At 34.9% G+C, this 144,179-nt stretch overlaps 8 protein-coding genes across 16 annotated transcripts; 3 read left to right on the top strand and 5 right to left on the bottom strand.

Annotated features, from left to right (window-relative positions):
• Positions 1 to 33,707: 33,707 nt before the first annotated feature.
• Positions 33,708 to 39,575, bottom strand: LOC105345081 (transcription termination factor 3, mitochondrial). Its single transcript, XM_066083673.1, has 7 exons — positions 39,521 to 39,575; positions 37,116 to 37,718; positions 36,408 to 36,592; positions 35,785 to 35,929; positions 35,265 to 35,332; positions 34,573 to 34,663; positions 33,708 to 33,996 (listed from the first exon to the last, which is right to left on the bottom strand). Exons 2-7 carry the CDS (start codon positions 37,711 to 37,713, stop codon positions 33,725 to 33,727), a joined length of 1,359 nt encoding a protein of 452 aa, XP_065939745.1. The 5' UTR covers positions 37,714 to 37,718; positions 39,521 to 39,575; the 3' UTR covers positions 33,708 to 33,724.
• Positions 39,576 to 40,665: 1,090 nt separating this feature from the next.
• On the bottom strand, positions 40,666 to 43,819 carry LOC105342661 (protein archease). The gene is made up of 7 exons (XM_066083672.1): positions 43,683 to 43,819; positions 43,054 to 43,078; positions 42,063 to 42,184; positions 41,596 to 41,678; positions 41,310 to 41,362; positions 41,130 to 41,166; positions 40,666 to 40,999 (listed from the first exon to the last, which is right to left on the bottom strand). Exons 1-7 carry the CDS (start codon positions 43,720 to 43,722, stop codon positions 40,910 to 40,912), a joined length of 450 nt encoding a protein of 149 aa, XP_065939744.1. The 5' UTR covers positions 43,723 to 43,819; the 3' UTR covers positions 40,666 to 40,909.
• On the top strand, positions 43,767 to 46,206 carry LOC105342663 (uncharacterized). Of its 2 annotated transcripts, none has more exons than XM_011449657.4 (4): positions 43,767 to 43,894; positions 44,396 to 45,206; positions 45,503 to 45,630; positions 45,749 to 46,206. In XM_011449657.4, the coding sequence occupies exons 1-4, from the start codon at positions 43,772 to 43,774 to the stop codon at positions 45,779 to 45,781; spliced, it is 1,095 nt and encodes a 364-aa protein (XP_011447959.3). In that variant the 5' UTR covers positions 43,767 to 43,771; the 3' UTR covers positions 45,782 to 46,206. The 2 variants fall into 2 exon arrangements, with proteins under 2 accessions (XP_011447959.3, XP_065939743.1); XM_066083671.1 differs by lacking the exon at positions 43,767 to 43,894 and adding an exon at positions 44,083 to 44,205.
• Positions 46,111 to 70,503, bottom strand: LOC105342662 (insulin receptor substrate 1-B). Of its 3 annotated transcripts, none has more exons than XM_066083667.1 (12): positions 69,973 to 70,503; positions 68,939 to 69,248; positions 64,610 to 64,746; positions 64,320 to 64,462; positions 57,716 to 57,829; positions 57,012 to 57,110; positions 54,548 to 54,646; positions 52,039 to 52,182; positions 51,523 to 51,632; positions 50,908 to 51,051; positions 50,658 to 50,819; positions 46,111 to 50,451 (listed from the first exon to the last, which is right to left on the bottom strand). In XM_066083667.1, exons 1-12 carry the CDS (start codon positions 70,096 to 70,098, stop codon positions 47,837 to 47,839), a joined length of 4,203 nt encoding a protein of 1,400 aa, XP_065939739.1. In that variant the 5' UTR covers positions 70,099 to 70,503; the 3' UTR covers positions 46,111 to 47,836. The 3 variants fall into 3 exon arrangements, with proteins under 3 accessions (XP_065939739.1, XP_065939740.1, XP_065939742.1); XM_066083668.1 differs by having other exon boundaries at positions 54,548 to 54,643; XM_066083670.1 differs by lacking the exon at positions 54,548 to 54,646 and having other exon boundaries at positions 69,973 to 70,502.
• Positions 70,504 to 72,909: 2,406 nt separating this feature from the next.
• Positions 72,910 to 81,710, top strand: Myd88-2 (myeloid differentiation primary response protein MyD88-like). Its single transcript, NM_001305357.1, is given in 7 exon segments — positions 72,910 to 73,444; positions 74,485 to 74,559; positions 77,088 to 77,153; positions 79,359 to 79,551; positions 79,806 to 79,897; positions 80,392 to 80,560; positions 81,030 to 81,710. Coding segments are annotated over 7 exon segments (1,374 nt in total). The 5' UTR covers positions 72,910 to 73,074; the 3' UTR covers positions 81,439 to 81,710.
• Positions 81,711 to 86,502: 4,792 nt separating this feature from the next.
• On the bottom strand, positions 86,503 to 114,069 carry LOC105342666 (disks large-associated protein 4). Of its 3 annotated transcripts, none has more exons than XM_066083664.1 (10): positions 113,984 to 114,069; positions 110,968 to 111,029; positions 107,959 to 108,099; positions 105,243 to 105,302; positions 100,125 to 101,712; positions 91,814 to 92,361; positions 91,213 to 91,318; positions 90,401 to 90,492; positions 89,451 to 89,597; positions 86,503 to 88,383 (listed from the first exon to the last, which is right to left on the bottom strand). In XM_066083664.1, the coding sequence occupies exons 5-10, from the start codon at positions 101,638 to 101,640 to the stop codon at positions 88,123 to 88,125; spliced, it is 2,670 nt and encodes an 889-aa protein (XP_065939736.1). In that variant the 5' UTR covers positions 101,641 to 101,712; positions 105,243 to 105,302; positions 107,959 to 108,099; positions 110,968 to 111,029; positions 113,984 to 114,069; the 3' UTR covers positions 86,503 to 88,122. The 3 variants fall into 3 exon arrangements, with proteins under 3 accessions (XP_065939736.1, XP_065939735.1, XP_065939737.1); XM_066083663.1 differs by having other exon boundaries at positions 108,022 to 108,099; XM_066083665.1 differs by lacking the exons at positions 105,243 to 105,302; positions 107,959 to 108,099; positions 110,968 to 111,029; positions 113,984 to 114,069 and adding an exon at positions 104,289 to 104,753.
• A 2,321-nt stretch (positions 114,070 to 116,390) lies between these two features.
• LOC105342667 (uncharacterized) lies at positions 116,391 to 119,820 on the top strand. 2 transcript variants are annotated; one of them, XM_034460348.2, is made up of 2 exons: positions 116,391 to 116,498; positions 116,884 to 119,820. In XM_034460348.2, exon 2 carries the CDS (start codon positions 116,951 to 116,953, stop codon positions 117,650 to 117,652), a length of 702 nt encoding a protein of 233 aa, XP_034316239.2. In that variant the 5' UTR covers positions 116,391 to 116,498; positions 116,884 to 116,950; the 3' UTR covers positions 117,653 to 119,820. The 2 variants fall into 2 exon arrangements, with proteins under 2 accessions (XP_034316239.2, XP_065939738.1); XM_066083666.1 differs by having other exon boundaries at positions 116,417 to 116,492.
• A 2,245-nt stretch (positions 119,821 to 122,065) lies between these two features.
• On the bottom strand, positions 122,066 to 130,515 carry LOC105342668 (sialin). 3 transcript variants are annotated; one of them, XM_011449674.4, is made up of 11 exons: positions 129,974 to 130,515; positions 126,259 to 126,867; positions 125,853 to 126,148; positions 125,523 to 125,756; positions 125,355 to 125,442; positions 125,160 to 125,246; positions 124,877 to 125,028; positions 124,631 to 124,774; positions 124,389 to 124,521; positions 123,892 to 124,133; positions 122,066 to 123,320 (listed from the first exon to the last, which is right to left on the bottom strand). In XM_011449674.4, the coding sequence occupies exons 2-11, from the start codon at positions 126,839 to 126,841 to the stop codon at positions 123,078 to 123,080; spliced, it is 2,202 nt and encodes a 733-aa protein (XP_011447976.3). In that variant the 5' UTR covers positions 126,842 to 126,867; positions 129,974 to 130,515; the 3' UTR covers positions 122,066 to 123,077. The 3 variants fall into 3 exon arrangements, with proteins under 3 accessions (XP_011447976.3, XP_011447977.3, XP_034316233.2); XM_011449675.4 differs by lacking the exon at positions 129,974 to 130,515 and adding an exon at positions 129,283 to 129,561; XM_034460342.2 differs by lacking the exon at positions 129,974 to 130,515 and adding an exon at positions 128,601 to 128,862.
• Between the last annotated feature and the right edge of the window lie 13,664 nt (positions 130,516 to 144,179).

Here is a 144,179-nt window from a genome sequence, read left to right as displayed (position 1 = left end):
ATTAAATGCGTAGTACATGTTTTCTAGTTTGTTACCAAACTACTTATACAATTCCCGTTACCAATTTACCCCAAAAATCATTCTACGGTTTTTGTAAGTTGAAAATTGTGGAAAATCATTTAACATTTAAAACAATGAAAACCATCATGAATATTCGATAAAATTCTGGTTACGATTCTCTGAAGACCGTAACAATAAAGCGAATGTAAATATCAGATCTATTGATTTTCATCTTGAGTAGCTTAAAGTTAATGAGATCGTCAAGACACTTAACGCTTGCAGATAGATTGTATAAATATTGAAACGATATGCTTGAAATCCAGAACTTCAGCGTTTATACGAAGTGTTTACGATCAGGAATTAAAAAAAAAATATCTTGGTATGGTTTTTTTTGTCTTAACCACAGAACAAAGATCGAAATGCGGAACATTGGCTCTTTCGTTCCTATCATACTTGGTACAGACACAGATAAACAACCACACATATAAACAGAGGAACAGACAGTAACATACGGATAGAGAGAGATATAGAAGAGTTCATAGAGCGCTATAGACGCAGAAAAAGTAATTCATAGAAACAACGCACATATTTTTACATAACTGTGTTTATGTAATTGCATGTACATATGTATATTCTATTTTATCGTTTTCATTCATAAGGCTTCTAAGCTAGCTACTCTCAGCTTCATTGAGACATGGGAAATGGACCCTAACGGAAGTATTTGGTTGAAGATTGTTTACCAGTCTGCAGACATTAGAATAATTATATACAAATTCTCAGTCGCAATAACATTTGATATTATCATAGGTGTAAAGATAATCGTTAATCCATCTCTACAATTCGCAGCGAGTGTCAACATACACATAAAAGGCAGGCAGTCTGCAAATATGACCTTCTCAATCGGTCAGTGTTGTAACGAAACAGGCGCCAAAATTTTCCAATGCATAAACTGCACGAAATTATGTAATAAGATTCTTTATGGAGCAAAAACAAGACTAATTTATCGTTATCAACAGGCACCTGGCTGGATACTTAATGTATATTGATTCGGTCAAAAATATGCTCACTTTTAAGCTTCGTTTATGTCTATACTTTGCAGATGACCTATCGTATACATGTAGCTATTGCATATGAATTTTTTTATCTCGTATAAATTTCACAATTAGCGGAAATGTTCATTTACATGACCACCTCTTTTAATAAAGTTTTAGAAAATTGAATATACATTTTTCACTTTTTGCAAATGTCCCTCACAGTTATAACATACGAATGAAGGCAATGCAAAGAGTATTGCAGACTATTAGACTTCAGCAATTGCTAACTTATACAATTGTGTTGAAAAGTAATTAGAACACTAGAGAAATCGCTGACTGTTATTAATTGAATGTATATCGACACACTATTGGAATGGTAAACATGATCAAATCAAATGACACCCGTCTTTAATTTATTTTTACATTAAAACCGCTTTCATAGGACAAACGTGAAACATTATGATATAGATCAATATTTGTTATCTGTTTTAATCAAACTTCACTGAGGTTTATATTAACGGCAAAAGAAATTGCATTGTGAACAATGTGCATGGAAATGATTAGATCAATGATATAATATAAATGAAATCAAATTATTTTCCTCAAAGTTACGTACAGGTTTTAAGAACCTATTTTTATAGAAATTGCATTATTTTTATTTCATGCTCTGCATCCCAAAGTAAATCGCCAGAGAACAATGCTGATGAAACAATCAGATCTGCGGAATCATTAAGCGATGGATTGTTTTTTTTTCTAAATTTATTTACACAAACTAGTGCATTAGAGCTGTTTCAATAAGCAGATGCATATGCGTAAGGTTTTGTTATGTTTGGTTAGCTGGATTGGTCAAATAAATGGTTTTCATCTTACATCTCCTCAAAGCTGTGATTTCCGCCGAATGTAACAGAAATAATTGATTCTTAGTTTTTACTTTATAATTTGCTACAGTGCTTTGTCAGGTTTACACATAGGGTCTTTCTTTAACACAATTTCATCTGATGATGGTTTCACGTAAAAAGAAAAGGTGACAAGAGTAACAATTAATTTATAAGTATGATTTATATAGTTAGCCGATTATTTTCCTATTTAAGATTAAGCATTAAAGCTTGGCTATTTGTCGACTTTTTTTATTTGGCTATCGTAATCTATACTACTATATTAAAATAATGGACTCGAATGTTTGGGCTTTAATATCGAGAAATCAGAACAGTGCTGTCTTTTGTTTTATATATATTTAAACATCATTGGTACTTGAAGATTACCAATTTGTTTTTATTTTTTCTCAATCAAGCTTCGCCAATTAATAATCACCGAAAAATTCTTTCAAAACTCCGGAAATTATGTGGATTTTTGTATGATTATATATGAGAATAGTCATTTGTAAAATGACTATACAGATCGATTCGTAGTGTTGTAATAGACTAAAACACCTGAAAATGTAGATTTATATCAATATATAAATCGATGAACAATTATTGCGATCTTATTGTTTGAACAATGTGCATGGAAATGATTAGATCAATGATATAATAAAAATGAAATCAAATTATTTTCCTCAAAGTTACGTACAGGTTTAAAGAACCTATTTTTATAGAAATTGCATTATTTTTATTTCATGCTCTGCATCCCAAAGTAAATCGCCAGAGAACAATGCTGATGAAACAATCAGATCTGCGGAATCATTAAGCGATAAATTGTTTTTTTCTAAATTTATTTATACAACCTAGTGCAAATAACCAGATGTATATGCGTAAGGTTTTGTTATGTTTGGTTAGCTGGATTGGTCAAATAACTGGTGTTTCATCTTACATCTCCTCAAAGCTGTGATTTCCGCCGAATGTAACAGAAATATTTGATTCGTAGTTTTTACTTTATAATTTGCTACAGTGCTTTGTCAGGTTTGTGTAAATTCGAAGCGAGTAATAAACGTTGGTGGAAAAGTGTTGAATTCTTCATTAAAATGAATTAAATTTTAAGAAAAACATTTGAATGCTATTTTCATTGACTGATTAATTTTCTCCAAAATCGTTTCGGAGCGATTCTGCATTTATTTTGCTACATTACGGGTATATGGGATGCGGTGGTGAAGGTTTGTTCCGAGACACAGTTAGAGTATTCTAACTAAGCAGAGTGAGTGAAATTAATAGCATTGTAGTCTGAAAGCTTGGTTTTGTAAACATTAACAATACTGTGTGTTCCGTCTCCGGAATAATTTTCAATTTTGTCCGGATTTGTGTTTCTCTTTCATAATATAGAAACGTTGTACAAACGTTTTGCGTTAGCATCAGCATGTGCTTCCGAGCACGATTCCTGTTTCATGTCTCTTTAATAGCAAGATTTATAATAGTTGAATCTGTCCCTGCACAGCGTAAGTGTTAATCGTGATATTTTCTTAATTATAAGTTTGTAAATTTGGTTTATTTACTAGTCCAAATATATAACACCACTCAACTATATATATATATATATATATATATATATATATATATATATATATATATATATGGATCTTTGATACATCTGTAAACTTTATTACTTTTGTATTTTCCTACATATGTTTTTGTGTGGCAAATATTATTGTGAAATTGTGTTATGATATTGAGTGCATACTGTTTACATTCTGATAAGTCATTTAAGTTAAGAAAGTTATATTTAATACTCATGGGGTATATCCTCTTCAAATTGCTCATTTTGAAGAGAATTTCTGTCTAAATTTAGAAATTATGGTCACCAATAACTGTCACAATGCTGTATGATTATTATGCCCTCCTTCGAAGAAGGGAGGGCATATTGCTTTGCTGCTGTCTGTCGGTCAGTCGGTCCACAAACAGTTTCCGTTCATTTTCTTCGCAAAGAATGCACATATTGAAATGAAATTTGGTATACAAATTAATCATAATAATACCTAGGTTAAGTTTAGATTTTGGGTGCGATCGGTCAATTTTCAACAGAGTTATGACTTTTGGACGTAGAAAAATTCCAATTATTTGCAGTTTCCGTTCATTTTCTTCGCATAGGATGCACATATTGAAATGAAATTTGGTATACAGCTTATCATAATTATATCTAGGTCAAGTTTGATTTTGGGTGCGATCGGTCAATTTTCGACAGAGATATGCCCCTTGGACGTAGAAAAAATTCCAACTATTTGCAGTTTCCGTTCATTTTCTTTACAAAGAATGCACATATTGAAATGAAATTTAGTATACAGGTTTATCATTATATTATCTAGGTCGAGTTCGATGTTTGGTACGTTCAAACATTTTTTGACAGAGTTATGTGCCTTGGATAAAAATTTTAATTATCTGTAGTTTCCGTTCATTTTGTTCGCAGTTCTTTCCAAGGGAGGGGGCATAAGTGTTGTACAAACATCTCTAATTGAAGTTAAAAATCTTAAGCTGAATGTAATGTCTCATGTGAACAAAATATGACTCAAACCTAGCAAACTTTTGAGCTCATCTTGCTTATCATTCTACGATTGACGCTGAAATTTTGGTTGATCATTAGAAATTCTATATGAATTAGAGTATGTTAAATACTTGTACACAAAAAAATTAAAGAATGATATGCTGTATATAACTACTCTCTGGGCCCCCCTCTTTATACAATAAATAATGTGAAATGTGAGTAAATAAAAACGACATCGTTAAAACAGTTTCCATAGTTCTGACACATTTCTGTTGGGGGATAAAAGAATTATCGCTATTCCTAAGAAAATATTACAGCGGAAAATTATCCTGGTTTGTAGTCATTTGTTATTTTTGAATAAAAATGAAAATAATGGGTGGGCCATAGTAAATTAGAGTGATGTGCCTGTCAATGCGGTAACATTGATTTTTATAGCTCTGCAACATGTCACGTGACAACATTTTTCATTCAAGTATATTCATCAATCAAGTGTGAGTAAAGTTATAAGAGTCACGAGTTTACGCGAGATAAACAACAGTCATTTAATTATAATGTAGAATACAAATTAAATTGTTGAATATTTTTAATTTGAAAAATTGAGCGCATTGAGGTGCAATTTTCTTCTTCACATATATACATGTAGGATTTTTTTGATAAAATACAATAACTATTATATTTTTTTTAAAAAATACAATAACTAGTAAGTAGTTGAGGAAGAAAATGTACCTATATGCTCTCATATATTTTGATCGCTTTATTAAGTGGGGGAGGGGGGGGCAGAACGAAAATACAGGGAATTAGAAGTTATATAACAGTGTACCCCTACCAAATAATTAGTTCTATATCTTGCGTAGGATTTTCTTATTCTGTGTAAAAACAGTATTTCATGAAGATACAATGTCAAAGATTACGTGTATGCAAAAATAAGTGTAAAATTCGAATACTTTACAATATTTATTTTTTTTTGTTATTCTACCGAGGGCCATATGGCACAATATCTTTTGAACGCCCATTGTTGCTCAGGTGAGCGATGTGGCCCCATGGGCCTCTTGTTTTATATTTATTCATGATATTCGTATGAAACCGAAACTAAATTCCATGTGTATATATTTATTGAAGACATAATCAGTTCTTAAGGACCTTATTCTGATGCTATGAGACCTAACATTTATTCGCAGAATGATTATTTGCGAAATCCTTCAAAAACAACGCCTGCAATTCCCAGCGGCAGGCTTTTTAGCAGATGTCATTTACAATTTCATGCAACAGTCCTTAGCTGCAAGTATTGATTTCTTTTTGCGCGTCTATTTAAACGTGTTTATAACCATGTCTTGGCATCCGAAGTTTACCACTTTAATTTCATTCAATTTAAGAGAAGAAACAAATGTTTAACTGATAAAACTTAAAGCGGGACAGGCCTTTTTTCAATTAAATTCAATAGTTACTCATATTATTATCGAAAAGGCGCATCAGTGATTATGTTTTTAAAATAATGCCACTAAAATGCGGAAAATCAGTTATTCTTATTAAGAATTAAATAGCATACAACGATTTATTTTATGGGAACAAGGGCAGAATATTATATGGTAGACTATTTTTTAGGATATATGAGATTCCATTTTAATTGATTATGTAGTCATTTTTGCTACCTCATTTAATGAATAAGTTTCATAAACAGTGAGCCCTCTGAGCCAAAGAACGCGGAGGCTCAAGCTATACCATCGGCGTTCGTGTCTGGTTAAATAAAATAAAGCAGGTCTCATATCCTAGTTGTACTGGTCCTTACTCCAACACTCTGTGTGGACGATTCCACCCTGAGATACGGCCGGTACATATATCATTGATTGACTTGTATACTCAATAAGTCTGAAATAATGTGTCTCATTATATTAAATAACATTTTTTGTTATATCACATTGTACATGTTTAATTGATGTAATACTATTCTGGGTACATATTACCATTCATCCTTATTATATGTTAGTTTATATGTTATTAAGTAAAGGAAATAAGCCTCAAACTGTCCATTCAACTTATCAAGGCGCGTAGGGCTGATGCTGATGCTTTCTTTCAAAGAATGGACGATTTGTGGTTTATATTAAACTTAAAACACTACCCCTTTGATTAATTTGTTGACAATACTGATGAATATATATTCTTTAACTTTAAACTTGCGTTAAACTTATTTGTTCACTTAACGGACAGTTTCAATTATGTATAAAGGGTTTATAATGATGTGCTGTAAAATGAAATGTTTATTCACCCTTTACTGAGCAACACCCAAATGGAAGATCATTTCTCATTTAACATGTGTTTTTCAAAGGAAAAATCCAGTTACTGAAATAGTGAGAACGGCTGTCGGTCAGGCGGATGTCAAACGAGTACCTCTATTTTACTGATAACTCCTCTTACAGTTTTCAAGATATGAAGCTGTTGTTTTACAGATCAATTGTACCTATATCAGAGAATTGCATATTACCTGGGTTCTGATTTTTTGTTATTTTTGAATAAAGTGCCAGCTGTTGAAAATTTTCTCACAAAATATTGCATTTAGGGTACTCTATTTATCTGAGTAGGTAGTTGCCTAATGGAATATGGATACTGCTAACAGAAAACCCAGTTTGCTGTGTCTCATTATATTAAATAACATTTTTTATTATATCACATTGCACATGTTTAATTGATGTTATACTATTCTGGTACATAACACCATTCATCCTTATTATGTGTTAGTTTATATGTAATTAAGTAAAGAATATAAGCCTCAAACAGTCCATTCAACTTATCAAGGCGCGTAGGGCCGATACTGATGCTTTCTTTCAAAGAATGGACGGTTTGAGGTTTATATTCAACATAAAACACTATCCCTTTGATTAATTTGTTGACAACACTGATGAATATATATTCTTTAACTTTAAACTTGCGTTAAACTTATTTGTTCACTTAACGGACAGTTTCAATCATGTATAAAGGGTTTATAATGATTTGCTGTAAAATTATGTTTATCACCCTTTACTTGAGCAACACCCACATGGGAGATCATTTTTCATTTAACAGCTTTTAAATACACGTGTTTTTCAAAGGAAAAATCCAGTTACTGAAATAGTGAGAATGGTTGTCGGTCGGGCGGCTGTCAAACGAGTACCTCTATTGTACTGATAACTCCTCTTACAGTTTTCAAGATATTAAGCTGTTGTTTTACAGATCAATGGTACCTTATCAGAGAATTTCATATTACCTGGATTCTGATCTTTTCTTATTTTTGAATAAAGTGCCAGCTGTTGAATATTTTCTCACAGAATATTGCATATAGGGTACTCTATTTATCTGAGTAGGTAGTTGCCTAATGGATTATGGATACTGTTAAAAAACCGGTTTGCTGACTTATTGTGAACTTTTTACTTGTCAAGGATGTAAAAGAGGTTCTGCATCGCTTAGTGATATTCTGGATATGGAAGGGAGAGGAGTTTAAAATGGCAACAACCATCAATTCCTCTTAAGGCCAATATTTTTTCTTATGTAAACTTTTCCAGGGAGAGGCTGGCCCGGAGGATAGGAATTTAACTTTTAAATAAGTAAAGAATGTCAGTCTTATATACTGCAGTGAAGTTTGCCTCAATGTGGGTTCTCATCATATCTGATATGGTTATAATTTTTGTTGTACAAGTAATTAATAGGGTCATATGGATTATTTTGAGTCGTGGTTCTGACCAATAGAGTTGAACGTATTCCTCTGTTGCATCGCGTTATCTGTGAATTATGAAGGTGTAAAACATTTATTTGTCTCGTTATATTGTATTGTATTAATTCTATATGAATACTGACAATGATTTAATATCATGTGTCTTTCAATATGTAATGCAAGGTGTAGGCGAGCTTTATTATCTTTGATAACATTACCCAATTCTTTGCAACACAATATTATATAATAGCGAGCGCAGCTCGCCGGCGCGCAGCGCCGGCTAGCGATGCGAGCTCTAAGAACCAGTGTGCGCGGGAAAAAGAACGAGCAAAACCTACAGTTCATCAAACAAATTTTTTGTCTACGTCCCATAATGCTCTCTAATGTTTTCACCCGTGGTGCTATGCCAAAAATGGCCGACTTTTAAAACGTAATTTACGGTGTCTTAAAGTTTGAAGACACGTTTTGAGTACCGCATATGCTTTGGCGAGACTCAAAAGATATGTTACATGCTTCAATTACCTTTGTATTGAGTCGAAATATGTAAACAAAAACGATCAGAGTCATGGATGACGTCACAGTGCTCTCGCGCTATATTTCCCGCGATAAATTTAGAGGTGGATCAAAGATCTGTAATGAGTGTAATGTCAGAGTGTACTAGCTATTTCAGTATAGACTGCGATACCTGTCTCATTGACATATGATTTGTATTTAATTTTTTTTAATATAGAGATTACATATATATATATATATACTCGCAAGAGCCATACTTTACTCCATTTTTTAGCTAATTGTGCATGCATGTACAGTAGGCAGGTAAGTACATGTATATGAGTAGGGAGGAAATAAACAATAGGACATTTTGAAACAAATAAAAAGGAATAAAGAGAAAAAATACACAGTTAAAAATGTATGTAGATATTGCATATAGGAATATATAAAAAGGAATAAATAGAAGAAATACACAGTTAAAAAATTTATGTAGATATTGCATATAGTCAAACCATTGAAATTAAAGGTGGGAAATTACACACCTACAAACAGGGACCAGGCTCTCTCTCTCTCTCTCTCTCTCTCTCTCTCTCTCTCTCTCTCTCTCTCTCTCTCTCTCTCTCTCGGGAGAGGGGTAGGGGGTTGAGCTGTATGTATAATAACCATTCAAATTAGTACCTTTGGCATACTTATTGTAGAGCAATACTCTCTCAAAAATTCTTTGACGTTCGTTGATATCTGACGATAACACTAGGTTGAAAATGATGAAAGGTATGTGTAATTCTTGCTGCGCTCGCCAGAACGGTAGCACCGTAAAACATATTAAATAATGATGGATATCTTAAAAACAAACAAGATAATTTGAAGCGAGATCAGTTCGAAAAAATAATATATAAACACCTAGTTAATTTATGAGCCTATACTCTGTCCCAAGATATCCTGGATTCACATTTGGCTAAATTGCTTGATATTTTATAAATATCTCAGGGTTCAAAGATTGTTCATTCAAAAGTATGAAAAGTTTCGAAGATTTCTCAGTCGAAACGCCCCTAGCTGTTAGCTTATCAGGTTTCAATACAATGCTAAAAAATGTGATGTCTACGGAGATTTTGTATTGCAGCAAGCCTGGATGATGACGTTGAAAAATTGGGCGATGTAGTCCGAGTGTATTCCGAATGGAGAAAAGATGTAAACACTCCCCATTATAAATCTCCGTAAGGAATCTGTTTTATGTTCCTGTGAATTTTTCCGGGTGAAAGATGATAATGTGTCAATGAAATTATCTTGGAAAATATCCCTTTCAACTATTTCAATTGCACTTCTTTCACAGGTATGTGTATTTTTATCAAAAATCGTCCAAATGTGCTGCATAAATATCTTGGGGCAGACTTTAAAGTAAAACGATAAACAGTGCCGTATTCGTCCTTTTGCGGGAAATGAATATCTAAGTATACGTAGGTCAAGAACCGTACTCAATAGGCGGTCGGCGATTGGTATTTGTCAGTTTACGTGAGCACAATAAAGCAACTAGCAATAATTATCATTTTATTAACAGAGGCAGTTAATTGATTTCTGTCTGAAACTGTATACATGTAAGTTACATCCAATGTCACTGTTTATGATAAGTCGTTTCTTGCCTATTTGGTTGTGTTTCTGTCTGGAATTGATTTAACGGCTTTACGTGTTAAGATTAATTTTTCACTGTGATATTTTTCTTAATGCTGGTGTTGCCGTGCTTGCCTGACTGTATTAAATTGAATCTAACACTAGTTTGATATTCAAAGGCAAACTTTATTAATTCAACTGTATTGTTGTCTATTATCAAAGGCGTGCCATATCAAAGTTACAGGCTATAACACACCAGGCTGTGCAGACAAATTATCATGTCGCGTTAGCGCGTGGTATTCAATTTGTTTGAACAGGCTGGTTGTGTTAAAGTACCAATGATATCCAAATATTAGCATTTAGTCGTTCAATCTTTATATATATATATATATATATATATATATATATATATATATATATATATATATATATATATATATATATATATATGTACTTTTTGAGTAAATAAAAATATCCTAGAAACTTGTTTTGAAATAAGTTTGATAGATTTTACTTTTTAAGTATTTATAAAATGAAGAATGTCTTTTTTAAATTACCGGTAGAATAAATTGAGAGATTTTTGCTAGTTTAAATGGCATAAAAGGAAGTGGGTAAAAGTCGCTGTAAATTGGCAATTAAATTAAATTTTTCAAATTAGTTTTTATGAATGCGTGAAACGTGAACTATTTTCTAATTCGTTTCACTATCAGATCATCTTTTAAAGTAATACTGTCCATGAAATTTCTTATTAAGTCTTTCATAATGTTTCTTTAATGAACAACAAGATATCTGTGAGCCAACGCTCACGAGTAATAGTCCTATCGCTCTGATATTGATATGCAAATAAGAAAAGTCTTCATTTAACAGGATTGGTATAGCAATATACCCCTCGATATGGCAAGCCTAAACAAATAGTGTGTTAATATTTCAAGCATCTACGATAAATAGTTGCTGAGAAATCTTTGGCGAAAATTTGTTTGAAAATTTATACTAAATATAATCAAAGTCGTCATTTAACAGGAAGTTGACGTCCGATTTGTACAAAAATCTATCCAACGAAATGGCATATTTACACAAATAGTGTGATATAATTGCAAGCATCTGTAATGAAAAGTTGCCATGAAAAATGCGACAGAAATTTTTGTTACGGATAGACAGACAGACACACAAGGAAACGAGGGTATAATTATCGGTCTACAATTTGTCAAATTGAATCTAAAATTTCTTTTGTATATGATCTTGTTTGAACATAATTTTGTTCCAGTTTTCCAACTCTCTGAAGTGGAAAGTCCAGTTAAAAGTGGTAAGTTGCCCAGACAAGCATTTGTTGTAGATGAACTAGTTGGAAGCTGTTGGAAATTTGTTTCGAAGATAGAAATTTCCTTTGGATTTAAAAGTCCAGTTGAAAGTAGTTCTGTAATGTCCAGAGCAGGTTTTTTTCTGAAGAGGATGGCCCACATCAAATAATATAAGAGGAATTGGATTTTCCTTTTTCATCTACTGACTTAGAACAGGGATAATACAAGTGATCGTTTGCTAAATAATGCGGCAAAAACTATCAACAGTAGAAAAGGAGGTTTAATCTGCTTCTCGGCAGTTTTTGTCGTATTTTGTTTTTCCTGAGCTATCACTTTCGCAGAGTAGCCACAGGGTTTACTTTTCAAATTCCAAGTTTTGAAGATTCGTACAATTTTAGGTCACCCTATTGCAATTGGCCTTCGTCGTCGTGCGTAATCAAATTTACATTATGTAATCTTCTCTTAAAAACTATGAGGCCAATTGTTTCCATTTTTGGAGTGAAGCACTTCTATGGTAAGAGGAATCTAAATTGTACAATTCATGGCTACCACCCTTTAACGCCATAGTCGGGACACAATATACAAAAAGAAATGAATGCAAACTGTAGAAATGTTTTTGGCAACATATTGCAATTAGAGTTACCAATTTTTCTGGATAAGAAGTGTTTATCAATTCAGGGTTGACAAATGGATTGTGGATACTGTTCACGCCAAGGAAAACCCAGTTTGCTGTCACATTGACAGCTTTTCTCATGTTCACCTATACCTTTTTTCAATCGATGAATAAAGTGCGGGTTGAATGAACCCAATCAGGTTCCCTTTTTACAAACATACCTAAGATGCATTTGCTTTGGTTTTAGTGTTCCCATTAAGAAATTCTTTTTATTTACTTTGAAGAACCCAATCTTTGAAAAGGAAGAGAGGGGTATACTGTTTAATTGTTGTGTCTGTCTGTCTTTCCTTCTGTCGGAAACAGAGAAAGGCACTCTGTGGGTGAAGTATGACCCAGATTGGGCCTGGGGGTGAGAGAATATATGCTCCAGACAAGCGATATCCGACGGAGATATAGACTGTTCAATATAGGACCCCCGCAGACTGGGGGCCTAAACATAGCACAGTCCCCGTGCCTCTCAAGAATAAAGAAAAAGATTTCTCCAAATTTCTGTAGAATTGAATGATCCATTCATTCAATGATCCATTGAAAGATGGAGATTTCTCCAAATTTCTGTAGAATTGAATGATCCATTCATTCGATGATCCATTAAAAGGTGTATCACATAGTGAGAGCTCGCGGAAATCATGACGGTGACATCGGCATATCACCTAATCATCTAAAGCCAGATATCAGTAATGTGAAGATGTGACGTCAATCTTATCTGGGTACCATTAATGCAAGAAGTTGATGTATAAAAGTTTTATAGTTGTCAACACCAATTATGATTAGAGACAGTGTATGAGAAATCAAATGAAAAAAATATATGAATTTATTTAAAGCAATTTTATTTAAAGGGGGTATGAGAAAATAAAAGATAACATTCTGAATATTTTATACCTATTTTGATAACTTGCGGTATAGGTAATCCTACTTTAAGACCTACAATCTTCAAAAGTAAAAATGAAATTAATTTGACTTCATATTTTATTTAATCTTCACTAAAGGTTACATTTATAAGCCTTCTTGGCTTCGTTTTTTTTTAAACTCTAATAGCTGGACAACAATGCATTTTATTTTGAGAAAACTCTTTTAAAAGCGGTAATTTTGTTTCATTAGCTACAAGATTTACATGTATTGAAATCAATTTGAGTAACATTATTGTGAAACTCAATTTTCCTTGTGAGATAAAAACAATAAAAGGACTATATTATTAAGGGGGAAATAATTACACGATTACATAACGCTCAGTCAATGGTTTTATAAAATCAGAATGGTCATCCTATAAAAAAAAAGTAATAAAGCATATCACATATCATAGCAGATTTGAAATCAGAATTTCAGTCAAATAAACAAAATTAACCATATCAAAGAGTCACAGATACGATTAAGTAGAAATTTAAACACTTCCTCCAGCAACAACAAAGAAATATTTAAATTTCCTTTTGAAGAACGGTTTATATCATTCCCATGGGTATAAATTGCTATTAAGGATTCCAAAGGTTGAAAGAGCTTTGAGTTTTGTTAGGTCTATTTCATACAATATGGCCCATATACAAAAATCAGTTTTATGATAAACAGAACAAAAAGTTGGGGGAAAACATTTAAGTGTCATTCATTTGATTTGGAGCTTCTTCAAGTCCTTAAAATCTAAAAAAAAAAAAAACAACATAAAAATGCAACATTAATCATTGTACTACAAGTTATATGGATTGTATAGCCTGTCCCAAGATATTTATGCAGCGCATTTGGACACACCAAATTCAATAATTTCAGTACCTTAAAAGCCTTTATTCCACATATATTCAAAATTAAAATTATCATTCGGTTTAAATGAGGTAAATCCTGTTGTATTTCTCCTATTACTTTGTAATATATAAGTTCATTGTGCTTTTTATTGGACTAACTAAGGTTAAAAGACGCGCTGCCTAACATGTAAAATGTCGTACCAGTATCCGTTTTAAACAAAAGCAATATGTAAAGAAAATGTTATTAGTCTGTCTCCGATTCAAGATGAAACCATGTTTGTAACAGTCTATCCCTCATGATAAAAAAAACATGTAAATGTCATTTTTAAAAATCAAAACAAATTCTTAGGAACGAGAAAAATACCTTTGAAACGATTTATTAACATTACCTTTAACAAAGACAGGAATAAAAGAAGAATTTTTGGAAAACGTTTTGCAATAAATGTATTTTCATAATGTGTTTTCTTGATAGAGGGGGGAACGTACTGTCGGGTAAAACGTTTTTAATTTAATGAGTTCATTGGTATAGTCATGATTTGTGTTAAAACTTGATTATAAGCTGGTATGAACATTCGTAAAGATAAATGTAGAAATAGGTAGGTCACAAATGCAACAACCGATTGAAAGAATTAAAACTTTCAAATTTTTCATAATTTTTCCACAGAAAGCATTCTAAAAATCATAATACTTGGAGTCAAAATGAACAATCAATTGGGCTACACTGTTACACATTACGTTTAAAAAAGAAGTTATGTTCGGGGTTTTTTCCCTATAGAAAACATGACACAGTTTAGAATTGTGAACACTGCATCTCGTTTACATTTCCAGAGACGACATTGATTCAAATATCGTTTGATAATGACACCTGATCGATTTATACATATATATCACAACTGGAAAGCCAAAAGTGAAATGATCAGCCTATGAAGTGAGCATACCCCTTAAGGATACCATACACATCTCCAGGTCTGTTCAACCAAAATAATTTAATTAAAAACACATTTAAATTAGATTTCATTCTATTATCAAATAGATTACGTTGAGTAATTTGGAGATTCGATTTCCTTTTATGTTAAAACTTAAAACAAATTCTTCTATTCATATCTCTACAACTTCAATGTTTCCCGAGTCATATAACTGCATTATATCCTTTAAATCATCATACCATTTCATCATCATTTTTAACCATTTTTTCGAACTTATCATCCTAATGCAGCCTGCATTAGCTTGTTGGCTGAGCGTGCATGTAGACTGTGAGTGCTGAGGCAGCTGTGGGGGCCAGCTATCAGGAGGTGGTCGCTGACCGCACACCAGTCTCTCATCGATGAACCTTGTAATGACTTGTAATGCGGACCTCGTGAACTCCCTCTAACCGACTCTTTTATCATAAAATCAATGCTTAATCTGTCTTACAATATTTTGTCATTTTCATGCCATTTTATTTGTACACACTTTAAGCTGGTGCTTGTTATCTGCAATCATCATAACTCATCCGTCCTTGCAGTTATACTGATTGAAGTGGATTTTTAGGGAGAGGGATTTAATAAATAATAAAACGCCTACTCCCAGGGTATAGATGATATACAATACAATTTTTTCAAATAAAACCAAGTGCATATTTTAGAGTTTCTACAGGATGTTGACTTTAAGTTCAAATAGGCGACATTTAATGCTCTAGCTGAATAAATTACGTATTATAATTTAATTTACATTTATTTAAAGAAGAATTTGATTATAAGATTTCCTAATGCAAATTAATTCGACAATAACAAATGACGAGGTAAACGTCAGAATCAATAAAGAATTCCGACTAAAATTATTACGCAATATAAAGAGCTGTGACATGATTGGACGTAATGCTCATTTCGTATAAGAAAACAGGATATAGTAGGTGTTCACACTCGCTGGTAAGACAATTATAACACACTTAAAGCGTCAGTCTATGTTCCTGAATTAATCATATTGGTTAAGCTATAGCTAAATCACTTTGGAAAAGGTATGGCGATATCATATTGGCTAATAAGCTTTGGCTAAATCAAATTCCTTTAGCTAGGGCTAAACCATATTAGTTAAGCTTTGGCTAAATCCTTTTCGTTAAAACATGGCTTAATCATATTTGTTAAGCTATGTCTAAATTAGATTGGTTAAGGCATAATACAGCTAGTAATTCGGATTTTAAATAAGTAGTCTCATAAATATAATCTTAATAAATCTTTAAAAATCATAATCTTACATACAATTAATAATCACTAATCAGCGAAGACTACTCAGTTAAATTGTTGTTTTCACGCCAAATGAAATGACGATCTGACGTATAACATGGGCAGTTATCGAATCATTCTCACTTAAAAATCAACAGTACCTGAAGGTACTTCATTCCCAAATGTTGTTGCATCAAGAGAATTTCCTTCGAAATATTTCATTGAAATTTGTAGAGAAAACGAACTTTAAAATTATACAGGTAAAAACGTTGAGTTATTGCGTATTTAATTTGACTTTTTTAAACCTAAAATGCAATTTCATCATGACGAGCAGTTTTTGCCAGTATTTCAAATTAAGCGAAGGTATTAAATAAAATATTATTTTTAAATCATGCATATTGATTGGATTGAATAGCGAAATTAAATAAAATCCGTAAAAGTGATCCCTACCTGTTTCGTGACTTTTTTGCACTTAAAATAGAATACACAATCGAATCTTACGGAATATCACAGATTTTACATATTAATTTCAGTTTGTTTATATACTGTATTGTCCTGTATTAATTTTGACATAATATAACAGGGATGTCAAAGATAAAGAACGTCAAAGATAAAATTCTTGCAAAGTTTGGGTTTAAAAGTTCCAGACGTTTCCTAAATATTAGCATGATTTTATGCTGGAACTATTTAAACTCTCTAGATTTACGTCTGTGGAGGCTTAACAGAACCTACAGAATAAGGTTCAAACCTATCAAATGAAAAAAAATATACGGTATAAATAAAGTTTGATTAAGTGAAAAGTAAATTGAAATGTCATAAAAAAGAGGAAGTCCCGAACGACAAGTATTCTCGGGGACAGACTGTCCACCAGCAAAGATACATGTTCGGAGGTTAAAATGAAAATAATAGACTGTCAACCATCTCGAAAATCATCACGAAAGAATCAATTCATTAAAAGAGTCAATAAATCTTCCCTACCACAGCTTCTTGATGGTTTCCCAAATGACCCTTGACAGTCTCGATTTCTCGACGTGCATGTCGTTTTTGCCGATAACTTGAATGCGGGAACTGATTTTTTTTTTCATTTAATAAACACGCTTTTTGGATTAATATTAATATTCTTAATTTATTTAATATCTAAAGACATATTACGTTTCAAACACTTGATTAAGTAATGCTTTCTGCAAGCTTTTTTCAACGCGAAGCACAAGTTTATATAATATTTTGTAATATAGAATACGATATTTGTGTTATTACAACATCCCGGAGGTTAACAGACTTGCTTACGATCATCGTCTCGTCTTGTATCAGCTTTCTCTAGGATTTCTATTATGAAATCAACCTTATGTCTCAAGTGACTTAAGGTGTCTCATTTGATTGCAGAAAATATGTATAATTTGAGTCGAAAATGTAAGATAATTTCAAAAACTATGATGGTGCTACAAATAAACTGATAGGTTTTTTAAAATACGATATTCAGTTTTTCTTAAAAACATGTAATTTTGGTTTTAGACGACTATTGTTTTAAGGCTATATTGCTTAGCTTTAAGATTTGAAAAGAATTTGTAAATAATTAATCTTTATCCCAACCAACTTGGAATACTTGGGTTAGTTCATGGAATCAAATTATTCAAAGGACATCGCAGAGTTTGAAAATTAAATCCTAAGAGAGGCCAGCTTACGCTAGGCGCTTTCACGGTGACCCAGAAACCAAGTGTCAGACTTCTCCTCCAAGGCGTTAAACACGTCTTCATTTCCATGTCCCCGGCTTGTACAGCTCCAATGTTTCCTGTGTTTAATGTCACCGATTCATTCTAATTGCAATCAGCGGTTTTTATCTTTCCATTAATCCATCGCCTTTTTAACTTTCTGATTACATAATAATGACATTTGTATACGCGTCTTCGTTTTTCTGAGGACATTATTTTACAAATGTTCCTTATTCAAATTCATTCCTTTTTTTATTGTTGATAGAACATTATTCTTCATCTACAAAGAACAATTAAGTACGAAGGTAAAATGAAATTCTATCGTCTTACAGTGTATGATCCTATTTGTACAGACAAATGACGATAGTCTTTTTCAATTATATACATTGATAATCTAGGGTAAAACTTAACCGTTGATGCTTCAGCGGTTTCTTATTGTTATTTCGGCTCAATCTGTATCATAACACCTGTCTCTGCACATAAACGAATACAACTGCTTATAGAAGGCCTTTATTGATTTGTATAGAAAAAGTATAAAGTTATGAATTTTACTGAATCAATTAAAAGTCACATCCATCTACAATTTAAAAAAAAATGCCAAGAAATTAATCCAACAAGGATAACATTCAAAAATCAAAGTGACTGGTCGCTGTCTCCGAAAAAAGCGATTCCTTGCTGCGTCGAGGGACCAGCCAAGGACTAGATAAACACCAAGTAATAGGAGAAGGCATGATGAGGCATTAGTGTTCTCGTCAATATTCCACGGCAAAAGGGACAGGATCAAATATTTTGTCCTCATTTGCACAGACTCTTTATTCTAAACGATCGCTTCCTGCCATCATTAACAATGAACCAATGTATGAATCAAACAACCAATAGGTTCGTTGACGAATAAAAAAAAATGAGTGCTTCGACTGTAAATAACTTTTGTATGGACAATAACTATTTATTGTATTTTTTCTCAAACTGTTTAAGGGGTTATGGGACACCTCCATGTTGTTACGTACTATTTGTCGAAATAGAGAATAAAATCAGGTGTAATTTTATAAATAGTTTTTTTTCTTCAAATTGTTAATGAACAGTATAGCGCAGTGGGTTAAAGGGTTCACTGCGAATTTGTTAGTCATGAGTTCGAATCCCGCTGGTAATTTTAAATTTTTAACTTTCAAAAAAGTTTTCAAACGTGTTTTTGGTTAAGTTTTCTAAATTTTGAAAATTCTAAACCAGTGAAAGTATTTTAATTATAATGTACTTTAGTCACATTAAAGCTGAACACCGCTCGTAAATAGGCACTGTCCGCCATATTTCTCTTTAATCACTGCTGTCCCTACAACCCTTATATAAGGGACAGACCTCTAAACAGTTCAAAGTACTTCGCTGTAGAGGTCTCACCTGTGTGGACGTACATTTTGCCTCGCCGTGTTACCCGGTCGCGATGAAATTATCAAATTTTACGCACTTTTTGAAGCCAGGAGAATACTAACATCAAATAAATTGGTCAATGCATTATTTACGAACAGAAAATGAACATAGGATAAGAAAAAAATACATAAAATCTAAAGACCACGAAAGGAATACTACATGTCGGCCACGAGGTTCATGGGTGCAATCGGGTGTATCGAAATCGAATGGTTTATATACCAGGTATCTCTGTGACAGTGCCTATTTACGAGCAGTGTTCAGCTTTAATAAATAAGTAGTCGACACATGTTCCATAACATCTTAAAACATGGTTATATTAAATATTCTACGTAATGACAAACGTCAAAATGAATGCTGTTTAAACCACAAGTACATTCACGATGAGTTCGCCTAAAGCTCCACCGTTTTATGCTTTTATAAATGCATCCTATATTGCATTGCTTTAGGAAATGTAAATTAGAAAAAGGAAAACCTTTTCATTCTTATTCAGAATCTCTTAAATCACAAGTAACTTTAGGAAGCAAGACAAATTGTTGTTTATAATGATGGAATGTTTTCAGAAAATCATTCTTTTAAAGATTCTTTGTAGATAAAAATTGTTATGGGAAAATGACATGTGGTGATAACGAACCGTGTTTGAAATGAAATGTCCAAACGAAAAATAAAAAAAACCAGGAGCTGAGCAAACACGGACCTCTAAAAAATACTACAGGTAGGATCAGGTGCCATAGAGGAGTGAACATCCACTGCCGACCGGTCACACCCGCCGTGTGCTGTCTGTTGTGCTTCTGTTGTTATGCATGCATCTACACGCACCCTATAGGTACATGCAGTCAAATATGTGTACAATGGCAGAAACGATTTCAAATTTTACCATCTATTATTTGTTATGAATAAAAATCCAATGATGTAACGTTGGTATGTATATGAATACGTAAGCATAAATGAAACTACTATTCCTATATTGATTATGCATGTATGAAACGGCAAAGATAAAAACTATTTTATAAAGATGTTGATATAAAAAATATAATTAAATATATAATCTGCAAATTATTAACCAATATAAGACCTCAGTATTTCCGGGGGACAAACCCGTTTCTTTTTCTTTTTTATAACAAATCCAGAATTTAGCAGATTATTGCATCCGCTGTGGCAATCAAAAGAATCTTCAGCTGAGATAAGCACCGAGTCAGCCACTAACAGGTTCAGCTCGATACTTCCTTCTTATCCTTCTCTTCAAAACGCAAAGTGCATATTGATTATTTAATGCTTCAGTAACAACTGATATTTTTCTTTTCCAATATTTTCATAATTCTATATTTTTTTAAAGACTCATGAGCAGGGGTTAGATCAGTCGTAAGGAAAAATTAATAAAACTTTTTTGATTGAACTTAAAATATTTAAAAACTTCATTTTATTAAATAATTTTGTAAGATAAGGAAACGGAGTAAAAGCACAATTTACGTACATTATGCTTTTGTCACGAGTTTAGTCCGAATTGTACAGCAGTACATTCAAATATTTCAAAGAAATGAGTAGTCAAATAAACGCTATTGGTGTTATCAATAAAATAAACATACCTGAATTTAATCTTTTGATAGAATTAAATAAGAATACATTATGGAATTAAAGATATATTGCATTGCATCAAACCAACATGCAAATAACAAACAGTTTAGATCATTTGTGACATTCTTACATTATGATAGTGATGCAAAAAGTCCTATGGGTCGCATCACTCCCTAGAGCAAAACTGTCCATTTGGTTCAGGCAGTCCGTCCCCTATCACGACACAATAGAGGCTTTTCTCTCGAGCATAAAATAGCATGATTTAAAATCGTATGGTCATAGTTCAGCTAGCTGACACCCATTATACTTTAATATATTCCCGTTGTAACCACTCGATTTTGAAAGCCAGGGAATTAATAACAAAGCATAAAACGTCTATAAATAAGTTTGTTGCTGTCACAAAATGGCCAAGTGACCTAGGGATAATAGAAGATCCCGACCCTCAAATGATAAGAAACACTGACTTTACGTAAATGATTAATATTTTCTTTCTGCGGTGAGTTATAAAATACATGATTGAAACAATGATTTGTCCATGTATCCGGTATTGGAGGAGAACACTACTTCATAGTTTTGTGAGAACACTACTTCATAGTTTTGTTTCAGTGCCTTTGTTCCTTTTTCCAATATATATCTAAATGCATTTATGTGAGTTTATCTTGGTCTCATTAATAATTATCCCTTTCTCTGTAAGTGTTATTTTACAAGGTCACTCAAAAATTATTACTTCAAATCTTATTAGGTCATGAAAATTCATATCTGGATCAAGGTCTTTAAAATACTTCTAATATGCATGGGGTTTTTTTATTCTAAAGAAAGCCCCATATAATTAAATGCATTCGTGGCTGAAAACGTGTAATTTAAGGTACCGTTCTCTTGCTTAAAAGCAATCTTTTTCCTGGCCATCGTAGAGTCTTTCCGTGTTATCCCAATCAAGCTGTCAGCATACCTCACGATGACATTAATACTAGTAAACGGGTACTACTTTATAAGTCAGAACACTAGGTTGTCAAATATAACCATGTCAGTATCTAGAGACCATATGTATAATTATTATAGATTTTTTAACCTACGCCATTTTTTAACGGTTAGTACTTAGATGTTAAAGGTCATCACCAATTTATTGTAAAATTGACATATTTATTAGTCATTTCAACCATTTAACAGAAAGATAATATATAAATATATCTGGTAGGAGAGACTGTTGTCAGAACACCAAATTAATGTCATTTCACTATTAACGTTTTTATGCTAAAACAAAGGAAAAACTATTAAAGTTTACTCCTATATTTTTTCTTGATGACGATTTTAAATTGAGTCATTTCCAAGACCTGAGATAATCTTAACATTGATATTCTGAATTAGATCTTTCCAATAGCATGCTTTTCGGTGGCCCACGCACACGCGCCCAAACAGTATTGTAAAACTAACTGAATAGAAATGGTAGAAATAATAACAGCGTGAATTTGGCTCTGTTACTTTAACTACTAGAATATTTCAAACAATAACCTCATCATAGCATCAAATCTCGACATAAAAGGCGTTGTTAAGTCGATATGAAGAAAAAAATTGCGCGTTCGAAAACCTAGTAGAATTTGATATCGAACATATCAAAAGATTCAGGGTACATTGTATTTCACACACGACATTTGAATTTGCTAACGAAGGTGATATCAAAATTCATTGATTATTGAGAAGACTAGAGAACACTATGAACATGTTAACAGACGCTTTACCAAGCATAACGCAATGATCAATGTCCAAACACGGCTTTCCCGAGCCATCAACAGAACACGTTGTGAAGGACCACTGTCTTAGAAAGCGTATGGAACTGATGCAGACAATTTTAAAACTATGGATTTTGTATGACTGAAATGAATTTAAAAAACTTGCTTCTCTAAACGAGCACGCTGCAGTACAGGCATAAAAAGATGCTATAAAAATAGAGTAATTTGTATTCAAAAGTATTTTAACTGTAGTTTTCCTTTACCAGGAACAATTAAATCATGTATTTGACTTTCATTTCAATTTATTTTCAATTGCACGTTGCAGTGAATGATGTAAACTGGGTTGACCATGCAGGCATGCGGGTACCAAGCATTGCACTCCAATTACCAAACGTGCGCTATAAACCTGGTAACAAACGGCGCATGTAGCAACAAATCATATCAAGTCAAATTTTAAAACACAAGACAATAACTGTGCCCCAACAAGCGTCCTCTATGATTCGACCTATATATTACTATATATTATTTGTTGAATTCTTAATTTTTTTTAAAGGTATTCAAAGGATGATTAGACTTATTTCAGCTTCCGTTTAATTATTTTAATTAGATGCCTCCCAATAGGCAAAACTCTTTATGATATCTAAGTTGATCAGCTACGTAAATAACCTTTCTGAAAAACAATTTGAGGCGATGTCTGACAAGTTAATTTACAGTTTGCATTGAGAAGACGTTGAACGTTCAGAACCATATAGGTACTAACAAAGAAGCACGTAATCAGTTCTACCCAAAAAAAGGCGATTTGGGACAGGATTATTAACAGTTTGGACTGGGTGCCTCTCCTGGACCGCCTAAGTACTACAAATACTACTTTAGGTACGTTATCGGTTAACATAGAAGTGTGACGGAATTGGGTTTTTTTTAGTTTTGCCAAAACGTAAGACAAACGTTTTCTTAAACACCATGGGGAATGTTAATAACTTTTATTTATATGTCAGAACAGCCAAATTGGAATGGTACTTCGTTGTAAGCACCAGTTGTCCATACTACGGTTTATTTAAAACTAAAGTAGAAATTAACAGCGGTTTATTGCCATTTATAAGACCTGAATAAGGCATATTGGAATAGGTTACTGTGATCTCGAATTGGATGTTTGACCTAAATAAGGCATTACAAGTAGAGCACATACAGAGAGGCGCACCACAGGCAGCAGTGGAGGAAGCGCAAGGTTTACGCAGGGATTTTGACTATTACTTGGAGGCAGGACATCGGTGATTTATATTTGCGGGAGATACCCGTCGACCACAGTGAGTGGTTGTCCAATCAATAAGAAATCGTTATTATTATTCTTGTGGTCAACAAAAATCTGAGTTAACAGGTTAAGGGACCTGGTGCAACGCTTGGGTGTAAGGCATACTCCAGTGTTAAACACACAGCTTGGCCGCGTTGCACGTTACAGAAGTATCTACCCAGACAGATTTGATAGGTTTTTAAGCAATGCTTGTTTTTCTGATTAAAAACTAAAACCGACTAAGAAAATATGTGTGCTACAATTTACTTTTACATAACATAAAAACATAAGTAAAATGTTCTGGCAGATCATAAGAATTTTTCTCTTTAAATCATCTTTAGATGGACTTGAACACGATTTGAGCTCAAAATTTTAAATTTTGTTTTTCCTCTTTTAATGTTTGGAATGATCAGTATTGGTATTCTAAATGTTTTCTCAAAATTTGAAAGTCAAATATTGAGTTATAAGCTAGATGCAGAGTTTGACATTCTTTGTTTTGTAAACAAAACTCGAGCCTTGTTATTGTTTACATGTGGTTACATATGTGGTTTACTGGTATAAGTTTCAATCAAATGTTGCTTTCTTCTGTTAAAAATATTATCTATGAACACATTCAATTAGTTTACTTTGTTTGCCATGAGTCATTTGGTCAAAGAAATGGTAATTCCATACTTTATATTATCTGTAAACAAATATAAGACCCGAGCTTTGTTTACATAACAAAGAATTCTTACCTCTGTATCTCTCTTATAACTTGACTTCTCTAACATTCAAATTTTGATCAATCATTTAAAATGTGCAAGTAAACCATTTTAAAAATTAGTGATTATACGTAAAAATTAAGAAATAAAATTTTGATCTAAAATCGTGTCTAAGACCTTTTAGAAGGACATGGTCACGATTTTGGTTTTAAAAAAATCTGTTTTTTATTATTTAAATGTTTATCTTATGTATTTCTTAGGATCAAACAAAATTTTCACGATTCTCTGACAAGTAAACAACCAAGTGTCATATTTTTGTTCACTTTGGTTTAATACACCGGTGAAAGTTCTTTTTTCAAGCTGATTCCTTGCATTTGTCGCATTCATTTTAGTTCTAATTCTGGAATTTTTAACATGTAAACAAAAACATGGTCTGAGCTCTGTTTTAAAAACAAGAACCTATGAGTTCTGTATGTCGCCTAAAATTCGACGTCTGATACTCAGATTAGGTTGTCTGATAGAAGTACCTTGCTGAACTACAGTAAAAATTTATAACAGAAATTTTTTTTGACCAAAACCGTGATCATGTCTCTATAAAGTGTATCTCTATGTTTTCCCTTTTTTAAAATTTTCTAGAGCTAAATGCTCATTCGAGCTTTTCTAACATTTTTTGTTTTAGTCATAGTAAATTTTTCACTTTTCCTCCCCCTCAGATCATGGGGATCAATTGAATCAAAACACAAATCTCTTTTGTTAAAAACATTTATCCTGTAAATCTGTTGTTAAATTTCCCTGTCATTCAGAACTAATAAGATCCCCTACTCCGATCTGAAAATTATTTTAAATTGAAATATGCATCTCAATGATAAAATTCTTGGTGAGTAACTAAGAATCAATTAAAAAGTCAGATTAATAATTTCCAAAATTAAAATTTTCATATGTCAAGCTCTTAAAGCTCATCGTTTTCCGCAAACTTGAAACTCTTGTGCTCTCACTAAAAGCAAGAGTAAACTCTTGTAACACGGGTTTAACACTAGTAGCGTAAAAATAAGTGTTTTATTGACAACTCTAGCAACCCGAGGTACTCGTGTCGTTCAATCAAACGCACCCTTTCTGTCTTTTTACTGTCACCCCTGCGGATGTGTACGGAATGTTTTCTTTTTCGTTGCTAAGTATGTAATAAATCAAGAGGTGCTCGAATGAATTTTCACGAGACTTCGCCGAGATTTGTTCAATTTCTGTTCATTTGCTCCAAATGCTAACAACAGGACCGCCTAAAACACCGAAAAAGTCTTTCTTGTGTGTATGCAAAAAAGTATCGTTTTGAAGAAGGAGCAGAGCAGATCTAGAGTATTGTGTAATATTAATAAGTCCAATTAAATAAAACAGGTAATATCTAAACACATAATTCAGATACAAATAAATACGATATCTATAATTTAATAATTTAATTCTGGTTGTAACACGCTTTCTGATTGGCTAAAAAACTATTTTCTATCGGATATAAAATGTTGTCTACGTCATAGTAAGACTAACGTCAAAAACGTATCAATCTGTCAGACGTTACGTTTGAATTTTGTTCAATTTAATGTAATTTTAAAGATCAAACGACTGTTTTTATCAACAATTAATAGTCACAAAAAGTAAATTATAAGGAATGTTTATAAAGCGTAAACTGCCCCAAACCATTTTATATCGTATAAAACTAATAAATATTGACTTCATTCCTTAAATATTTTGGTTTCTGTATATTTTGTAAGGTATACACGTAAGTACGAATCATATAATCTGATATTTTGGTTTTTGTATAGTTTGTAAGGTATCAGTTTGTCATTTCATGTACAGGAGACAGAGTGGATCGTTGTTTATATACCCTGGGCTTGAGAATTTCTTAACTTTTGACAAAATTGGACTCAAGCTTTCTGGATCAAGATGAAAGGAGTGTTCGATTTGTTAATTCGCCAGGATCTGACTTACTTCCGGAATTTTCTTTTATATGTCTATGATCAATTTTTAGAAGATTTAGGACACCCTGGCGAGAGTGTTGCGATCAATGGAATGCCTCAATTTTCCCGTGTTCCTGTTGGGTGTCGTTTGATGATAGAAACTCGTTTGGTAAAAGAAATTCGTTTAATGAAGCATTCATCATTTCTAATCTTACGGCGTCAAATTCCTGTGCTTGAAGATGTGGAAAAATAGGAGATATTACAAATAAGAATTTTTTCCGATTCCCTTGTGCTGCAAACAAAGTTTTGTTCGTTGTCCGGTGGTTTTATATATTTTTAGAAAGTTCATTCCATCATTTTGGTCATTGGGGTCTGTCTGATTACATATTCATCTTTCCGAGAATAGAAAAATCTGGATTGTATGCCCCATGGCGACAGTATTTTAGTATTTTAGGTTTCCTGACGTTAACATTCGAGGCTATGGACTATTGATAAACGACACATTTCCATATATATTGTCCGTAGTTTTAACAGAATTTGAATGCAGCGTGTACCATTGATGAATAGCAACACTTATTCCGGGATCGTCAACCTAGGCACGAAAGTTGATTGTTCTGAAAAAACATTGGTATTAATAATCCGTCAAGTAAATCAGGTAAAAGAGACTAACAAGATTGAGTACATCGAATTTCTCTATGATAGTTTTCATTAATTGAATCTCCTTTCTTGAGCAGATTTATCTTCTGAAGTAAATCTGTAAAGACAACAACACGGTAACGTAGTTGCCTTATTGTTACAATTTTATTACTAAGTAACAGTTTTCTGTCTTTTTTATTTTTCTGGTCAATATTTCCGATTATTCTAAAATTGTAGATTTTATCTGGTACAAATGATCCTTTATAGGCCTTCGAAGAATCTTTTTAGTTCTGTTTTGATGAGAATTGACTAGATTCTACAGATGAAAAACATGTTTCGGTGGATATCGTTGTCTGTAGTGCAATGTGGTAATAACGAACAGCGTTCCAAAATTTAAAGTTCAAAGGAAAAAATAAAACACGAAAGCAGAGCAAACACTGACCTCTACAGTGATTAGGGGTAGGATCAGGTGCCATGGAGGAGTAAACATCCTCTGCTGACCGGTCACACCCGCCGTGTGATCTTTGTCGTAATTAAAGAAAACGAGATAAAAATCCATAGACAACTCGGTGATTGATAAGTATGAAAAGGTCAGTCAGCATGCGACCTAGAAAAGACTTACTTATTTTTCTGTAAAAATAATGCCAATAGCCTCGATTTGTTTTTGTTTGAGTTTACCTGCTTTACTTATCCAAGGGACATTACGGGTAATATAATTTCTGAATCTATAGACTTTGTCTTCTAGTAGATTTAGGGCGTTGTCTCTCTGTAGATTCCTTAGCTTGTGAATTCCTGTCCTGAAATCCACGACGTGTCTCTTGCTGTTACTCTGTGATGTCCAACGGATATAAATTATTTATCCAATTTTTGTGACACCTGAGGGTATCTTTTTTAGTGATTGGTCGGTTGCTATACTCCAGCATCTAAAATTATGTTAGTATATCTGCCTGTCCGAATACTTTTTCCATATTTTACTTCGTCTTCATTGGACCGATTTTAACCAAACCTTAAAACTCATTTTGCCAGAAAAACTAAAACTAGCGCCGTAGCATCCTCAGAGAGATTTAAATTTGTTAGAGTCGTGGTACTTAATGTAGGGTAGACTTACAATAGGGTAAAAATTTTACATCTAGGAATATGATATAAACATCAGTGTCCTTATCTGAAATTTCCAATGCTAGAATCCCCGAATTTACTTAGAACTAAGCCTCCTTACATATTGTTGATTCTTATTTGTTTAAACTTTGATCCCCGCCTGGACAATAAGAGGGATTAAAGTTTGATGTAGAAATATATACATGTATTATGAAAAATCGTTTTAACTTCTGAACTACAGATGAGCGCTATGGCCCCTTGGCCTCTCTTTACCTTATATAAACCTTCCAAGGGCCAAGGTTAAGTACAGTTCTTTGCGGCATGTTTAGAATCCTTACTTCTAATGAATTATATTTTTTTCGAGTTTTCCGCGCAATTTCGTAAATCTCTTACCTTTTCATTGTTTCGTGTACACGCGGAACTTCTTTTTTTATAAGCATGGTTAGCTTTTTGCGATAAAACCTTACTTTTGTTGGCTGAAGATGGATTGGTTCAAAAACTTGAAACTTGTCGGTGAAAATTTTCCACCCAATAAATGTACATTGGGTAAATCTACATGGGTATGACATGCAGATATTCACTGAGAGAATATACAGCCTACGATTTGATGCCATCAGTTTACGGTAGTTGTAGTCTGATAGTACATTTCAACAAATATTCATCGGCTGTACCTCTCGGCTGGCAAACGGGTTAGCAAACTTGTCTTATATAGAGAAGGGGTATGGGGTTTTTTTTTTCAAAATGTTTGTATTAAGTAATTTTGTGCAATGAATGTATACATTAGTTTATAAATATATCATAAAAAAAACAATTTAAAATGAATAAAGCCCTGAGGGTCTAGATACTTGGAGATGGGAGATGGAGGGGGTGGTGGGTCATGTCCGCAAGCACCTGTGTTTTTGGAGTTTTTATTCAACGTTTACTTATTATATATTACTTAGCATATATTACAATTTGTGCTGAATTCATCATATAATTTATACATTAAAAACAACTCTATGAACCAATATAAGATACACTCGAGAATATTGGGTCGTATTTCGTTAGAAAGCCGACAAGCATACTACCGTGTTAACCACAGCTTCACGATAAAAACTTCAAGCTCAAAGTCTTAAACTCTAATGTTGAAACTTGTTTTGGAACATTTTAGTGCCCGGATGATATCTTAACGCATGTATTCATGAAAAAATGAAAACAAACTTGCTAACCGCACTTCAGTACTTTCAGTCCTTTGATTGGGATTAGTTAAAGACCCTAGTGGAATATAGTCTGATCCTGAAAGTGCACCACGGTGACATGTCTATGTCTTCTACTTAAGATCTTGAGGGTTCTGGTCTTATTTCGTTTCTTCTGTATTTTTGCATGTTTTGGTCATTATTCGTCTATGTTCTTATTTTTGATGTGCTAACTTTTTCCCATTAATATGTACGTGTTTTTTATTTGCTCTCTTATTCTGTGTTTTGGTAAATTGTCCTGTAATTTCCCGTATTTATATGTGGATCTCGTCTACTTAAGTTGTGTCGACTTGGAGATCTGATCGTGTATCAAATGATTCCAACTTTTAACTCTAAATATCCTGTTTGCAACCAAATCCAGGTTTTTGACTTAAATACCAGCCACGTAGCATTCGGGGGTGGGGGACTGGCCTCCCCACTTTTCCTCGCAGCAACTAATTTTCTTAAATTTACATATACAAATTGAATTATCATGGAGTTTCCCCCCACACCCAACTTTTTGGGAGTATGTAAAAAATTGAAATGAAAGTAAGGAAATAAAAAGAGTGAAATTGAAGTTATAGATATGCTTAATTCATTGATTTTTCTAACAGCAAAGCGTTTTTTAAGCGTGGACTTTTGGGGATGACATTTGGCCTACTGATTGTTCCTGTGCAATCAAAGAAGGATAACTTTGTCTTAAAAACAAACTAGGAAAATTATTTAAGGTGGTATGGGACACCTGTCAATATTATGTGGATAAAAGAACACAATAACACAAAAATCAAAATACTTTCATCGTTTTAGAATTTTCAAATTTCACAATACTTAACCATACAAGAGGTCCACGGGCCACATCGTTCACCTGAGCAACAATAGGCATGATAAAATCAGCTTCATGGAGTCATAATACAAAATATCTGGACAATAAGGTATAATATATGTAGATCCTATACAAAAAATATGTTTCCCCTGGATATTCTTATATTTATAATCGAGTCTCTTTTATAACAGGATGATTTTATAGTCATATCACATTCAGAATTGCAGTTCTCAAAAAGACCCTTAACAATTGTTTATATACAGGATAAAAACCTACATCAAACATCTGAACCCCTTGTGAGGCCCAATAATCGTCCAGGGGCCAAAGTTTAAACAATTTTAAAGAATCGGCAATATATAAAAATGCTCGCATATAAGTAAAAGCATATATAATAACATTTCAGTTTTTGTGAATAATTAAAATGTTTTCCTTTGTACAACTGGATCCCCAATGTGACCCCACACTACTCTTAAAGATTGTGATTTGAACAAATTTGAATGTACACTATCTGAAGTTGCTTTCACTAAAATTACAGCTTGTCTAGGTAAATATTTCTTTTTCAAAAAAGATTTAAAGATATTTTACTATATATTTCTATGTAAAAATTTGCCCCCTCTTGTAACCCCATCCTACCCCCCGGGAATCACGATTTGAATAAACTTGAAATCTCACTACCTGACGATGTTTCCAAACAAGTTTCAGCATGATTGGGTCATGATTTTTATCTTTTTTTTCACTTTTCACATTTAAACTTTGAATCTACACTACTTGAGGATGCTTCCATACAAGTTTCAGCTTTCCTGGCAAATTTAAAGATTTACTCTATATATTCCTTTAGAAATATTCGCCCCCCCCCCCCCCATTGTGGCCCCACCCTGCCCTCAAGGATCATGATTTTTACAACTTTGAATCTACACTACCTGAAGATGCTTCTACACAAGTTTCGGCTTCCCTGGCCTTATGGTTTTGAAAAGAAGATTTTCAAAGATTTACTCTATATATTTATATGAAAAAATAACCCCCCCCCCCCTTGTGGTCTCACCCTACCCCCTGAGTTCATGATTTACACAATTTTGAATCTACACTACCTGAGGATGCTTCAACACAAGTTTCAGCTTTCCTGGGCTGCGTTCAAGATCGTAGCAGCTAGCCTAGCCGCTAGGTCGTAGTTATCTAGGTCTATTGAACGGACCGCTAGGTCTCAGATTTGAAGTTGGAAATATTCAACTAAAGACTACTTACATCGACAAAATTTGTTTATTTCAAGCGGAAATATACGTGTTAAAATTCATAATAACTTAAGAGATGAACAAAATATCACTAAATAAAATAGATTTCATGTTTGTTACAAAGTGGTACAAGGTGGCCATCTTGAATTTGATGCTTAGCATAAATTATTTAGGCTACGAATATCTACGTAGCGGCTAGGCTAGCTTACCGTTCAACTACGTAGCCCTACGTAGCAGCTACGATCTTGAACGCAACCCAGACCTAATGGTTCTTGAGAAGAAGATTTTTAAAGATTTACTCTATATATTCCAATGTTGATTTACAATTTCTAACCATTGCGCTTCGATTAATTCGCTCTTAGGTTACAACGTTGGGAAAGAAAAGATTAAGAAAATATTATACCTGATTTTATTGTTTATCTCGATCGGAAATATGTCACAATATGGAGGGGTCCCATATCACCTTAAGACGTTTTTGCAAACAAAGCATATAATTCCCGTGATCAATATACGGTACCCAGCTATATGCCGAGGAAGCAATAGTAGAGGCCCGAGATAAGACGCTTTAAGCCACGAACTGTTCCATTAATTGCTTCAAAACTGAAAGATTTTTTACAAACCCCAATTATATCATGGAATTTTTATAAATATGTGAGCGACGTATTAAAACTTGGCTGTTATATCTGCGTTTCTCAGGTTACACAAACCAGTCTAAGAGATGAGCTTTTATTGCCCCTATTAACTTGGATAATACTCAATAATATAAGGTGCTATTGCCGCCATGTCTATGGTTGAATCATTGCTCCCAATGGGTAGCGATTATTTCTTTTCTCATAACTGTTGGCCAATGAAAATAATCTTTTGATATTGTTTAATCTTCAACGATTGAAGATTTCATTATCTAGAAATAACACGAGTGTGAATTTGACATTACGCTTTGCAACAACTGGACGTATTTTTCGCTCTGCAACGGCAGACGTGCAGTTTTAAGAAAGTGGTCATTGCAGATAATTCATACCTCGCTAACGCAGAAACCACCAAAGATTAATTAAAAATTTGCAAAGTGCACTTTGACGCATGCAATGAAACTAAAATTTAATGAATAAAACTAAAGTAAGGTATCTCTTACTTCAGTTTTATGAGATAAAATTCAATATTGATTGACATCCAACATGCAATGTTTTGTTATTACTTCATTTCTTTTTATCCTTCTTGGGATCCATATATTACGACCACAGTGACGGTCGTTGTGCCTCAACTACATCACTGACACCAGGTCTGACAGGCTGGTCACTTCTTAGATCAAAGACTGTTCATTTCAAGACTGATAAGATAATTGAGTCTTGAGTAGTTGTTTTTGTTTTCCATTTTCAGAGCTCTTCAATCAGCGTGCTGACGAGAGTCCGACTTTCCTCGTACCATGTTAGGCTAACTTCACGCGGACATTCCCAATTGTTTGCCGGATGTCTGCGTGATTACATACTCATCAATTTTGAAACCTTTAATTCTGAAGAAATTGTTATTGGTTGTTTCCATCAAAGACGCTCTTCACGGCAATTCCTCTTCATCAAGTGTGAAATACGTTAAAGGTGCGCAATGTTTTAATTAATTCTACAGAGACGATCTCGATAGTTCAGACGATATTATAGGTAGTTTACATGGGCGTTCTATCGCATACTACTCTTTTGAATATATAATACAAAAATGTATCTACATTTTCCAGCATCTTTGTCTGTGATAACACTAGGAATTGATTTTTTAATGTTTAATAGTCCAGTAAATTCAAACAACGTATTGTTGTAACGCAAGCAGGATTTGCATAATAGTCTTATATTTAATTGTAAAACAGTTACTGCTTAAAATCATGAAAATATATTATGTAGCAAGGAATCATACTTAGAATACTAAGAGGTGATAATTTTGGTTGGCGCATGATCCAATCTATCAGTAAGCCCTTCGGACTTTATTGGATTTGATCACATCCGGACCAAAATTATTACCTCATAATACTTAAAGAATGATTACTTATTCCTTAAATAAATATGTTATAAATTAATTTAAAAGAAGAAACTAGTATGAGACTAGAAGACAAATATACAATGCACGCAGTTTAAGATACTGTCCAAGTATAAATGTAAACTGCTCTCATGTAGCTACAGTTGTGACACATTACAGGTTTTTGTACATGCAACATCAAAGTTTTCCTTAACAAAAACAAAATGATGTCATATTTATAAGCAATTTATTCTGTTTTTAAAAATGTGACATAGTGTTCCTTAGGTACTCCTATTTTCCAGCACCATTTTTCTGCCGTTCTCTTGGCCAGACTTTCCAGGGACACATATCCGGCCTTCTCTGGGTTATAGTGGGCCCGCCCAATCTCCTTCAGGAAGGCGTGTCTCCTCCGCACCTGATGGTGGTCTCCTAACAACACTCCTGGGTTCTCAGCTATCGTCTCCATGCTCACCTCCATGTCATACAAGTTCTCAAGTCGAGTCTGGAGTGTTTGGGGCTCTTAAAATACCAAAATCACGAAATCAAGACAAGCCTATTTAAAACAAATATTCTGAGGAAAAAGAATTGCTTTCATTTAAATATCAACTGAAGGTTTCATTTCTGATTTTTATTGGAATATATATGCACACACAGATTTTCATTTACTATTTGCATGAAATAAAATCTGCCAATTACATTTAACTACCTCAATTTAAATGTACACAGAACACTAACTTTTATTGCTTTTAAGCTACAGTGTAACCAAAGCAATGTGTGTTAAAAGCTTTGAGATCTCCGTACGGAGCAACAAACTCTTTGGAGACATTTGGATGAACAGAATGTAGAGATAATTTCAATATTTACATGTGATTTAAACAATACATAACAATAATAAAGATAGGTCTTTGCCTGAATTTCTTGTACACAAATGAAAAAAAATTGAACAAGAAAATGTATCAGGATTTTTCTTCATTTATCAAAAATCTTGCTCTTCCAGTACTCTCCAATGGCAGATTATTGAAAAAAAGTTAAAACAGTAAAGTTAAATCATTGAAGGATAAAACTTGTACAGAATGACAATTCAATTGAGCTAACCTTCTGCAAAAGCAAGTGGACATTTCAAAAACATGGCCTGCAGCTGATTGTAGTCAAATCCCCATATTTTGTGGAACAGAAAGTGTACATCCTTCAAGAAACCAGCGGTCACAAAGTACAAGTTGTATCAAAGATATGAAAACACAAACACAAAGGGACCTAAACATAGTGCATTAGCTATTGATAATCACACTATATTAGTCCGCAAAATGATAAAATAAACCCCTTGAGATTATGCAGCTTAATTGTAATGGAAAATTTATCTCAAATTCATTTTCTGATATTGCTAGTTTATAATGTCTAGTAGACAAATGATCATCAGAAGCCTCTCCTTAGATACAACAAAATACATTTTTATTGTTTTGACGGGGTCAAAATCATTAAAAAAGATTAACTGCTTACAGTTAAACAGATTCAACAGGGTTAATCATAATACATGTACTGATGAAACAGATCTAACATTTCAAACTTTAGATCTGCAATTGGCCAATTCTATAGAAAAGATCCAATATCTCTAAACTACTCTAGCTTTGAACAAAGTGCCTATTTTTAATATTTCTTGACAAAAAAAAATCATCGAAAGGGCAGTGTAATGGATATTTAGAACAACACAGATCTGATTCAGTATACATTTTTGGTTGCCTTGGTACCTGTAAACTTACACAGAATCAAGATCTCGGATCTAATTTTACCTGGATCTTTTTCCTGTTGTGGGAAATAAGGATTGGGTGGATGGAGAAAACTTCTCTCATCTGATCACCTGCACATTGATGAAAATAGAGTGATGGATGTTATGCAATACATTAATACACTATATAAGTTATATATCTTTAGCTTTTTAACTAGTACAAATATTCCCCATGTTCCTAATGCCAAATATCATTATTTTCTTCCAATTTTGATCTTAAAAAATGCTGGATTCTACTGCAAAAAACAGTAAATCATTTTGTCTAATTCATAATTTACCATTTTTTTTGTATTCAAATGTTGTTTTTTTAATTCCATCCCATTGATTTACTATGGATACTATTCATCCCAATCGGTAGCAAAAGCTCTGTTTGTACAGCATGAACTTTTTCTTCCCTGATGATTTAATTTATGTGATATTCAATACTTGCTACAGAGCTTCTTTGAGTGAAAATTTCATAGTGATGATAAACATGTTTTGACAGCTAAATCTGACAATGTTTGGCGGTGTGACAAGACACTGACCTTTGAGTCCGAACATCTTCTGGAACATCCCGAGCTTGGAGTCAACCTGTCCTACTTCCATGATCAGGAACATTGAATGCCGTGTCACCATCTTACCAATCATCTCGTCTGTGAACTTCTTAGATTTCAGGTAGCCAACCACTGACTGTAAAATACCAGTCATAAAAAATGTGAATTCATGTACATGTACTTACCTCACCGAAGAAATTAAAAATTATGATTTTGACTTCTTTTTACTTATTGAAATAAAATGTGCGCTATATTTTTTTCTAAATTGGTAGAATATAAATGAAACCCAAATCTAAAATTATAACACCAATATCATATCATGATGATGCACAGTACTATATTATTATCATGTATAAAAAATTTTGTTATGTTCAATAAAAATTTAAATGTCTAGCAAATTCTATTGCTGTATAAAAAATGATACATTTTTGATGCATACATATATTTCTCCTCAGCTTAGTGAAGTGAAAAATCTAACTTGTTTCTCTTCAGCCCTCAGGAAAATGATATTTTTTTTTAACTTCTTGACAGCTAAGTAGAGAATTGACAAATGTTTCTCTTCATCTACCAGTTTATAATTTAAATGTTTTCCTGATTTCAATTTTTTTTTATACCTGAAGCTTGTTGATGGGGTCCTCCAGTATAAAGGGGTTTGTGGTCAAAACCATTCCAAGATTATGGTCGTAAACACCCAGATCTTTCAGGTATAACAACTTTGGAATGATGTCTCTCTCAAAATCAAGCCTGATGATGTAGTTTCCAATGAACGGAAATTCTTGAACAGCTGACAGATCAACCCCTAAAATATAAAATTACAAGAAATGTTGATAAAGTTGCTGAGCATTTTGACCCCACATTATCATTTTTCACTTGGAAAAATTCAAAGGAATGAAAACTAATTTCTTATGGAAATTTACCGGTATAATAAACGATGTTGACATATTTTCTAAAGTCACTCGGAATACCTCGCACAAATTCAATAGTATCATCTGGGTCTGTTGCAATGCAAAATCCCTGTAGACTCCTTTATTTTTAGCCAAATATTGAAAACTAATAAGCTAGAGGGGGCGTTTCAAAGGAGAAACTTGGAAAGCGTTCATACTTTTGAATTAACATTGTTTGAGCCCTGACATGCCTGAGGTAATTATAAATATTGAGTAAATAACCAAAATGTGAATCAAGGATATTTTGGGACAGAGTATAGGTCTTAATTAGTAATAATATACATTCTGTGATATAGATAGTCTTAACCCTTACAGTATTCTAAATGCAATAGAATATTTCTATAGATTAGTAATTATAGAAAATTAGAAGCTGTTTACCTATCATCACTAGTTTCTGTAGTGTCTCTGAATGCTCTATGTAGTCCTCAAAGCTACTGGACTTTGGTTTCAGAAAGTTGTAACGTATTCCTCTATCCTCATCGGGGTGAGGAAGAACGGAGGTCATCATGTCCCACTCAGTGCTGTGAGGGTCAAGTTTATCCACTTCATCTAAATAAGCCTCGATCTCTGACAGCATCTCTGGGGTACACGATTGTAGGTTAGAGTTCATTATGTCACAAACCTGACTTACTGATACAGTACGAAAATGCTTTGCAATCAGTTCTGTGTTTAATGGGGGCTGTGAAACACCTTTATTATCTGTTGATAGTGTTTCTCCTTTTATGGGGGCATCACCAGTCATTGCAACATGTAGTTCAGACAACTTATTCTCTTCTAATTCATTTGTCTTTTTATTAGTTTCGTTGATTTTCTCTGAATGCTTGTGCTGAAGTGAAGATTTTTTATAGCTTTTAGCTAATGTCTCCCAAGGGTCTGTTTTTGAATGCACATCCTCACTGATACTCGCAGCACTTAGTCTCTGACTGCACGGTGTAACAAATCTTCTTCCAAAGCGAAAAGCCAATTTGGAGAACATCCTCTCTGTAATAAGGATAAAATATTATGATTTATATTTTTGAAATTCAAAAGAACATATACTGAAAGATGATGATAATGTAATGGGTTAGATTCCCTCAAAGATTTTAAAGCTAAGCAGGTAAACCCATTTTTGGGCACTCATGAAAATAATTCAAACTTGACGTGGTAGTGAGCTTCAACCTTGGTGTGCTTGTGAAATTACACCAACGCTGATTTTAGTGCAAAATTGGACAAATCAATTTTCAGGGGCCCTCATAAAAATGATCGAAATTTAACCATGTTAACATAATAATAATTTTAATTTTGGGGCACTGCCCTCATGAAAAGTAATGTCATTTTTGGGTGCTCAAAAAAATTTGGGGGGGCTTGCACATAGGGGCACTTTGGTTTTGGGGCAATACAACAGTAACCCGTTGCATCAAAGATCTGTCATCAACGACTTATAATGACAAGACTGAAAGTTTTTGCTTGTTCAAACCTGTGCTCTATATTTCCCATTCGGAAAAAAATGAGAAAATGCAAAAATTTCACTGATTTTTATTAAGTTCTAAATATAGCTTCACTTCTAAGGTCACATACTGTCAGTGAAAGAAATGAAATGTCAATGACAAATAGATGAAAAATATATCCTATACCAACTCTACTACGATATAACAAAAACAATTGTCTACCTGAAACCCTTTATTTAACATTTTGAATCTTAAGAGCCAAATTTAACTCATATCATGTATCTGTGATTAGTGCTGAAACGAATGTTCGAATATTCGCGAATGAATAGTAAATTTCTAATATTCGAATGTATATTTAGCATTCGAATATTCGTTCACATGTTAAACACCCATATCAAGCACTGTAAACTATGCAGCATCGTGTTATTTCATTTTACTTGGAACGAAAGTAAATATAAAGCCATCTATGACTGCCATGCTTGGTAGAGTCTATTACTTAACCCAGTAATAGACTCTTCCGCCATGCTTGTTTACCTTGAAAGTAAAAGCAGGGTTTACATCGAACGGAGACAAACATTCTGGATTTTTCAATTCATGTCAGACGCTGAAGAAAAAAATTGCTTAACTGTTTGAACGAGTGTGAGCTACGGAGAATTAATATCGAAAGGTACATCGAAAGTTTTTTTAAAAGATACCTCGATATAATTTTTTTTTTTTTTTTATATAAACAGAAGATTTCCGGAGTTATGAGCGTTATCAGTTTTCTGTTTAATACTATATCAAACATGGCGGAAATATTTGGACTGACTTACGAAGTAACGTATCGGTCTCATCCAGGAGTCAGGACTGCAGTATATTATTAAAGAAGTAATAAATCTTTTGATTGTAGTTGATGGAGATTTTTAAAAAATCAGTATATTATTATTTGCTTAAAAATTAAATGTGCATCCAATTCAATGGATACTCATGCATTAAGTGTCAACTTCAAACTGACATGTTTAAGCAGTCTACACATACACCCACTTAGTAATACAAACTATCATATGCTTAATACATTGTCTATGACGTCTACGAATATTCGAATACGAATCGAATAGCACTCACGAATATTCGAATACTGATTTATGGTATTCGTTTCAGCATATCTGTGATCCTCACTATAGTATTACAAAATATTTAAAGTTTGTTCGAATTTTCTCAGTTTCCAAAAAAAATCACGTTTTATTACAAAACCTATTCACAAATAGTGCATAATGCAAAATTTACCGAATCATTCGGCGAATGTCTTCTTTGACACACGTTTTCTTTTTTATCAGCTCCCGCAGTTGCGTTAATTAAAAGGTGTTATGTTTTTACCATGATCATCATCATGCTTTCTGCAATAATATTTGTGGGTGCAACAGGTATTTGCCAACTCGTTCCAGAAATATCTTGACAAATTGTACTACGTTTAGTCTCATTCGTTGAAATAATGTTTCTGAAACGGTATTTCATTTTGCAAAACTCTAAAACAAGTCGTTATTTTTTTTGTAATAATTCAAATTAATTTGACAGGATAATAAAATTACGGGCTAAACAGATGCTGGATCAAAGTAGTGAAAGTACTCAAGGGAGCTGATATTTTTTGTTGTTGTAAAATTATACATAAATATAGTTTGACCAATGCATGATCATTGCAGATGTCAGTTATGAAGTCTGGTCTCGTTATGTTCTCATGAAATTGTACCTTTTATTTTCGTAACAAATATGTTTACAATACATATATACCGGGTATATACTATTGTTTTTCACTACTGTATATTAAATTATAGATATGACATGTTATTGACTTTGCTTTTTCTTTTACATGTTATTTCATCCAGATCGATAATTTTGAGTCCGCCTGTAGAGGCTATTAACAAGAAGAAAAACAGAAGAAGTTGAAAAGTTAAAAATAATATAATTTATTCATAAATAATAATTTATTTAAATTGCGATGAGGAGCTAGTGTACATTAACGACCAAAATAAATAACAAAACACTTAAGAACAAAAATAATTTCCCAAAACAAATATATGGAATTTGAATCAACTTAAAATTGTCAAAAGGAAGGCGACCTTGATGCAAGGATCAGTGAACAAGCACATTTGTGCTTGGGTTTATATACTTGTTAAACACTTTTAACAGAATTGGGCATGAGAATTTATGTTTAATAATACATGAAACAAAAAACGAATAAAGAATCCGATGAATTTGGAAATAATTTAAGTAGGTACTACTACACTATTAATATTCAAGGAAAAACCAACGAATTGACATATGAGTTAATTATTTGATAAGTAATCTGTTGATTCAGAAATTTACTATGACGCCAGACAAACTCATCAACACTCATTGTGAAAATGATAAAATGTATACCACACTGAATCACACAAATTTGATTATTTAATACATGAATAAACAAAGCAGTCATAATATTACTTGAACTAATTTATTTTCTTAAATGAATAAGGAAATCAAAACATGTTTTAGAGTTTTGCTTTATTTTAAAGCCAGCTTATCTTAATAAAAACAAAACAATGGAAACCAAAAACTTCAAAAACCTCATTAACAACCAGTTGCATACATAATGCACATTACATACATAATGCACACTGATCAATATAAGATTATATATATTGCTCTTAATCATTAATATAATAAATAAATGAATTCAATATATCAATATACAAGACTCATTGGAAGTAGAAATATGTCTATGCCAGTTTAAATGTCTATGATGACAAACACTTCATGCTGCCCCTCCTTGTCATAAATCTGCATGTTGGAGTATGTAATAGCTTTCACCTCCGTACCCTGAAAAATAATCAAGCTTGAAGATAAATAAAATATATACCTCACAATATAAAATATATACCTCATAATATAAAGTATATACCTCACATCGATATGCACCCCTTTTTATGAGAAATATCTTTTAAATTACCTGTGGATGTTTCTTGATATCAAACTCTTCACCATAGCTAGAGTAAAGAAAACATTTGGAAACAGGAGCATAAATAATGATTTTTTCCTTTTTTCTTTGCATCTCTTCAACTCTAAGAAATTGATCTCTATATACAGTATTTTGACATGCCATGTTCAATCAACAGTAAATTCCACTTACCCTACTGATTTTATTTTGAAATTTTCCTTATCAAATTCAGTGATTACAATTTTCTGTGAAGAGAAGAAAACATGATATCACATATCTTTTGACTTTATATCCAAAAATCAAAAACTTATACAGACATACATTTCACCAAATTTAAATTTAAAACATTATCTAAAATCCACTGAGCCTCAAGCCTCTGACATTAAAGTAATGTGTCAAGCAAAGAAAACTTTTTGATGCAATAAAATATTGATGTTATTAAAAGATACAAAATTCAAATCTTGAAGGTTATACATACCCTAGGTATGAAAAAGGCATCTGCAGAGAAGACAAAGAGCCATTCGTCTAGAAAGTGAAATAATAGGCCCATCAAATCATCACCTGTAATCAAAGAGCTAGTGTTGAAACCTTACAAACCATCACCTTTAATCAGAAATGCTATGATACCTGTAAATTTAAATTAAAGACACTGTGAATAACGATGTCTCAAATCACAGCTGTGTCTGGGCGAATTGAAGACTGGGTGAAACTGTTTGCAAGTGACAAGGGCCAAAATTACACAGTGCGATAATAACTCTGTACACAGTAGTGAGCTAAAAAAATAGAAACCTTTTTGTATATCACTCACATATAACAACAGACTTTTTAGTAATGCTTTATACATATTTGTAATGAATAAAACTATATACTGATTTGCATACTGAAATAACATACATGTATGTGTATGCAAGCACAAGCAAAATATGATCTAACTTTTTTTATTACCCTCAGCCTCCACCTCTTTTTCTTCTTTCATTTCCACTGTGTTGTAATCAGTAGTCATGTAGCCAAACATTGACGTGGCACACTGCTCAAAGGCCTCCTCTAGGCTGTCACCCCCTGATTTACTGGGTCAAGGTCATTTTAATGACAATTATGTGTATTATTAAATAATTTAATAATGTTACAACACTGGTCAAAATATATTTCAAAGTACTGTGAAAACAGACATTTTTGCATGGTGATATTTTTTGCATGATGAAAATGTTCTCAAATAATTATGATAAGCTATGCAAAATTTAACTCAATATTGGCAATTTCTGATAAAATTACAGTAATTAATGCACAATGGAAAATGCTTTTACTGCAAGTTTGTGAATGAAATATTTTAGATTCATATTCTTTTAACTTAGAGGAATTTTGAATTTTTTTATTCTTTCAAACATTGTATTTATTTTTTCTTCAGAGGATACATGCATGTAATCTGAAAGAAATGAAAATAATATTATTAATAAACAGAGTCCTTGCAGATTTCAACTTAATATTGGATGATTCATTTCAATTCAGAAAAGACTTACATTTGTCAAAGTGATTTAATTGTAAAACTTAAATATTACCCGCATGCTTGTTTGAAGATAGTTGTTGAACTAGTCTAAAGACTAATGTATTAATCAACCTGTATTTAAACCAGAATTCTAACATGCCATTACATCCTCTACTTCATGGTACAAATAGAGATCTAGCTTTAGTCAGATTGTGCATTGACTTGAGGGCTTTTATGAGTATAAATGTAAATATTGTATAAATATTGCATATCTATGAACCTTGTAAAATAGTTATTGTAATTGAACAACTTGTTAAAATATATGACTGTAGAGTTTGTATACTAATAACTGTTTATTTAAAACTACAGTTTGTATATCAACTAGAAAATGAAATTTTGGAGCTTGTAAAAATATAACTGTAGAGATTATACAATTACAACTTAGGAACTTACTGAACATCAGCTGTGTGATCCAAATCTGAAAAAAAAAATAAAAATAAAAATAAAGAAATGAAACTAGCTAAAAAAAATGACCTCACTCTATGGTGTGCAAATCAGGTGAAAACATTACAAACATAGAATAAATTTGTGCTACAGTGAGACAAGCTAAATTAATTGATAAAAGATGACCTGTTCGACTATTGATCACCCAGAGTGTATGAAAGTTTACAAGTTTACAGATATTTCAAAATTTTGAGCAAGAATAAAAAATGGAAAAATGGTGGAACTAAGCATATAACCAGGATTCGAACTCAATTAAGCCCCTTAAATCTCTAATCAGGCGCTTTACCAACTCAGTTGTCTGGTGCTGACAATTAAGCTGATCTAACTGCAACATTCATCCCCTCTTAACACTGCTTACTGATATTTGCCCTGGAAAAATTAACATCCCAGGTCTCTTAATTAATAACACCCCCCCCCCCCCCCAATAGCTTTTTTGCATGGATTAGAAAGATGGGGGTGGGCGAATACATTCTCTCGTCATGTCTTGGCACCATCCCTCCACCTACAAATCTCAGAATAGGTAACTCGTGGGCCCAACGACTGGCAACCCTCGCCCCATTTTAAGTCTATGTACCTACATTCATATTTCACTTCAGGAATATCCCCACCATGTGCCATTGTTGTGCAATGTGACTCTGATCGTAAACAACAAATCTGCTTCTAACATATGCTTGAATTTTCATTTCAACCAATCAACGACGACCATTCTCACAGAAACGACATTTGTTTCAAAATGGCGGAAGATTGCACCGAGAACGAATATAACGTAGCAGAAATTACTAGATTACAGGTATACGAATAAGGAGCACAACTGAAATTACAGTCAACAACGCAACAATGGCGTTTTACCCCATTTACATAGTTTTCAATCTCCAAAGTGATTTACAATCGGAGTTTATGTCCCACGTCATATTTCACACATTTAGAGTTCTTTCATAAATGTGATTTTTTTTCGTAACACGTTTTGAAGAATAGCAATCAAGAAACAAGCATTTGTAACTTTGCAAATCGTAGTGAGTTGTATAGGAAGTGTAACGGGATTGGAGAACTATTGCGCCGGTATTCGAACAGGTCTGACCGTCACATAAGAAATGGAGAAATGTGAGATAGCCTATTTAAACGATGGCAGGATCATTTAACTCACATAATTAGTAATATACAGTAGACATATGTACATGTACTTTGGATTTTTTGATGTGTGCTTGAATTTCAGAAATTTTTCTCATGCAGTAGATCTGTGATTTATTATTATTTTTTTTAGTGATAACATATCTCATTGCTTTTTTCATAGGCCTTGTTTAGAGGGTTTTTAGTGAGGAAGTGGATGCATGAGACAAGAGGGGAGTATGATGGAATTTTCAGCAAAATTGAAAACAACAGCAGCAGCATTCACCCTGCATGGAAATCCAAAAGACTTTGTAGACCAATTGTTCAGAAAAAACAAAAGCACAAAACACTTCAAAGGGATAGTGCTAGCCCAGTGGTAGAAAAAACAAAAGATTCACGTGAAGTACCCAAAATACAGGATGTGGCATATCAGCAAACAATATTTGTTCAGACAGAGCTTACCAATGGTGCTAGTTCAAAATTGATAGACATAGAGAAATCGTGCGAGAATGATACTCGATCATCATTTCAATATTTTGAACACAAATTTCTTACAGTGGAAACACAAACCAGTTTTTGTGAACCCAGTTCATACTCGAAAGAAAAACCCACAAGTGAACAGTGTGTGCAGACAAGGAAGGAGTCAACAGACCATTGTTTACCTCAGGACTGGGAACAGACTTTGGAGCCAGAACAAACAGGAAAGAACAAAACTGTAACAGCATCTGAAGTCTTTACTGTTGAAGAAGTCAAAGAACAAGCAACGTATAAAGATTCATCCGACCACGAACAAGAAGAAGTGGGAGGTACTGATGTAAAGGAGTGCTTGTCTGCAAAGCAACCTACAAACTTGACATCTCCAGGATTCTCATCCCACAGTGAATCTTCTGCACCTACAAAAGGAATATCTCCCAGGGGAAAGCAAAACACAGGTGGGACCTCCTGGGGTTTATCCAATGAAACATCAGTATGGGACAGTTTCCACAGTGTAACAGGTACATTGTTTCTGTATTTGAGTCAGTATAATGTCAAGTTTATGTAATTGTTAACTGAATTCTAAACAGTTTGCTGTTTCCCAAACCTATTTCTGACAATGATTGTAAAATTTTCATGGTGGTAATTAAGTACTCCAATATGCATTTCTACAGTGCCTGAGAAATTAATCAAATTTTTTAGGGGACTAAGTAATATTTCATCTATTTGTCACTGTAGCCCTGTATATAAGCTACCAATAGTAGACAGGGATTCTACATACCGTACATTTATATATACATGTATTTCAAATTTTTAGCTGCACCTCCAGTTAATATTCCCAAGGAGCCCCAGTACCCAAAGGATTATGAATCTCTTCAGGACATGAGGAAAAACATTGCTATGGAACTGCTCTGGGTTCAGCAAGCTATCAACAGTAGAAAGAATGTAAGAGTAAAATGTATATCATAATCGTTCAGCATCATATTCTTTTCAATAATAATAATTTTTAACATGTTTATTATTGAATGTGAAGTAAAGTCCATCTTTTCTCATTATTTTACAGTATCTGAGACTAAAAGGACAAATATCTGCATGACTTGGTCGCTCTTTTTGACTGGACATCCCTATTAATACCATGGTTCCAACATTCCAGAAGACACCCACCTTACAATTAATCATTCAGTACCATAGTATCTGTGTACGTGACAGTCCCAGCCAATAGACACTCGCACTTCTACATGTTGATTATATCTTCAGCATTTTTATGCCAGTAACTGCTTTACACTAGTTGGTTGGAAAACAAAATTAGATGCCAGTTTACTTTTCCATTTCCTAAGGTATAAGTGTAACATTGTCAGCAGACTGGGAAAAGAGTGCATGATCCCTTTGATCCAGAAGGTAGCCAATGAAATAAAAGTTTCAAAATTTTCAATAGATCTGTACTTTTATTTGTTTTTATGTCTGAATATTCTGTAACATGAAAATAGTGGACAACAGATAACAATAAACATAGCAACACATTGTCTTTTTTGTGGATAAAAAAACATGTACACAATAATAGACTTTATATTGAACCACCATATTCTCTGCAACTGAATCTTAAAAAAAAAACACAGACAATTATGATACATAAATATAAGGGAGGTAATCAGGTGTCATAAAACATAAACTGTGCACAATCAAGGGGAGTGAGAGAGTTTAAGGTACTCTTATAATAAAATAGAACCTTTAAGATTTTATATCAATAAGAATTAATGTAAAAGGCAGTTTTTTGTTGTTGCATTCCTGCGTGTATAACTATATGACTTTTAAAGTGAATTCAGCGGTTACTTAATTCTATCGACACTAATGTGTTTACAGTACTAATATTATGATTGAAAACTTTCACAGATTGTTAAAACTTATTAAAAGAAATTCCATGGGTCAAAGTCAGCGATACTGTTCCCCATCACAGGTAAATATAATGTAGATAGTAATACTACAGAGGATAGCCACCGAGTACAAATACTGATAGACCGAGCGCCACCTACGTATATATATACTGTCTTGGTGCGGTAAGGCACTAAACATTGTGTAATCGCTATCTATATCACATTTATCTCCCCTTCATATCACTTATTGTTCTTAGAGATACAACAAACTTACACATTTAGTTTATTTTTCTGAAAAAAACATGCAATTTATTCTCTTCTTAATTACTGGCCAAACAAAAGATTTATATGAATGAAAATCAAGGTTTTCAGAGAAAGCAAGAAATATAGTTGTGATGGAAAACAAACATTTTGCCTGATTTATGACTAATGGCTTGCAATGATTCCTTGAGTAAATCTTTGACAGTCAAGACATTTTCTGATTTTTATAAAAGTAATTAACAATGAATAAGATTCTTTGCCAATAGCATTCCATGATATTCAACCAAGCCTGTTCATTCACATTTAATGTGCTTTTAATTACCTACAAATTATTACAACCAGCAAAAGTTTGTAATGCCAATATTCAGATTAAATTCCTTCTAAAAATTATGGTAAAATAAAACAATAAATTCTTCCAAAGATGTTGTAAAACAATAAAATTTGACAATAAAAATCTGCTTCATAAATTTTCGTAACAGCAATTAAAAATATTGAGAATGATTAATCATAATCAATGCTTCATAATCTGGCATTCATTTTAACCATTACATACAGAAACATGTATATGAATCTTAACTTTCATACATATACATACAACTTATCAATACCACTTGCACAATACACATACATACTTCGTAGAAACCTTCACACTTAACAACTTGCTAGCAGCATATACATTTACAGATATACAGCAATGTAACACTAAAGGTCAAACAATGCACCAAGTTCATTTATACTGTTGAAGAACACAACCCCAATCATAGCAATAATGAAACACATGATTTCTTATTAAGCATAATAATGCATTGATTTGATAACTATGAACATATATCAATGCCAGTATTACAATGTAAAAAATTATAACACATTTATCACCTGGAAAGCTTGATTTATTACACAGTAAACAACTGTCTTCACTGACAACAAAACAGAAACAACAGAGACCTTGGCAGATTACGTCACCACACAATTATAAAGCACAGCTAGATATTCCTGAACTATTTAAAGCTTGTTGTACATTACTCTATAGAGAACTTGACCGGCTGCTTTTCCTTGCTTCGTGCATTTTTCAGATTATCAGACATTTCAAAGTCTATCTCGGCATAGCCTTGAACGGGCGGCCCGGTTTCGTCTGGAGAGGAAGGATGTCGCGTCTGGCGTGGTCTCTGGTCCGCCGGAATTTCCTCGCACGATCCCAGGTCCAGCTTGGCATAGTTCAGTGCAGGTTCATTGGAGAGCTGCTGGGTGGACCCTGATTTTGAACCTTTTGCTGGGAGGGACATTTCCTCATACTCACTTGCTAAGTCGGAACAGCTCCGTCGATTTATCAGATCTTCCTCTCGCTTTATGTTATTACAAGGATCCGATTCTATCGCCATGCAGGGCATACTGTTTTGCTTCTGAAGCTCCTGGCTGGAGGTTACAGAGAGCGGAATAGGACTTTTAAGATTTAAAGACTCACTGCTTTTTTCAGTTTCCTTTTTATCTTCTTTGAACAAAGTGTCTTGATCTTGAAGAGAACTGGTGCTTGTCTTTTTCTTCATCCCTGTCTGGGGAGTCACACTGTTAAACTTTGCTCCATTGTTTACAGGACTATATTTCTGCCTGCTGTTCTGCCTCATATACAAATCTCCGTCCACAGATGTCCCCTCTGTGATATTAACCCTCAGTGGGGGTCTGGATAAGTGTTGGGAGTCTGTGCCTCGCTTGTTATCCCCAAAGTCCAGCCCCACATATCCATCGTCTTCCTCCGAGTTGTCCAGTAGAACCGTTTTCATCGGCATCACCTGCCTCACCACCGCCTCCCCACTCTCTTTCCGGCTCGTTTTCCTTTTCCTTCCTTCCCCATCATTAGCTGACTCTGGCTGAGAACTGCTTGGTAACTTTGGAGAACCAGTCTGATTTTCTTTCTCTGCAATATTTTTCGGAGCTTTGTTCTCATTCTCCTCCTTAGGACTTGCCTCATGGCTAAAGTATGACCTGGCCACCTCAGGACTCTTAAAAGTTGAATCTACAGTGATTGAAGTATCAGGAGCATACTCCATATATGAATAGCTTTCTGAAGACATAGTCTTTGGCTGGGTGGTATCTTCTTTTCCTTGAGAATTTGCCTCAGAGTTTTTCACCATTTCACTTTTACTTTTCTCACTCTCTACTTCTTTCTGTTTCAGTGACAACATGGCTGAGAACAATGGGTCAGTTGACATGCTGTACTGAGGAACCTGGGCATTTGGTTTTTGAACCGTCGACCTTGACACAATAGTGGTATTGCACTCTCCATCTTTAGAGCCAGCCTGGGGATTATGTGTTTTCACATATATATCTACAGAGCCTGGCTCATAGTCAATATACTGATTATCATCCGACTGTTTTGCAGCCTTTCGGTCTCCACTTTTCTGAGCTTCCGGGGAAACCAGACTTGTTTTGGGACTATGTCGACCTAGTCTGGAACTCTTGTGAGTTTTCTGATCTGCCTTGAAAGATCCAGACCTAGGTCCAGGTCGAGAGCCAAACGAGTTTGATCTGGAGTCAGGATTTTTCTCTGATCCAAACGAGCCTGACCTAGATCCAGGTCTCCTATCGGAGGACAAAGAGTTTGACCTTGAACTTGTTTTCTTGTCTGACATTGACCCAGATCTAGATTCCTGTCCCTGAGAATCACCAGAGATTCCGGGTGCATAGGGGACATAACTCTCATCCTCGGATTCCCTTCCTGACCCACAAGGACTCTTGCTGGCTATAGAGGAGCGAGAGCTCACATTTAAACTAGACGATTTCTGTGAATTTCCATCACTGGATTTAATTATTTTGACATTGTGTATTGGTTCTTGTTTGATTCCAAAACTGTTTACGATAGCTGGAGAAGAGCTTAGGCTTTGGTTTGATGAACTCCTCGAATGACATGCACTTGATTTGGTGCTCTTTGGGGTTCCTATACTCATGTCTATGTAACCCGTATCATTACTTTTGTCAAGGTGCATGTCCACGTACTCGGAGTTTCTACTGGAGAGACGCAGAGATTCCGAGGATGAAGCCTTGGACGAGAAAGACAAATGTCCAATGGAGTCATTAGAGGAGCGATGAAACAACTGTTTATCTATAGCAGAATTACGAACCGATTCAAAGGATCCTACTTTCCTTCTAACATCATGAGCAAGCTGGGCTAGTTTTGATTGCTGTCCATAACTTGAGGACCGTTGACGCGATTGTGACAAGATTTTTCCTACACTAGAAGTTCGAGGTCTATAACTTTCACTCGTAGCGCGAGGCCGGTATTCCATTTCCATCATTGAGTCCTCCGAGAACAGAGATTGACACGGACTGGAGGCAAGTGAAGATTCAGAGTTCATATACGAGTGAGAGGCCTGCGCCTTCTTTTGAGCAATTAGATGAGGGGCACTCTGCCAGCGACCATTATCCGTAGCTTCCTCCTTAGTTTTGGGTTCCACGTGACTTGTGTGATGCCGCATTGCTTTGGTATTAGGTCTGGATCCCACAGAGAAGGACCGCTTTGGAAGGTCACCTGACATTGAATCGTCGGAGAGGTAGCAGATCATTTTGGCGGGGCGGAGCGTGTCGGTCCCGGGGAGAGGACTGTTGGCTGATGGTGTCATTGGCAAATAGGCTTCACCACCTGAAAGAAAAAAGCAAACTAAAAAACTTGTTCAAAATCCAAATTTTTTAAAGAACATTCCGTATTCTAAGAAGTCTTTGTGGATTTGAAAAACAGATCTAAGTGTATAACGTGATTGACAGGTTATTAAAGCATAAAAGGGATATCAATAAACATGATAAAGGTATGACTGTTCATAATCTGTTAGGGTGACCAATGAACCTTACTTCCACCTTCTTTGATCTGGGGCAAGGGTTGACTAGATGGTCCCATCTCCATGTAACCTGGCTCCTTGGGCTGTCTTATGGGGATAGGAGCCGAAGCTGTCAATCTCACAGCATGCCCCGTCCCCATTGGTATGTAACCACTGTTCATCTGCGAAATGGCTCCTGTAATAAAATTTACATTAAAAAAACATGTTCATTCCAAAGACAGATATCTCTGAATCTCACTGTGGTACATCTCTAATGGGCTTACCTTTGTCTGCTGGTGGGGTAGACAAACTCATGTCAATGTAGCCAGGGTCAGTACTGGCTCCCCCACTCCCCACAGATCCAGGCTTCATGTCCATGTACCCAGTCTCCATCTTGGGCATTGGTTCATGCTCAGAGGCAGATGACCCTACAAAAATAAAGATAATGGTACATACTTAGAAATTAATGTTCATTGTTTTGTTTGATAAGGACTTGAAAATCAACAGTTTCAAACACAAAAACCATCTTTTGAGATAATAAAAATTCATTGGAAAAACAATCTCAGAAAAATTACAAAAAAATCAATACCAAGGTTAAAACTTTTCCCATCTACTGTAGATTCAGAACTAAAAGCAAGGATAAATTTCTGCATAAAATTGTGAAAAACACTCCTTGCTGATTTTAAAATATGGCTATTATTTTAAGAGATTTAAGAACTATAAGAAATAAGGATAAAAATTCCGCATTCGCAATTTCATATTCTTGAGATTCGATACAAAAACACTGGATCGGGAAATGAAGTACCCGCATAATATAAGTAATCTACAATATATGGCTACAGTTTAAGTAATCTACAATATATGGCTACAGTTTTGACAAGCTTTTGTATTGCACCTACCCGATCGTTCTTGAGGGTCCCTTAACGGAGAAACGGACCTCTGAGTAGGAGACATCACGAGGTACGAGTTGGTGGTCTCCAAAGAATTAGGAGTCTTCACATCTAAATGCCTGCAGATATAGCAAAATGAAATACAATGATTCCCAACAAAACTCTGTTAGGGAGAAATGTACTAAATTGGCAACAATAAACATCTTTAAAGTGTACCAAGAATGACTGCAGTAATAATGAAACTTTGGTAAAGAAATGCTGTTACTGAATTATCACTTCAATAGATATTCTCAAACTTTTTAGATACTGTGAAATCATTTATATCTGTGGGTACCATTTTACACAATTATAATACATCTTTATACTTTAAACATAGAAGAAAATCAAAAAAAAAAATTACACCCAAAACAAATGTTAAACAAAATGACAATCTAAATGATCCCATATATAAAAACCAGTAACAATAATTGACTTACTTTTGCAGAGTTTGAATTGACTTATATGGCAATGTTTGAAATAACTAACTTGATAATGGTCAAATCTCCTCCAGGGCTAGACCCATAGATTTCCGGCTTCTTGTTGGTAAAACTGTCGTGACGGGCCTTCTGTTGCTCCATGCTGTTGGAAAAGCCTCGTTCTCGGAAAGAGTCGGACGTCACTTTGTGGGTACTGGAAAAGATAGATGGAACAAGTTTTGGTAAAAATCAATACAAATCATTTTGCTTGAGATGATTGACGCAATATCACATACACCATCAAAATAAATGAACCAAAGTGATTGTATTTGGTAGAAAAAGTCTAACAAACTTGTTAAAGCTGAATATACAATTACTGGTGCCTCTAATGACTCCATGCAGGGACAATGTATACATGACCTGTATATATATTTATATAGTTGTTGCAAGTCTGTAAGTGACAAATGTGAACAACCCATACAAACATTTACCCTTAATAGTTGTCAAACATTTCATTGTAATTGTTATGAAATACAGTAAAAAGTGACAACATCACATCTTCACTGGAAGCTGTTAGTGAAAAACAAAGAGCAATGACATCACAGCCTAGCAGTCAGTAGTCTGCAACATAAAAGTTCATTTCTTATGCTAAAGTGCTCTCTCTAATTTAATGTTCGTCATTGCTTTGTACAAATCTAGTCTATGACGTACTATTTGTAAAAGGTGAACAGCTGATGTAAAATAATAAGCATCAAGGAGACAACTCACTGCAGGGGACATTTACAAGGACTCTGAAAAATTTGTATTTGAATTGACTGTAATGACAAAAACATTACAATACTATCATTGTCACAAACAGGAAAATCAATAGCGAGCTCAGTCACCTTGAGCTGTTGATTGAGGACTTCCTTCCCTATAGCTTTGGAGTGCATTGACACACCTGTTGTAAAAAACACTTATCAGTCCCCAAGCCCAAGGGTCAAGGCTATTATCTCTATAACAATAAGAATTTCTTTAAAAAAAACTCTTATGACTCCCCAAGCTCAAGGGTATTATCTCTAAAACAATTTCTGTTAAAAAAAAAAAAAGATCAGTTCCCAAGTCTAAGGCTATTATCTCATGAAGCAATTTCTGTAAAAACACTGAGTCCACACTTTACTTCACTTATTGAAAGAAACAACACTAATAATTATATGCATCATAGCGCATTTTTTATGTGGGTTTTTATTTGTCACAGAAAACAGAAAAGAATAATATAATGTAAATATATAACTATGCTTCGCTCGCCTCCCAAGAAAAACCATAGATAAACAAGAGATGTTTGTGAAACACTTATGCCCCCCTCCCTTAGAAACATCCACAAAGAAAGTGAACGTAAACTGCAAATATTCGGAATTTTTCTAAGTCCAAGGGCCATAACTCTGTCGGAAATCGCTCTATCATACCCAATATCGAACTTAACCTAGATATTTTATGATAAACCTGTATACCAAATTTCATTTCAATATCTTAATCCTATGCGAAGAAAATGAGCAGAAACTGCAAATAACTCAAATTTTTCTAAGTCCAAGGGCCATAACTCTGTCGAAAATTGCTCGATCGTACCCAATATCGAACTTGACCTAGATATTATCATGATAAACCTGTATACCAAATTTCATTTCAATATGTTTATCCTTTGCAAAGAAAATGAACGGAAACTGTTGGTGGACCGACCGACAGACCGACAGACAGCAGCAAAGCAATATGCCCTCCCTTCTTCGAAGGGGGGCATAAGCATAAAATCACAATGTTATGTGTACAAAAACTATGGAAACCTGTAAGTCCGCAGCAACTGCAAGGTAAACAAAATGAATGGCGGATTCATTCTCACAAACCTAGTCATAAATATTACAATTTAAATAAACTTTCAAATGGCGGTAATCTAAATTTGATTTGCTCAGGTAGAGCATGCTCTAGAAACTGAACTTCAAAACTTAAGAATTCTATTCAAACACGTCATTCCCAAAAACTCGTATTTCATTGGCTAATACAAACGTAATGCAAGAAATTCAAATCAGTCACCAAGTCTAAGGCTATTTTTCTCATGTTGAGATTTCATGGACCAATTTCCGTTTAACTCAGTTTCACTGGGTTTCTCTATCGCATATATACCCGGTATTCTAGAATGGTGATAGTTGCAGCTGAAAGCCATACAGTTAACCATCAAAATTGAGTTGCAAAAACCATATGATCCTCAAGAAAAGAAACACAGACTATAAAACAACAAGCAATAATTGTTGAAAGAAATCTGTTGTAAACATGCAGTTTATAGGGGAAAAAGTGGTAGAAATCAGCTAGTTTAAAAAAAAAGAGAGATGAAAAAAGAGAGAAAACCAAACTGAAGACAAATAATACTTCTCTTAAATCAAAGCCACAAATTTTAAAGCAAGACGTTTACTTTCATTCATTTACATTTTGTACAGTAGAATGCATCTTTGCAGTAATGAATGTGTTACTAGAAGTAGGAATATTAGTAATGGCCTACAGACAGGCCTTCATTAACAATACATGGACTGGCATGCTTGGTCCATACATACTTGTTTTTCTTATTCTCGTTTGAAGTCAGTAAGACCGACTTTGGAGGGATAAATACTCCATGGCTTGAATACCGCCCCTCATTCTCATATGCATGACTGCTGCAAAAAGTTGAAAAATGTGAAGCTCAAAAACCACGGATATGTTGAAGTAAGTTGAAAGCCTGAACCACTTTTTTTACCTCATACTCTCAGATATCTCTATTTTTTCACTCAGACTGTTCCATTGAGATCCAAATGTCATAGTTTGACTTTATCTACTAACAACAGCTTGTCATGTGGTAACTGTGTGTAAAGTACTCCACAATTCTGTAGTTTATGATGTTTAATTATACTAGTAACTGTGTGTAAAGTACTCCACAATTCTGTAGTTTATGATGTTTAATTATACTAGTAACTGTGTGTAAAGTACTCCACAATTCTGTAGTTTATGATGTTTAATTATACTAGTAACTGTGTGTAAAGTACTCCACAATTCTGTAGTTTATGATGTTTAATTATACTAGTAACTGTGTGTAAAGTACTCCACAATTCTGTAGTTTATGATGTTTAATTATACTAGTCATGTTACCCAGGATATTATAAGTATGATTTTTTTTTTTTTCAATTTAATTATCATATTTCTGAGCAAAGTAATATCATTTATTTAATGAAATTCTATTTGAGATATTTTCTCAGGTACCTGTAATTAGTATTTTTTTTCATTTTTGTAAAAGGAGTAATATTATATTACTTATACATGTATTTCATTATATTTTAGAATGTACACATTTTGTAAACGATAGAAAAATGTTTTTGCCCAAGAGATATTATGAAAACCCAAATATTATAAAATTTAACGAGCTCATGAATACTTTTAATGTAGAAAAACTAAAAAACTTGTCAATATTTATTAAGAAAAGTCTGTTCTTCCAGAAACCAACTTTAACAACCTATTGTATTGTAATTTTAACCTTTTTTCGTCATCATTACTCCTACTGTACATGGAAACCTTGACTGTATTTGTGTACATTTGTATATTATACTGATTTTGAACCTCAAATATCAGTGAACTGGTCTTGAGTAAATAAAGAATTGAATTGAAATTGAGTAACCTTCCTTTAGGATCATTACCGGTAAGCGATGATGTTCTTGTGTGGTGATTAAGTTACTGTGTGCATGGTGAATACTATATTTAGAGATAATTTCTGTACTACTATAAAACAATGAATATAATAACCAAAAATAAAACCATCTGAATTTCCATTTTCCTGCAAATTGCTTGATTACCATTGCAAAGTAGCCTCAGTTTTGAACTACTAGAGTGTAGAATTTCCTTGAAGAAATAATTTACATATTTTTTTCCATACATGCATTACAATGCATGGATGATGTTATTTCTGTGTGTCTGCATCCCTAGGCACATAACACACAATCTTATTTCAAGTTCAATCAGCTTCAGGCACAGTTTTCTCTCACATAGGTTAATATATGTATGCTAACTACATAGCAGGGTCATTTACCCATAACTCCCCTCATCCTCTACCAACCAATAGCTCTATTTCAACACAAGAAGGTAAAATGAACAAGATTTCACAAACATATACATGACAGCCAAATTAGGTGGAAAACTCTTTTTTACTGGTCTGGATCAATAACTATGATTGGTAAAACAACATGGAGATACCAAGGACATAGCAGTATGATGAATGGGTCCAAACAGTTAACCAAACAGTAAAGGCATTCACACAGCCAAAGCTTCCATTTATCCCATCACAGTGTACCTGGGTTCCTCTTTTAGACACGGATATGCATACCATTCACATGCATTTATATGAAAATTAGTTTCATCAATATTTTCGGACATCATTTTTTTGTGAATTTGTAAAATTAATCAGTATCAAGGATACAGAAATTGAAGGAAAATAACATGAAGAGATTTGACTTTATCTTAGTGACAGTAAATACCTTTTACCTTACTAAAAGTTATTACCTTTATCCTGCTGGCAGTAATTTCATGTAGAGACTTGGCTTTATCTTACTGATAGTAATAACCTATAGAGACTTAGCTTTATCTTACGGATAGAAATTACCTGGTGTGACTTGACTTTATTTTACTGACAGTAATTACCTGCAGCGACTTGGCTTTATCTTATTGACAGTAATTACCTGTAGAGACTAGTCTTTATCTTACTGACAGTAATTACCTGTAGAGACTTGTCTTTATTTTACTAACAGTAATTACCTTAATCTTACAAATAGTAATTACCTGCCAAGACTGACTTTATCTTACTGACAGCAAGTACCTGTAGATACTTGGCTTTATCTTATTGACAGTAATTACCTGTACAAACTCAACTTTATCTTACTGACATTAATTACCTTAATCTTACTGACAGTTATTACCTGGAGGGACTCCACTTTATCTTACTGACAGTATTAATAAGTTCTAGGAGGGCCTTGAGGTTATCTTACTGACAGTTATTACCTGGAGGGACTTGTGCTGATCTGAGGCATGATGGGAGGGATCTCTGGGGAGAGGGCACTTCCTGGTCGGGGAACCTTCTTCTTCTTATTTCTCAGTGAACTAAAAATATCATTTCATCCATTTAAAAAAAACCAGATTGTTGTTGTTTGAATGACAGATATTTAAACCAAATATATATTTTTACACCAAATATATATTTTTACATTTGGTTCAATTAAAGCATGATTAATTTATTCTTAAACAAGTCTTCTTTTTTTTAAAGAATAAGATATAATCAAATTTTATTGCTTTGAATATTAACTATACACAATTAAATATGAAATCCAGTGTCATTAGAATCAGTGTTAACAAATCTCTACACTGTCTCCCATTTTAAGTTTATTTTTAAATAACAACTGTATACAAGGAAATTTTGCACCATTTGTATTCATCGAGTTTGCTATCTGAAACCTTCAAAATACCTTTTTTAAGAATATTACTATGTTCAGTAGAAATTTAGTACAAATTAAAAATGGGACAAAAGTTTTTTTTACAGCACTGATAATTACTAGGCAAGGGTAATTCTGCATACAGTATTACTATGTACATAATTCTTTAATTTATTATGGTTTCTTTGCTATTGCCCTATTTGACATCTTTTTCAACAATATTCAACATATAGCAGAGGACTAAGGCTGACCACAACATAGGGGTCAAACACCCACCTTTGTCCATGGCTTCCCTCTCGACTGCGACTTTCTATACTCTCGATTTCAGCATCACGAATCCGTCCTGACGAACTGGTGTTACTGCGTGATCTAAAGGGCTCTCTCATGGCACTGCAAGGGACAAAGATCCTTCAAATGATGTCTACATTATGGGTACAGATTGGAACAAATTTCAATTATTTTTAAGGGTGTCAATCAGTATAAACTTATAAACAGAACTTGGTCACAAAGACCATTGAGTTACTGGTCTTTGTCACATTGACTTAATTGTTCTTGGTCGATTCCTTGTTTTAAAGTATTAAATAAAAATTTGAATTTTTCCTAATTTTCTTAACGCAGCAATTATTGTGCTAAGAATGAAAATAACAGCTTAACTCATCATTTTTTGTCTGTAAGTAACAGTGTCTTATGTGTACAATTTTCTACTTATCACCTGCACACAGTCAAAGCTGCCTTCAAATCATTGTCTCATCATTAAAACAACACTGTTTATTGTACTTGTTTACTCTGCTTTACCTATGACATCAATACATACCCCTTACTATGCATGAAGCAATAAACAAAACGATTACCTACGCTATCAGTTCTATTATGCTCACTTATATATATACACATGTAGTTCCTATCACAAATTTCATCATAATTCCCTCATTTTTGTTTCCATTGCAGATTTAATTCTTATTGCAGCAATGAATTTTGCTATCCTTATTTTCTCTAACTGAGGTTCTATTTATCAAGAAACCAAATATGACTAACAAAATTCTGGGTTAACAGTTTCAGAACCATAACAATCTACACAATAAACAGCATCTGGAAATCCCAATGAATTAACAGTAACACTATTGGCCACTGATTCTTTGTTTATTCCTTGTCATGAATTAAAATTATCTGTTTATTTAATATCTTCTCCTATTAAACATGAATTAACAGTAACTGTTAACAGTAACAGTAATTGTTACTGTAACAATATTGGCTACTGAATCTTTGTTTTTTCCTTATGTCATGAATTAAAATTATCTGTTTATTTAATATCTTCTCCTATAAACATTAATCTATAAGTATTCTAAATATATCACTTTAGTTACTTATAAATATTTTGGGGATACAAATGCAATAACTCTTAAAAAAAAAATTATCAACAAAATTATCAACCTTAAAGTGCTTTGTATGTAGTACATTGTATTGTGAGTTGTTGCTCGCTTACTTTTCCTACTGAGTTCTCGATTACTCAGACGATTTTATGTTACAGTTGCCATATCTATTATTTGTGTATTTAGTAGTCAATCACCATTTTAACAATGGGTTTCATCACGATTTCCTTTTTAGCTCACTATATATATATAATTATATGTTATGATCAAGAAGAATTAATATAGCCAGTGAATGTTAGTTGTTTTGTGAAGTGTCAAGTAAATCGCTGCTTTTTGAATTATGTTTTAAATATAGATAATTTAACATCTGCTGTTCTTTTAAAATTTGATCATGCCTTTGATGTTTGTGATGGTATCTAGCTAAATAATGTCTTCTGACTAGCATGTGATGGCATCTAGCTAAATAATGTTTTCTGACTAGCATGTGATGGCATCTAGCTAAATAATGTCCTCTGACTAGCATGTGATGGCATCTAGCTAAATAATGTCCTCTGACTAGCATGTGATGGCATCTAGCTAAATAATGTCTTCTGACTAGCATGTGATGGCATCTAGCTAAATAATGTCCTCTGACTAGCATGTGATGGCATCTAGTTAAATAATGTCCTCTGACTAGCATGTGATGGCATCTAGCTAAATAATGTCCCCTGACTGCATGTGATGGGATATAGCTAAATAATATCTTCTGACTAGCATGTGATGGCATCTAGCTTAATAATGTCCTCTGACTAGCATGTGATGGCATCTAGTTAAATAATGTCCTCTGACTAGCATGTGATGGCATCTAGCTAAATAATGTCCTCTGACTGCATGTGATGGCATATAGCTAAATAATGTCCTCTGACTGCATGTGATGGCATCTAGCTAAATAATGTCCTCTGACTGCATGTGATGGCATCTAGCTAAATAATGTCCTCTGAGTAGCATGTGATGACATCTGGCTAAATAATGTTCTCTGACTAGCATGTGATGGCATCTAGCTAAATAATGTCCTCTGACTAGCATGTGATGGCATCTAGCTAAATAATGTCCTCTGACTAGCATGTGATGGTATCTAGCTAAATAATGTCCTCTGACTGCATGTGATGACATATAGCTAAATAATGTCTTCTGACTAGCATGTGATGGCATCTAGCTTAATAATGCCCTCTGACTAGCATGTGATGGCATCTAGTTAAATAATGTCCTCTGACTAGCATGTGATGGCATCTAGTTAAATAATGTCCTCTGACTGCATGTGATGGCATCTAGCTAAATAATGTCCTCTGACTAGCATGTGATGGCATCTAGCTAAATAATGTCCTCTGACTAGCATGTGATGGCATCTAGCTAAATAATGTCCTCTGATTAGCAAAGGACATTATAACCCAGGTCTTTGTTACTAGTATATCAACGGTAATCAACTGCAAATCTATCAGTTACTGGTATGTTAACCTTGAACAATGTTAAAATCTTGAGTGTAATCTAAACAAATTAATCCTATTGATGGTCGTGAGACCAAGTCTAACGGCAATTAATCAGGAAAATGTGATTGTATGCATTCAATGCCATTTATAAACATTTCCTACAAAACCAAGTAAAATGTATTTTTGCGGAGTATTTTGTGCATGATCTGTGCTATGTGCTACCATACAGCTATGGTACTGACATGGGTAGCACTTCGTGCATGATCTGTGCTACAGTACCGATCAGACCCAACCTAACACCAGAGTAAACCCCAACTAAACCCCGGGTTTACTTTCTGGGTTTACTTTGGGTTTACTTTTTGAAAATTTGGGTTTACTCAGGGTTTACTTTGGGTTAACTCAAGAATTGCTTTTGGAGTCAACTATACGCACTGAAGTGTGAAGCAGACCTGTATTTTATCTTATCATCCTACTGCCTGTGATTCCTGCCCCTTGTTTATTTGGAATACACATGTAGCGTCTGCTTTCAGGGTATACTTCAGATAGGGGTTTACTCTCTGTGTCCACTCTGGGTTTACTCTGGGTCTACTCTGGGTCCACTCTAGTAAACCCAGAAAGTAAACCCAGGGTTAAGTTGGGGTTTACTTTCTGTTAGGTTTGGTCTGATCAGTACTGTATGTGTGTACTGTAGTGATGTTTCAATCATCGATAATAATCAGTCAATTGTAACCACATTCTAAGCGCTCAATCATAAAAGGTTTCATTACGATTAATTGGTTGAGGTTTTTTTCCCTTCAAGGAGCGCATTTCATAAACAGAAAATTCTATACACGAATTATCCAACCCCTAAAAAGGCGCGCGGTCTGAAAATGACTGACATATCAGATGAGCTCCATATCCTTAACCAGTCAATAAAGCACATTCTGGGGTTTGGACGTATTTTGGTTTCAAGAAAAGTAATGTTGGACTACCTACTACAGAAAATCTTTTGAATACAACATTTTTTATGGCAAGAAATAATAGGTTAATTAAATTACAAAAGGCCTAGTAACAAGTGTCTTGGTTATTTACATTTATTTAGCACTAAACTATAAAGTAAAAATACTTCCAATTATAATCAATATTTATTTGCGGGAAACTATCGATTATGAAAATCTCACAGATTTTCATCACTAGTGTACAGCTAAGGTACTGACCTGAGTAGCACTTCGTGCATGGTCTGTGCTATGTATATAGAGCTATGGTACTGACCTGAGTAGCACTTTGTGCATGGTCTGTGCTATGTATATAGAGCTATGGTACTGACCTAAGTAGCACTTTGTGCCTGGTCTGTGCTATGTGTGTACATCTATGGTACTGACCTGAGTAGCACTTTGTACATGGTCTGTGCTATGTGTGTACATCTATGGTACTGACCTGAGTAGCACTTTGTGCATGGTCTGTACTATGTGTGTACATCTAAGGTACTGACCTGAGTAGCACTTTGTGCATGGTCTGTGCTATGTGTGTACATCTATGGTACTGACCTGAGTAGCACTTTGTGCATGGTCTGTACTATGTGTGTACATCTAAGGTACTGACCTGAGTAGCACTTTGGGCATGGTCTGTGCTATGTGTGTAAAGCTGAGGTACTAACCTGAGTAGCACTTCCTGCATGGTCTGTGCTATGTGTGTAAAGCTAAGGTACTGACCTGAGTAGCACTTCCTGCATGGTCTGTGCCATGTGTGTAAAGCTAAGGTACTGACCTGAGCAGCACTTCGTGCATGGTCTGTGCTATGTGTGTAAAGCTAAGGTACTGACCTGAGTAGCACTTTGTGCATGGTCTGTGCTATGTGTGTAAAGCTAAGGTACTGACCTGAGTAGCACTTCCTGCATGGTCTGTGCCATGTGTGTAAAGCTAAGGTACTGACCTGAGTAGCACTTTGTGCATGGTCTGTGCCATGTGTGTAAAGCTAAGGTACTGACCTAAGTAGCACTTTGTGCATGGTCTGTGCTATGTGTACAGCTAAGGTACTGACCTGAGTAGCACTTTGTGCATGGTCTGTGCTATGTGTACAGCTAAGGTACTGACCTGAGTAGCACTTTGTGCATGGTCTGTGCTATGTGTACAGCTAAGGTACTGACCTGAGTAGCACTTTGTGCATGGTCTGTGCTATGTGTACAGCTAAGGTACTGACCTAAGTAGCACTTTGTGCATGGTCTGTGCTATGTGTACAGCTAAGGTACTGACCTGAGTAGCACTTTGTGCATGGTCTGTGCTATGTGTACAGCTAAGGTACTGACCTGAGTAGCACTTTGTGCATGGTCTGTATTATGTGTGTACAGCTAAGGTACTGACCTGAGTAGCACTTCCTGCATGGTCTGTGCTATGTGTGTAAAGCTAAGGTACTGACCTGAGTAGCACTTCGTGCATGGTCTGTGCTATGTGTGTACAGCTGAGGTACTGACCTGAGTAGCACTTCGTGCATGGTCTGTGCTATGAATATAGAGCTAAGGTACTGACCTGAGTAGCACTTCCTGCATGGTCTGTGCTATGTGTGTAAAGCTAAGGTACTGACCTGAGTAGCACTTCCTGCATGGTCTGTGCTATGTGTGTAAAGCTAAGGTACTGACCTGAGTAGCACTTCGTGCATGGTCTGTGCTATGTGTGTACAGCTGAGGTACTGACCTGAGTAGCACTTCGTGCATGGTCTGTGCTATGAATATAGAGCTAAGGTACTGACCTGAGTAGCACTTCCTGCATGGTCTGTGCTATGTGTGTAAAGCTAAGGTACTGACCTGAGTAGCACTTCCTGCATGGTCTGTGCTATGTGTGTAAAGCTAAGGTACTGACCTGAGTAGCACTTCCTGCATGGTCTGTGCTATGTGTGTAAAGCTGAGGTACTGACCTGAGTAGCACTTCCTGCATGGTCTGTGCTATGTGTGTAAAGCTGAGGTACTGACCTGAGTAGCACTTTGTGCATGGTCTGTGCTATGTGTGTAAAGCTAAGGTACTGACCTGAGTAGCACTTCGTGCATGGTCTGTGCTATGTGTGTACATCTATGGTACTGACCTGAGTAGCACTTTGTGCATGGTCTGTACTATGTGTGTACATCTATGGTACTGACCTGAGTAGCACTTGGTGCATGGTCTGTGTTATGTGTGTAAAGCTAAGGTACTGACCTGAGTAGCACTTTGTGCATGGTCTGTGCTATGTGTGTACATCTATGGTACTGACCTGAGTAGCACTTTGTGCATGGTCTGTGCTATGTGTGTACATCTAAGGTACTGACCTGAGTAGCACTTTGTGCATGGTCTGTGTTATGTGTGTACATCTATGGTACTGACCTGAGTAGCACTTTGTGCATGGTCTGTGCTATGTGTGTACATCTATGGTACTGACCTGAGTAGCACTTTGTGCATGGTCTGTGCTATGTGTGTACATCTAAGGTACTGACCTGAGTAGCACTTTGTGCATGGTCTGTACTATGTGTGTACATCTATGGTACTGACCTGAGTAGCACTTGGTGCATGGTCTGTGTTATGTGTGTAAAGCTAAGGTACTGACCTGAGTAGCACTTCCTGCATGGTCTGTGCTATGTGTGTAAAGCTAAGGTACTGACCTGAGTAGCACTTCCTGCATGGTCTGTGCTATGTGTGTAAAGCTAAGGTACTGACCTGAGTAGCACTTCCTGCATGGTCTGTGCTATGTGTGTAAAGCTGAGGTACTGACCTGAGTAGCACTTTGTGCATGGTCTGTGCTATGTGTGTACATCTATGGTACTGACCTGAGTAGCACTTTGTGCATGGTCTGTGCTATGTGTGTACATCTAAGGTACTGACCTGAGTAGCACTTTGTGCATGGTCTGTACTATGTGTGTACATCTATGGTACTGACCTGAGTAGCACTTGGTGCATGGTCTGTGCCATGTGTGTAAAGCTAAGGTACTGACCTGAGTAGCACTTTGTGCATGGTCTGTGCTATGTATATAGAGCTAAGGTACTGACCTGAGTAGCACTTTGTGCATGGTCTGTGCTATGTGTGTACAGCTAAGGTACTGACCTAAGTAGCACTTCGTGCATAGTCTGTGCTATGTGTGTATCATCCACTTGCATCCACAGTTCCCCTGACCCAGTGGGAGAGTGCCGACCCAGTTCCATGAAGAAAAAGCTTTCCTTGTGGCCACACCTTCTTATATTCATCATCTAATAACAACAGAATCATTTTATGCAGTAATCAAGAAATCCATCAATTGGCTGGACAAAAGCAAACAATTCATTACCTAACAAAGCATACTGCATCCTTTAGAAAATAAAAGGCAAGGCAAGGCTTAACATCAAAGAAAAACCCACCTGAATTTCAAAGTCGACTTTATCTGAGTTATTCCTCACAAAGCAAACAGTATCCTGTAGGCAGAAGCGGTACCCCCCACACAGGTGCTTGCTGACACCCAGGCCCTTGGGCTTGATTTCCACCTGCCATATGTAGTCTAAAACCAAAGAACACAAAGGATCACACGAAAATCAAAGTACTGAAAACAGACAGTGGCTTCAATTTCTTAATAGATTCTCGGTCATTCCTGTTCAATATTTAAATTTATACTGCATAGGATACAATTTCTATTCATAAATTCTTTATCAAACAAATGACAACAACAGAGTCTCCAATAATGGAAAGAAAATATGAATTTATAGAAAAACACGTTTTTAACTATGAAATCTCACACATGAACATGATAAAGAGATGTTTTGATAACATTTATCCTCCCCATGTCACAATATTGAAAAGTTAACGGTAACTTTTACATTACATACTACGCTCATTGGACATGCAGTACTGGTACATTTCTATATTTGGGGTACTCATGGGTAATCTCCTCCTATACATCCAATGGGGTACCATTGTACCTAGTTTATTATCTCTAAAGCAAAGGGTCTCCAGAATATTGAATAGAATACCTGTCAATGTCTGGGGCCATCCTTAAAAATGTTTGTTTGGAATTGCTGCCTGGAGGTTTTTTGACCCAGGAGGGGGGGGGGGGGGGGGGGGGGGGAGGGGATTTTTTTCAAACTTGAAGTTTAACTTATTAAAATTGGACAAAAATAAAATTTCCATAAAAAAACTTCAATGAGGTGGAAGGAGTAGTTAAACACTTGACCTTTTACCTGATGACCCTAAAATCAATAGAAATCATCTACTCATTTGTCCAGCAAAGTGCTCTTAAAATGTTGCTCTGACAACACTTCCTTTACCTGTCAACATCCACAGTAGTTTGGCATTTGGTCTCATGACCATTAATTAATGATTAAGGTCACTACTTATTAGGGAGAGGGAGGGGGGATAACAGGGTACCATTTAGATTTGAAGGTGGCTCAGCAAAACAGTCTTTAATTGATTGGATAACACTTGGTATATCAACTGACAGGTGCAAAACAATATGCTGTATATTTTCCAATAGGGGCACACTAACCCAAATCAAGCTTGGCAATGTTGTAGATAACAACTTCTACTCATCTAATCAATGATCATAACAGGATTGCAACATAAAATACCTTCTTGTTTATGAAGGAAGTCAAGATAATTCAGGTAAAAACACAAATATTATGATGACTCATGACTCTAAGAAAGCCACCTCTGAGAAAATCTTCATAATGCACAATAGTTACTGTAATATCTGAATGTGTCTCTTCCTAAATCTATCTACATGGTATCATATATATCAATTTATTTATTTTAAAGTTTACAGTTTGCTGGGACACAAGGATGAAGTTCATTTTCTTAATAAAATGATAAACAAGACTTCAAAACAACCTTGTAAAATTTTTAAAGCACAATCAAAATGAACACAAATTTTGACCATGACCCTTTATAATAAAATGAGTTACTCTGACCTTGATAGGAGATTGAATATCCAATATACTTCCTTCTACAAATGACTGACAGAGGTTTCAACGTTACAGGGTAAAGTAGGGTCAGAGATATTTCCCAGTAACCTGTTATATTAATGATACATGTATATACCATTTTCATTCATTTATCAGTCCTTGGACAAAACATTGATACATTGACTCAAAGTTCATGTAATAGGAGCACGACACCAGTGTCCACGAAATAGCCATTTGTCAGTGGCTACATAAAGTCATAAGAAGCCACGGCCATATCAATGACCAACCAAGCTCCTACCTTCTGTCTGCAAGGATTCTCTGACAACTTGTGTCCGATCCTTTTGGCATTTAATTGTCAATAAAATTTGTTCACCTTTCTGGCAACGTAACAATACAAAGAAATACAACACCAGAACTGGTAGATATTTGTAAATGAGAAGTCAGATAGCAATAAATCTAATAACCATATAACCTTATCACCACCAAAAGCCATGCTTATTTATCAGAATTATTCATTATGTTTTTAGCTCTATACATGTATCTAACTAAAATTATAAAAATTAAATAATGTTCAAAGAATCTCGGAAAACACTCTTAAAAATACATCAACATACAGTACATTGAAGCATTGCCTTTGGAAGTATCACTGACTCTCAGGGCAAAAGGTCAACATGATCTCCGTCTGTTGACCTAGGGCCAATGACCTTGCAAGCTTTCTGACCATGAGAAATTTTTGTTAATCTCCTCTGAACTCTCCCACTAACTAATTATTATAGAAAATTATATATACAATATACCTCAATAAATCATTAATAACTCTGGGTGTGAATTAGGGTTAGACAGATGATGATGATGTTAGAAAATGTATGCAATGTTTGATGATTTAAAGTGTTAATGTTTTCTTGTCCACAAGTTTCAGTTCATTAACACACTAATCTTTACAAACCCACAAACACTGAGCAATGGTATCCCCTCCAAAACAACTTGCAAAAGGGGAAAACAACTTTTATAAAGCTAATTGCACCCACATTAAAAACACAGCATTATACTGAAAAACCAATCTGTCAGGAAGAAAAACACATATATAAACACCCTTTCTGGTACAATAAAAAGAATCAAAATTTTGAAACAGAAGAGTATGCATAGGGGCTCAGTCACACCACATTTATAGAAACAGGTCAATTTCAACCAGTACATGCATACTTGTATGAATAACTTTATCTTGTATGACCTGTATATCTTTTAAACTTAGAAGTCAAAATTTTTTGCTCCAACTTCTCTGATGTCCACAAGACTGTGTCTCTATGATAGACTCACAATAAACTATCTGCATCAATCATCCAGCTATGAATTAACATTAAGTTATTATGCCTTTATGGTCGATATGCATAAAAACAGATTTAATTTCTCATATCACTGTTGTTCTATTGTAGAAGATTATAATTTCTGTATATATACCGTAATGTCTCGTGTATAATACGCACTTGTGTATAATACGCACCCCAAAGTTGACAAAAAAATGGCGAAAAAACAGCAGGTCCTATGTATAACACGCACCCAAAAAATGGCAGAATTAACGGCCGCCATTTCCTCCAAAACTATCGATGTTTCATGATAATTTTATAATCCATGCGCAATTTCTTTAATTTTGTGATTGGAACATTGCACAGACGATGAAAATCGACGGCCGCCATTTTCCCAAATAACTATCGATGTTTAATGATAATTTTATAACCCAAGCGTAATTACTGTAAATTCGTGATCGGAACATGGCCCAAGCGATATATGAGTCAAAGTTCTTACAATTTTACTAAAAAAGGACGGCATGATTTACATGGGCGGTATCAAATATCATTTGACACTTTGTAAAGTGTTCTTATACAACATCGGAGAAGTTGAAGATCATCATATGTAGAGAAGAACGGCAACCGAACTTAGTGCTTAAAAGTAAAAATGTTTGCAGATATAAACCAAAACAACATCAAAAGAAATGATTTAATTTATTAAGTAAAGTCAAACCCTTTGATTGTTGTTTAAATAAACATCGTGAAGAAACGTATGTTTGTCGTATATCGTCATTATCAAGTCTTACAAATGATCGGTGTAATTTTAGCAGTGTCTATGTAAAGCAATAAAGTTTAACCGCATAACTGGACACAAAGTAATTAAGTTTAATAAAATCAGAATAATTGTTTATCTTCATGCACTTGAAAACACCCTGTAAAGTCCGACACAAGACAGGTGCATGCTTCTGACACCGGAAATTGTTAAACAAACATTGACCACGCGCCGAGTCAACAGGTGGCTGCTTACGTAATGGCGAATACACTGGCAATATTTAAACTTGTTTGATGCAAGAAATAGTGTTAAAAGAGGATAAATATTTCAATACATGGAAAAAAACTAAGAATGAGGTATTTCTGATGCAGTAAATTTAGTATACACTCATACAACTTGCATAACACGCTATATAGGCAGTCACTACTCCCGTTGTTTCAAGAATCACGGCTTGAAAAAATGGGGTAAAATTTTTGTCCTATGTACAACACGCACCCCCCACTTTTGATCAAATTTTGGCTGAAAAAAAGTGCGTGTTATACACGAGACATTACGGTACATGTATATGAAATAATTTTAGGACTTTACATTTATCATAACTGTATAATTATATCAAAGCTGAATGGACAGAAAAAGAATAAACTGTCTTTGTTTACTCAGATTGCATAAAGTTGAGATAAAATTAAAACCCAAAAATTATAACTATACTGAAATAAAATAGTGACAAAAGAAATTTACCATAGTGAGGGTAGGGTAGTTGTTCATCTGTCAAATACTCATACTGATGTTCCAGCATTAGATCTAGCCAAACCTGCATTTCTGCAGCATCCTTAACAATCACAGCAAAGCACTCATCCACCAAATACAGGGCTATACAGTTTTTCTGCCGTGTGTCAGACTTCTTGTTGATGTTGAAACATTTATGGAGGTGAATCTGTCTTTTGGGGAGTTGTCCAGCTTTGAACTTTTTCTCTGAATCATGGTACTCCAATCTGGCAGGGCCACTACTGCTTGTGGACCGCAGGACAAAAAACTTGTCCTTCTTTGTCTGAAATTGAAATCAGAGAAAATAAGCCTTTAACTAAAGGCTATTGGCTGATGTTACATCAATCAGGATCATCATATTAGTGTTTAGCAGCAAATGTCTAATATCAATGTTTGAAGAGCTATCATTTCAGTCATATTTTTTTCAGTAGCAAAATTACTGTAATCATATTCTATTTAGAATGTAGGTGTTTTCTGTCAAATGTAAAACAGTTTTTGTAGATTTAGTGAAAATCAGTCTCAGGGATGTGTTAATTTGTGGTCTGAGATCCTCAATCTGGTTTATGTGATTCACTCCGACAAATTAAATGTTCCTTTGTACATTGGCTATCAGAAATTCCAGAGCTTCACAAAGATATGATTTTAATCAGATTGAATGATCCTACAAATAAAATATGTTCTTAGAAACTGCACTTCAAATGAACATCAAATCACTTCGATCAACTCAAAAATGATATCCATGAAAAACTAGCATTCAAAGAATACTGATAAAACCACAGTAAACAAATTAATTGATAACTCCAGAAAGAATATAATTTAATGTTGAAATGATTGATTTGGAATATCAGGAGGGTATAGTTTAGCATAAATTATATCTCCCTTGGTTTAAATATAGGTCTTCAAATACATTACTAGATCCAATAGCTTCAAAATATATGAGAATTTCTGTCAACAAATGAATGAAGTTGTGTCATTAATTCGACTAGCGGGAACATTTAACTTTATACCTTTAATTTCTTTAGATATCCTGTTTTAAGTATATCTGAGCCTGGCAACTCAAATGCCATCACTGACCATCGGTTTGAGCTGGCTCGACTGATGTTGTCGTCCTCTGAATCAAAATTCTCCATCATCTTTACAACAGTTTTACTAATATTTCATGATCTAGTGACCCGATACGAACATTGCGCTTCCGTTTTAAAAAGATTCACCACGCCTTCAGACAAAACGTGAAACACTTTGTCTCCATCATACCAATGCAGAACGTAAAAGCCACATCTACAAACTTGTTTTCACCAAATGGCCAGGGTGTAAGACAGGGACTGGGTTAATCCGATGCGTGGCAGTGAGTGCCAAATCACCACCAGCAATATGTTGTGTATATATAAAGCATCATCAATTTCAACTGGCTGGATCTAAAAACATCTTGATGTTTTGTTCGATGCAATTGATGAATAATTGGTTGATTTCATATGTTTGTCAAGGGCAAGTAATAATACAGTAGCCATATCTGTCACGTGACTGTAAAGAAAAATGTTGAAAAATTGTAAACAAATTCTGCGCATGCGTGGAAATTGACAGCTCGTTCGCTAATTTGTTCACGTATGAAGAAAGGTGACGCAGAAAAACTGATGTGAAAATTGATAGATAAATATTCTAGTTTGAATCAAAGGGAAGTCAAACGACTGTCCTGACATTGGCTATCAATTCACGAAATTATTCTTAACTGATTTTGTGTGTGTATAAAACTCAAGATATCTATATAAGACTTTTAATACGTGTTACCAGTTCAGTGCTCGGTTATCATGGTTATGTATTTTTTAAATGGACTTTGACAATGCCTCCTAAATTCATTTTTAGAAAAATCAACGATCTACTAAGTAATTTAATATAAATGATCTACTAAGTAATTGAATAAAAATTGGATTTTAAAATATCATCATACTACTATATCATCATATCATATCATCATCATATATAATTTATTTTAAGGAAATTTTTGTACACAAATACTTGAAATTTATCATGTATTCTTGATTTCGCCAAAGCTTTCGACACAGCTGACAAAATTCTCAGTAACGTTATGTTTTACAAACGTAAAAGGGCATTCTAAAACCCCTCTAAACGTGGAACTTGAAACTTAATTATTTCAGTTATTTTACAGTCAAATTATTTTCTTTACGAATTTCTTTATATTATATACATGTATTGATAATCGATCAGAATTGAAACTTAGGCACGTAGCATCGTTTTTGAAAGTGGGAGGGGGGGGGGGGCAGACTCGTCCAAAAAATCTTGACAAGCATAAAAAAGAAAGGAAAAATGTTACTTTCCAGAATCCTGGGGGTTGGGGGGGGGGAAAGGCAGGTATACTTTTTCACAGTTTATTTCCTTGTTTTCAATTCAATTTTTACATTGTCACAGAAAAGTGGGGGGGGGGGGGGGCAAGTCCGTGTAAATCCAATTTTTGGTATGTATCAAATCTTTGTTAATGAAAGTATTTATCTATAAGACTTAAATCGATACATATGCATCAAACCCCTGACTATTTAAAAAAAAGTAATAAAGTGATATTTGACCTCAGGGAAATTTTTCATCTTGCATATTTCTATTTAATTGTTGGTGTTTAGTTGTTTAAATGGTGAAAACAATGAGTTGTATTTTGTAGATTTTTATTTTGCTGCAAAATCCTGCTAGTAGGATAAGTGTAACTGTCTTAATTTTTGTCGGAAAAAAGATGTCTCTTCTAAGGAATATATAGCAGATCAATTTTTGTACAGGACTACAATAATTCAATTTTGCTCCTATTAGGGATTCTTAACGGTTTTCCCAACAAAAATATGGCTAACAGAAATTGAAAAATCATGATATTTTTATCCTTTTAAAAGGAGATAACATTTTCGTTAAAAAAGAAATTCAACAAGAAAATTGCAGCTCATATTGCTTTAATAAACTTATTTTTGACTAATGCAGGCTTATAGGGACTTGGACACGATTTGACGTAAAATATTCAAATTTTATTCTTCCATTTTCAATGTTTATAATGATAAATATAGAAGTTTATAATGCTGTGTCAAATTTTGAAAGTCAAATATCAAATTATAAGCCGAAAGATACGGAGTTTATAAATCTTTGCTTTGTAAACAAAGCTCAAATATTGTTCTAAAAAAGCTCTAGGAAATGACTTTTAAAGAGGTTTTTCACTAGAGAAAAATAAATAAAAAAGACGCACTTTCCTGACGAGTGCTCACTGCAAGATTAATGTTAATTTCAGTAATGCATGCTGGTGTGAATCTAGAATTATAATTAAAATGTCGATTACGGGAAAGGCAGTGCACGCACATTTCAACTTATACGAAATATACTGAGGAGTTTATTATTGCACTAAAATGTTTAAAATATTTTTAATATATATTTTTTTAAATTGATTTTTTTTAAAAATGAAAACACTTTTATTAGTTTAATTTAGTAATATCCATGTATTATAGCATTTTTGATGACCATTTAATTGTTATACAACGTTGTTATCCTATATAAGGACCTATCGTGGGATGTAGCATTCGCTGGAAACAACTGATTTTTCATAACTGCATTATAGGCCTGTATATACTTTGATTAAAAGTTTAGTGACCTTTTTATTTAAAAGTGCTGTGATCAGACTTATTCAACCATGATAATGACCAGATTTCTAACTCACCATAATCAGCTGATGAATACATAAAATCATGATTTTATATTTCAAACAATTTTCATTCATGCCAGGAATTTCGGTAGGGACTTATACTGACTAACTTAGTATTTAAACGTCCCTGATTTCGATCTTCTCTCTGACTTTTTGATATATGACACACTTTTCGTACGAGCTACTTTAAAATGCTCTACTTTGTTTTCTAACCCGGAAGTTGAAACCGAGGCCCACACAATTTTAGGGGAAATTTCCGTCGTTTCCATTAACAAAGTGGAAGAATGGGACTATTGTTTTGACTTAAACTAACAACAAGATGGCAGTCGCATTAATTTTGACATCTTGATTATCATTTTTTTTACATAAGTATATATGCTGTGAGTGTGACCTTTCCGAACTCAAGATTTTTTCCAATTTCGCTAAAATGTCCATGTCGGAGATGGAAATTGTGGATTCGAATGGCAAAAGTATAAGTCTTAGTGACAAGTACAAAGATATATCCCTAGATGCATTACGGGTTAGTGCAAGAAAAAAGCTATCTTTGTATTTAAACGTCCAGTCTGAAATAGTGAATGACGCAAATGGCTTAGTCAGTGATTACAATGGACTTGCTGAAATGGTGGGCTTTGGGTTTCTGGAAATCAAAGAGTTCGAAAGACAGAAAAATCCAACAGATGAGTTGCTCACAGAATGGACAAACCGGTCCGATTTGTCCCCAACCATTGGGCGGTTGTGGGAGTTTCTGGTGGAGTTGGGACGGTTGGACGTTCTTGAAGATTGCAAAAATTTGATAAGTTAGTTCAAATTCTATGTAAATGTTTGTTCTGCCTGTAACGTAAGCTGAATTTTTTTTATTAAAATAGTGATTATGCTACCATAATAAAAAGTTAATTGAAATGAGATGCATCAAATGAGTGTAACGGTTGATTACAAGAGTTATTGACCACAGCAACAGCCTTCCCCATTTTTCCAGATACATTTTTTTACTTTATAGTAACAAAACCCCACAGATAAGAAGGAGCGTGCTTCTGTCTTCAAAAGTCTGTTACCATCTATGCACTATGCAGGAAAGGAACTCCTCCAAGCCTGTAATAGAACCAATAATGCAGTATCAAAAACACAGATATGTCAAATACATTAATAAACACAGACCGATCATGGTTTACTAAATATGTGCTTAGATTAAATTCACACATCTTTAGAATGTACATGTATTGTACTACATGTATTCAAATTACATTTTAAAAAAAATCAAAATCACTTATTACAGGCCCTTTGCTATTATAATGTTTTTATTGGATACATTTTACAGATGGGATGAGCACATTATGTTAAAAAAAAAAATGGGTCAAAGGTACACCCTGGGATTTCTGCACAAACATATCCAAAAGTACTGTCATTTATGACTTTGTAATTGTTACACTTTAAATGTGTTCAATAGTTACACGGTGACTGAGAGCACATATGGAATATATTGTGATATATTATAGCATAACCTTTTGTCATAATGGGAATTAGTCAAATGATTATGTGAAATATTCCATGCATGATTAAGTTGTCAATCATGTATCTGATTTATCAGGTGTTCCTCCAGATTTCTCCATAGCAGTATTGTAGTCGATAACTGTTGCATCTGTTGAGGCAGTACTGCATGTTTAAAATAAAAAACCTGACATTATAATTTCATCACTTAAAATGACAGATATCTAATATTTAGAACCTTTTCTCAGTGGATGCTGATATGTCAAACCTTGATGCCTGTGCATGTCACAGTATATTATTAATATGTTTTGGTGTAAATGATAATAATTTAATGTTGTCTTTGTTTATTTAGTTCGTGATGCTGATGCCTACATCAGGATGAAGAAAGAAAGAGAGGAGAAAGAAAGTCCATTACAAGAGGCCTGGGGTAAGTCCAGACAGTGAAGGTTGCAAGTAAAGAGAGTCCATTACAAGAGGATTATGGTCAATCCAGACAGTGAAGGTTGCAAGTAAAGAAAGTCCATTACAAGAGGACTGGGGTAAGTCAAGACTGGGAAGGTTACAAGTAAAGAGAGTCCATTACAAGAGGACTGGGGTAAGTCCAGACAGTGAAGGTTGCAAGTAAAGAAAGTCCATTACAAGAGGACTGGGGTAAGTCAAGACAGTGAAGGTTGCAAGTAAAGAAAGTCCATTACAAGAAGACTGGGGTAAGTCCAGACAGTGAAGGTTACAAGTAAAGAAAGTCTATTACAAGAAGACTGGGGTAAGTCAAGACTGGGAAGGCTACAAGTAAAGAGAGTCCATTACAAGAGGACTGGGGTAAGTCAAGACAGTGAAGGTTGCAAGTAAAGAGAGTCCATTACAAGAGGACTGGGGTAAGTCCAGACAGTGAAGGTTGCAAGTAAAGAGAGTCCATTACAAGAGGATTATGGTCAATCCAGACAGTGAATGCTACAAGTAAAGAAAGTCCATTACAAGAGGACTGGGGTAAGTCCAGACAGTGAAGGTTACAAGTAAAGAAAGTCCATTACAAGAGGACTGGGGTAAGTCCAGACAGGGAAGGTTACAAGTAAAGAAAGTCTATTACAAGAGAACTGGGGTAAGTCAAGACTGGGAAGGTTACAAGTAAAGAGAGTCCATTACAAGAGGACTGGGGTAAGTCCAGACAGTGAAGGTTACAAGTAAAGAAAGTCCATTACAAGAGGACTGGGGTAAGTCAAGACAGTGAAGGTTGCAAGTAAAGAAAGTCCATTACAAGAAGACTGGGGTAAGTCCAGACAGTGAAGGTTACAAGTAAAGAAAGTCTATTACAAGAAGACTGGGGTAAGTCAAGACTGGGAAGGCTACAAGTAAAGAGAGTCCATTACAAGAGGACTGGGGTAAGTCAAGACAGTGAAGGTTGCAAGTAAAGAGAGTCCATTACAAGAGGACTGGGGTAAGTCCAGACAGGGAAGGTTACAAGTAAAGAAAGTCCATTACAAGTGGAATAGGGTAAGTCCAGACAGTGAATGCTACAAGTAAAGAAAGTCCATTACAAGAGGACTGGGGTAAGTCCAGACAGTGAAGGTTACAAGTAAAGAAAGTCCATTACAAGAGGACTGGGGTAAGTCCAGACAGGGAAGGTTACAAGTAAAGAAAGTCTATTACAAGAGAACTGGGGTAAGTCCAGACAGGGAAGGCTACAAGTAAAGAAAGTCCATTACAAGAGGACTGGGGTAAGTCCAGACAGTGAAGGTTACAAGTAAAGAAAGTCTATTACAAGAGGACTGGGGTAAGTCCAGACAGGGAAGGCTACAAGTAAAGAAAGTCCATTGCAAGGGGAATGGACATTTTGAAGTCAGTTTTAACAATTGATTGTAAACATATTTGAGACAGTCTTTGTTATTTTATGTACTTGTTAGTCTCATTTTTATTTAGGCCAAAAAATGATTTATTTGTTGGCTACCAGGATTCTTTTTTAAAATAACGATTGAAAATCCATACAAAACAGATAAACATGTCTCTCAAAGACATGGAGGTAGTCATTGACATGATTTATATTTTGAAAATGTGAAGCCTTTAGGTACATGTCAATGAAAACTTTCAAAACATCTTAAGATATGGAGAGTTGTTAATTACATTATGATAATTGACAGATATAATGTACAAGATGGTGTCTGCTATTGCTAGATGCTATACTCATATTGCATAAAGCCAACTGAAATTGCTCTTACATCTTACTTTTTTTAGACAGTCTTATTTTTACAGAAAACCAAAGAGTTTTACTGTGAAAATACCTGTGAAACATTTTTGTCATTCTTGTTCAATTTAAAAAGGCTTAGTAAGCAAATGTTATCTAATGTATCACTTATGTAATGTGCTACCTGCATTATATTTGCATTTTAGGACAAAAAATCAATGACTTTTACTTTGTCCTATTTCCTGCTCGAACAAGGAGCTTCGGGTAGCACTTAACTCCCATGAACTTGACTTGATTCGTGAGTTTTGTGAATGCTGGGTGTAGGGTAAATCTTCCTGGTGAACTGTCACTGAGGACATGCTTATAATTCAGACGAGTCAAACTGAGCGCCCCGGTCACACGATGCATCTGTTTGTAATTAGCGCTACTCTGTTTGATTTGCAGTTTAAGGAAATTTTTCATAAACAGTGTCAATAGGAATGATAGTTGTATGCAAAAAAAAAGATCCTTGTTTAGGAAAAGAAATAATTCACAGAGTGTATAATTCCTCAAGTAAGATTAATGTCAATGAAAGGATGCTGGCAGTAGACAGAAGCGGGTGTGATCTACTGTGTGGTAATTCTCCTTTTGTTAAATTTTACTTTAAGAATGTGTCGTAAGACAGTGATATAAAGGTACTAAAGGATTAATTACATGTTCTGTTAATTAAAGACACTTGTTCTATAGTACCATGTTGAGGCAGTATTGGTGAACAGAGTTTTCTCCCTTTGTTGCAGTTACCTCTACGGAGTCGGCCATCGATCATAACGTGGACGAGCTGGCCATCCTCTGTAAAGACGACGGTGAGTCGATTTTTTTAATTTCATACACTGTGGTTGGGGACATAGCATCAGGCATAATTTTTTGTTACAGATATTTTTTGTCAAGTGACAACATTTTGTATTTTGTTTATATAGGGAATAAGGAATTATTCTTTGAGTATTATGAGCTGATAATTTTGGTCGGGGCGTGATCAAATCCAATAAAAAAGGCTTTATGATAGATTTAATCACACCCCGACCGAAATTATCACCTCATAATATTCAAAGAATGATTCCTTATTACTTATATTTATATAATTTTATGCCATTGTGCGATTAAATATTTAAATATAAATAAGCAAACCCCGCTGGCGCCTCAATTTAGCGTCATTTGAAGTTATGGGTTTAATAGTAAAATCGATACGTAGTGTTATTACAGGCAAAGACACTGGAAAACGTAAATATATCAGTCTGAAATTGTTAAACACAAATTAAAGTTCTTTGTTTATTAGAAAAATTAATAAATAATGTATTTGTGTAAACACAGATAACAGATGTGTTTTTCAAAAAAACCAATGACTCAGAATTCATCTTCAAAGTGTGATAAGGCCTAAGAAAAAAAATTGTTTGTTTCCGCTTCCCGACCGACCCTAGCTTTTATCCCCCGACACAAAACTTTTTTTTAAGGATTTTTGATGGAAAATCGTTTATTTTCGTTTTTATCCGATTTGGAAAAAAAATTACTCAAAATTTTGGTCACAAAAACGCTTGAAGCAGTTACTCTTCTCAAACCAGTGTAACTCAAATGTTTTGTTTCAAAATGGCTGGATGTTTCCATGTCTTGTAGATTTTAATAATGCTCTCATTGTTGGCAGAGGAAGTATCTGATATATAATATAATTTTTGTGTTTTCTTAAGACCAGCTTAATAGTCAGGAATGATATTAAAAGTATTTCTAATTTTATACCATTCAGCAGTGTCAGTATCTAACCGGCATGTATGGATACTGCAATATTAAAGGAAAAAAAAAAATATTTTAATAAATAAAAAAAAATTCCGACCGACCGACCCTACTTTTTTTCAGCAGAAACAAATTATTTTTTTTGTTAGGCCTAACTCATTTGCAAAGCCTTCCCAAAGTTTTTCATGTTATTAAAACCATACTATTATCATGATAATGAATATTTTGTAAACATTTATATTATTTCATAATAAACATGATAAAGGAGATTTTTGTTTACTCTGAAAAAAAAAAAACCCCAAAAAAACCTGAACTTTATTTATTTTACAACGATTGATAAGCAAGTTCTACAACTTATATTAATATCTCTCGTTGGCACGGATGTTAGCGCGAGGGGGTCATTGGTGTGGGAAGAAGCCGGAGTACCCGGAGAGAACCCACGTGTCCAAGCGGGCGACCGCCATACCCTATCACATACAACCACTGTCGATCACGGGTATCGAACTCGGGTCGCAGCGGTGACAAGCGAGTGCGTTGTCCACTACGCTACTTGGACACCTCTGACTTAAGTGTGTGATATGATTTGCTTAAGCTACACTCACTTGTTGTTTGTTATTGAGAGGGGATGTATGATATACGATTTGCTTAATAAGACATTGACTAGTCAGTTGTTGTTGTTTTTCATTTTGTTGTCAGTAGAAAAAAGATGCTGCAGTATGTTACTTCATATATTATTTGAGAAAGAGACCTTGTCCTGTCACTTGTTTTTGACAGTGGATGTACATGTTTTTGATTTGCTTACGTAATGCTATCAACTTATCGTTTTTCATTGACATTGGAGAAGGGCATGCTGCAGTACTTTTTATTAATAGCCATAACAATGCTGACTAAGAAATAAAAATCAATTTAAAAATTTCACCAAGATATGAACTTGGTTGGTCATGTGATCAAATCCTGTGGAGCCGAAAGGGCCTCTTAGAAGATTTGATAATGTACCAACCAAGTTCATTTCCCAGTGAACTTTTAAACATTACTGTTTATTACTTATATTCATATTAACATGTGAAAAATGCAAATCGTTCAGAATTACTAAAATTACTGAAATTTTATGCTTACAATAATCCAACCATTTAAAGCAATAAGCGCATGCTATGATCATTCATTGATCATGCTGTGATCAAAAAGTTCACACAGAATTGAACATTTTCACTATTATATAGGTTCATGTAAGGAAACATTTTTGCAAATGTAAATATTTGTTACTGAATGTCATTTTTCGCCGACAGTGGAGAATGGAATGCCGCAGTTCTTTGACGCCTTCGTGTGCTACTCCCCCCAGGGTGAGGACCTGGTGTTTGTGAAAGAGATGATTACTAAGCTTGAGAGTCCCCCACACAACCTAAAGCTGTTTGTCCCCTGGAGAGATGACCTGCCTGGTGGGGCTCGCTACGTCATTGACGCCCGCCTGATCGAGATGAGGTGAGTGACTCTATTATGTTATTAGAGGGAATCACTTGATATTTTTGGATTTGTTGACTCTTTTTCAAATGAGAAAATAAGGAAATAAGTGAAGTAAGAATTGATTTTACTTAAGTTTTGATTAAAGAGTTAAAATTATCTTCAAAATCCTTTCATATTTATAAAATGAAATGTAAACATATTGTATTGATCTTTGTAAATGTCAACATTTTCTTCAAGCTATTCCAGGTTTAAATATGAATTTTTATGTGCAGGTGCCGGCGTATGGTGATCATCATGTCCAGGAACTACCAAAACAGTGCCTCCGCAGACTTTCAGGTCAAATTTGCCCACGCATTGTCTCCAGGTAAGTCCACCACCTACCCACACTATTGTCTCCAGGTAAGTCCTCCCAACACCCATGCATTGTCCCTAGGTAAGTCCTCCGCACGCCCTCACATTGTTTTTAGGTAAGTCTTTCCCTCGCCACACATTGTCTTCGGGTAAGTCCTCCCCAGAGGAGTTAAAACACAGGCCTAACACCTGTCTGACTTAGGTAATTCAGGTGCTTGTCTCAAGTTTTCTTATAAATTCACAAGGATAGGCTGGCATAAATAACAATTAAAGGTTGTTGAAATTTGAATGTGGGGGTAAGTGGTACCTTTGGATTTGAAGAAAATCAATCCCCCTCCAGTTTTAACTAGTACTTCTTTAGATCATGTGGTGGAATTCAAACTACTGAAAAATCAGGAAATACTTTTTGTTGCTTGATATGTATGATTGATATTTTCCTATAGCATTTTGCCAACCAAGATTTCAATATTGATAAGATTGTAAACAAGTGATGATTCTCTCTGACAGGTGCTCGCAGTAAGAAGTTGATTCCTGTGCTGATTGAGTCTGGGATACAGGTGCCCCAGGTGCTACGTCATGTGACCCTGTGTGACTACACCAAGCAGGACCTGAAGGACTGGTTCTGGGACCGCCTCTCCAAGGCCATCAAGGCACCGCTGGACCCGCAGAACTCAGGGTCAGTACCACCACACCTGTCTCAGGGGCAGGGGAAAGATGAAAACAAGTAATCTCTGATAATTTAGAGATTCATGGAACCTAAAGCAAAGGACTAATTATCATGAGAGTCAACTTTGGCCACCAAAAATGTACATTGAATTTCTTTAACGAGTCTAATTATTTCTACCCCATTTTGATGAAATTTCTTTCATTTTCTCCAAACAATTGGACACATTTGAAAATCTTTTGAATATGATTAAGTTTATCAGTGTATCTAATCTATACAAAGTATGCCTATATAAAAAATTTGAATTAAGATGTTCATTTTGTCGGGCAATATAAGATCATGTTCATACATGTCTATATAGTCCTTTGTATCAGTTTAATTGATATTGTATGAGATTGTCTTTTTTTATTTTAGATATGACACAAAGATATATACAGTCATTTCTATTGATTGTTATTTCATGAGATCCTCTGTGTTGTAGATATGGCACAAAGACAATGGCCTCTGCCTCCTCTTCACCTTCCCTCTCATCTTCCTCCCCCAGCAAGCCATCCGTAGACATCTCCTCCTCCGGAGGCCTGGGTTTCCACGCGGGAAGTAACACCAATGTCCGACAGGAGCTGTCTGAGTTCTGCCACCTTCCGGCCTCGGACAGTTCAGCCAGCATTTCCTCGATGTCCTCTATGGACAGCTCTAGCCTGGTCAGTCGGGGGTCGGTCCCCACCCAGCACCCCTCCTCAGACCCCATGGAACACACTGATATCACCTCCATGGGACCAGACTCAATGATCAAGAAACAGAGAAAAGAGAAAAAGCCTTCTGGACTCAAAAACATTTTTAACCGAATCAAAAACTCAGGGAGCAGTAACAACACTAGTTCCCACTGCTGATGGTGGAGTCCACCTGTCGGGTTTTGACTGATTAGAACAGGTGTCTTACATGAACTTAACCCTGACACTGGTAGACAGAAGTTGTATGCACCAGGTCACGCTGTTTTACTGTGTCAGGGCTGAAAGGGAACCATTTTTATTTAACTTGATGCAGCTGAGATCTTTTTTTCATTATTGTGTCCTATCTGTTTTGTTCACAGAATGTATGTGTTTGTGTTTCTTAAACAGCAATTTAGCAGAGAAATTTATTATTATTATAAAGTTGTAGTTTTATAAATGTTTATTGTTAGTAGAATTTGTTTTCAAAGTACATGTATGTATACTAAAGTAATCGTTTTAAGCAAACGTCTTACAAATCAATTAATCTAGACTTTAATGTTGTGTTGAACAACCCTATGGGAGCAGTTGACAATACTTGTGCTGATTTCCTTGATGGATGCGGAGTGGTAGGGTCTAGCTGAGATTAGTACGTGTCGTCTCCGTATGTCTGTCTGTCTGTCTGATCACTGTTAGTTTGTGCTGTATGAGAGTACTTTATGTAATACATGTACTTTGAACTGTTTTCATTTGAAAAATATACTTCATTAATGTATTGTAAATGTAGTTATTTACGGGTGGTGGTAATTTACACTACTTATGTAGTAAACATAAAACTGCATGAAATACCCATGCGTATGGAAAAAATCAAAACTTTGAAAGAGTCTTCAATCATGCATCTGCATATTTAATACCTGGGGGTATTGTTTGCCTACAGAATATGGGTACTTAACCACCGCTGTAAATAACTTTTATAGTACTTGAACCATCTCTCCTCTGACTGTCCTCAACTCTATAGCACTAACATAGCACTATACTGCTGCTGTTGAGTAATCAGAAGTACTGTGCTCATCCTGCACATTTAGTACAGGGCAGATTGTGCTGATAGATCTCGCCCTCACCGTGCTATTTCAGTAATGTTTTCCATTGTTTTATATCACAATATGCCCACTCTTGCTGTAAGCCACTGCAGAGTCACGCACAATCCATAGTTTGGGGGGATGTTTAGTAATAGTTGCTGCATCTCACCCACTATTGCATCATGTTTGACCAGAGTGGCTTTAGTAACTATGAAACACTACTTGATTGGTTATATCACATTTTGTGTACAGTGCTATTTTTATATTTTTTTGTGATATCATTAAATTTTCTGCTCTGAATCAACTTGATAGGTTAATAACTACCAAATTTATATTCAAAGACTTTGTATTGTAAGAGATGCTACTTTTTATGAGTTAATGGTTCCAACATGTATATTTTGCTTCTTTAGATCGGCCATGTTCAGGTCATTACCAGTAATCAAATGGTCATAGCATTTCAATTTTCACATTAGTATATATTTTGTTTGACCTAGATCAGTAAGTAGCTGTTGCATCAGCCATAAGATTTCATTGGTTGCCAAAACTATTCCTCAATATTATATTTGCTCTTTATACATGCTTAAAACTTTCTTACCAATCTCCTGTTTTGAAATTTCTTATATTCAAAACTGAAAGGGCTATGATGGAGTGATTAGATTCAATTAAATAGATCTGAATTTAACAGACAACATTCAATAAAATAAGGTGAACTTGTTTTTGGTTATAGTTATTTCAAAATTAATTGGTCTTTGTCCTGGATTCTTTCTTCTTTTTTGAATTGTGCGTGATGACAAAATATCTGATAGAAACACCTGCACTTCGCTCTACATTATTCTTAATCACGAAAAGTTGTCATTCCACAACTGTTAATGAAATATCAAACAATTACCATCCACTTTGATATCATATTCTGATATCAGACATGGCACCATCACTTTCATTTGTCCTAAACCTATGTTGCTACAAGTACATTCAGTTGCTGTTGATGATGTTTAATGAAAGATTTACACCTTTTTTTCATTGTTGAAGAAGTGATGTTTTTAGACCAAGTTAACTTGTACTTAGTACAAGTCATTTTTAGCAATAAAATGTGCTTTGAGAGGTAGTTTCATGATGTAGTTTTGACCAAATCATGCTCATTGTTAATTTGTGAAGTGTCTTTTTCACACAGGTTTGTAATATTGTTTTAGGTTGCATTCTTTTGTACATTGTAAGATGTTTTCCTGTACAGTTATTTGACATGAGTATGTTGACAATTTTATGTATATATATTGTCTGTTTTTTCTGTTACTTTTGTTGAGTTAAGGTCTACGTGTATAAATCTGCATGTTAGTTAATAGGGGAATAACTTTTATCACGAGATGAATCTTGTAGAACTTAAGTGTTGTTTTATAGAAAAACTTTTGTAAAACGAAACAGAAGTTGTGAAGTGGTGACTAACTGACTGGTGAAATTCAATAGTCAAGGAATGAAATATTAGTTACCATGGAAACCAAAGCAGCTTAAATAATCTGTGAATGCATACAATGTAATTTATTTTATAAGATTTCTCACCAAAGCTGCACATATCTATCGGTCATTGCACCTGTGCTTGAATTTGTAAGTTGACCTTGTGGAAAACAGCTTCTGTACGGTCATACATGTATCACCTTTCATAATCTCTTCTCAATAACTTAATGGATGGGTTATTGTCCCTAATCTGAACTTATGACCCTCAAAGATTTTCTGTCAAAAGTTATTTGAGCTTGCCAGAGAAAACAATAAAGTTGAATGATTGTTAAGTGTGCACTCAGTTGACATAAGGCATATCTCAGATTGCCTATTATTACCAATAAGAGCTTTTTTGTTAAGTTTAAAATATTACAGGAATTTGGAATTTGATTGTTTTTACTTGATGCCAATCTTATGTGATGTTTTGACATGGATGTAATTGGCAGAGGAAGAAAAAATGGGGAAACATTAAATTTGTAAGTGCTCAGCACTGATCTCAACAACTAACAGTTTGACTTTCTAATATGTAAGAATCTGTGTATCTATAGAAAAATCTCATCCCTGTTTTAACCAACAACCAGAATTTTCTTTTTGTTTTGCTTTGTAAATATACCAATATCATATTACTTTCATTTCTATAATTTGGTTTCTGCTTTTCATTTTTATTTTATTTCAAGATAAGTTCTCAGTGTTATTGATTGCTTTGTCAAAGATTGACACCACATTGTCTCTATAGATTGAGAATTACCTAGCTTTAGGTGTTGTGACATGTGGGTTAGCTTGTACAGCAACAATGTGTCAGATCTACCCGGTAACTCTTAGTTAAGTGATCATTCCAATAATAATGTCTCTGGCATTGTTTATGAAAGTTACCTTCAAAACTGGTAATTTTTGACTGGAATTTTAAACACAATCTGTGATTGTTTTGAAAGTCATGTGCTGTTATACATGTATATTGATGAAATGATTGTTGATGATCAATTTTTCTGGAAATTAAAATATATATGTATGGTGTCAAAGTCTAAGAAGAAGCTGTATTTACTTGTAAATTGCTGACTCCATATATTTAAATCATTCCTCTTTATTAAAATATATATTTTTAAGATGCTGTCAAATTATTTTCGAACATTGTACATCTACTTTAATATTTTATGTGCAAAAGTCCGCTGATTCTAAAGAAAATATGAAAAATTGTTATACTGTATACTGAGAAATTTTCACCCCTGTTTTTAGTTTTCTCCTTTTATATCGCCTCTATAAAATAATTTAAAATGGGGCTAAATGAAATTGCAAGTTACTTCCCTTTGACAACATTTGAGTTGGGGAGGAGAAATCTTTTACAGCAAAAAAAAAACATGGGGTGCTAATAACTCTGTATATGGTACTTATGCGGAACTTCTCCAATTCAATGATTGTTACAAAGGAATAGTCCTGTTTTGTCATGTGATAAATAAATATTGAGTGTTTTGATTTTTTCTTTCATTAAGTCCCTCTTCAGTAGTCTGTGGAATGAATATTTATTTGTAGAATCTGGAAAGGAATGTTTAGAGCCAGCTTTAAGTGAAGTTAAAAAAATTGTTTCACCAAGTCTCATGTATTTTGATGATTAGGTGGACTGCTTGGTTTGATTTTGATATAAAAAAATGAAATTAAATATGTAATTAATTTATTACATGCACACCATGATTACAATGAGGATGGAATCATTTGACCTTTGTCAAGTTATTAAAGGAGACTAAATGGTCTACAAAGCAACCATATCGGTACTGTAAATTGTAAGATAGGATTTCTCTGGTTATGAACTTTTATTCAGTAAAGCATAAATCCAAATAGTTTACCTTCCAAATTTGCCAATGGATACTTTCCTATATGTTTATTTAAAGAATAATGAATCATATTTTATGTACGGTATAAAGAGGTGATCAAATACTGTAAATTCCTAATTAAACGCGAGGAATTATTATCCGCGTAAAATCGCGAGATGCATCCTTCGCGGATTTTAAAATCTCGCCATTATTTTCTGAGAGTTGAAAACTATAATAAATAAGGAGAAGAGTTCCACGTTCGCGATTTTATATTCTCGCAATTTGATACAAACCAGCGGGACCGCGGAATTAAGTACTCGCGTAATATAAGGAATTTACAGTACAGTACGTAATTTTCATCAGTTGTACTATTAAATATTGAAAAAGTCAACTGAGCAGAAATCTTATATGTAGAAAACCATTAAAAGACTTGTTTGCAGTGAGAAGTATTCCTGACCAGGATATTTATTTGATCCTTGCAAAATTTTCTATTTTCTCACATGCAAATAAAAGTTAGTTTACAGTGCTGAATAATTTATGTATTCTTTTCATGGTCCTTACAAGAAAAATTTTACTGCTGTAAAATCTGTTTTTCCGTAGCATGCATGCAGAAAATAATTTTCCCGCAGTTTCTCTATTATCTATAGATGAAGTTTAATGTCTGACAAAAAATTAAATTCAGATACTGTACATACTCGATACCATTGCCCCAAAACTTTACAAGTACGTGTAGTTTTTTTTTTTATTAAACAATGATTTTTTAATTCTTTTGTCTTAGTTGTTCAGGGTGAAATACCTCTTCACTCTCCGATCCATCTTGGCAAAGTTGTCCATTAATTAAATAGTCAGAGAAAGAATAACAAAAAATAACATTGTCATTTTAAGTAACATTTTATTGAATGAAATAATAGGCACTGCGATTATCATAACATTAAAATAACAAATACTTTCCAAATTCACAACATTTAATATTCTTAGAAAAATGTTTTGACTGTAATATCTTTGTTCAACATTCATTAATTCTGTGGTCAACATGAAAGAGTTGCAAATGAGGCTACATGTTTCAACCAATCAGAACTTGTGAGATGATTTAATTTATTTACTTGACTCTTAACTGATGAAAATTCACAACACAATCTTCAGCTTGAATTCAATACAAAACAAACAAAGTTAACTCCTAAACAAATAACAAATAAATAACAGATGACCGTGAGATAACAATGAGATTCATTTCTGATGTCGAGAAGATTAATTACATTACAATTGTAATAATTCCATTACACTAGCTGTCAGAGGTTTAAAACAGTAATTGCTTAATAAATTCTGTTATTAAAAATGTCAAAGTAACAAGTCAATTCAAATATCGTCTTCTAAAAGCATGCAAAAAAGCAACATAAAAAGTTTGACATCTACATTACCAAATACATACAAAGTACATGTACAAAGTGTTAAGTGTTTCTGTACGAGAAGTACGCTTAAATAAAACAACATAAAATGGATACGTCACTGAATTGAACTCGCTTCGCAAAAGTGTGTTTATGAAGAACATTAAATGTATATACATTAAAAAGTAAAACATGTACACCGTAAGCAAGACACATAAATTATAAATATACATCAAGATTACATGTGTCACTATAATGCGAAAGGAAGCAATTAGTTTTCTTATGCCAGAGTTACCCCCCTTTGACTGACTGCAAGGAATCAGCCTTCCTCTTGAAAAAAAATTAGTGAGCTTAATGTGTCTCAGACTTTAATCTTTCAAAGGCAAATTCGAAGTGCGAAAGTTTTTTGAAAGTTTAGAGTCTGAAAGCATCATGAAGCTTTCAAAGGGATTTTTCATGTTTCCAAGAGCAAGGCATAGATATATTCTAAGATTGGTAGCGTGTTTACACACCCACCATCTTGTTGTATCAGATGAAGGCTCTTTGATTGTTTCAATCTGATGACTAGAATTGCATACATTCCTTTATTTTTGACATAAAGGGTATGGTTCATAAAGGAACAAACAGAAATGCTCCCCTGGGAGAGAGACTTACAGACCTTGCAATAAAATTCAACCCGAAGATTTCTTGGCACATACGGCATAATAAATACCTGTATTATGTTTAAACAGCCCATAGACTGCTGCCGTGTACATCCGCGCTATAAAAACTGACCACCACACCACAATGAGGTGATCAAATTACCCCTTAAAGGTACTCACTGCTCCACACATGCAGTGAATGATATCATGGAATTCACTAATATTGCACATTGTAAACATCATTATTCATGTACAAGTAATTACATCAGCTCTTCTGTCAGGGAGGTAGAAGTGAACAGGGTGGTGCATCATGGGATACTCATTTTTCTCCAAACATCACATAGTCCCTTTGGTCTTACTCGGTTCACTTCAAAATGAAAACTTTGTCATATTATGGCACCAACACTTGCTTCAGAATGTTTAACAGTTTGGCAGTTTTCTGTCTGTCGTTTGTTTTGTTTTTGTTTCAGGAAACAAAGATTTCCACATCCTCCTGTTTTGGTTTTTGTTTCATGGCAGCTCGCCTGTCTGCCAACATTTTTTTGCGTGCATCCTCACGTGCCTTTGCTGCTGCCCTCATTTTTTCGGTTCGCTCGGGGGAAGACTCTGGAGTGTCCTTGGCTTTGGGAGCTTTCCTGCGTGACCCTGGTGTTCCACTGGGGGTGCTTCCATTGCTTAGGGATATGCTTCCAGACTTTGGGCTGGAGTTGATAGAACTGCCTCGTGACTAAAATACAAAAGTAACACAGACATGTACTATTTTTAACATCAAACATATGACTTAAACGCATGACCATTTTGATTTAATCATTTTACTTGATATTTAAACACTGTTTATTAAATAATGCACAAAACTGCCATAATACATGTAACAGCCTATCTTTGTTAGCCAAATTGAGATGTTTATTTTTATATTATCAAACCACATTTGTTAGAAGACCAATCAGTTACTTGATTAAACCCTTTATGCATGATTTCATTCAGACATTCTTTGACACATAACCACAAAGACTTAAACCCCCCATATGTACAAAGAAGCATTGAAGTAGCCCATTATTAATTTTTATATCTTACATCTCTAATCAGCTTACAATGTCCGCTCAATTTAATCTCAGAATCTAATTTATGTTTATATCTGAACCACTCAAGGGGCACGCACACCAGTTCATAAAGACATCTGGATTTGGGCGATTACTTTTGACCTCAATATACACGATATATGTAAATAATACACCTTATACCATTTGTCTGGTCATGCTGCTTTTTATAGTTAAAAAGCAGGTTGTCAAACTAAGCTTACACCCTTGATGTTTTTTTGATAGTTCTGAAGTCTGTTAGACCTGATTACAGTTTGGAGCCATTGGTAAAAATCAATAACTCCTAATACTTCCATCTTTCACTGTGACCTAATTTCCCTATCATCAGATTATGTAGGTTGAACTCGGTAACAATATCGATTTCACTCAGAATTATTCAATAATAGACTCATATAAATGCCAAAAAATTTGGAAATAAAACACTTCGCCTCATTCAGGATATTCAGTCAATACAATTAGCATTGAGTTCTCATTTTTTAATTTAATTTACCTGAGTGAGCTTTCATTTAAAATGCCCGAGGTCCATTAATTCAAAATTTAATTTGAGTGAAAACCTATAATTTTGATTATAATGGTGGATGGATGGGAGGGGCCCAGGGGTGGTTTGGTTGTGAGGAGGGTGTATAATTTAATATTTGGTGAAGTAGAGATGATGCTCTATAACTTGGAATTGTAACTGTTGCCCAATGAGACCTACATGAGCTGCTAACTCCTTCCACCCATTCTGCCTCATCAGGTCGAGTTCAGCGAAGTGATCGTCGATATTGTCTGCCTGGATCTTGATCATATCCCAGAATCCCTGCAGGTCGGCCCACTTCAACACTTTACCATCTTCCGTCGGGTTCTACAATACAAATCAACTGTCAATAAACCTCAACTTTTAAACTTACTATTTGTGAATTGAAAACAAGAACTTGGCTTCAAAGCTTATATTTGTAAATCAAAATATTGACATGTCTGTTGAAATTTAAATAAAAAGTGTAGGGCTCCTATTTCCTGAGTTACTTAGATGGAAACAATACAGATAAAGGGGTCCATGCATGCTCAGAGACTTTACACATAGATCCACCAAGATATCACCCACAACTGTGTCTCAATGCATGCTCAGAGACTTTACACATAGATCCACCAAGATATCACCCACAACTGTGTCTCTACTTCCTGTGGAGGACATCTCTCGTGTTCCCCATACTACTGATCTTATCTCTGAGGAAACTTGTCTGAATGGAACCTTCCAAGCCCAACAAATGAATGTTTTCTTGTCAAATGTTGTAAAACTTGGGCCTTTAAAGTCATTCAACCAGGAAAATTTCCTTGTCTGACATATTTAGAGGAAGAGTAAAGATTATCAAGTGAATTAGAGATATTATTAAGACTGCAAAAAAGGAAATATTTGTTGTTAAAAGACGATCCTCATGTTTGAGCAATTAGTTTTCAAATATATTTGCATGTTGCATGTTAGCACAACTTTTTTTGTCATATGTACAAACATCATGAGGGACATAACCATTTTATTCGGTGAGGTGTTGATTGGTGATGTAATAAGCCTCAACTATTCAACACAGCTGTGTAACACAACTCTACCACATGTAGATTATAGGAGACCTGACAGTCCAGCGTGTGATCCTATCAGGGGCAGTAACTCACCATGTGCTCGGCACAGAGTTCCCGGAACTGCTTGAATTTCTGGGAGATCAACAAATGAGCCTTCCCTACAGCTGCACGAATTTTACCTCGCACTGTAAAAAAAAGAAACAGCTGTTAGTTGTATGTGTCATGTACATGTTGGGTGAACATTCATACAAATATTTTTGTGGGCAGTCTTTGAAATATGAACCATGAACAATGCGATGTGATATCTGATATCTAAAACAAGTCTCATAAAAGTAAACTTGCAATGAACATGATTGATAGCTGCTTGAGATGTCTGATAAGCTCTATGATCGTTTTCCTTTTCTTTAAGTCAGACCACAACATGACATGGCTTTGCACACAAGGGTCATAGTTACACAATTACATTAATCTATTGCGTATATTGTTTAAGCCTCTTAAATTTGACTACTGATCCTTGCTCCTTGTAAAGCCTTGTTATTAAAATTATTTCAGACTTTTTATAAATACGACAAGTTTGAGCACTGAATCATCGAGGGCAAATTCTGCAATGGCTACACTGGTTGACACTCTGACAACGGCAGGGACAAAAATAAGTTATGCTAAAAAGTATCGTATGTGGCTTTGTATAAATATATGTATATCTGCCATTAAATAATGCGATATCATTTTTTACAACCCTCTAGAATGTTGGGTTCAAGCTATCTTCTCCCAATAACCTGTACTATATAAACACTATTACTCTCTCAATCCTCTGGTCTACTATAGATAAACTACATGTAGACAACACCATTATTTCATCACCATCCTCCTTTGGTTTATATATATATATATACACCATTACTTACCGTCCTCTAGGATGCTGGGGTTGTGGACCTCCCCTTCTATCTGCTGACAGTGAGACAACAGTCGATCCTCCCACTGCTGGGTGATCCTTAAAAAGTACTCCCCATCCTGCAATAGACAATGGTCCTCTATCAGGTCATAGTTCAACAGATCAAGGAGATTCTCACTACTTGATATGAATTCTATTCCATAGAAATACAAATTTCATTTGAATTACCGGTATATATATTAAAACCTAAGTAACAATTTTATCAATGTAAGGTATGGAATCGTTCAATGTATTGTTAACTTTTTATAGAAAAAACTTTTTTGTCGATCACTTTTCTGTCAAATACATGTAAATCCCATACATATATTTCATTGTATTAATGAAACATTTTGCATATTGTTGCCTGGACATTGTGAGCAGTATTTCATTCATTATTTGTTATAATTATTATTTTTTTTTTTTAATGTATATGCCCCCTGAGGGCCCTTGATTGGTGAATAAATAAATATATAATATATACTGTACATATCAATCAAAAGATACAGACACCCAAATAGGAAGTACATGTACTACAGCATTGATTTACAAGCAGTCTGGGTTCTGCATCCACTTACCTGCTGTCTGTCCCCCGTGGGGTAGCGGTCATCAGCTAACACACTCGGTCCGGCTGCAGACTCTCCATTAGAATCAAGACCATTGTCATACACTAAGGGCTGGGGGCATATTAATCCAAGCTCCAGATTACTGTTTGAGGCAGAAGTCCGTCTCATAGGGGAGATCACTCTGGTAACAGGCATGTCGGTGACCGGCTTGTGGTCAGATTGTAAAGAAGAACAACTAGAGTAGGGTGAGCGTCTCTCTATAGATTTGTAGGAACTGTACTGACTGTATCTCCCATAACCACTCACTGCACAACTCAGTTTCAGATACGACGGGGTTTTACTGCAGTCTTTAAAGTCAGTGCTGGCCGTGGAGCCGAGTTTTGGCATACTTGAGAATAAGACTCCATTTTCCGAGGTTGCGCGGCCTTTGCCGGTGGAGTGGTCTCCCGGTAGGGAGACGGGACTGAGCGCGCTCTCTGAGCTGATCGGACTCTCTCGCCGTGTTGACACTAGCTGCTTGGGTGTGGTGCTTGATCCACTGTGACTAGAAGCTTCACTGTCTGGAAAACAAAAGAAACACAGTTAAATGATTACTGTCAGCCGTTACAATTCTGTAAAGTATCCATCTGTTTACCCCAACAGCAAGTCTCCTGAAGCATCACACTGAATTACAGTAAAGTCATTTAACAGAGAGACATTAAAAAGGGAAGACTGCATTCCTTACAAGACAAATGAATTTATATCTGATCCCTGCACCAGGAGGGTAAAAGCCTTTTAAAAGAGCTACAACCACAGAAACAACTCGGCTAGATAACTGTCACATGGATCTGGCGTTTCCAATAACTCCTTGTAATCTCCGGAACAACTCACTCTTTTCCCCAGATATCCATTTTGTCATTAGCAGTAAGTGACTTTTTATTTCAAATCGACTGATAGATCTACGCTATACTAGGATAAAACAAAGAGACAGAACTGAAGTTCTTCAACATGTTTGAACAGAATGTGAAGCAACAAGTGATGAAATCAAAATCTGAAGGAATCAGAGAGACACATAATACTGAATACAACCCCATGATGTGGCCCTTGAAGCAATAAGTGATGAAATCGATGTCTGAAGGAATTAGTGAGATATAGAAAGCAACACCTTAATAGGAGTGCCAAAAAGCAATGTCCAAGAATTTGAGTACCGTAATATAGAAAGCAGCACTGTAATACAGGCCTGTAGTAGCAATGTCAAAAGGAATCAGCTTCTAAGTATAAGAAGAAAGCAACACCTTGATGTAGAGCAACAAGTGTCTGAATCGATGTTTGAGATCAGAGGTATGCACCAACAGCCTGTAGTAACACAGGTTTGTGTAGCCATTGACTGATCAATATTCAAACACAGAAACTACACACCGATTTCTTTACACAGGTCGGCCAGTGTACTTAGCCGTCACATATTGACATCTTCACAAACAGCTTCAGTGATCCACACCCAGCTGAGGCTGAGCATGTATTGATATTGTGACATTAAATACCTGTACAGCTACATGACTCACTTTCCATCCCTATTCTGTGACTTTCATAAGGACAGATTTCCCGTAGCTTATCTACTTTCATTTTCTGTGTGTTTTTCTTCCTGATAATGAGTAGTTACTGGAGTATGCCCTGTCCCGTGACTTCCGTACGTCTATGAGCCCTGACCCCAGGGTCACTGTCTAACAACACATTACATGCTCAGATGTAATCCTGCTTAGACAGAGTTATTTCCCCTTGGCAGCATGATGATTTCTGGTTTTGTACACCTAGATAACAACTACTAGATGACCCTAAGTGTCACGACCCATCCACTGGAGTTGTCTGTCACTCAATGGCTTAACGTGCAGGTGCACAAAACATATTGGATTAAGCCCTGCCATCATCTCAGTAATATAGGGTTTAATGAGGTGCTGACACATATATATATATACACCTGTCATTAAAGTCCAGTGATTAATTAGAGATTAATAGCTCTAACCTTGTGGATGTTTGGACGCCATACTAGGCAGCAATGGTATGGATTTCCTAGCTAACACTGTCCAATACTCTCAGTTTGTGTAAAGCCACAAGGAGAGAAACAACTTCCTTTCCAAATAAAATCTAAACCGAGCCTCCATTTTATATAGTGACTACGAACATAAGCGCAGCATAAATTATATTACCATACAATTCTGACTTGGATTGATAATTCAGAACATAATTAATGAGGAAATGGAAATCTGGTTACATTGGGAGAATGAATAAACAATAACATAAAAACCATTTACAGTGGTCATGAAGGAACTCTTTCTTTTAATCAACAAGGACGGTATACATCAACTGATTATAGTTTTAGGGAAGATTTCAATTTCCTATTTGTCAACTGCAGACAAATATATGAAGAAATCTCAAATTTCATTTGACAATCTAATTTTTCTCTGGCGTGGTAACTTAATGTAACGAGGTTCTTTAATGGCTGAAATCATTAGGAAGACTTCAGATTTATGGGTAATGAGACAATTTTTTAAAGAGGAAATTGGCTAAAAACAATATCCAATTCACTTAATAAACCCTACTCACCAATCCAATCAGGTGCTTGGAATAATGGAATAAATACACAACAAATCGTCCACAATAACTCCAAATCACTTCTTACTTGACTGGTTCATCTTGACTGGCATGCACATGCCGTCTGAGTATCGAGTTAACAGGAAACAAGTAGAGCAGGCAGGGCACAGTGTAGATCAGCGGCACACAAAAAATACTTCAACTCCACCGCTTTAATCCACAGCTGGTTACAAGAAATTTGAGGGTTTTTTGCACATAATCAGAATATACACCAACAATTTAAGGAGAACTCATAATACCAGAACTATTTAATCCGAGCAGTCAGGTGGCTTGTAGAAACCAGTATATTGCTCACCATCTCTGGGTTGGTCTCCCTGGTTGTATCTTGATATACTCGACCAACAGGGAAGTTAAAGAGTTTGATGTTTGATGCCAGCTAGACAAGGTCATATTGAATGACTGAGAACCAAAACACTGGGTTCATAGGGTGGTCAGAGGAGGGCATATGTGAGTGGGGCAGAAAAACAAAATCTGTCAGAGGAAATTCTGACTTAAAACAATTTCTATACAACAAAATAACTTTTCAATTCTCTGAAGAATTATATGACAGAATCATTGAGTCCTTTTGACCATAACCAGAACTCCTAGACATTATTGATTGTCCTTGCTGTTACTGGAATGACCTGTCCAATATGACAACCATTCATCCTTCAATTAATACACCAGTCACCTGAGTTGACTTTCACCACAAACCTGTTACGACAGCTGAGAGTTAATTGATATAAAGTACCGGCAGAATAAATACATACAGACAGAGTGGTCAGACTCAGACACCAGGTCCTTCATCCTTAATCCACCTCACGGCCAGTCGGTACACAGTGATTCACAGTCCTCTCCAATATCTACACAGATCTACGACAGAGAAAACACCGAGTCTGTGTCACTTCCACGTCAGGCCTCTCATTGGTCACGGTCCCTGATCACACGGGGCCTGATTCAAAACTCTCTTCTCACGACCATCTCCATTCATAGCACTTATACCTCTTTAAAATGCACAAAATCCAAAAACACAGTGAGGACTACCTTTCTTTAACTATAAAGTATTTTTTTTTTATCCATCCCCTCCCCTTTTAAACCTATGACATACACCAAAAGGTATTTGATATTTGCCATTTCCACTGTCAAACATAGGTAAAATGCTATTTTGGAAGAACAAAACAGGTACCGTTAATTAAAATTTTACCTGACCGATCTGTAAAATCACCATCAAAACGATGAACCAAACTAAAATATATCCTGGCCTACCATTACAATGCTTGTACTCAAATAGATCAAATTTTGGGGGAGATTCTCCTTCTAGCATACGCTACACATTCCAATTAGTACTTGCTGAAATGTGATCAGCTCATAACTCCAATTAGTGTATTGGATATAACTATCAGTTCTGATGTGTTAAAAGTTTTGGTAAAACCAGAAAGGCCATACATTCAGTGACCCCTCCTCTCATTTCCTTGTCTCTAAGGATTGGATCTAATGGCCAGGTGTGGAGGAATGATATCCCATATTGCATTCACTCATGCAAGCAAACATATACATGATATCCCATCCAATAATCTCCTGAATTAAATATTCAAACTTTCTTTATGTACTTCATGTAATTAATTAAATTATTATTATTAATTAATTTGCTAATTAACTCTCTCTCTCTTTCATTCATATTCTCTCTCTCTCTCTCTCTCTCTCTCTCTCTCTCTCTCTCTCTCTCTCTCTCTCTCTCTCTCTCTCATTACCTCCTCTCTGAGCTCTAACATTTCTATATATATCTATTGATCCCCCATCAATTAAATTATTATTATTAATTAATTTGCTAATAATCTCTCTCTCTCTCTCTCTCTCTCTCTTTCTCTCTCTCTCTCTGAGCTGTAACATTTCTATATATATCTATTGATCCCCCATCACCGACTCACTGTCACTGTATCAATACCACAGTTTCTATTGCTGTCATTGATTTTCCTTAGCTGTACTCATTAATAACATAATAAGGTAGAAGATAAAAATATCCAGAAAAAGATTGTTAAAGAAAATTGGCATTAAGTTTTGCATTTTTTAATTAACCAGTTCTTACTGGATGCTTCAATGGTTCTTCAAAAATAAACATAGGACTTGTACAAACATTTAATTAGAATTTACCTGTGATTTCAGTCATTCTCAATATGATATGCATTCCAGATATCCTTTTCACACAAAACCTCTGTACAATATCGACATGAAAAGCAAAGTATGTCTTCACCACAGTATACTATTGACACAGAAACCCGGTGGTTTGTGGGGTAGACGATTCTCTGTCAATGGACACAAAGCTCTGGGCCTAAATCCTGATACTCAGCCAGAAACACACAACACACCTTATTCAGTTTTTAAATCATTTTCACGTCATCAAATCAAATGAAAAACACGTCTGTACACATATCAACAAGATCAGCCCCTAACTGTCAACAGTTCCAATCAAGCCCATTAATGAGTTTAAAATCTCTGGTCTGTATTGTATATCTCCCCAGGTAAACATGGACCAATTATAAATCAACAGTCACTAATTAGAATTAATTATTGGTTAAATGGTCAGTGAGACGACCCGCTGGTCACCATAGGCTACTGTTACCACACATTATTGGTTCTACTGGTCAGGGCTGACTGTGGACTGGGGCTGTGTAGATACATGTTATCAGGGTAATCGGCTGATATTGATTGTGATCAGCCTCACAATAAGCACAGTTTACTGTCGTCTAACTCTGCAGGTAGGCACAAAACATCATTGTCAGCACTTCTGGACTTCAAGTCTTGTGTAGGTAAAAGTTCTTATTATCAATTAAATTTTGACTGAATTCTACAATTAGTTGCCTATTTATTTTCTTTGCCTATCTCTGGACCCAATGAGGCATGACTTATTTGCTTTTTCATTAAACATCTGGGATATTGATAGTAATTATTTTACAGGTGGTAACGAGTCCATGAAATTGAAAAGAGAAGAAAACTTTACACACAGCACTGGGCAATAATACTAAGTTTTCCAGGGATCATGCATCATTTAACCTTAAATTACCTAGAAAAAATCATCTTTTCTTAAATACACTATGCAAAATACTCTATAATACAAATAAACAATTTTCCAAGGATTGCACACCTCTATATTTGACATATTTAGACACAGGCCAGAAGGAATGTCATACATCTATACAGCTACTATGCCAGGAATGCAATCCCATGACACCTGTGACATAATCTAATGCTCCCCTCCCTGTCCTAATCCCCAATACTTTCAGTTTCCATCCCCCTATCACCTGGACCCTTAATAAACCTCCTCTCTCACCTGTAATTAGGCCAGGGACCCTCAGCTCTGGAGGAATGCTCTGGGGGCTAGATCCAGGTAGCTGTGTCCAGAAGCTGCTAAAGTTTGGGACTGACGACACACGGCTTATTTATCTCGACACCTGGTGGACCTTACAGAAAGTGTGACAGCCTCACTGAATCTCCCTAATCAGGAGTATGTTTACAGTCAACACAGCTAACTTGTTATTGCTGCCCTGGGTAAACTAAGATCTCCTGACATCTACAATTAGTTGGTGTCCAACAGTTAGGGCTCCCACTCATCATCTTATACTAGATGTCACTGAACAACATGTACACACTTAAAACACACATTTCTCTGCAGTATGCCATGACAAGTGCAGTGTAACTCAATTCATCACTGAAGCCCTGAGAGCCCACTGCAGCACTCAGTTACAAGTGAGTCACTCCCTGCCGGAATATTCATATCACATACACGACAAAATATCTACTCTATGCTAAAATCTCAGTGATACATAACTCCTTACCAAATCTGCACACAAGAATTGTAATGATAAAAGAATTAATTAGCAACTTCCAATAAGAAATTAAATTCTGGATATCCAGTCCTCAAAAATATAGATCTAATATTTCCCAAACAAAACCCCCGTGTTTCTGTTGACTGTAAGATATCTCTGTTAATTGTTGACTCGAAAGTAAAACAATAAAATAAAGCCGTACCAAGAACGATGTTCAACAACCTCCGTCACTTCCACATTCTGCAATACTGGAACCAAACATGTCTTAAGTTTTTCAAAGTCTTGCTAAAAGCTTTAAATATTTGGCAGTGTTGAGAGATTATTTTTATCTGTTGAAGCTTGAAACCTTCAATCATTACTTATAGAGGATTGTGTATTAGCTCTCCCCTTGCCATTATGTATACAAAGACCGGGTACAGTTTTGTATAAGTGTGGGTTCTACTCCATTTAAAGTACCTGATAGCCCTTCAACTGATCAATGAAAGTCTTTATATCAAATCATAAGTGTGACCTGTAATATATTCCAAAGTTTTTGGTCACATGCAAATTGCTTATCGGTACATGTACCATCAGAAACGGAACAAATTAGAAAATCTTAACTACCATTTCAAGTTATGATACAAGCAGCCATGCTGTGGGATACAGAGGGGGTTTACCTCTCACAAATACTCAACATACAATCATAATGTGTAGTCACTTGTCCAAACACTGTGTAACTTTCTAACTTTAGGTACCTGTATGTATTTAGAAGCCTCTGACACATTACCTCACACAATACAGTATAGAACTGATGAGCTAAGACAAAGTTTAAAAATGTTGTGTAAATTCTACATACCAGGTGTCCATAAATCTGATAGTTTTTGTGAATTTCTGCTTTCCTGGACGACCAGCATCTACTGTGGACATGTATACCAATATAATGTATGTTACAGCCCGATGTCTGGGCAGTGGCCTACACAGCTGTTCCTAGGGGACATTAATCACATTACAGGGGTCGTGTCAGGGACATCAGTCAGTCTCGGGTTGGGTGGTTTCTCCCTCAGTGGAGAGAGTCAGGGCTACACTGTAGTGTTTTGTTTTAGGGACTACACTTTACATTGTTTTTTTTTAACTGGGCTGGCAGGGAACCAAAAAGCCTTCTTTCTTTTTCCCCTGATACAGATCTTATTGTTCTACCTTCATCTCACTGAGGACAGGTATGTAAAGGTACAGGTAACTTACAGCACAGGTGAGTCATATCTATCACCTCTCAAAACACACTTCTGGCTGCAATTAAGATTACCAATAACTCCAGCTAAACACACAACTAATACATAAAAGAATATTTTATTCATGTAGAGAATGAAGCCGCTGTGTATCAGTGAGTGGAATGTGTGAGGCCCAGAAGGAGGCATGCCAGAGTTGTCTTCCCATATACACAACACCAAATCTCTCCGTTTTGTTTCAGTGTGATTGAGCAGAACATTGTCATCAATAATTCATGTTTAAGGTACCCTTGAATGTCATAAATCACCCTCACTTAAACAGAACCAGTTACCAAAACCTGTACTACTTTAATACTTAAGCAATTAAGGTAAAAGTGTGTAATATAATCAACTGTCCACTGGCATATTTATAAATCCATGAAGGTAACATCGAAACACTTCCCTTTAAACATTCTAAATATGTTGTTATCTTGATTTCCTCACTGATTCCTCATCAAATACTGACCAGTGTTGAAGGTTCAGTGACTATATGATGAAATCTATTACTGGTAATTCAAGTTCTTTAAAAATTCTGTAAATCCCCTAAAGTGCATAGTACACTTTATGTCTCGCTGAGAGGAAATCTTTAAATGACCATATGATGATACATTTATATCCACTCAGTATGAAAGGTAATTATCTACTCACCAGTCACCATGTTGTTGGGGGGAAAGTCACCAACCAAACCCTGGTGTGAGTTGGTACTCTGTGTTGATGTTGGGGGGACTCTTGGAGACTGGGGCATGTCTAGGGAGCTAGGTGGTTCCACACGGATATACGGCTTGGTGATAGAGTGTTCCCCGGAGAGACTGGGCCGGTCCGCCTGTGAGAGGTTCTCCTTGTCTCCCCCCGGGGGTGACATGGCCTTCATGGCCTGGGGTCGAGATTGTCGATTGGCCTCGCCATGATTAGGTGAACCATCCTCTGAAGGACTCTTTGGTGACTGCTTTTCTTTAAATCTTTGGTAGACATCCCTCTCTGCTATGGTGTTTTGTTCGATGGATTTGAGAATTCTGTTGGAAGCGGTTGACATTTGGCTTGGTTTGTCTTCCTGAACAAAGCCCGCCTCTCTATCCACGGAGAGGTTATCAAGACTGTCCTGGCTTCTGGATCCGGAGCTGGATCTCCGTTTGGAGCGACCCATCAGTTTCAGGAAGGAGCTTCGGACTTTACTCCTGGAAAAGCTTTCACTTTGCTGTGAGCCAGCTGTGTCCATACTTGAGGTAGAGCCTTTGTCTTTGTGAGATTTCCTGCCAAGTCTGGGGGACAGTTTCCGGAAGAAGTTTCCGATGCTGCCTCCAACAGACCTTTTAGTCGGGGTAAGTCTCCCACCCCCGTCTCTCCCTGGCTGTGAGGGCACTGAGTTGGACCGCTCGGCCTTGACGTCCTTGACCAGGCTATTGTGGGTGATTCTGGGCCCAGGTGGATACCGCTCCTCTATCTTGGCCTCAGCCAGCTTCTTCACTTCATCAGAGTACTGGTTCGTGATGGCCTGTCTGTAACTCACGGTTCGGTCATGGTCATACTCTTTTGATAACTGATGCACAGGGGGTATGGGTTTCTGTGGAGAGGGGGTTCCACCATTTGACAACCCATTTTTTGCATTCTGTCTCCCCATCACTCTTTTCCCACCACTTTGACTAGAATCACTCACATCAACACCGTTACTGTCCGAGTACTCCTTCACTATTAGCTCTGTCATCTCCCGTATCTTGGACGAATATTCACTCTTCCTGGGGGTTTCATATTCAGTAAAGGAAGGGTCAAAAGCAGGATCGATACTCGAGTTGAACTCGTTCCCTTGGAGTTCCTCAGTATCGTGTTCGTAGGAGTCTGAATGTCTCACAGTAACCTTGGCATCATATGTCACATGTTTGGGGCTCACTTTGCGCCCTGGTGCACTATGTTCGGATTTCATACTTGAAGTTAACACGCGAGCCGGACTTGTTGATCGACTTCGCTCCTTCTTCACTCTGACTGGGGTAAGTACAGCACTGAAGCTCGTTCTGTACGGCTGTGGAATTCGAATGTCCACCTCTTCTTCAGTTTCTTGGTTCTGCCGATGACTGGCAGACTTTTGTCGTGTGATGTGGTCAGACACCACCAGAGATTCCTTCTTGTTAGATCTGTGATCTAACACGGACTGTGGGGCCTCTGTATCCATGGTTACAACTGGATTGAGGTTTTACACACTCAAAGGTCAGTGGTTTCCACAGCAACATGATGGACGTTTAGTCTGAAATATAGAAGAGTAATAAAATGAAATCAAACAGCATTTTGTTGCTCTGAACAAGAGAATAAACAATAAATGGTTTCTACAGCACAGTGTACTGCATGAAAAAATTCCTAATTCTTTCTCAAAAATACAAACATTGTATAAACAAACATTCCTGTCAACACAGGGTATAGAATTTCAAAGATTACTGCACACATAACAATAACATTCAAACGACTGTCTTGCTTTTTTACTTTTCAAAGACACATTCACAGATTACTCACTTCACTGTCAATTTGTACGCTTTGTTTTATCCAACAATTCACACTCTGATAAATAAGAAAACAAGCACAGCTCAGGAACACTACTTGGGTCCTCAGTGATCCCAGAAACACAGCAAGGGTTAGACCTGTGGGGTCAGGACAATACTACCGGTGCCATGTCAAAACTAAACCCTCTACCGCACTCTACACTTGAATTCCTCGATTGTCTACAAGGCCTATGCAATCACACTGTGACCTACATGAAAAATTCATTCAATCATTCAGGTTAATAAATTACTGTAACACTTGGTCCCTGCATGGAACAAGACTGAACTAGAATTTGTTTAAAACTACTACCTTAAAACTCCAGAATAAAAGACTAACACAATAACATTAACAGAAAAGACTAACACAACAACAGGCCTCTCCATGGGTTATACAGGTCAAAGTTTGGTTTTTGCCACAGGTCAATATATACACCTTACTTCAATTCAATAAAACCTGGACTTACAGAAGTAGAATGCCCAATACCTGGCCAGGTAGGTTCACAGGTGATAGGTGAGAGAGGCAGGAGATGGAGGCCTGATATAGGTATTTAATCTGACAATGGTTTCTATTCACTGAACACAAAGGTTTCAATGGATTACCAGATAAGACATTTGTACTCTTGTTAAAGCCTTCACAAGTCCTCCATAAAGTGTGATCGGAGAACACTGCACCCTCGGTACAAGGACAGGCTCCGCCCGGAAAAGGCAAACGTAAACAATCGAAACAAAGCTAATATATTACATTGCCACAATGTATTAAAAGTATGGGTATGTCCTAGTGCATTGCTATCAGTACTGGGTATGCAGGTATACCAATACTAACCCTGAATCATTCATAAAGAGGCACATTAAATAGAACTGACACCCTAGCGTTTAGCCAGCCTGCTCTCAATCATGACATAACAATGCCAGACCAATGACTTCAAAGTCTGAAGGAGACAAACCAATTGCTTGTAATACAGGATAACATCATTGCATGTAAAAAGTTAGTAAACCATTGCCGATTCCATTACAAAAACCAGTCTAAACGAGATTGGAATTTTGTGATCCCTTTAAAATTCTTTTGATAGGTTTTCAATTAACTTCAAAGTAATAAATATTGATTATCAGTCTATATCTGGGACAAGGTAAACATTGGATGTAAGAGCAAAGTACCAAAAATTTTGCTATCCACTAACAAAACATTGAATCTAAATCTATCTTATCTCTCAAAATGTTATAATTAGTCTCATAGTTTGGCAAATAGTCTGCATGCTCCGATGTTTCGATGCCACCAAGCTCCCGTTATCTTGAAGAGAAACAATTAGTTGGCTTTTGCATCCATTCACAGAATTCCATATCCTTTCTCTGAGTAAACCCACATGACAAAGCCTCTTTGCCCATCCTCTGAATTATCTAGCAAGTTTGATGTAACTTCTTCAGCTACAAGCCTCCCTCCAGTATTCCTCATCCACCATCGCCAGTTTACATTCCTCAAATCTCTAACATGCAATAGGGCTGCATTCTAGCCTGCTTGTGTAAACATCGAGACTTCCACAAAATTAAATCCTGAATTCTTCTAAGATTTGATTTTAATTGTCTGTTTTTTATTCAATGTACTAGATGTTTCAGAGCTCAGCTTAAGTTAACACTTGAAGAAAACTTAGTCTAACAAAGGATATTGAAGCATTAGAATTTTCATGCTAGTTCTACTAACATGACAAACGTCAATGCAGTTCAATGCATTTATGACATCTTTATAATTGCATTACATATTATTCATAATGACATACATGAGTAGACAGATCTTATTCTTTTATATACCAGTATATGAAAAACCATGCTGTCAATAATTAAAATAAATTCCGTTCCCAAATGTTATCCAAGTAACCAAATAGGACAAGAAACACGGTTTACGATAAATTGGAAAGTAATAATTGTTTATCAATGTCTATAGAAGTGAAGTTAGGTAATTCTTCAGCTTTTGAGATAAGAGATACCATAACCTAGAAGACAGACTGTACAAATGGTTATTAATTTGTTTGATTTCAGAAAAAAAAACTTTACTGAAATTGATGACATCAAACAGGAATCAGTTTCAAAAATATTCAAGCAAAATTATGTATTTTTAGTTTAGAGTGTTACAATTGCCCAGGAATAAACAAATTAAGTTAATCACTCCTCGCCAGTACATGAAGAACGGAAATATTGTTAACAAAAAATTTATAATTAAGGCAATTCACCCCTAAATAATTTTACCACTGATAAAATGTTTTTCTTAAAAAGATGAGAGAAAAGAAGCATTTACCTGTCTGCCATTGCTAAGTCTCGTTTTGTTAAGCCCTGTATACACATACACAATAACAACAACAGCTGAAATCAGGAAGCATTCTCACACTGAGGAAATCCAAGCATTCACCAAACAGAAATATTTCAACAGAATAAAAAAAATCCCTCCAGAGAAGTTGTTTCAAGCTGGATGTGATGCTGGAAGATGACCAAGGTTGTGTAGTCTGTGAGAAGATGGAGAGGAGGGGCTGATGTTTCCTCTCTGGTGTGAATTAAAAGGTCAATTGGATTCACCTGAACTAAGCACAATGCAAATAAAAAAAATTGATCCGCCTCATCTGACAAGTAATTAACAGTAAAACAGTTTGGATCCAGCCTCACCACCCCACAGAATAAATCAATCTGACCACATAAACACAGAGATTAAGGGTCTTCTCCCAATCCACTACAGAAATAAATCCAACATTAGCAGAGGGCCTCAAACACACTAACTCACTGCAGATTCACCACAAGTCACCATTTTTATTGACTTTCACATAAACCTACCAATAAATTGGCTATAACTCACATAGATGAATATATCCTTATGAGCCAATATTTTGCTGTCAATGTGATGACCCCTGACCTGGCTCTGACCTTTCTGAAACTCAGAGACGACTCCAGGGGCCCAGGCCACTTAGTCCTCACCCCCTGTGGGACTGTGATGCAGAGGGTCTTCCCAGCCACAGTAAATGGATGAGAGACTTGACTGCTGTCCTCCAAATTACAGGTCTTACCTATTGGTACCTACATCAGGGCACAGGGTCCATCATTATCTCACCTAGATCCTCACCTGAGTGTGAAGGTTACTGATTATAGAGTGGGGGGTTATTGTCACTTCACAACTGTCTGTACATTGACTTCTTCAGGGCACGAATTTAATGTTCTCTGTCCCTCTCTCTCTCTCCTCTCTCTCTCTCTCTCTCTGACTTACCTAGTACACACACTGTTAGATCTGTGGGTCTGGATGGGGGGTTCCTGCTCTGTGCCACACCTACAATACAAAACAAGGGGCCATGATACTTCTGACAATTCATACAGACAATGCATGATATCAAATGCTATCATCTCAGTGGCTGGTGGGGTCAGGTTCCTGGAGATCCTGGGTAACAGCAGATGATGCATCAAAACCCCAGACTAATGCAATAATTACTGCCATGCATTTAGTATGAGTCATGTTCACACAAACCATTCGACAGGGATGTTCTTTTAAGGTCTCTTCAGCAATTGCCAAAAACAACTTCTCTTAACAAACTTTTTTATTTATAACATTGTTTTTTGGTGCAAGTTGTTCAACAAAGTAATTGGCATATAACCACTTCATAATAGCACTCGTGTATCATGTATCTTGATGGGAAAATGATGTATATGATGAACGGAACTATGTTAGATTTTGTTAATTGCCTTCTCAATATTTCATCATCGTGTCATTTTTTCCCATTGAGCGATTAAAATTAGTTGGGATGATTTATCAAATCAATATTTGTTACAGTTTTTCGACAGAACAATGCCACATTTCCATGGCAACATGCTGTTCTATGATTTGGAGTCCCTCCTGATGTGATCGAAGCCTGACAGTGATGTTACTTATACATACTTTGCCTGGAAATGAGCATAGTTTGTCAGGACAAATTAACACCCCAGCACACCTAAATTCAAGACAACCACAGGGAGTATATGTAATGTGTTGTTTTATCATGTCAAATTCCACTGATAAGAAAAACCATGTAACTCCTACCAATGATAGGGAAATAAGAAGTCCACTGTGCATTCAAGCTCAGTTTTAATGCATGTACTCATCAAAATCCTTGTTGTTTACGATACAAAGTTAAACTATGCAAATACTCAGACTACATATATATATATATTTATTTATTCACCAATCAAGGGCCCTCAGGGGGCATATACAAAAAAAATAATAATAATAATAATATCATGATTATAACAAATAATGAATGAAATACTGCTCACAATGTCCAGGCAACAATATGCAAAATGTTTCATTAATACAATGAAATATATGTATGGGATTTACACATCAGTGAATACAACAGCTATACAGAAACAAAGTGGCCTGAAAACAGAGAGTACCAAGGGACGGTGCCTGCACAGTCGATTAGACTGGTCTACTTGTACTCAAAGTGTTCAAGCCAGTATGCTTATACATAACATAACCCCCCCCCCCCCCCAACCAAAGTAAATACACTGCATAATATATCTGTATATATAACTATAACCATTATATTCCATCTTTAAGAATCATTTCACTGAGTTGTACAAGTACTTGTAGATCTTCAGTTGTCATAAGCCAGTAAAATTTTTGGTTATTGTCCATATATTGAAAATTTTTACAAGAGTCATTAGCTAATTTGTACAGAGTATCTCTTAATGCCTTATTATGATCACATGAGAATAAAAAATGTTTTTCATCATCCACTGATTTGACATTACATCTATTACAGTATCTTTCTTGTCGTGGAATGTCTTGATATCGTCCTCTTTCAATATTAAGTCTATGAGCGGAAATGCGAAAACGAGTTAAACTTCTCCTCTGCTCAAAATTTTTAAGTAATCTTAGGTAGTTCTCTTGGCCAAAATTTTGCTTAAAAGTGCTGTAGCAACTTAGTTTTTTGTCAGCGTGTATAGTGAATTTAGAATTCCATTCTTTAATAAAATATTTAAACAGATAGTCTCTAAGTGCTCTTTTGAATTTTTGTTTTGTTACTGACTGTAAATTGTTTGTGCCATCAATGCTGTTAGGGATCAATGTAGCTTGCCAGCTTCATTGATATTTGGGCTTGTTGATCAGAAGAGCTAGCTTAAGGACATTACAGTTTCCGCTCTGATTTTACTATATCCACTACCAAATCAAATCAATAGGCTTCAGGAACAGAATGTTGAACAATTTCAGAGCATCAATAAAGATGAAGAAACGATGAGAGGTTAGGGATGTAATAACCCTCAGGCCTGGCCACTCAATCAGGCCTTGTCAATACTCTCAATCATACCCAAGGTCAAATTTCCAAAACTTCAGCAACAAAACTTGGAAGTCATTAAAACATAAAACCCTAGTTTGAGATACTGCCAGAACAATCAAGTCTGTCTTCCTTTTGATGTATGTGCTAACTTGAATAAAATATCTTCCTGCAGATAAATAACAGCAAAGCAATCTGTCAGTGCTGATTAAACATTGGAATGCCTGGGGGTCAGGGACCTGCATCCCAGGGGGTAGAGTGTGTGTTGGTGGGGGGTGGGGGTGCTGAAGGGAGAGAAAGCAAATACCTATTTCAAATATCACTGGGTAAACAGTGCCTGACCATTGACATTACAGAGATTATTTTATCAATAGTCCACAGCGCCTCGTAAATAATGTACCTGTGTATTGAATTACACCTCATTACTAAAGTCATTGAATAGAACATATTATATCCACAAAAATCAAATACTACAGTACTCTGCATAGCACATGCAGGCAAGTAACACAGAGGAATGTGTGCAGAGGGTTCTCCCGTTTACTGTAATTTACAGCTTACGTTCTACATGATTTCTTCAACTTCTTAACAAGAAGATGAATCTTTTAACAAGAAGTAGTACTTCAGGAGGATAATTAAAACATCACATAAATATTAAACTTAAAAAATAATACAAACCCTTCGAAAGCCATGTTTGCAGAAGAACAGTGTGTACACTCCCTATGTAGAACAGGCACTAACCTTAAACACTCGATCGACGACTGGAGCTCCTGTAAAGCACTCGGCTGACTCAGATCAAGGTAAGCAAGCACCTGTTCCCTGTGAAAAAAATCAATAAACATTCATATATTTTTAAAAACAATGTTTATCAAGGTGAAGAGGCCTGATAAAAAAACAAAAAACTGGTCATTTAATTGATATCACTAAAAGGGCAAACTGCCAAAGCCTAATTTACAAGCTAAATTCAAATTAACAATCAATTCAAAATTCAGTTGCTGATTTAGACCCATCATTTTATTTTTGACCCAGAAGTCAAAAGCAATTACGGTGCTTTGAAAATTAACTTTACACTTAATGATGGCAGTAATCTAACTGCAAACTGATCAAAGAGAAGTGTATATATGTGGTCATATTTTGTAAAGTGAAGAGGACTACTGGGTACATTTAAAATAGATAATATCTAAGCTACAAAACAGGATATTGTGTGTCTCTGCTCCTACTCCAAGGCTTTGAATCCTGACAAATGATGGATGATGACATCAATTTCATTTTTTATTGCACTCTGCCCCCCCCCCCCCCCCCAGCATGTACTTAATTTTTTCCCATAGAAATGTCATCTTCTTCCAAACTGCACCACCCTAGCACTAAGGTGGATAACAAGCCTCTGTAAGTAACCAGTCTCTAATACCCCACCCACTCACTTTCATGCACAGAAAATACCCCCCCCCCATTCTTTCCTTACCAAGGTCAGTTCTCCCAATAATTGGTGCTATATCAATGACAGAGAATCTGTAGATGAGCTATTGAGCTGTAATCTCCACTCTTTGGCCCTGACAGAGATTGCATCAATTATCCCTGTGTATACAGCATCTGTGCCACAGATTTCTACCATCGCTATCTATCACACAGAGAGGTGAGAACTCCCCCTCAGAATGTCCCAGACAATCTCCCTTACAACATAACTTCATTGCTTTACTTTGCACATATTCAGGAAAACTTTCCCAGTGAATTTTGGCAAATAATGTTCACAAGGTGTTGAGGGTTATCAAACTTAATTTTGATCTAGCTTTCTAAGTTTCTATGTGAAGGTGAACTACTTGCATTTTGCTGTGACTCAGTTTGTTTACTGTAGCCAGAATTAAAAGTCTAGATAGATTTTATTGCTTTGGTGACAAATGACATGTTTTTGTCTTAGTGTCACTGTTAAATTTGAGTTTATCTCGGTAATATTACTCAGCTGATTAATGGACAGTGAACAGTTAACCAGTATGTGTACTCAGACACAGGTATAAATACTGTGGTTTCATTAATTTTCGTGGGTATCAATTTTCGTGGATTTTCTGAAAACCACAGTTTCAAGGATACATAAATTCGTGGCCAATGATCCTATCAAAACAAAATGTTAATTGAAATTAAACTTCAATGAACATGTAATGGATCAACTTAACAACGAAATCCACAAAAATTGGTATTCAACGAATATTGATGAAATCACAGTATGCAAGAGTATGCACTGTTAGTATGTTCATAGGTTGAGGTAAATTGATTGCGGTAGTACTTTGTTTATATGTTAAGCCAATAAGATGAACAAGATTACTGTCACGTTGTTCAAAGGATGAAGAAAACAAACTAGTACTTTGCTCATTTGTTTAGCCAATGAGTTGAACTAAACTTTGTTCAAAGATTGACTGGCTGATGCACAGTTCATAGGTTGAAGGGTACTTTGTTCATAGGATGAGATTAACAGAATGAAGGGTACTTTGTTCATATTTTGAGGTAAATAGATTGACTGCTAGTTTGTGACTATTTTCAGGTGATCAAAATGACTTTTATTCTGTAAGACTGACTAATAAATGATTAAAAGTTTGAATGTACATACGTGTAGGATGTTGTGAACATGTTGACATTCTGTAATTTATTGTCGAACACCCAGCTCTGTATTTCTTTAAAACCTTTGTATCTATTCATGACTCAAACATGAGACTGTCCGTTCCTTACAAGTATAATAATCTAGCTTTGCTCTACCAGACTGTATGTAAATATGTAAATAGTTCATGTAACTTGTACTTCTTGTACCATTCATAATTATGGTTTTGATAGAATAAAAGAATTGAATAGATCTATAGATTGAGGTAAACAGACTGACATACTGTAAATTCCTTATTTTACGCGAGTACTTAATTCCGCTGTTTTGTATCAAATCACGAGAACATAAAATCGCGAGAACCAACTTTTTGTAATGATTTCCTATAGTTCAAAACTGTCTGGAAAATAAAAGCGAGATTATAAAATCAGCAAGGGTTGCTTCTCGCGATTTTACACGGATATTAATTCTTCGCGTTTAATTAAGAAACTACAGTAGACTGTGTACATATTGTAAGCTGATTGGTTGATACTTTATGGGGTTTTTTTCAATAGGATGAAGTAAACAGGCTCAAGCTTACGGATCATGGAAAAGCAGTCATAACACACATTTTGTGTAAATGAAGAAATGGATATGTACAGTAATCTTTGTAACAATGTGTGATACCTCTAAAGGAAACTTGTTAACATGTATCAAAGTTTCTTACTCATTCTATGATGAAACAAAACAAAATAGGACATCTTCAAATTTTAAGATTTATGAAAATGAGGGTCAATTCAAACTGTAAATAAAACTTCTCTAAACAAATAATGTAATCTGTACACTTACACCTGAACCCTAAGTTAGAAATATCCTTAATACTTTCTAAGTATTCAGCATAGGAGACAAAGAAAGCGATATCCTTTCGTATTTACAAGACAGGTATTATATATTACACCTGTTTTGTAAATATGATGGATTATAATAACCATTGTATACACTGGCTGCTTTTACATTTCTCCAAACCTACCATAGTCTAAGTCTGAATACATTTTCTTCATTCAGAAGACTTAAGGTTAAAAAAAAATCCCCAAACCCTTAAATTTATCTAAAAGCTGACTGACCTCAGTCAAAACACTGGTTGTCCTCAATCCCCTGTTAAACGTCCTCGTCAAATGGGCCTGCTCTGAAAAATAAAATTATTTGTTTAAACTGATTAGCTGGGTTTTAAATTGCTGACAAGCACGGAAATAATGATGCAGCAAGTAATCCTATTGGCGTTTTTGTTGTGTGTGTGGATTTGGACTGACTTAAGGTCTATCCAAAACACTGGATCGGAGAAATATTACCGGTCTGCTTAAGTTTCCTTTGTGTGACGTTGCTAAATAATCCAGGTCGCCCACCATGCATGCTGTCAAAATTGTATACCCCCGAGTGACAGCCGCAAAATCTTATCTCAAGCTTGTTAAAGAAATTTTGGATTCAATAGCAATCAAAGAGATGTGGTTCAGTCCCTTCTTTTTAATCTTTTTTGTTTCTTAATATTCTTCAGGTTGACAAGTTATTAATACAATTTATATTATAATAATCCAAGTGCTATTTTATAAACTGTTTCATAGAGGAGTGAAACTTAAATGTTTACAACATATATAGTCATTCTACTAATCACAAATCATTCAAATTTTAAATACTGAATGGTTACCTTAACTACATTCATATATGTTCATACCATATCTCACTGTCTATGATGATGCTTAAATGGAAAGGGAAACAACTTTCACAAGAAATTCTGAATAATATTCAACTTGTGACAACTGTACATGAATGGCATGCCTGCTTTTCCCTATTTTGTTATGATGAATGTCAAAACCTGAACCTAACATTGACTTCAAAAGCTCATAAAAAAAAACGGTCTTTATTATCTTACAGTTAGAAATATAACCAACTTCACTCAAGAATGAGCCAAGTGAAGTTAGATTTACTGAATCTATATTGTTTTCACTTTCTTAAGTCTATAATTTATACCACAGTATATAATGATATTTTATGTGTATCTAAACCTCTGGACCAGTATCACGACAACGTTCTTCATGCCGTGATGACTGATTGACAGCTGCTGCACATAGAAGGTATCGATCTAATAGGTATCTAACACTAGGTTCTACAATACATGTTTATCATTAAGTGGAATTGAAATAGTGTAGATACACATTAGTGACATTACACATATATATAAAATATGTCATCAATATTCCAAATCAAGAACTATACTTTGTCACGAGTTTTTGCTTTCACCACTTTTTGCTTGATATTTCAATAATAGTAAATACCTTTGTGCTTAATCTACGTTCATCCACTATTATGAAAAATGTCCAGATTACCTGTTTTAAAACGCCCCCTCTACCGCTTCAGGTTTCAATACACATCCCAAAATTAAAAGTCTAGTACGGAGATTTTGCATTAATAAGCCTGGATGATAACATTAAAAAATTGCGCAAGGTAACCCGAGTACTTCCGAATGCAGAAAAGATGTAAACATTTCCCATTATAAATCTCCATAAGAAAATTGTTTTTGATCCTGTGAAATTTTATGTGTTAAAAGGGATAATTGTTCAATGAGATATCTTGGATAAATTCCCTTTCATAGATTTCAATTGTATTTCTTTCACAGGCATGTGTATTTTTCTTAAAAATCAACAAAAATTGATGGAAGCAATAACTTGGGACAGACTATAGTCAAAACTGAAGTTATATTAATGAATGTTAAATTGCATTTATTATATTCATTTCTTCAAAAAATGTTATATACCCAGATATTAACAAGCTCAGAAAATTCTGACAAGCTCAACATTGATGCAATAAATTTCTTTGGCATTTCAAGAACAAAAAGAGCAAAACTAAGGTAAGTACACAAGTACTTAATTCCGCGATTCCACTGTTCTGTATCAAATTGCGAGAATATATAATTGCAATCACCAATGTTCTGCAATAATTTACTATGGTCCAAAACTTTCTGAAAAATAAAAGCGAGATTTTAAAATCCGCGAGTGTTGCCTCTCGCGATTTTACGCGGAAATTCCTTGCGTTTAAATCGGAATCTACAGTAAAACATTTTACTACAAATAATTTATTCTTATTGCAGTTTTTAAAATATGGCAACTAGACCTAATATGCCAAAGTAAATCACTTACAAACATGTAATTATATATTCATAAATATATATTGAACTCACTAGCTGTGCATTGATGCTATGATTTTTTTTAGTCAGTAAACTGGACCCATGATTCCTTGTACAGTGGATATCTCTACCAATTCTATGTTCTCGTCCGAGAACCATTAAAAATCTAAATTGTACCACAGATGCAACGAATGATTCGTCCAATTAATGATCAAAAACTTGTGGAGATGGTTTTTATATCGATACAGGTGAAAATTATAAATGAATAAATAAAAGAACACACACTAAAAATGTTTATTTTGTATTCATTTTTTTCCAATCCATGCATTTATTTTAGTAAACAATGCTTATTTCTGAAATATTAATTATGATGCATAAGTAGTTGGCCAGTTAGGTGTTTATAATGATATTTTGTTTGCCCTAATCGTCACACTCCAATATGTATTAATTTTAAAAAAATGTGCAGTTGCATTTTGAGAACATCCACATGATAAAAATATAATTTTTACAGTCAGGAAATCTGCATAGTATTAGTAAATTTGTTTTCATTCATGTAAAATTCACTTGGAAAGAGAAGACACATCAAAGAAGAGGTTTGAATTTATGTTTGATAGACAATACAATTTAATTTAATTATTATCCAATTCCCAGACTAAATAGAACATCTTTCAAAACTAAATCAGGTGTTAAAACTAAATGGACTTTTAAAAAACCAAAACAAACACTAAACAAAATATGATCTATTTGTCATAATCAAAATCAACGCTTTTAACCTACAACTATTAACTTAATACAAAGTAGAAGGCGACATACCTTTGTTCTTTTTACTTTCAGAAAGTTAGGAAGTGTTCAATATTCACAAACATAATGAACAAATTCTTCCTACAATTGACATGTGATTAATTATATGTCATCGCATAAGTATTAACACACCTGTGAAATATTATTCATTGTGTTTTTACCTTAGAATTTAAAGTTCTGTACACACCGATTTATTTGAATGAACATGAACTGATACGTCCCGCCGAAAGTAAACAAATCCAAGTCATGTAGGCGTTTGAAAAATTTAGGCTTCGGGTAAAACTAGATCTTATTAGCGTCCGATAAAATATATCACAAGGGAACAAACTGTTTCTCTTAAAAATATATTGCTAAAAAATGTTAAATTAACTGATTTTGACTTTAAATTTACAAAACACATTTTGAAAAACTTCAAAGGCCAATCTAGGAAATTTAGAATGGGAAATTCGTATTAAACTTCGGGGGGGGGGGGGGGGGGGGTGATTTCTGAGTAGCGCAAGTTTCTTTTAGAGTTAACTTAGAATTTATATCTTCTTTTCTGATATCATAAAATCATGAAAAGGCATTCCATATATGAATTTATAAGATAAAACCAAGATACTACTTGAGATTTATTTCTAAGAGGCTGGGGTTAGAGTGTACGTGAGAGTTTCTTTTGGTTACCACGTGCATGTACAACAGATAAAACTGTTAAAACGTTGCCTACCGGGTAACCGGTTATTGCATAATTCGGGGTGAGAAAGTGATTGGGAGTGATAGGGACTATTTCTCAAAACCACATAATGAAACTAAATAAATTCTAATTACTCTATACCAGGAGTTTTAATAGTTGAAATTTTAAAAGATTTAATTTTAATGTGGAATATTGCACAAAGGCTACATTTTTAACAGACTTGAATGTCCACTCATGTTGTATCCTGATACTTGAATAGCAAGGTCACAAATTGTTGTAAGGAAGTTCCTGATAAAAATTTTGAAGATTTTCCACAATTATTTTCTTCGCTGAATTTCCCACCCTTCTGCGAAGAAATGTTAATTACAATCAACTTTTTGAAAGTAACAATAATTTACCATAACATCGATTCATCTTGAAAATTAATTTCTAAAATTGAGAGAGAAAAAAACATGGCCGGCCTCGAACTTATTTCTTACAGATTACCTAGGTCCTAATGTTCATCGCTTAAAAGGCATCTTATATAGCTTGCCTGAATGTAAGAAAACCAGTGTGTGGAGGATATAAAAGTCCATCATAGAGTGCATATGTTACATTGCTCTCTATTTCAGATTTGATGAAAGTATCGATATTATGAAGGAGGCCTGTCTCTACATTTCAACAAACCTGAATGACGCTGTGATCCGGTGTAAAGTAGAATAATGACCCCCCCCCCCCGCCCCGGTCATTATTCTACGCAGAAAAATGACCCCCTGTCATTTAGAAGAGGCCTGTATAGAAATATAGGGAATTTATCAAATATTCAATGAAAAACCTATAATTAAGTATTATCAATTACGTTTTCAATTATTTTCAATATCTTTAATAGGGAGGCTGGTTGGTCAACAAATTAACCTCCAGATCTGTCTTAAACTTTGACATATGGAATTTCTGGCCATAACATTGGATTTAGTATAAAGAAAAAATTCAAATATTTTAGGTCTAAAATTCGATCATTTCCCAGGCACGTAGCATCGTTTTTGAAAGTGGGGGGGGGGGGGGGGGGGCAGACCCATCCAAAGAATCTTGACAAGCAAAAAAAAAAAAAGGGGGGGGAAATTTAAAGTTTACAAGAATCTTCAAAATCCTAATCCGTGCTGGAGGGGGGGGGGGTGGACTCAGAAAAAAATCTTCCCTACCAAATTTTTTCCCCTCCAAATCATGAAATTCCTAATCCGTGGGGGGGGGGGGGGGGTAACTTCAATTTGACTACTCATTTCCTTATTTTCATATCAATTTTTTACTAACTTCCAAAAAAGTAGGGGGGCCAACTCCATTATAATTCATTTTTTTATATGTAAATTTTAAAAAATTTGTTGCTGCGAGAAAAAGCCCCCCCCCCCCCCCCCCGGCCCCCCTCCCTGATGCTACGTGCCTGTTTCCTATATGATATTTCCTGTACTGAAGACTAATAACACTAGGAGAACTTCCAGTAGTAATGTGTTTCCAAAATGAATTATGTATTTCATGAACTGACAGTTCTATGAGCTGTTGCAACACTTTGCAGTCCTCGAGTGCATCGTGTGCACTGTATCGATGTTCAACATGCTAGAAACCAAACTTTCTAAAGAAAACATTTTACGTTTCTAAAACAATTATCCAAAGAATTACAGTGTCACAAATCCCACAAGTGATATCTTTTATCAGCTGATCAGAGTACCAATGCACCTTAAAGTAGTCTTTTATTACAGAAGATTGTTCTACAAGTGCAGTGGCCATGTCGATAATACTAGCTATTGATCACTATTGATATTTTTATGCAGTGTTATTTATTTTACCTTTTAATGTATCATACTATATGATTTGTCCTTTTTAAAAAAAAAACACCATTTAAGAAAGCCCAATTTATGAGAGCGCAGTTACATTCAGCACTAGTTTTACCCAACCTCTTATGAACCAAAACGAAAGTAAAATTGTCGGCTACATGTCAAAATTCCTGGTAAAAGGTTTTACCGGTTGTTTTTGTTTTTGTAAGTAAATTTTGTCACGACTTTTAAAATATGGTAGTTGTTTTCATCATAATGAATTTATCAATTTTAAAACTAATGTTAGTGCAGTCTTCACAACATCGAATTTGACCGACGTATTTTGCTATTTATAACGGTGTATGCGCGTAGTTTAGGCAAAACTACGTAACGATAATTATTATTCATTGCCTCTTGATACGAAAATAGAAGCTTGTTATAGATTTTAAAACTTCGTTTTGTTCTACTTACAATAATTATTACCAGGGCCAATATAGTTTGATAGCGATACTGTAAGCGGCATGGTTAATTTCACTATCACAGTGAGTGGTGTTATACGGACGTTTTTGGCACGCTGCTCAAATGTGTTTTTCCTTCTTTACAGCATTTCAATGAAAAGTTTTGTCCATATGACCAATAAAATGATTTGAGGTCCAAAGTCAAAAAACACAATGTACATCAAGTTGACCCTCACGGACCCGGTCACAAAAGCTGAAGAGGACGGCTGCATTCTCCTCAAACGGACCCGCAACGCCGTAAAGAAAGTCACCGAACAAGAAGTTCAAATCACCGACCCTGGATATCTCTGTATCATGCGTATTATGGTCAAAGGTCCATTTGAGGTTGATGGAGTACATCGCTTACCTAGAATAGGAAAATTCTTCAAAGACAGCGACATAAAGATGAAAATCATCAAGAAATTAGAAAAAGTCCTAAAGCGGTTATTTTTCAGGATGTGTATACAAGCCATGATGATTGTGAAGATGAATGAGTTTGCGATGGTCAAGTTGTATGAAGAAATCTGCCTCCAGGATATCCGAGTGTTTGCCGTGTTGATATTACGAATGTCAACCTGGCGGGAGACGATTGTGGATATAAACGGCACCAAAACAACCAACCTTCGGGAGCTCCTACAGATCTTTGCATCTCCGGAGGAGAATTCGGCCAACATTTGTGACGAGACATTCTTGATGCAGATGTCGCTGTGTAACTACATCCAAGACCGGTGTGGGGACAAGTCAGAGATAGGGCTCAAGGCAGACAAGTTGCTGGAACTTTTTAAAGACACTCTCACTAATAGAGGCCACAAGCCAAAGAGGCTGGAAGTTAGTTATGGGATGAAACCAGACAGAACAATTGTTTACTGTTCTTGATAATTTATAGGCAATGTTAAAATTTTCTACAATCAATCAGATATACTTTCAGTTCAGTCCCATGAATGAATGCTGGTTGCTGGTTTGTTATATTTTTGTTGTCAACAGAATGGATTTTCTGGTTGTTTAATCTTTTTTGTTTTTGGTGAGTTGGTAGGTTTGATTGAGTCTGTTAATTGTTTTCCCTATATTGGTTTTTTTTGATAAGTTTGAGAATGGTTTTGAGTGAAAATTGGATTTTTTGATGCAGTGTTTCAAATTATAATGTGACATAAAATAGAAGAAAACTTTTGTGCTATAGGCATCTGTGCCAACATCTAAAATGTGTGAGCATTAAGTTATAAGGAAATGATGCATGAAATTACTAGAGTTAACTTGAGAAGGGGAGGGGGGAATCTGATGGTTATTTGAGTTTGGCGGGGGGGGGGGGGGGGGGGTATAGGAATTTTTTTTTTAGATTTTAAGTAAATTTAAAATGTAAATTTTAAAATATTTGAATTTTGCAAACTTTGGTCTAGCCCCCCCCCCCCCCTCCCCTGTGCATGTTACTGTCTGATTAACTGGGTTTTCAATATTGTTCAGAAACAATTTGCCTGTCATCATGTTCCACCATCCAGAGTGCCTTGATGAGTATATATTTTTTCTTCTTTGATTCTTTTTATTGATATTCTGAACTAAAAAATTCAATTCTAATGACTTCATATGTACATGTACATGTATGGTACATGCATGCATTTAGAATAAATAAGTGTTAGTGATTTTCTTAATACTTTATACTTACATTTCATATTGGTGTGTGCTTTTCATTTTATGATTGTGAATAAATGATTGTATATATATATGTGACAAAATGATTAGAAAAGTTTTGTGTATTAATTTAGTGTGAAAACAGATAAATAATGTAAAAATATGATATGTGCAATACATGTATATTTTAATTTTGATCTATGCATAGAAACCTTATTATACACTTTTGTATGAATGGCAACTTGTTTTTACTATCAAACAATACTAATTGATCCTGCCATATTCCAGCAAAACCATGCATACAACACTCATTGTATTGGGAGTATTTTATCTCATTGTGCCGTACCATGTGTACTGTGATACAAATTGGTCACCTTTATAGATGCCATTATTAGAGATGCAAGATCAGATTCTTATACCTGATGATTTATTTACAGTAATATTTGTATTATTTCCTAACACATGTATTTAACATATTCTGCATTTCCAATATCCTATGCATAATATGTAATTATTGGCAAGTATTTATGTATGTATGAAACCTTATGTTTATACATCCAAGTTACATATACACTACCTTGCCTTTGTAACATTGGTTTGGATATTGACAATATACAGTACATTTAAAAGTGATAGTGTATTCATCATGTAACAGCATAATGTTATTATAATACCTCAAAGTAAAAACAATATTCTATTCCATTGGTCATTCAAATCATGTCCGGTTGATAAAACAGCATTTCTTCATTCGTCAGAGAATATGTTTTGTCTATTAGTTAGAATTTCTCCTATAGTTGTGTGTGTGTGTGTTTTTTTTTTGTTTTTTTTTTGGGGGGGGGGGGGGTTACATGTTACATTTATGTGTCACATCACAACCTCTTCCATTTTTTGATATTTGATTATACATTATATTTTTAAATCATAAACTTGAAAACAATGTAATATTATTAACAATAATGGTGCCATTTGCGGTTCACAAACTGTGAGTTTTAATGTGTACATTTAGAGGTTGTTTTAGTGCCATGTCCAGATGCCTTAAGAATATACATGTAAGATTTACTGCAAACATCTATCTCCGTATTAATTATTTTTATTTAAAAGAAGTAAACAGAACAAAAGTGCTTAAAATTATCATTTGTATACTTAATTAGTCAAAATCTTAATGGTTATAGATTTTTTGGCTACCATTATTATAAATAATTAATGTATTTACTAGTACATGTAGTTTAAATGATTTTGGATTATGTGATTATCTGTAAGATATATATAGGATTGGTCAAATTATTTGTGTGCTTTTTTAGTCTTCTCAATTTTTTGTGATAATTAAGCTTACATGACCAAATATCTATGATTATCAGCAAAAATATTTAGTATACATTTTACTTCACCATTAATGGAATATAATAAATATATAGAAACTACCCTTAGTTTGTTTTGTCTGTATTGAGCCCAAATTTGAAGTTCATATAGTTTAAATTTAGTTATTTTTTAAAAAATAATTATTTTTAGCTCATCTGAGCCAGAGGCATAAGTGAGCTTTTCTGGTCAAAATTTGTTCTCTGTCGTTAGCTTCGTCGTCGTCAACTTTTTACATTTTCATTTTTTTCCCCAGAACGACTAGGCCAATACAAACCGAACTTGCGATAACCATAACTAATATAAGAAAGAGCGAAAAGAAAGGTATAATTTTTAATTATATTGGTTACGAGCGACGGGATTCCATAGTTTGTATTAGACTGGATATTCTGTCGCTGCCGACAGCCGAGTTAAATTATAGCCAACATTACTCAAGCGAGCAATGAGACATCTGGGCCTCTTGTTTAAAACCATCTTGAACATTTAAAGTAAAGAATGTAAACATTTCTTGAAATGGTTTGTTTCTGTTCGTAACAAACTAATTAAAAACTGTTGCAAAAAGATAAAAAGGCAATAAATAAGAGGTTCTATTTGTTGTTTTTTATGCGTAACAGAACTGGATATTTTAATCATTTAGAACTGCGCTACTACAGACTTAAACTCAAGATTGAAATATCTGAAAAAATATGAAAAGAGGTCGGTGTTGTCCATTACAAAACCATTTGTTGAGGAAAAGGTCTGTGCTTGCTTATTTGATTGCAATTTTGTCTCAAAGTAGGATAACAGATTGTTTTGATTAACCATTTATTTTTTTCTATGAAAATATAACGTCAATGTGTCTCCATAGACACAGGAGTTCTACATGCAAGCATAGACTGAATTTTTTGTTGTTCTAAAAATAGATCCCATGCCGGCTGATAAAAATAAGAGTACCATATGTTAAAGCAAAGTTACAACATTAATGTGCAAAATTCAAACTTTTTCCTCGTCGAATGTTTGCGGAGAGGACACCAATGAACCCTATTCATATTTTTTCAGTTATCTAAATCTTCAAATAAGTCTGCAGCTGCGCAGTTCGACAGCTCTTTGGAGTGATTAAAAAGGCATTGTTCTGTTCTTGTAGGAAGAACCTCATTTTTATTTTATTTTGTATTTTTGGTAACATATTTGGTCAGCTTTGGGCAGAAACAAGCCAGTTTATGATATGTTCACATTTTTACTCTCAAATGTACAAGACGTCCGCAGATGTTGAATGAAGTACTTATATTTTATACATGTATATACAGAAAGATTAAGAAATAGCAGGATTTGTTCAGATATAATTCCACGAGCTACGGAGGCCATTTAAATCGAGTCTCTCGTTTATTTATAAACGTACACGAATGTTTGAAGGGTTACAGTATTTTAGACATTATTTTTTTAGAGGACATACACAAATTTAATGCACATTTGGGTTTTTGCAGTAAATACTACATTACAACTTTATTCTTGCGGCAATCAAAGCACCACATTCTAGAATATAATGGTATTGGTTGGCTTGACACATATAGAGGTTGCACGTAGATTCATTTTTAGAAGCATTGTACCATCTATACCTTTTGGATGACGATGATTTGTTGTTTTACTTTGTTTCTCAATGTATATTCTTGACAGCAAGATTAGATAGCCTTCACAAAAAAGGCTTTAAAATTTTGTAGTATATATACATGTATAACACCTTTCGAGGATTCTGCTACCTCCCATTTCCATTTTTTATAAACTGGTTCTTTGAAGCTTGACAATTGTTTTGCCATACACATCGACAACATTTTGTCGGTACCAGACATGATAATGTTTATACATGTTAGCCAACTGTTCTTTATCCGTCGAAGCTGAAGTTCTTGATGGGAAAATCAAGTGAAATGCCAAAATTTCAATATTTGATGATTGCCATAACTATTGACACACGCATATTTCAATTATGTGCAAATAATATGTGTTCCCCATAAAAAAAAATACGCAATTTCCTATTAAATTCATATATTATATCGAAGCCATATAAATGGTACAAGATGTACAAATTATATTGCATATTTAAAAAAACAAAACACACACATGGAAAGGTGGGATAAAAGGGTTAGGGAGAACAAAACTATTTTTGGTTATAGATGATTTTATATAGTTTTCTAAGAAATGCAGAACTAGTAATTTTTTTTTATCAAATTACACAATTTTGTAGCAATTAGTTGAACATTGAATACGCTTGGCAATGATATTTCCTACACAGACTCATAATGATCATAACAAATACCATAATACACAAAAAACAAATACGGAAAGTGCTGTTTTATTTCGCTTCATTTTTACAAACGTTATAGTTGACCTTAATACAATGATTGGCGGAGAGCAGCTAAATCCTCATGCTATTAGCCAGGCTTTCCCTCAATCATTGGCTTCCAGATAAAACTTGCCAATTTTGAAAGCTCGTCAAAAGAATTGGGATCGATAACCTGTCATTTTGGCCCACGCCTGAACGTGACATCTCGCGGCATCATTTATAAGCATGGGAAAATGATAAACCGAGAGAAAAAATAAATTGAAAATTTCAGTTCTCCTATATTGTTCATTTGCCTTTTCAAGAAATATTGAAAAGTCGTATCTTTTTTTCCAATTTCTTGAACGGAATATATGATTTTCATAAAAATAAAAACTTTTAAGACCAATTTTTATTTTATTAAAAAAATATCTTTCGGCATAGTTTTGATTGAAAGCAAAGCACTCTACACGCATGTGTACACACAAATTGTCATCTACAATATGCAATAAATCAAGAAATGTTTAAAAATATATTAATACCAACAAGATACCCAATGGCACATACTTGTAACAATAAACAACATTCAAAAGTTTCTCTGAACGAATGGTAAAATATATAGTGTCCAATTTCTTGAACAGAATTTATATATTTTCATAAAAATAAAAACTTTTCAGATCAATTTTCATTTCATTTTTATCTTTAACAAAAATATCTTTCGGCATATAAGCAGGATTTTGCATCTACAATATGGAATGAATACAAGAAATGTTTAACAATTATGTTAATAACAAACAAGATACCCGCATATAACAATAAACAACATTCAAACACTTTCTGAATCAGTGGTAAAATATACAGGTAACAATGCAACAAAAATATCACGTCATTTATTAAATGACATCTAAACAAAAAGAAAAAATAGGTACAATGTATATCACTTCAAAATACAAGTAGAAAAATAACTTAACGCAATAGAAATGTGTTCAATTCAGTAATAGATAACATTCCTATGAAACCTGCATCACGTTAATTCTCTTCCACATCGTTCTTGAAGACGACGTCATCGGACAAAACATCCTCTTCCGGGTCCTCCTCCAGTCCCGGAAGTTTATCGGCCTCCGGTTTGTCCGTCTCAACCATTTCCAGGATTTCATCGTCCTTGGCCCACTCCTGGATTTCTCCGTCGGAGAAAATCAGAAAGAAGATGACGCCCAGCACATAGATCACAGCGGCTATATAAAAGGCCACTAGCCATTCTTTTTGGGATTTCTGAAATGCGATTTGATCAAAGTAGATATAAATAATGGTAAGGCGAAACGCAGTTTCTGAATTGATTAGAAATAAAATAAAAAAGCTCGACGCCTGATGTGAAGAGATACAGAGACTGACTAATGAATACTGACACATGATAGGGTGAAGATCATTAATACTGAAAATAATCATTATCGATTCAAGAGGGAAAATAATCACAAAACTAAAAAATAAACAACGTCCCATTATGCTGGAGATTACAAAATTTTGTGTTAATTAAAAAAAAATTCTAGAACAAATGACTTTACATCCAAAAGATAACACCCAAGCAGAATTTAATTAATTTCGTTATTAAGTTTGCTTTGAACCACAGGGTTATTTTTTAAATACAAAGACCTTCAGGTGTCATTGGTATTTTTCTGGAGAGAGAGAGAGAGAGAGAGAGAGAGAGAGAGAGAGAGAGAGAGAGAGAGATTGGGAAAACTAATGGTTTCACTACTGCCCATGCAGTCAAAAAACGTTGTCATTCATTAGACACGATCTTTTGCTTTGCATATCATTCCATTAGCATATAAAGTTGGGAACCTACATTTACTGTGATGGACGCCACCACATACGGTGCAATGATCCCTGGAATACTGGCCCCCGTGTTGGTGATCCCAAAAATGGTCCCGGCGTAGTTTGGTGCTATGTCTCCGTGGTTAACGAAAACCGACGGGAACTGGAACCCACAGAATGCGAGAGAGAGCGTCAGGAGAGCAATCGCCTCAGGCTGCTGGAAACACGTCATGTAGCCTAGGCCAATCAGAAAGGCTGCAGGGACGCACTGACCTAAAATCACAATGTATTTAGAAAAACATATAACTGGTGAGTACTATGAAAGAAGGGAACACATGATAAATTTCAGTTGTTAGCTATTAAAACAGTATGGCAAAGGACGGGGTCTTATTCAAAACAATACCTTTTTTAGCTATTGCACAAAACAGCAAAATTTCAAATCGTTTTTATTATGTTTAAAGACGAGCATCACATGGTTAGCACTATAAAAGTAGGATATAAAACCCAAAGGATAAGAAACTTTAATACCTATGGCACAAAACAGCTTTCTGGTCCATTTGATAGTAAGGATTTCTCTTTCGATCAATAAATCTGCAAACATTCCTGCCAAACTTATCATTACCCAGAATGCTAGATACGGTATCATAGAATACAGACCATTCTAAAATAAACGTGATTGCAAATTAAGATCAGCAGTTTATTTAACTTCATATGCATGAAAAGTTAAACAATTTGGTGACTCCACCTCAACAGTAACAAGACACACTTACAGATTTAATGTCGAACCTGAGGACTTCCTTAAGGTAGGTTGGCATCTGTGTCAGCAACATGTACGCCCCATAGTTACCAGCGGCATTGGCCACAAGAATGGCCCAAACAGGAAGTGACGTGAAAATAGCTTTCCAAGGTTTGGCCTATAACAATTTTAAGTTATACATGTAATTTCATACACATTGCATCCGATTTTAGAATTAAAATAAAACATACATGTATCTTGAAGAAGGAAAATCTCTTACCCTTTTTCTTAAATCAGGAAGTTCAGAGAATGTATCTTTACCCAGCGAGTGTTCAATATATTTTCTCTCGATTTTTGTTATATTAGGCATCTCGGCCGGTGAGTCCCTAGCGAAGATCCCCCAGCAAAGCGTCCACAGCAAAGAGCAAGATCCTAGGATGAAACTTTCCTTTTAATAAAACACTGACTAGAGTTCTCTTTTCCACATCGAAATTCGCAAAACTAAGGTGAAGAATGCCAAGAAAATACTTACAGATATCTTTTGAATAGGATACCAATCTTACCTAACAAATAGAAAATTACAGCCCATCCAACGGAATCACAAAGTAAGCTGGATATCGGAAACGCCAAAGCATTTCCAAGCTGGGAACCTTTATCAACATTATATACAAACATTACATGTATATACATGTTCTTGCACAATCGGAATACACCACGAAAGACCTGGTTGATGTTAACTTCTATTTCAAAGCACTTACCCCCAAAAGCAAACGCAACAAGCCTACTCCTTTCGTGCGGGGGTGACCATTTGGCCCAAAAGACTTGTGCTCCTGGATACATTGTAGCCTAGAATAGAGATTTATGTCTAAGAAAAAATTTCTTGATAAGGATAAAAATGAAGAAATTTCTTCACACTGCAGACGCACCTCTCCCATTCCAATAAGGACACGCGTCACTATCAGTAGATACGGACTCCCTCGGGCTAGTACTGGGGTCAAGATAGTCAACACCGAGACGAGAAACATCCCTACAAAAATCATACGACGAGGCCCAAAGCGTTCCGAGAGGACCCCCGAAGGAATCTGCATGACCGTGTATCCCCAGAAGAAAGCTCCCAAAATCCCACCTTGGAGAGATTTATCCCAAGTAAACTCGCCTTTCTGAAATAACAGGAAAAATTGAAAATTATTTACGGAGTGCAAAATTAGAACTATTCGTGACACAATAGAAGAGCATCAGTTTGAACCAGTACTTACAATGTTTTGAGATGCCGCCGGTATTGGACACGTTTTTGCTGGATTTCGAGGATTTCCTTCCATAATTGTCCGATTAATGTAGCTTTGTTGGTATCCAGAAGTGACATTATCAGCAAGTGGTACGAACAAAGAGCTGTTGGTGAAATTCGATTGGTATTTCGTTAAGCCTGGGTTTAGTTCCGATTTTACCATGCAGACAATAGCAACGCTTAAGTTGACCCTTTGGGCGTAGAGGAAAAAGAACCCAATAAAACAGAGACCAGAAAATCGAAGTCTGCATGATGTCCACCAAGGAACTGAAATACAAGATGAGGAAGAATATCGAATTAAAGAAAGACATCTGTTTTGAACATCAAATATAATGAAATCGAATCCTTTGTCACATTACCATGCTCACGAGCCATACCTTGTGATGAGTCCGGCAAAGGTTCGATTTGAGCAAGTTCTTCTAGAAAAGACGACACTATGGAATTGTGATGAGGATAATTAAGACTTCCACTGCGCATGCGCCGAAAGCTTCTGCGTAAATTATCGTTTTCTGGGCTTTGATTGAAGCTCTGGCTTCTCAGACTTCTTCTGTTGCGTATTATGGACCTCGAGCTCTGCACAGACTCTTGACGTTTTACATACTTGCTCCCTGTTCGCTGAGGACTGCCCGAAGAATTTCTCACCAGACTCTCCCGCTCAGAATTGGTGGACGAGGTCCGCCTAAGCTTAACATCTCCATCTTCTACGCAATGGGCTGGGTCTGCTGTCGAGTTGGGTATTGTGGTACCATTAGGAAGTACGTCTTCTGTAGAGTTTGGAACTGAATTACCATTAGGGATTATATCTGTTGTTGAGTCGGGGATGGTATTGCTGTTAGATAGTGGATCTTTGGGTGAGTCGATTAGGTTTGTTTGGTCATTGTTGAACGAGTCGGCGTTGTTAATTGTTGTTTCTTCGCCAGGTCCTACGGAATCAGATTCTTTAGAATTGTCACGGTCCATAGTGATCAATTTATGTCTCCAAAACTCTATAAAATTTCGACAGATATAAAACCAATGCAGATACATAATTTGTAAGAAGTGATCATGATTTCTTATGATTGCGGACGGTTGCATGGTCATCTAACAAATATACCGACACGAGATGGAGACTGCACGTAATCAAAAACCAACGACAGGATCTACTGGTAAAATAGCAACATATGTTCTCACATGAAAAACGAGCAACAATGATTGTGAAGAACACAGAATCAGAAACAATCGTGAAGCTAGCATACATGTATGTTGAACATTTGTCTAAATGTTAGGTGTTGTATAAGGTAATTTAAACTCCTGTTTGACATGCAGAAGTTTAGATGTTTCGTGCTTTCTTTAACAAATACCAATACATTTCCTGCACATACGAAAATTCAAGCCCATGTTTATGATACATGTACGTTGCAATATAATCATTTAACTGGAATCAAAATCTAAACCTCATGGATTTGTTCAGAAAAAAATACACTTCATAAACCTTAAATTTTGTAATTTTTACTGAAAAACAAGGAACACCTCGTATTAAGAGGTTATCCGCATTATTACATTCTTTTATTATCTATTTCCTCGATGCACGACACTTCTCTATGGTGGCATATCTCTGCCCCTTGTGTGCAAGTTATTTTTCTATTAATTATGTCGACATGCAAGATAAAGATGTTGACATGCAAGATAGTTATGTCAACATGCAATATAACTATGCTGACATGCAAGTGACATCCAAGATGCTAGATACGCTATACATGCAACTTATTTATGTCGACATGCAACTTTGTTATGTTAACATGCAAGATAGATATGTTGACATGCAACATATTTATGTCGACATGCAACTTAGTTATGTTGACATACAACTTATAAGTTACATGCCAACATATTTATCTCGCATGTTAACATAACTAAGTTGCATGTCAACATATTTATCTCGCGTGTCAACATACGTAAGTTGCATGTTGACATAAATAAGTTGCATGTCGACATAAATAAGTTGCATGTCGACATAAATAAGTTGCATGTTGACATAAATAAGTTGCATGTCTGCATCTTTATCTTGCATGTTAACATAAATAAGTTGCATGTCGACATAAAAAGGTAGCATCTAGCATCTTGGATGTCACAGGTGGGCGATATTTGGGATTTTTGAGATTTTCTATAATTCTTATCTGATTGCAATTTTCTTGCATGTTAAAATAGTTATGTTGCATTTTGACATAATTATCTTGCATGTCAACATATTAATCTTGCCAGTCGACATATTTGATAGAAAAATAACTTGCACAGAAGGGGCAGAGATATGCCACCATACTTCTCAACATTTTAAAAGTGAAATCTTTATTTGTCCAATGATAGGGCTAGTAAATTAACAACTAAATAGGATTGGTTTTCGTGGCCATATCTTAGACTCTATTGGTCTCCCCAAAAGAAGAGGTCAGCATAAAGCTATAGAAAAATATATAAAATTAAAAGCTATTTTCTGTTTTACTAAATAGTAGCTTATATGTTTAAAAATCATATCTAAAATTTAAGGTATATCTGATTTCTAATTTTTTTTGCCATCCAGCCTCCTTAATTAAAAGCCGAAATCTGTAACGAGTTACATATAATTGCATACACATGAAAACAATTAGCAAGCTATTTTCCAGAACTTACTTCAGATTAAATGTTTGCTTATCGGGCACCTGCCGATGAACTATGAAACAAGACGCGCTAGTCACCCAGTTCTCACCTTTACAACACGGCCGTGAACCGGTCAAGCAAAATGTTACAATAGATCGTGGCGCGGTGTTCGCTGTCAACACAGTGTCAGGTTGTAATTTTGCATTTTAAAGAGTGAAAGTTGCTGTGAATGCTCCAATATCCCCTCGCACGACAAACGAAACAGAGGAAATGAGTTTCACTGCTGGAAAATTTATTCGTCACGTCCCGGTGAAACCGGTGAGACTATAGCTGGGCTTTATCGAAGTCTGTCGGTCAGTCTGTTCCATACTGGTTTTCAAGACTTTTATTATATTTTCAATTGGTTTGGAGAAGTGTTTTTAAATTTGGCTTGAAGCTTTCAAATAAGACAACTACAGAACAACTTTGAGTTAATATATGTATCGATTTATAGACGATAAAGAAGTTAATTTTTAAAAGTCTAATAAAGATCTTTCATGAATTTTCTCGAAACCCCTTTTAGCAAATAAATCGGCCCTAAGGTAGAATATTTCATGAATTCTCTCGAAACCCCCTTTTGGCACATAAATCGGCACTGGTGTGGAATCTTTCATGAATTCTCTCGAAATCTACTGCACATATAAATCGACATATATGGATGTGAGTGAGTGCACATGCAATACTCTCAAAATACGTTTTTCAGAATTGTAATAAAATATTAAAATATTAAACTAGTAGCATACTAAACTTACATCCACTTATAATATCCTCAGCATGTTACAGTGTGATACGTATAATAAAACAATTTGGCGTTGTTTTCTGCCAACACAACGGATGTCCGATTCAGGTCTGAGGGCCATTACAAGGACATGCACAAAAACAAAGGTTAGAAGACCAACGAATTAACAAATATATCACAAGGAACAGTTGTTACACCACAGTATCCTCAGCCATATAGATCTGCGTAATCTTTCATGTCAAATTCTCACATCGGCAATTACTTCCCAGAGAAAAAGACAGTTCTGCGATAAGTAATCAGTCTGCCTATTGATACGGAATATTCCGCGGATCGGAATCCCTTTGGAGTAATGTATCGATTGTTTGTCTGTGAGAAGCAATGTCATTCAAGGTGATGAGGAGATGTAATGGCATGCTTTTCCGAAGAATTTGTTTTAAAATATTGCTGATTTAGCTTTTAAAACATTTACCACTGTGATTCCTGACCAGTTTTCTCTTTAAATGTCTTTGACTTTCGTCTTAAAACAATTAATGATCATCTTTCCATTCTCTTACATATTTATTTTTCTTTTATCAACAAGAAATTTCTTTTAAAGGTTCCAATTTGAATATAATTCTTATTATTTGATTATAAAATTATTGTTTGAATTAATAGAGAACAGCAAAAAAAAAAAAAATTAAATTTGATGTTAATATTAACCTTACCTTAAGTCCGAGACGTTCCGGCAGGCAACTGAGACCTTCGTTTACTCTTTGGAGTCAAGGTATATCACTTATTAAGCACCTCTGATGTTAAAGTTATTGCTTATTTGCACGAGGGAACAAAACTGGGATAAATCTTCGATAAACTCCAGTGTGTTTTAAATCCAATCAGATCGACTCATCCAAACACAGGAAAAGAAACCTGACCAACTGCGCAATATCCACCTTAGAGCGCATGGGGACACGAGGGAGCGCCGTGATCGTCTATCGTCGGAATAATTATCAGATGCATCGCTTTCTTTACATTTATATGATAAGGTTTATCTTCCAATTCTGTTTTCTTTCGATGTCAGTTTTAGTGATTTAAACAGCATGAATATTGGCTTTTCTACCTTCCTTTTCGATGCTTTTCAGCTGTCGTATTTCTGTACGTTATGTTTTAGAGGGGAGGGCCTGATTAATAGTTTTCCTTCTGTTAATTGTCATCAGCATGTTCTCTCGCCATAATTAAAAAACATGGTACTTTGTTTCCCCCGTGAACCGGCGGTGTGATCCCTACAAGCTGTCTCCGGATCAATGACCTACAAAGCCAGTTAACCCTAGCAGTAACAGTGTAATCATATTTTTGTCAATAAAGTGTTGTTTATAACATTAAAATTATTTTAGTTTATTATCAATTTGTGGGAAAATGGCGAAAATATGAATATATATATATATATATATATATATATATATATATATATATATATATATATATATATATATATATATATATATATATATATATATATATATATATATATATATATATATATATATTTTTTTTTTTTTTGGGAGGGGGGGATTTCACAAACTTAGAATGGGATTACATTTGGCCTCTAAAATGGGCAACCAAAGGTTAAACAATTAACCGTGACAATATTAACGAAAACTAAAATCACACAGGTAGTGAGCTTACTCATGTTCATCCATAACATCGAGTCTTTACCGGTTCCTCCGCTGGCGAGTCAGTTCTTATCTGTACTTACACGTTCACTCCTCAGGTCACGAAGTCGCAAAGATCGCAAAATATGGGAGCGACCTTGACTGACAGAGAATTCATCACCAAAATACATGCATGACAGATTCTTTAAGACATACAATGTACATGTACATGCGTATGCTTACGTGAAGGGTCAACTGCAGTTCAACAGTTCATTGATATACCATAGAACTAACGTCTATGATTTTGAAATATCGACTATATAGCCATAGCAAAGCAAAGCTGTTTCGGCGGAATTTCTTCTGAACATTAAAGCTTGTGAACTGCTGATCATGACTTAATCTGATGGATATTTTCATTTTGTTAACCAGTTCTCAAGTCGGAAATGAAATCCAGTAGTCCGTATAACAACAACATTGTATTGCCTTTCTAAAGGTGAACGAACAACCTTGCGTTTTAAGTAGGCGTATATAATGTGAACTGCATTGCTTTCAAATGCAGTATTTAGCTGCCATATCTATTTAGACAAACCGTACACGGGTTTACCTCATATTACCTACAGGTAAATAAAGATAATTAATTTATTTTCTGTCTTTATACTTCATTATACAACCAACATATTTATTCCAGAGATAGAGAACAACTGAGCAGAACAACAAAGGTCACCGACCGTTAGGCCATTACATGAAATGCAAATTAAAAGCAGAACTGACACGGCAGATTTACTGAACTAGTTTTTAACCAAATGGTGTCCGAAAATCAGGTCACAACTGTTTGGCAACTGAGGTTTGCCGGGTGTGCACACATTGCCCTCAAACAGACCAATCAACACCGAGAAACACCCGGCAACACCGTCCACTAGGTCAAAACATACAATCAGAAGCCGGAAACAGATTGAGTAAGATAGACATCCACATCTCCTTACCAAAAACATAATACTCTGTCCCGAGTTTTTGCTTCCACCCCTTTTCGCTTGATATTCCGATAATAATAAATACATTTGTGCTCATACCATACTACGTTCATCCACTAATATGAAAAATGTCCAGATTATCTGTTTTGAAACGCCCCCTCTACCGCTTCAGGTTGCAATACACATCCCAAAATAGAAAGTCTACGGGGATTTTGCATTGCATCAGCCATTATTAAGCCCGGATGATAACTATGAAAAATTGCGCGATGTGTCCCGATTACTTCCGAATGGAGAAAAGAAACAATTCTCATTATAAATCTCCGTAAGAAAATTGTTTTCGTTCCTGTAAACCTTTATGAGTGATAGGGGATAATTTGTCAATGATGATATCTTGGATATTTTCCATTTCGTCGATTTCTAATGTACTACTTTCACAGGTATGTGTATTTTTATTAAAAATCACCAAAAAAAGTGATGAAAACAATAACTTGGGACAGACTATAGCAACGTAACAGTGTGAAGAGAGAAGATTTTGGAACTCGATGCTACCACAAAACAGATCAGTTAGGATATATCATTTATTTTTGGGTTTAATTTGTTTGTACTGTATGTACGTACGTACTTGTCAAGGTATTATATATGGGTTACCTGTCTGATTGATTTAGGTTTTAACGAAATTTGGAATGCACAGAGAAGCAACAAAGACTATCCGACCAAGCAAAAGAAGAAATGGATTGAAAATTCTAGTAAATGTTCATCTTATCGATACCTTATTTCACAACATTGTAACAACATTGCTTACAATTCTACCTTACAAAACTTTCAAAAATGTATTTCTAAAATTAGATCATAATCTTCGCATAATCTTCCTGTTAAAGAGTTTCGCTCCTTAGGTTTTGGGTAGCCATTTTGAGTCACCTCTAGTCTCAAAATTCATATTAATTCTAATAGTATATTTATATTTCACAATGCCAAATAAACTATATTGAATAATTAATTAAAAAGAAGAAGAAATTACATTTTTACAGAGTTTAGTAAAGGACTATATTTTGTGGCGGAAGGTTTTCAAGAGGTAAATGAACAATTCTCATAACTTACTAGTTTTAGAGAACTATTACTTTAGCTTTCTAATTTTCAGCGCAGACCAAAATTCTATATAGTTTGTGTATTACGAAATATTCATGGTGTTCTAAAAACATGTTTAAACAATATTTTGATATTTCTATCGATATATTTTGGCATATTTAGCTTATATTTCATAGAAGTTAAGAAAAAACTAAGTCCAATTTTGGCCTAAAATTATCTTATTTCATGCTATATCTCAAATTTTTAGATGTGACCCCTACTTGTTTTACTTTTAAATGAGACATTAAATGTATGTCTATTTGTATGCAAAGTTCTGAAAAGATAACATGACTATAATTATTTTTATTTGCGTTATAATTTGATTACTCCAAAATTGTGTTACATCTGTTGTTGTGTTCATTATGTACTGGCCTTTGACGCCACCAGTAAAGCAAGAACTTTAAACATGTGTTCAACTTCATACTGTATTAAAATCATAGCTAAATAATAGTTCAAACTATAATCCCTATATATATCCAAGTGGTTTTCGGATGATTGACATTACTATTATTTCAGATGCCAATCTCCTTAACACTATTCGATTGAATAATACCACCAGAAATCAGAGGAAATGTACTATTTTGTAATATTAATTGTGTAAAAGATGATATTTCTTTTTATATTGGTGCGTCCTTTGTATCATATTTTCGTAAAAATATATTAAACCTTATTTTTGGAGTAGACATTCGATGTTCAAACTTGTGTAAGCTTAGAAAATGTAAAAATTATGAATCATCTTGGATAGTATATAAATAACTTTAGTTTAAAAATATGAAATGAGTTGTTTCCATAATTCAAGCATATCGTATGTTCTCCTGTTCCAATTGCTTATTTGTATAAAATATTGATGGTACATACATTAATACTGATGGGCTGTAAACCTTAAAGTATATGAAAAATGGATGCAAAAGTATTGGCAATGATTTTAATTTCTCGATTTCTTTTTCTCATCTTGTTTCATTTTTCTGTTTATATTGTTTGACTGTACATTGTGTTTTAAAGATAATAAAATTTAAAGATAAATACATTATTTTTGATCTTTAAAAAGTTGACAATCTTTTTAAAAGTATATTTTTGCAACAAACGTTTGTTCAATTTCTGAAGAAAAATGTTTGAGAAAATTAAAAGCTTTTATTGGTGTTTTATCTACCGTGAAATCATATATTAGTATACCCTAAAAAGTGAGATTACAGCATTAGTGTCTACTGGTCAGGAGCACCAGAATATAGAAATTTGACAATTTGATGAAAAATTTTCTTATCCAAAATTGATATTTGTGAATGAGGTTCAGAATAAGTCTAGATATAAAACGATTATCTTTTGTTTCCTGTTCCTCAATGCTAAAGGAACTTGGTTATTTTTTAATCAAAAAATCTTCAAGATTTTAATCGAGATACTGTTAACCACTTCTCTTAAGTTTCCTAAAATTATCGATCCATAGTAAAAACTAGCTGTGTGAAAACAAATGGTCGGCTGAATGGGAGTAAACCAGAACCCTACGGAACCTCTGAAAAATAAAGGCTTGATAGCAAACCAAACAACACTGGGTAAATATAAAGACAGTGCCAGGGTGGGGTCATTGACCGAGAGTTGACGGCGTGCCTAACATGGCGACTCTATCGACCCATTGATTAAGTACGTGAAATCAGTCTAAATCACAACATAATTCAACAAATATCAACTTGATTATTTCATATCATGAAGGACATTCAGGTGCACTTTTAGGATGAACAATTAGAGCTAAAAAAAATTTTGTAGTTTTCAAAACGAATTAAATCAAGTGTTTCTAAATCTTGCTAAGAACGATCTAGTAGATATCTCTGAACAGGGCATTAAGTATTCCCTTGACAATGTGATGGCTATTTAATGGCTTTAAAAAAGGAATTAATACCGTATTCATTTATAGCAAACCTCGAGGATACTGAATTTTTCCACATATACACACGTGCATCCGCCGCCAGTATAGGCTAGTAAGAGTTATCTTTCGTAGAGTAAATGAAGCATTATCCTGTGGGTAACAAAATCAGGGTCACAATAAAACAGAAAATCTCTCTGTAACAGAAGGAATATTTTGAGCTAGTTTTGATCTATATATGTTTGAAAAAATAAAAAGTATGTGACACATCAGTAGATAGAGCCAGAATCATTGTAAACTTTGATTAACTTACGCCATTAACCACCCGAGTAAGAATCATATTTGTTACATTCTACATATCTGTTTGATGACCACAATTCTGTTTATAACCTCAAAGTAAACACAGTACTGTTTAAAAGTATAACACTACAAGTATACTAGTGATCGTTCGGTGCTGTTAGATCGCACTGTTTATCCTAACTAAGGGTAAGTATATTACGTATATATGTTTTATATATATTTATTAACATTATGTAGTGATGTTTTGTAAAACATCACAATTTTTAAGTTATTCAAATCATTGATCAAAGTAGTTATATACATTTTATTACATTTACAGTTCTAGATGAATATTGTTTTGCACCTCCCCTCGGATAAAAGCAATCACTAGCTTAATATCGTGGCTTGAAAAGATTTTAGTTTTAAAAAAATTATGTTTAATGATTTTTACTTTCTCTCCTGGTCCCTTACATTGTTTTTTAAACGAGGGGGAGGGAAAGTAGACAGTCCTTTGCAGAATTTTGACAAGCAATAACTGAAAATAAGGCTAGTTATAATTTTTACAGTGTACAACATAAGTGTGAGGGATGGCAGTTTGTTCAAAATTCAATAATTTTCTTTACAGGGTATGTGAATTTAAGAAAAAAGAAAAGTATGTTCTGAATTAAGTGTCCCCCCGCGATGTTACGTGTCTGCTCTCTCTCTCTCTCTCTCTCTCTCTCTCTCTCAGCGGGATGTCAGGCTATCAGACCCCCTACTGGTACTTGAATCACTAAACTTAACTCACTAATTTAGACTATATTTACTCATTAAGAGCACTTAAAACAAGAGAATGAGATTGTTCTGATCAATGTCAACTGGAATCTGATGCCGTTTCTTGGAGTGTGTATGTGGACAGTCGGTTTAAAGAGGATGTGCGGCCATCTTGTATATTTGAGGATAAGAATGTTTAAAATTTCTTGAACTAGCTTGTTTCTGCCCGAACCTGGCCAAAAATGTTGCCAGAGGATGTAAGAGCAATAGCTATGAATTCTGTCATTTTGTTTGAAAAGCATGCATACAAGAACAGGACAATTTTTTAATCACTCAGAATAGCTGTCGAACTTACAGACTTATTTTGAAGATTTAAAAATCTGAAAAAATCTGAATAGGGTTTTTTAGTGTCCTCTCTACAACCATGAGAAAAATGTTTGCTTATTTAAGTTGTAACTTTGTCGCAAAGTTAGGTACCATATACTTAAAATTGGCCCCCAAAACAACAAGATATATTTGTCTGTGTCTATGGAGGTTCATTGCAGATAAATTGTCATTGAAAGATGATGTATACTTTTTTAATTTAAGACAATCACTTTTTTTGGACCCCTATCCTACTTCTAAAAAGAATTTACTATAATTTATACCTTTAGAACTAAAAAAAATCCCCATTAAAGAAAAAAAGGACAGGTAGAGAGATGGATATCAAATTCAAAATGGGTTGTTTTGAATTGACATTTTTTTTTTTTCTATGAACATATAACGTCAATGTGTCTCCATAGAGCCATACGTATAGACTGGATTTTTCTTTTTTCTAAAAATGGATCCCATGCCGACTGATAAAAATATGGTACCCTATTTTGGGGCAAAGTTACATCTTAAATGAGCAAAAATCAAACTTGTTCTCAACAAATTGTTGTAGAGAGGACACCAGTGAACACTATTCATATTTTTTAAATCCTCAAAATAAGTCGCAGTTCGACAGCTGTTTTGAGTGATTAAAAAGCATTGTCCTGTTCTTGTATGCATGCTTTTAAAACAAAATGACAAATAGGACTTCATATTTTTTTGCTTTTATATCTTTTGGTAACATTTTTGGCCAGTTTCGGGCAGAAACAAGCCAGTTCAAGAAATGTTTACACTCATCCTCAAATGTTAAAAATGGCCGCACATCCCCCTTAAAACATAACATTTGTGGTTTTATACTGGTATTGCATACATTAACACCAGGCTGACTAGCAGCCACTACCAGCAGCCAATCTAGCAGCCAATAAGGAAATTCATCAAAGTACTGAGAGTACTCGAACAGAAAATTATTTTACTAAATTATCGACATATTTTAATTAATATCAAAATGATTAATGCTCAATAATTTGTACGAGCATTGACGACTTCCGAAGCAGTAAAGCTCGCCTGGGTAAGAGTTATAAATGCGTCTTTGTTGGATAGAAATGAAATACGTCTATACGGGTCATAAGTTATGAAAATAATGTTATCCTAAGTGTATAGTCTTATTGATACAAATAGAAAAACTATATGCAACGTATAAAGTGATATGCAAACGTATTATGATATAAAAGATATGATAAATTAAAAGGCATAAAACGATACAAATACAATAAAAACTCAAGACAATCCATTGTGGCAAGATACTTTGTTTACATCGAAGTTGAACATGTGCATGTTAAAAATTTATACTAGGGCCTTTTCACTCCCCCAGAAACAACACCAATCGAAAATTAAAAAGACATCGTATTATTACGAATAAAAGACAATAAAACACCCAGCATTGTGATTTATTCTCATAAAAAAATTATTATATGTCGCAGTCAAAAACAGCGAAAATCATCAGGTGAAATTGTGATTATTTTGTCTCAGCCATGTTTTGACGTGAACCTTCGAAGAATACAACAATGACAATGAAAAGGGTCGGTTTAGCTCACCCAGTTATTGTGATCATACTCAAGTAAGATATAAACCCCTGAAATGAGGCAGAACCCTGGGAGCCACTTGGTGGTACCTCTACAGCCCAAATTAGAGACCGGGAAATAGTAGTCCCATATGCCCCCTACACTGCTCTGGTATTCGTTTGATGCACACTTCAAAGATGAGGTAGATAATGGACCACTTTTTACGCCTATATCATTATGAAATGCTAAAAAATGCAAAGTTCTGGTGAGCTAACTGGACCCTTGCAGGGGTCATAGGTGCCCTCTAACGCTTATTATGAATACCTCCTGAGGCCCTCTACCTATTTCTAGTGTTTCTAAGTTATTGTGATCAAACTCAAGTCAGATATAAACCCCTGAAATGAGGCCGAACCCCTGGCAGCCACTTGGGGTACCCCTACAGCCCAAATTAGAGAACGGGAAATAGTTGCCCTAACGCCCCCTACACTGCCCTGGTATTTGTTTGATGCACACTTCAAAGATAAGGTAAATAATGGACCATCTTTTACCCCTATATCATTGGGAAATGCTTAAAAATGCAAAGTTCGGGTGAGCTAAATAGTCTCTTGTAATTTTTCTCGAAGGTTCAGGTCAAAACACGGCTGACATCAAAATATTCCTAAATTCATCTTTGGATTTTTAACGTTTTTGTTTTCGATTGAGGGTAATTTTTTTTATTTTTATGATTTTTGGTGCATGTTATATTTTGAGAAAAGTAAACAGGCTTGTGGATTAATTTTTAAGCATACGAATAGACAAACACCAATATTCAATTGAATTCATTAGACACAAACGCATTGATAATTTTATCCAGGAGAGCTTTACTGCCTCTGAAGTTGTCCATGCTAAGAAAAATAATTCATGCATAAATCTTTTTGATTTTAATTAAAATATGCCGATAATTTTTCTGTTCGAGTACTCTCAGTACTTTGATGAATTTCCTTATTGGCTGCTAGCTTCTACGGGCTTAGTGGCTGCTGTTAGTGGCTGCTAGCTTCAGCCTGGTTACATTAACGTCTCAATGAATATGGATAAAATACCCCCCCCCCCAAAAAAAAAAATAAAAAATAAAATAAATAATAATATTTCAATCCACGGAGAAATATATTTTTTTGTTCTTGTAAATATACTTAATGCTGTTTTCAGATGATAACGTAATGAAACGTCTTGTTAATGGTGGATATTTGCGGAACAGTGGGGCTGGTCCTAGAAGAACTATAGAAACTGATGACGGACAAAGTACTCTCCATACTGTATTCCTCAGAATAGAAAGGTCCGTTATTCTCTCTACGTCGACTCCAAGTTAAGAAATTTCTTCATCTCTACAAGCAGTGTTACCATCCTTTTGTCTAGCTGTGGGAAGACAAATTATTTCGGACCTTGTGAAATAATTGCTCTTATCCTAAAAAAAAAAACTATATTAAAGTGATTTAAACCAACCCAAAAATTGTGTCAAGGTTTTACTGATGCGGTAATTACCGACTTTGTCCATGTGTTGGAGACTCATAGATATGAGGACCATGGAGTCAATTAGTGAGATCTAGATAGCAGAGTCGAGAGCACTACATTTGTGGACCTATTTTAAGCTCTGCTAAACCTCGCGCAATGACACAACCAATTTACTTTTTGCAGGAATCTGTTGTTTTGCAGATGAACTGTACACATATCAGAGATGTGCATGATAATAAATCAAAGTACTGATAGTAGTGAAAAGCGCAAACCCAGCTTCTGTATGTATATAACAGATATATGTATATAAAATTTCAGCTTCTGTATATTTCCTCGTCACTGCGTGGCAGTCCCTGCAATGATGTAGGTTAGTCTCCTACATTAAATGCACAATACCCCGTACATTAGATTCACAATAGCCCGTGCAGTTATGTGCATAAACCCCTGAAACTGGTTCCCTAACCAGTTTAAATGATGTACACTTCTGCCCATAGGGGCGGTTATTCGATGCACCGGAAGTAGAAGTCTAACGACAATAAAGCGCTGAGCTATGCTTGGCGCTTTAAAAATATCAGTTGTTTTTAAATAAAATATTGCATATTGAATAACCCATTACTGTGGATGCGTAGTTTTTATCAATACAGAATTGACAAATGTATTCAAGATACTTTTTACACAAAAGAAAAATCTAGGTTTTTTTGGTCACATATATGGCTTTTTTTATTCCTAATTACTAAATTTAGATTTTCAATAGTTTAAACGTTTTATCCATTACACGATTCGATCTTCCAATCAAATAAACCAAACCTTGGTAGCTTTAGATGGAGGTTTAGTTTTGCATTAGACGTCAATAGTCACGAGGAAAAAATGAAACAATAGTTCATCAATATGTTCATATGAAAAAAAGTACTGTTAACTTGAAGGGTCAGAATATAGGGTTCTCTCCAACTCCGAATCTTGCTTCCTGGTGAATGTTGAGAATCATAAGATTATTGACAGGGTTCTGTGTTCAAATCTAGAGGTCAAGTGTATCTAGGTTCTCTTTTCACAGACCAAAAGATCAGTGATTGGGAAGAAAATTGGAGTGGTTAAAAAAAATAAAAGGTCTTTGCTCTGAGCGAAGATAAGGATAGCTAAGAGGGAGAACGATTAGGCTACAGTGTGGAAAGATTATTGTGTCACAGCCTTCCCCCTAATAAAAATGATGTTTACGTCTGCATTCTAAGCGAGCAACTTTAAATGAGCGATAGACGTACCCCACTTCTCCCATAAAGGTCGTGGAATCCTGACATCGACCTATAGCTGGAATACAAAGAATTCCTGGAAGCTTTCTTGCCTCATATAACACTTTTTTAACTTTTTCAAAATAAAATTTTATGTATTTAGACCAAATTTATAGCATTTTGTAGATGTATTTTTAACGACGTCTTGCAAACAAAACTACATTTGAGCTAAAATTTATCTGCAGTGCGTTATAGTTTAAACATATTTTATTGAATACAATTGAATACAATCAAAACTAATTGATAAAAACACACGTGTAGACCAGTGTAGAACACGGGTGCGTAAATAAACAAATAAAAGAAAGTCAACAATCAAAGATTCAGTGATTATACAAAAATAAATAGTTTCTTAGTTACATCACTCAATCCAAGTATACAATTCTTAAGGAACTTTGAGAAAGAAATATAGATTTATCTTTTGGGAGGTAGATTTAAAAAAACCCAACATAATACTAGACTATAATTTTGTCGTCTGAAAATGATAGACTATAATTAATAATATTTACATTTGCAAATGTTTCCCTTACATAGCACTAGTACTGTTTACGCAATCCGTTATTATTCCTGCATAACATCATTATGGGTCAACAGGTCAAAGTAGCACATGAATAATCTAGGTCACTACTTTTTCTATGTGCTCAAACTAACCGACTTACCCCTACTGAAACACATCTATTAGATATCGTAATGAAAACATAATTTTGGCATAAAAAAATAAACGTATCTGTATTTCGTTATACGAAATTTCATTTTCATTCATTCATTTTCTTAAAAAATATAACATTTATTGCGGGGGATAAATGATTTATGTTAGATAGGCATGTAAACAAAATAATGTTATGGATCGACATCATTTTGAGGCGTTCTTGAAAATTACAGTCGCAATTTGTCAAAGGAGTTAATTAAAAATGCATTTTGGGCTTTATTACAAGCCTCGATCAAATCGCAAACGCAATATCACAGACCTTTCGTGTTTAGTTCATTCATGGATCACGGTCAAAATTCCTTGTGCTTCTCTGTCCGTTTTATTCCATAAAAAGATCTAGAACTTAGAAGTTAAAATTGCTTTCTCTATTATGTCAGAGGAAAATTATTATGCTCTTGAATCTGATCCTGCGATATAGTTTGCCTTGAATATGAATAAATAGACTCTAACTCAGTTTTGTTTTCAAATTTCCAACCGCTCTGTGACTTCAACATAAGTGGAACTATTCCGCAAAGCTTCAATCTTTTTTTCCACTTGTACAAATGAATTTTCTTTTCTGATTCACTTTATCATAATAAAAAAATGTCGTCTTGTACAAATTATTGTCATATATATTTATCATCATAATCAAATACTTGCAACATTGTTGTCCTTTTTTTCGTTACGTCATCTTAATCGAAGCAGTTTCTGGGTCATCACAAAAAAGAAAGTATGGAGCATTGTTATTGTCATAACTTGCAACAAATGTTAATATAAGAAATAAGGTATCATTTTTGGATTTCTTAAATAAAGTTATTCTTGCCGTGAAGTCAAGGAGGGAAAGACGACTTTTCAATGGATGAGTTTGTTTAGGACTAGTTTAGATGTAACAGTAAAAAATCTATGGCCTCGAAAAACATACGGTATACGAAACGCAATTGTGGGGCTTTGAATCTCTCAATATCTTAAATGTAAACGAAACTTCTTAGAATGTGCGAAAAAAACAATCTACTGTCAATTTTCATGTTTTTCACCTTCAAAACACTAGGCCAATGACCTGGTTTTTGAGTTTCTGACCTTTTAAAAAAAAAAATATTAATCCCTCAAAAATTTTACACGTTGCTTTAAATTTTCTTGAATAATTAACTCTTTGAAAAATGAAAAAAAGCAATTGATGAAGTGTAAAAATATTCCAGTCCGAATTTCCTCTGCCAATTTTCCATATTCATTTTTTATTCCATGTAACAAAAATGTAATTGATAATGATTGTAGAACTAAATCATTTATCTTCATTTACTACTTTCATTGACCTTATTCTTTTTGCATTAAATACATAAGATTTTAATGATCAAACGTTTGAGATTTGGTGTCTATACTATTAATCATGTTTTTGAGCATTGCGTGCCTTCCAATAATCTTAATGTTTAAATGAGATAAAACAAACAAAAATTATGCAATTTTCAAAAACTATATTGATTGACAGATAAAATCAGAACTGTTTTTATTTTAGAGCTGCTCAAAATGATTTCGTGGAAAACAGATTCAGAACAATGATCCAATTTTCTTCTGTTTTTCTACATGTATAGTTTTTGTCTAAGCCCAATCTCATAATATCATAAAGAATATCGAATGTTAGGTCAAATATTATTTTGATATTATTATAAATACGTATTGTGTTTAGAAAAATTTACTCCTGACATTGACATTTATAATAATTCTATTTGACAACTCAAACCCTGAGTAAATAACATCCTAAAAATACAAGCACATGTACCAAATGTTTTAAGTGTTAACAAAGGTTGCAAAAGACCTGAACAGTTATCAAAGAACAAACCAAAGCAGTGTAAAATGAAAAGAAGGCTACATATTTTGTGACTCTGACTAGGTAAAACCTTTGTCGTTTTGAACTCCCATTTAATATTAAAAAGGAGTCCAAGTGTCAATTGCGACCACTTCAGATATTTAAAGAATCATCCCAACAAATTACTATAAAGCAACATTAAATTTAACCTCTCAGCTATGTATAGTTTACAACGTAGAAAGTATTTTTTTTATGTGAAGATGCTATTAGGGCTGTTTGATACAGTATGCAATGTGTATTGTAGCTTATAGTTGGATGATATTAAGTAAAGTTTACGTGATTAAGAAGGGGGCAGACGGAGCGAAGCGACCGAGCCCCTTCGTAATCGCGTAAATTTAACTTAATGTGATCTAACTTACTTAGAATATAACCCACTTTTCATTGGCTGATCAAAAGTTCTACGCCAATCAGATATTATCTCTCTTTTGTTTACGTCTGTCTTAGCTGTCAAACGAAATGTGACGTCGCTGTGAATCACGAACATCACTAAGTAGAATATTTAGCGACTGCTGATTGGATGAAAAAGTGGGTTATGTTCTAATTTTGATTAGCAACATCCAATATCTTTCAAACGATATAAACATAAAACATTAGACCTACATAGTTTCAAACGTAGAGCCAGTCGTTGACCTCTGTAAAAATGGTTGGGAAACGGGTTAAGAAATGGGTTAAGAAAAAAAAACAACCACAGTCATTCGGTATGAGACAGTTTGTAGGTGGAGAAAGACTTTTTCACTGACACAGAGCAAAATCTGAGCGACATGTGACCGTAACATGCCAGGCAAATGTCTGGTACTCAAGGAAATAACTGAACGTGATGGTACATACATGATCCATGATATTGCCAAAGACCGTATCATACCGTCATCGCTGGTGCATTTCATTTTGAAACGTATTTTGAAAGTATGCATCTGTTTTATTGAAACCCCTCTGTTCCGGCATCACATGAAGCTATTAATAATGAAACTGTGACGAGTTCAACAGGTATGGGCGGATCTTAATTTCTTAAAACATAGGAAAATTATCGAAAATATGCCTTTGGTCCCCCACTCCATCGCCTGCAAACTCAAATAAT

The sequence above is a fragment of the Magallana gigas genome, chromosome 5 (assembly GCF_963853765.1).
Source record: "Magallana gigas chromosome 5, xbMagGiga1.1, whole genome shotgun sequence".
NCBI classification, from domain to species: Eukaryota; Metazoa; Mollusca; class Bivalvia; order Ostreida; family Ostreidae; genus Magallana; species Magallana gigas.
This window is presented reverse-complemented; position numbering and strand designations above follow the sequence as displayed.

Bases quoted from the DNA above. Each gene is read 5' to 3' on its own strand.
- LOC105345081 (XM_066083673.1), bottom strand. From the start codon at position 37,713: ATGTTCTCCAAATTGGCTTTTCGCTTTGGAAGAAGATTTGTTACACCG. The intron at 36,593-37,115 runs GTAAACAGCTTC...TTTATATTTTAG, and splicing joins ACAGAAACTAGTGATGATAG to GGGTTGATCTGTCAGCTGTT. The intron at 35,333-35,784 runs GTCAGTGTCTTG...ATCAATGTGCAG, and splicing joins GAAGATGTTCGGACTCAAAG to GTGATCAGATGAGAGAAGTT.
- LOC105342661 (XM_066083672.1), bottom strand. From the start codon at position 43,722: ATGGCACATGGTGGGGATATTCCTGAAGTGAAATATGAAT. The intron at 43,079-43,682 runs GTAGGTACATAG...TTTTTTTTTCAG, and splicing joins TCCTGAAGTGAAATATGAAT to ATTTGGATCACACAGCTGAT. The intron at 41,000-41,129 runs GTAATTTAAAAG...ATTATTTTTCAG, and splicing joins ATATCAAGAAACATCCACAG to GGTACGGAGGTGAAAGCTAT.
- LOC105342663 (XM_011449657.4), top strand. From the start codon at position 43,772: ATGCTTGAATTTTCATTTCAACCAATCAACGACGACCATTCTCACAGA. The intron at 43,895-44,395 runs GTATACGAATAA...CTTTTTTCATAG, and splicing joins CAGAAATTACTAGATTACAG to GCCTTGTTTAGAGGGTTTTT. The intron at 45,631-45,748 runs GTAAGAGTAAAA...ATTATTTTACAG, and splicing joins CTATCAACAGTAGAAAGAAT to TATCTGAGACTAAAAGGACA.
- LOC105342662 (XM_066083667.1), bottom strand. From the start codon at position 70,098: ATGATGGAGAATTTTGATTCAGAGGACGACAACATCAGTCGAGCCAGC. The intron at 64,747-68,938 runs GTAAATTTCTTT...CTTTGGTTTTAG, and splicing joins ACTACCCTACCCTCACTATG to ACTACATATGGCAGGTGGAA. The intron at 51,052-51,522 runs GTAGGTGCAATA...TTATTTTTGTAG, and splicing joins GGACCCTCAAGAACGATCGG to GGTCATCTGCCTCTGAGCAT.
- LOC105342666 (XM_066083664.1), bottom strand. From the start codon at position 101,640: ATGGATACAGAGGCCCCACAGTCCGTGTTAGATCACAGATCTAACAAG. The intron at 91,319-91,813 runs GTAAGTGGATGC...TGTCTATTGCAG, and splicing joins CCACGGGGGACAGACAGCAG to GATGGGGAGTACTTTTTAAG. The intron at 90,493-91,212 runs GTAAGTAATGGT...TTTTTTTTACAG, and splicing joins CCCCAGCATCCTAGAGGACG to TGCGAGGTAAAATTCGTGCA.
- LOC105342667 (XM_034460348.2), top strand. From the start codon at position 116,951: ATGTACATCAAGTTGACCCTCACGGACCCGGTCACAAAAGCTGAAGAG.
- LOC105342668 (XM_011449674.4), bottom strand. From the start codon at position 126,841: ATGGACCGTGACAATTCTAAAGAATCTGATTCCGTAGGACCTGGCGAA. The intron at 124,775-124,876 runs GTAAGAGATTTT...AAATTGTTATAG, and splicing joins TTCCTGATTTAAGAAAAAGG to GCCAAACCTTGGAAAGCTAT. The intron at 124,134-124,388 runs GTATTAAAGTTT...TTGTGATTTTAG, and splicing joins AAAGCTGTTTTGTGCCATAG to GTCAGTGCGTCCCTGCAGCC.